The sequence below is a fragment of the Myxocyprinus asiaticus genome, chromosome 14 (assembly GCF_019703515.2).
Source record: "Myxocyprinus asiaticus isolate MX2 ecotype Aquarium Trade chromosome 14, UBuf_Myxa_2, whole genome shotgun sequence".
Classification (NCBI taxonomy): domain Eukaryota; kingdom Metazoa; phylum Chordata; class Actinopteri; order Cypriniformes; family Catostomidae; genus Myxocyprinus; species Myxocyprinus asiaticus.
In genome coordinates this window covers 28,165,465-28,309,643 of record NC_059357.1, presented here as the reverse complement: position 1 = coordinate 28,309,643, position 144,179 = coordinate 28,165,465, and the positions used below count along the sequence as shown (strand labels likewise).

The following is a 144,179-nucleotide window of genomic DNA, read 5'->3' as shown; positions in this document are numbered from 1 at the left end:
ATGGAAAACATTTATACATACAATTATGCAATCCAAAGTGCATTTGAACAGCGGTGAAACACTTTCTTATGATGTGTTACATTCATACGAGCAGACAGAGAAGTAAGTTTGAAGTAAGTTTGGAGCACAAGAAATAGAAATATACCTTGTGTAAATTGTCAGCTTTACACTAAGCTAAAATGCTATTTCTAACCATTTTACATGCACACGTTACCAGGCACGATCATATTTTTTTATCAAAAAAATTCATGTTGGATCATAATTTCTTTTTTCTAGTTGATATTAGGGCAAAATTTTTATTCTTGATAATAATTTTTGTATGTTTTCCTGTAAAAATATATAAAAATTCTTAAAACAAGATCAGTACTGCATAAGATATTTAGGTTTTTCAGAGAATGTATTTTTAACATTTGTATTTTGTCTTACTGTACTGGCAGAGTTTTTATAGTCAAAACAAGTTAAAAAAATCTACCAGTGCTGAAGAAGTAATCCAAAGTATTTAGAATACGTTACTGACCTTGAGTAATCTAACGAAATATGTTACAAATTACATTTTACAGCATGTATTCTGTAATCTGTAGTGGAATACATTTCAAAAATAACTCAGAGACACATTTAAATATGTAAAAGTTCAGCTCAGAATGATGTCAGCTTTTTTTCCAACCTACAATGTATTTCTAGACAAACCACAGACCTGAAGAAATGGACACACAAGTCAAATGAAACAAAGTGTGAAATACAAGTGTTTCCTCTTGATCAACATACAAAAAAAATAAATAAAAAAAAATAAAAAAAAATAATATATATATGTCTGTAGATTTGCCAGAGCAGTGGTTCAAAGGCAATGACAGTTTCTATGTTTTCTCAAATCATAATCAAACCTGGAACTTCAGCAGACAACACTGTCAGGCTCTGGGTGGAGATCTGATCATTGCTAACAACACAAAGGAGAAGGTACATACAATTTTGTTTATATGCCCTGTTCCGCATGTTTTCAAAAGTATTGTATGTCCAGGTGTGAAAACATAATAAAACCCTAACAGTAGCCACCACATTGTTTTCACAAATAGAAGTGAGAGTGAAAATTCCATATCACTGAACAAAAGCTAGGAAACAATTTCCTTGAAGAAATAGCTAGTACATTTACAGACCCTTTTAGGTAAAGGCTATATACAATTCATGGTTTTAATTAGAACATTTGAAGTAGAGTTTACTTTGCAATACTCTGTTTCAGGATAATTTTACTCACTTTTTGTTTGAACATTTTTACTCAAGCAATGTAGCACTGAACTAAGCCATGCTTTTACAAGTGTAATTTCAATGTAGACATGACACATGGAAGTCTAATACAGGAAAGATTAATGCTTGTTTTATATTATTATTATTAGAGAGCATCACCTTGCTTTAATAGTGATACAAACAAGATCCAGAGCTGCACACACAGACCTCAACACATGGTGCATAATACACAGTGACGGAAACAATCAACAGATAATTTTTTTGATTATAAACGTTTCATTTTGAGTAGAAAATGAACTTGACTTCTCAAAACAAGAAGTTATCAAACGTAACAACAAAATCAACAATACAACTTGCAAACAGTTAACTATACAAGCTCATTAATTATTCAATCCTGCTGCATGCTGGGAACACCAGCTTTAAAAAGTTAAGTAAAATTGACTTACCTTGTACATATTTTATTTACCTATGAAATTTACTCAAATTAGCAAATAAATATGACAAGGTTTTCTCCTTTGGGATTCATACATGAAGATAATAAATAATATTTACTTATAAGCTAGAGCTTTAATTTTAACATGTTTGAATTAAGTAAAAATGTAGAATTTATTAATATTTTCAAGTTCAAACATAAACTAACTTATTCAATGTAGAACGTACTTAATATTTTCTGAATGTATTTACTTCACCACAAAATCACTTCAGTGTACGCATATGGTAGGGTCGAGACAGAGGAGGAAAGAAATTGATCTCTGTGCATCCCTATTATTTCTATAACAGACAACTTTTTATTGTACCTATGAATAAATAACTTATAATAAAGATTTCATTCAACATTATGAATAAATACAGAAATTGTTTAAATTTTCAGAATTTAAAGGAAAAAATATAACCTGTTTGTGACAGTTAAAAGGACAGGCAATGAGGAGACAGGAACCGGCTGAACAGTAAACGTAAGTTTAAGTCTGTCACTCACTCGACGTTGTGTCGATGTAGTGACACTAGGGGTTCGACCTTGAGAGCCCTAATCACCTTTGCTTTATTCAGAAAAGGCCAATGAAAATTGGCAAGTGGAATTTGCATGTCACTCTCCGCCCCGGACATACGAATATAAAAGGAGATGGCGTGCACCACTCATTCAGACTTGTTCTTCGGAGCCAAGCGCATGTGTGTGTGTGTGTTCGTCCCGTCACCTTATCTTCTGCTGCTAGAATTTACGGCGCATATCAGTGGTCACCCGCGCACAGTCGAGTGTTGTGCTTCCCCTGGGCGCTTCGGTGGCTGAGTCCACAGGTGTTAAAAGAGTATATTCCAAAAGAGTATATTTTCTCTAAAAGAGCGTCTTTTTAAAGATGTCCTTTCGCCTTTGTGCTACTGGGTGCAGCTGTTATCTCTCCCCACCGGATGGCCATGAGATCTGTCTTGAGTGCTTGGGTCGCCAGCACGCCGAGGCAACTTTCATGGAGGGGTCATGTTCTCACTGCGAGAACATGCCCATGAGAACATTGCGGTCACGGCTCTCTTCCTTCTTCGTGAAGCAGAGAGCCGCTGCGGCTGCTTCCCGACCCGGTCTGTCCTGGGTTGAAACTCAGGTGGCTGTGTCGGCGAGCGCCGCGGGTGATCTGGATGTAGATATGGGAGTGTTTCCCAGCCCCCAGCACGCTTGTTCTGCCCAGTAGAGTTCACAAGCGAGGTAGGCAGTCCGCATCAGGGCAGATTTAATATCTTGTTTGGGGCTCACGACAAGGATGAGTTATCGGTTGCTGCATCGGAGGGTGGGCTTCTGCTTTCGGAAGCGGATGAATATTCTGAGCACCCGCTCTCGAGTGGTAGAGCACAGGATGAGGCGGACGCTGAGTTGGCAGCCGTGTTTGCCTGGGCGGCCGCGAACATCGGGCTTGAGTGGAACCCTCCGCTCTGCCCTGAGCGTTCGTGGCTAGATGATTGGTTTCTGGGCTCGGAGCGTGACTCATGGCTGTGCCCCGCCCCAGTGCCCTTCTGCCCGGAAGTGCACGTGGAGTTCGCAAAGTCATGAAAGGCACCTTTCTCTGCCCATACACGCTTTGCGGGCTCATCCACCCTAACTACCCTCTACGGCGGAGTGGCTAAGGGATATGTCAAGCTTCCCCAGCACGCCTCCCCTGTACGATCGTCCCTGTGGGGCGTCTGCTCTGCTCTGCCTTACCGCGAACCACCCACCCCGGGCGTGATAAATTCAATCATCCCCCTGGTGCCATTAGCGCAAAGGCTGGAAGCCTGGTTAGCACAAGATGAATTGGCACTGGACAGCACACACAAGGTGACTAAATTAGGGAGAGAAATCAAGCGGGTTAATATAGGGCAGGTGTTACTAATGAAACAATAATGAGCAAACAAGGAGGCAGGGTGTGACGTAAGACAGAGAAGCATGCGGCGATACAGAAAGAATAACAAAGCCATGTGTTTTCACAAGAAGGCAAATCATCCGAATGGCATAAGCGCACATAACCAAGACAACGAGGCGATATACACTCATGCCAATCGACAAACAAGACGAGACAGGACACTTGTGTGAGAGTTTTGCCACACACATCCTTACCTTACCGAAGTGCCTGAACCTCAGCACAATATGCAGACAGCTTGCGAGCGCGGCACACACCTGCGGACACAAAGACCGACATAGAGAATGACGTGAGTGCATGCAGCCAAGATGACACAAGCGCTATGCACCCACGTCAGTAACAGACAAACAAGAAGTATGAATGTCTGGGTCCTGACACAGACCGAAACCAAACTAGACAGGAAGTCAGGACCCAGACACCACACTCCAGATATGAAACACAACAGACTAAAAAGCGCGTGGCAGGGAATATAACCGAAACCGCACGCTCACACAAAGACAGACATGGGCGAATAATGTCACGGTCCTGTCAGACCAAAACCCAGACTGATAGGGTGACAGGACCGTGACACATATAGCTTATCAACACTTTAACCTACAGCAAAGATGCTTTTGTCTGAACCCTCAGCAATCCACTGGACATTAACACTTAAATAACTTCAGTTTTATTCTTACACTTATTCTAATTGTAATTAACAATATGAGATCTGTATCTCAGTCAAATTCCTTCAACAACCATACATAACTTTGGTCATAGAGAATTCTCTCCACCCTATGGTCCCTCTCTTATTGCCATAAAGCATTTCTACAATATTCTATTTAGCTATATTTTCTAAGAATTTCATCTCTCTTTGAAAGCTCTTCATCCATTGTCAACAGTTTCACTCTGTTGTTTTGTGATTTTGTATTTTTCAAGTTGCTAGACTAGAGAAAATGGTATAAGATGGTTGTTAATTTTAAGATAAAAATATTCATGAATAAACTCTTTATTGTAGACACTTTCTATGGTTGGAAAATAATGTCAACCATTAGGCATGCTAGTATCTAGCATGGTTGAAAACCAACATGATCTGAGATCTGTCTGTTGAAAACTTGAGTTTTTTACTTCAATGATGGAATGTCCTATCTTCAAACATTAAATGGCTGAAAATATTTATTCCAACTATTCATTAGACTCCAGACTGAAGCCAGACTCAGACCGTAAAGATGGGAGTAAGTGTCTTTTTCTTGTCCTAATTTAACACATGAAGTACATTGGCTCATAACATAAAGAATATATTACACTGTAAAAAGTAAAAATGTGCAGTTGTTATCTTAAGGAACTATTTTTACTTGATCAGACCCTTAAAAATTACCTTTGCTGGTGTAACCATAGGTATGTATTGAAGCTGATTTATTCAATATTAAAAAGCAAACTTAAGTCAAATTTGACATTAACAGTAGATGTTAGCAAAAAAAGTGTATTTTGGGTTACCTGAGAAAACCTTTTGTAACACTTTACAATAAGGTTAAATTCGTTGACAGTGGTTAATGCATTAGGTATCATTAACTAACACTGAACAATATATATACAGTTGTGCTCAAAAGTTTGCATACCCTGGCAGAAATTGTGAAATTTTGGCATTGATTTTGAAAATATGACTGATCATGCATCTTTTATTTAAGGATAGTGATCATATGAAGCCATTTATTATCACATAGTTGTTTAGCTCCTTTTTAAATCATAATAATAACAGAAATCACCCAAATGGCCCTGATCAAAAGTTTACATACCCTTGAATGTTTGATCTTGTTACAGACACACAAGGTGACACACACAGGTTTAAATGACAATTAAAGGTTAATTTCCCACACCTGTGGCTTTTAAAATTGCAATTAGTGTCTGTGTATAAATAGTCAATGAGTTTGTTAGCTCTCACATGGATGCACTGAGCAGGCTAGATAATGAGCCATGGGGAGCAGAAAAGAACTGTCAAAAGACCTGCGTAACAAGGTAATGGAACTTTATAACGATGGAAAAGGATATAAAAAGATATCCAAAGCCTTGAAAATACCAGTCAATACTGTTCAATCACTTATTAAGAAGTGGAAAATTCAGGGATCTCTTGAAACCAAGCCAAGGTCAGGTAGACCAAGAAAGATTTCAGCCACAACTGCCAGAAGAATTGTTCGGGATACAAAGAAAAACCCACAGGTTACCTCAGGAGAAATACAGGCTGCTCTGGAAAAAGACGGTGTGGTTGTTTCAAGGAGCACGATATGACGATACTTGAACAAAAATGAGCTGCATGGTCGAGTTGCCAGAAAGAAGCCTTTACTGTGCCAATGCCACAAAAAAGCCCGGTTACAATATGCCCGACAACACCTTGACACACCTCACAGCTTTTGGCACACTGTAATTTGGAGTGACAAGACCAAAATAGAGCTTTATTGTCAAAACCATAAGTGCTGTGTTTGGAGAAGGGTCAACAAGGCCTATAGTGAAAAGAATACCATCCGCACTGTGAAGCATGGTAATGGCTCACTGATGTTTTGGGGGGGTGTGAGCTCTAAAGGCATGGGGAATCTTGTAAAAATTGATGGCAAGATGAATGCAGAATGTTATCAGAAAATACTGGCAGAAAATTTGCATTCTTCTGCACGAAAGCTGCGCATGGGACGCTCTTGGACTTTCCAGCACGACAATGACCCTAAGCACAAGGCCAAGTTGACCCTCCAGTATTTACAGCAGAATGCAAACTTTTGAGCACAATTGTATATAAAAATATAATTGTTCATTGTTAGTTCATGTTAGTTCATAGTGCATTAACTGATGTTAACATGCAGATCTTTTGATTTTAAAAATGTATTAGTTTATGATGAAATTAACATTAACCAAGATGAATAAATGCTTAATTAGTATTGCTCATTGTTAGTTCATGTAAACTAATGTTGTTAACTACTGTTAACAAACCTTAGTGTTACCAACATGTTTTACAGTGTAGAACACTTTAAGAAAGTTGTCATCATTCAATGTTTATTTGTTTTTAAGTTCAATATCTAATTACAATTTACCATCAAACTTTAGTGCACACAAGGGCTTTCTCTTGCAGTCAGCTTCTATAAACAATTAACTCTCCTATTATTACCTCTCCAGTTATTCCTGTTATTGCTTGTATATTATAACTGTTGATAATCACTGGTGAAACAGACTTTGTTTGACACAGGCTTGACCAAAGGGATCCTTTTATTTCTAATCAGGGAAAAAGTCCACCAGCCACAAGAATATTACATTATACAATCTACATGTACATTCAAGAATAGACATATGGGCTCACTTCATGATAAGATCACTTCATGTCAGAAATTAACTAAATGTCTCTTATGTAAGTGTTTATACATTTATGCAGGGCATTGTTCCAAACCAATGCAGAGGCAATTCACTCCTCTTCCTGTCTCTTTTGGCAAATGGGGGGTTGGCATACCTGTGTGAGTATTATTGCGTTTTAAATACACATAAGGGCGTAGATTTGGCTTGAACATTAGGGGGTTGCAGGGTGAAGCATTTACCCATGTTTCCATTGATTGTGGTATAAATTGTGGTGCTTGTTTTGATTATATTGATTTTTGAATCTATGCCCCTGCACATACATATGTTATATTAAACATCTGCAGCAATAAATCTCTAATTTTATATTCATTGCACTGTGATGCTTCACAGATCACAACAAATATGCAAACTGGCATTGTGAACCAAAAAGAAACTGCTTGAATTTAGGTATGTGAACATTCACTCTCCCCTCACAAAGCTACAGAGATATACAGGTATACCCTAAGTTTAATTTATTTCACACTTTCATTTAGATGCTCAACCAATCATCTCCTTGAAAAACCACAGTCCACCAAACTACTGTTCAGGTACAGTAAAGACATGTCATATTATGTATAATTAGCATAAATAAGAAAAGCTATTCTGTAGTGTAAGATTATGTGCTCTAGCTTGACCACGCTAGACGCAGCGCTATGTGCAAAGATCATGCAACAAACAAGTCACGTGTGTTGGAATAATTAGCTATTTTCCTGAGAAATTAGTCACTGCAAACATCTGAGAACCATGTCTATTCTCGCCGCAACTCAGTTCCTGCATTTGCAGTTTGGGGATTCCACCAAAGAGCTTTTGATCACTTTTAATACTAACCATGATTTTTGTGTGTCAGTAGATCAATATGATTGATTAATCTTACATTCTTTATAATTTAACACAGCCTATATCCAATTGTATGGAAGCCCTGAACCGCACCATGAAAAAAAAAGCATGTTGGTGAATTATTTTAGGTGTCTAGTGGCTTCCTGAGCCTGTCCTACAAAAAAATAAAAATATTCTCTCTAAAAAAATTCTCTCTCTCTCTCAATTAGCATGCAGTACCAACCTCGGCCACAAGGTGCCACTATCAGGAAGCATGAAATCTTGGGCTTACAAAGGTGACAGATGACAGCTGTGGTACTTGATCTGTTGATTTATGGTTGTATTATACTCTAACAAAAATGTTTCACAAATCTTAATCTGTCACGGTTTTGAGGAAGGACCCAAGATGCAGGATGGCAATGAAGTGGGCTTTATTAAAATAAAAACAGAATACAAACAAAACCTCTCACGATGGAGGGAAGCAAAATCAAGACAAGAAGCATGTGAATAAATATAACAAAACTAACAAAACCAAAATGAAAACAAAAACTCACGGGGGAGAAAACCAGAAAAGAAAAGGCAAGATAGAAAATAAGAAACTAACTAAGAACCGGAAATCACATGGACCGACTGACAAGACTGGAAAGCAAACACAACACAACACAACACAATGATCTGGCAGGGAAGACAAGACAAAGGAGAGAATATATAAGGAATAGGAATGAGCCACAGGTGCTGCTGATCTTCTGAGCAGAGCAAATCAGTGAGAAACACGAGGGAAAGAGGAAAACCAAAAGCACATGGATGACCTGAGAGATGGGTGGAGGAACTGTCACAATCCTGCCATATCAAGAATAAAACAATTCTTGATATGGCATCCCCAGGGGATGACTCCCAGACATCCCACGATCCAGATAAAGCAAAACTAGATGAAAGAAGAGACAATGGGAAAGGAGGGTGGGGGAAACAGGTGGACGGCACTACATAACACAGAACAGACAAAAGAGAAACATAAGTCCAAACAAACAGAAAAACAAGGTAAGAATCAGGGCAGAACCAGCGGGACAGACCAGGGTGATGCCGACGGGACAGACCAAGATGACGCTGGCAAGACAGACCCAGGCAAAGTCAGCATGATAGCCCAAGGTGTGCTGGTGGAATGGTCCAGGATGGGATCGGCAGGATAGACCAAGGTGGATCATCTAAACTAGGCTTGGTGGCTTGACTAAGTGACTTGACTTGGCTTGGTAACTTTACTGGGTGAGCAGGCTAGATTGGGCGAGCAGGCTTGAGCTGGCATGACTGCTTGACTTGATTGGGCTGCTGGACTTGGCGGTTTGACTTGGTTGATGACATGACGTGTCGGTTTGACTTGGTGTGGTGGCTTGATCTGCCGTGATGGTTTGGCTTGGTTTGACAACTTGGCGTGGCGATTTGATTTGACTTGGCTGCTTGACTTGGCTTGATGGTCTGACTTGGCTTGACCTGATTTGATGACTTGATGTGTCAGTTTGACTTGGTGTGGTGGCTTGATTTGTTGTGATGGTTTGGTTTGGTTTGAAAGCTTGACGTGGCGGTTTGATTTGACTTGGCTGCTTGACTTGGCTTGACTTGACATGGTGACTTGATTAGACATGGCTGCTTGACTAGGATGGATAGCTTGATGAGGTGTAACGATTTGCCTTGGTGTGGTGGTTTGGCTTGGTGTATCGACTTGACAAATTGTGGTGACTAGACTTGGCGTGGCAACTTGTTTGACAGCTTGACCTGTTGTAATAGGTTGATTAGAAGTGACATCTTGTCTGGAAGGGATGACTTGACATGATGACTTGATGTGCCAGCTTGATTTGACATGACAGCTTGATTTGACATGACAGCTTGAGTGGTCGAGAAGACTTCACTGGACACGGGGGTTTGAACAGGCTCGGTGATGGCCACAGGGAACAGGACAGGTTCATCAATGGCCTCAGGGAACTGGACAGATTTGTCGACAGCCACAGGGAACTGGACAGGCTTATTGACAGTCTCAGGGAACTGGACAGACTCACTGACAGCCTCAGGGAACTGGACAGACTCACTGACAGCCTCAGGGAACTGGACAGACTAATTGACAACCTCAGGGAAATGGACAGGCTCAGGGAACAGGACAGACTCATTGACAGCCACATGGAACTGGACAGACAGCTCCAGGATGGAAGCGAGGACAGATGGCTCCAGGATGGGAGCAAAATCAGACAGGGAAACGATCTCCATGGCCGTGAGTACTGGCAGCGACAGGGAAACGGACTCCGTGACCGTGAGTGCTGGCAGCAACCGGGGAATGGCCTCCATGGCTGTGGATGCTGGCAGTGGCAGGGAAACTGCAGCGAGAATGGCCGCTGCCTCCTGGTAATTGTATCAAATGTCATTTTATCTGTCTTTTACTGCTGTCAGTGATGCCTTTTTTTCTTGTGATATAAAATCATCTTATTCATATTTCTTAAAAGGAAAGCTATTTCACTACATACAGAAAATGCGTATCAGTCTTGGTCGCAAGGGGACATCTTCCCCGGAGGGGAAGACGTGCACTTTTCCCCCATGCGAGTTCACGAGTCGGTGAACCCTGGATGTCTTTTCTCCTAGCCCTGTGGCAGGCGAATTCGGCTGAGGAATTCATAGCCGGGCCCAGTACGTGTGCTAGTGTGCCCTGTACTGGGATAGGTGCTCCACATGTGCTGGTTATCTGTGGTAACCCCTTGTGATGTGTTTTCCGCAGTATGGTTTCCCTATTGGTAAATCCGCGTCTCCATTGGGCAGAGCTCCCTCTGCCTCCGGTCGCCGTGTTTGTAGAGCTCCTCCCCGCTGGGTAGGACCTACCGTGGGACTTCTTTCACATGCGCTACTGCCGGTCGGTAAGTCCATGTGACGTATTCTCCACACGTTACCTCCCCTTCGGGCATGGTGTGGTCTCCGCAGTGTCTTTCCCCTTGGGAAAGGACACCCCCCAATGCGGACGCATATGGCCCCAGCTGGTTGATTTTCCATTTTTGTGGGAGAAAAAAGAAGAGAAGAGGCCACGGCTGGCGCGGCCTGTCCCCACTATGAGTTTGTCTTGTCCCCGGGATGTGAGGGGCTGTATGACACTCGTGGGGCATTGGGGGAGGTTACGTGGGGGCCGGGTGCACTTACTATGAGACACGCAGTGGTCTGCCCGCACCTGCACCACCAGTCCACGTAACACAGTTCAGCTGGTTGTGGCATTTCGTATAGGGACCACTAGTGTCACTACATCGACACAATGTCGAGTGAGTGACGGATAGGGAACGTCTTGGTTACTGTCGTAACCTCCGTTCCCTGATGGAGGGAACGAGACATTGTGTCCCTGTTGCCACAACGCTGAGCTACCCACTGAAATGGCCGGGACCCTGTCTCGACTCCTCAGCGCAAAACCTGAATGAGTGGTTGCGAGCCAGCTCCTTTTATACCCGTATGTCCGGGGGAGTGGCATGCAAATTCCACTTGCTAATTCCCATTGGCCTTTTCTCAAAGATCAGAGGTGTTTGGGGCTCCCAATAGTGACCCCTAGTGTCACTACATCGACACAACGTCTCGTTCCCTCCGTCAGGGAACGGAGGTTACGACAGTAACCGAGATGTTTTACTGTTAATTAAAAGAACAGTTAATCAAGCCTATTAATTTAAATAGATATTTAATATCAAGCTTTAGTAGTGTACTGCTTACCCTGACATACTGTACATTTTGTAAGTTCAAATGAGACTATGAATACAATGGACCATACATTGTTATTATTATTTATTTATGTATTGAAAAATAAAAATTTTCTTACACCTTTTATTTAAGTGTAAATATATGATATATTTTTTTGTCCATAACAAAAACGTTCTGCATCTGTCAAATGCAGGAATACTGTGCAGGCGCAGACATACTTTCAGCTCGCTCTCCAGAAGTCAAACATGAATTCAGCAGAGCAAAAGACATTTACACTTAACACATATGTTTACATGGATTTATACAGTAGGAGCTGATATATTTCTGCACTTATAAACTGAGGTCGTAAGAGCCTTAGTTACAGAATCACCCTAAAATGACCATGACACAGACAAGCCCACATTATAATTATCGCTAACACTTACTGCGCTGCAATTTAAATCTTGACATGTCAGCTTGTCTTTGTGTAAAATGAAGGCATCGCGTGACAAAGAAAGTGTTTGTTTTGAGAGCTTGCTGCAGGAGTGATGAGCTCCACTCGAGTGACAGAGCACAGCTGTAAAGTTCTGTCATAAAAGTCCCATTCAAAAATCTCTCAATCAATTACGCATTTATTAACGCTTAAAATTAAATGAAAACCAGTAATGTAACAACAGGAACATCGCCCATCGAAATGAAGTAAAAGTAAAAAAATTTTTTTTTCGAAATTTACTTGAGTAAGAGTGAAAAGTACCCACCATTAAATATCCTCTTTTTCCAAAAAGTTCCTCAAGTAAATGTAATGGAGTAAATGTAGCACGTTACTACCCACCTCTGGATGTATCTCATATATATAATGATTATTTTTTACTTTAATAAATCCAGTTAATTTAGATGTTACCACATAAAGCAAATTGTTTGGTTACCTGACAAAACATTTTTTCTCAGTGTACATGAGCAACACTTCTGTGCTTCAGTTCCACATTGTGCTTGAATCTACAGTATATTTGCTGTTTACCTGTTTGGAGTGACTACTTGCACTAAGTGTAAATAGCACCTGCCACACAGTTGGGCTTTTTACACTCAAATAGTCCGGTGGAAACACAGAAATTAATTAAAGTCAAACTGCATTTCCAAGTGATAAACTGTTGTTGTATGGAATAGAGCTGTGTAAAATCTATTGTAATATTCCAATAAAATGAAATAAGGTAAGGGTGAGTAAATGACAATTTTATTTTTTATGTGAACTACTCTTTTTTTTGTTTTGTTTTTTTTTTTTTTAAGCACAGACCAAAGAATCTCCAAAATAAAATTAATTTTCATGAATGCTGGTCTCTTTTGAAAGAAGACACTTTGGAGATTGTTGTACAAAATGTAAAATTAAGTCAAAGAAAATAGTTCAAGCTCAAATTTATTGTTAAATATTTGCAAATAATACTCTCATTAAAAAATGTTTGACGCTGTCTTTGCCACAACCTAAAAATGCAATAAAATTAAAGCCACAAGTTTAACAAAGTTCTAGTTCAAATCTGAGGTTGATTTTGAGTTGTATTAATCATTTTAAAAAGGCTACTTCAAAAGCAACAATTTGACCATGATTATTGGAGGGGACTTGTCCCACCATATATTGTGGTTGCAGCCTTGTTTGTAAGAAAGTACTTAAAACGTCTTCAGGATCATGTCACTGCTTTTAGATCCACATTGCTGGGCAGGGAATTTACATTTTAGCAAGAAAATAATCTCAAATATTTGTCAAAAGCTCTGCACTAACTTATTTATAACAAAAGCTTGCACCAGTTTATGTAAGGTGATGGGTTGGTCACCCCATTCCTTTGGTCATGACCAGTTAAAGTAGAGTAATGCAGGTAGAAGTTGAAAGGCAAGTGAAAAAGATCAAGCAACGAGACAGTTCATGATGTTAAAGCAGAACGAATGGAACAGTATTTGCAAACTGATTTCTGAATAGAATACCAAAAAGTAATATCTGTCAAAGGAAGATATTTTAATGAAGCTGAAGGTTTAAAATAATAATCTCTTACAAGAAAAAAATATGTTGCCTAATTTATGTGAAAATGATAATGTCCTGCATTAATAAATAGTTGTTTTATGTGCACATAAATGGTCAAAACTGAAAATAATGTTCTTTGTCCAAGACATTTTGTTTCCCTGTTGTATATCCCCTCTCCTCTTTCCATATCAGTTTGTTCATTGGAGGATGCTGACACACTTTCACAGAGCAAGGCTTTGAGTTTGATGTTGGTAAGAACCTTTTTGAATAGCTTTGATCAGTCATGTAGTACCCAGAGTGTTAAAGTACTGTACCACTGATATAGGCAACCTGACCAAACATCTGCTTGGAACCAAATCAGGAATTGCTGTGGCAAAGATAAGCACAGTTATCAAGTCCTTGCACGCGTCGGCATATCTAAATTACATAATTGTCCGTTTATTTATCAGTCTGCCTCTTAAGTTTATATTAAAATTACAAAGCAAACATCAAAACATTTCAGGTTGAGGACTTTCAGGTTATTCAGTGATTTAAATCTATTCCATCTGAAATGTAGCACTGCACACATTCATTTCCAAATGGACTTCTCAGTGGTTTGTGGTGATCTGAATGTCAGGTATTCACTATACTGGGGAACTGCTGGATCACAAGCCATTTCGCTGAATGATCGACCAATTAACCAGTGGACAGCTGCAGAGGGAGCCGCTGGAAAAACCCCTTTGACCATGTGGTACTGGGTCCTCCTGAAAACCGACACAAATACCCTATCTACAGTGTCTGAAAACACTTCCCGGAAGAGTTGAAAAAGTTCTTTCCAGAGGAGGAAAAAGCCATTGAATATATGAGACTTGTCAAGGTAAGTGACAAGATAAATGGTTAGTAGAAAGTGATTTGACCTTGAATTATAACAGATTGGATCTCAGTGCATAGACTGTAATAAAATCATTTAAGCCAGCATTTCCTACATAATTATAATATAATGTTGCAAATGTATATCTTTACATTTTGTCAAATGAACAAAAAGTGCAATAACTGAATTTCAGTCATGACAACTCTGATAGGGTATTGGTCTTGGCGAATTAGATCTGCTATGCTGGTGCTGCTGCAGAGCAAGTATGGAGACTTCCTACTGCTAGAACATACACATACATACTGAACTAAGCATGTGGACATGCTGCTGCTGCACAATTAGACATAAATACAGTCCCCATGTAACAGATCTAGACAGTGGAGCTGGGTAGGTGGAGGGTTTCAGAGACAACTCTCACAGTAAATCCGGCTTACTTGCAAGCTGAGCAAATTTAAATGTTAGGCAAAGAGTTGATTGGCTTCCCGATTACGTAAAATTAATTACACCATGTGAGCCGATTGGCTTGACATATCACATGTGAGCAAGCAAATTGGCAAACTGATAACAAGTTCAAAGAATCTATCAGCTTGCGCCATTCAGAGTTTCATGCCTGAACTGAATTATTTCAGTCATGACAACTATCGTAAAGATTTAGTATGCTATTGTGAGTATGACATAATGATAGGATATTGGTCTTGATGGACTACATCTGCTACATTGATGCAGAGCTAGCAGGGAGACTTGCTACTGTTAGAACATAAACAGACATACTGAGTTAAGCATTGGAAATGCTATTGCTGCTGCACAGTTAGACATAAATCGAATCCCCCCAAAAAACAGGGAATCTGCACAAACGCATAACACACAAAACACAACCCCCCAAACAAGCAGTTCTACCGCCAAGACTTGTGTGCTGCCACTGCTCCAAAGGGCCATGTGCACCGTGTGTATGCTAGCTAGGTGTGCCTTGGCCTGCTGGCTGATTGGCTTAATGCTAATGATCTAAACCTCTATGTGTGCCTAGGCCAGCTTGGCCGAACGGCTTAAACGGCTAGTGATCTGACTCGTAATGTGTACACTGACCTGGAAAGCCCAGCACTTATTTAAATAGTGACTTAGCCTAGCTATGTGTGGAATTATTTAAACTAATGACCTAAGATAGCGATGTGTGGCAGTGCCTGATTTGGCTATGGCTTACGTTGAGAAAGACATGCTTCTTTGTGTCATGGCCAGAAGCAGACCTTACCGTGCAATCTCATAGAAGAAAAAGGCCCAGCAACCGCCTGAGCAATTTTCATAGAAAACTCTAGCAGTGCTGGCTTACTTGCAAACTGAGCAAATTTAAATGTTAGGCAAAGAAAGCATACACAAGTTTATTGGCTACCCATTTACACGTCAAAGGATCTATCGGCTTACATGGTGTGAAGCCGATTGGCTTGAAATATCACATGTGAGCCATGTGATTGGCTAAAAGATAACAAGTTCAAAGAACCTATCGGCTTGCACCATTCAGAGTTTCTTAAAGATGAAATTTCTTAACAGCAGTTGTGACCTTTCCCCCACAATTATGGCCATTGGCAGAGATGCATTCATCCAAAGATAGTATGGCGTTTCAAAAGCACCAAAGGTTGAATCAGGACACTACATACCACACATGCAAATTAATCAGTTAATGAGTCAGTTCTGTTGGTTGGGGCTATTATGACTGTCATTGCACTTAAAAAAGGGTTAGACCTGAAATAGTAGCAATGTTTTTTATTCACATTTGAAAAGCACCCATTAAAAACATCATCAGAGTATTACACTATGAAAATGTAACCCTGATTCTTTATATTTCTGTCAGAAATTCGGGAATGGATTGTGGTTCATGGTCCTGCTGAAGCTCCTCCTGACTCCTTTCACAAACTTCCTGGTATACACAGGCCTGGCCAATCATCTCTCTTCTTTGTTTCACAATGCATCCCGCAGCCTGACTGATCTGGTGAATGAACTTACACAGAATAAGGACCTGAGAGCTGTACTTTGCTACATCGTTGGAACCTATGGTGAGATAATCCACGTGCATGGCTTGTCTAGGTGGTGGAGTTATTTATTAATGATCACACTGATAAACTGGAAATTGTGAAGATATTAGTTGTTGTTTCATGCCTACTTAACAACTTCTGACTTTCATAGCTTTTCATTAGCTTTTGATTATTTTTGTTTATTTTCCAATGTATGTTTTTGTGTCTGAACAGGTCAAATGCCCAAAGAAGCAAGCTTCTCAATGCACAGTTTAATTGTGTGCCACAACCTGAATGGTGCCTGGTACCCGAAGGGTGGTGCTAGTGAGCATACCACATGATCCCCATCACTGAGAAGACAGGATGGGTGGTGCTTGTTAGACCACCTGTCAACTGAATACTCCTCAATGACACTAAAGAGGCTATTGGTAATACCTAAAACTTCTTGCCCCTGACTTGCAGCATTTTCTATCCTTAACTACTATACATGTTTGGAGACTGCAAATTATAAATTTGACTGTTAATTATAAACAAGACTATTATACATTTCTAAGCTTTAAGATATTTTCAATCCACACTTACTGAGCATGTTGTGTATTCTGAGATGCTATTCTGCTCACAACAATTGTACAGAGTGGTTATCTGAATTACCGAAGCCTTTCTGTCAGTTCGAACCAGTCTGGCCATTCTCCGTTGACCTCTCTCATCAACAAGGCATTTCTGTCCGCAGAACTGCCGCTCACTGGATGTTTTTTGTTTTTGGCACCATTCTGAGTAAACTCCAGAGACTGTTGTGTGTGAAAATCCCAGGAGGTCAGCAGTTACAGAAATACTCAAACCAGCCTGTCTAGCACCAACAATCATGCCACAGTCGAAATCACTGAGATCACATTTTTTCCCCCCATTCTGAAGGTGATGTGAAAGTTAACTGAAGCTCCTGGCCCATTTCTGCATGATTTTATGCATTGCACTGCTGCCACATGTTTGGCTGATTAGATAAACTCATGAATAACTAGGTGTACAGGTGTTCCTAATAAAGTGCTCAGTGAGTATATAGAATGACTATACTGTTGTGTTGGCATTAATGCAGGTGTGAGTGTGATGAAGGGGCAGGAGGAGGTGAACATATACGCCCCAATGGTGATTTCAGATGCTGGAATCTTTAACACCTACCAGCAGCTCCTACCAAAAGACATCCAGGCCATGCCAGGTGAGAGAGAGCTTTACACTGGGCACTGATTCTTGAAACATGGGCAATTGAAAGTTTTTAAAACAGCAACATTTCCACTTTGAAATGTCTAGAGTTGGTCACTAGAATGTTCTTAACACAAATGTACCATTTCAATTGATTTTCTGTATATTTATCAAAAATATAACATTCAAAAACATTTATAACATATAACATTTAATAATTATATTTATACCCCCCACCCCCCATACTTGTTTATACTTGTTTATACTTGTTTGTACATGTTCCAAATCCTAGTGAGATGCCTCCGGAGGTAGCATTTAAAAACGTAGTCATGCTTCAAATGCAAAAACTGCGAAGTGGAGTACTTTTTGTATGACCTACAGAGTTGATGCCAATGTAGAGTGTTCCAAATCAGTCACTTAGAAGTGATATGAATCGCGAGGTTGAGACATGAAAACAAATAGAATAATATTAGTGTAGATGTCATTAAATTTTATACAGAGTAATAGATCATGATATATGTTTCTGGTTCCGGCAGACCTAACTAAAGCAGCTTAATTGTGAGTTGATGGATAAATTAGGTGCATGCCTGGCTAAATAGATGAGTCTTTAGTCTAGACTTAAACTGAGTGAGTGTGTCTGCATTCCGAACTGTGTTGGGGAGACAATTCCGTAGTTTAGGAGCCAAACAGGAAAAGGATCTACCTCCTTTTGTGGATTTTGATATTCTAGATACTATTAACAAGCCAGAATTTTGTGATCGTAATGAATGTGATGGAATAGAGCATGTCAGAAGATCACTTAAATACTGTAGAGCCAGACCAAAGCTTTGTATGTAGTTAACAGAATTTTAAAATTAATAAGAAATTTTACTGGAAGCCAATGTAATGATGATAAAATGGGGCTATAATCATATTTATTGGTTCTAGTCAGCATTCTGGCAGCTGCATTTTTAACCAACTGAAGTTTATTTATTGAACTAGCTGGACATCCTCCCAATAATGCATTACAATAATCTAGTCTTGAAGTCATGAATGCATAAATTAGTTTTTCGGCATCAGCAACAGGGAGCATGTGTCGTAACTTACCAATATTTCTGAGGTGAAAGAATGCTGTTCTACAAATACTGGAAATTTGATTGGTATCAAATATAACACACAAGTTCTTCACTGTAGAAGATGACGTAACAGTACATCCATTGTGAGTCAAATTATCTTATTTTTAGAGGTTTTTGGTCCAATAATTGGTACCTCTGTTTTGTCGGAAATGAGTAGAAGGAAATTTCTGGCCACCCAATCTTTGATTTAATTGATACACTCAGCTAATTTGGAGAATTTTGAATTTTCTTTGGGTTTAGAAGAAATATAAAGTTGGGTATCGTCGCCATAAAAGTGGAAACTTATTCCATGATTCCTGATAGTGTAAAAAAGGGTAAAACCAAAACTATTGGTTGGGCGTTGGATTCTAATAGAATGGCCCCTGAAGGTTTCTGCGTTGATCTGTCTTTTCTGAGTGCTTAAGCAAAAACACTATTAATTTGCACTTTATCAATTGACTTCGTTATTAATTTTATCTGACTCCAATTTTGTATTAACCTGACTCCAATTTAAATTGAACCTCTAATTTAGATTTAAGCTCTAATTGATTTCTGATAATTCTTTTAGTGTAATCTTTTTAAGTTACTGATTACTCTGAATCATTCTAACTTTCATTATCCTTTCATTTGGGTCCAGATTGTCACTCAGAGTCATATGCCGGCCAATTAATTACATAGATCTCACGAACACAAAATTGCCAGTCCCGTTCATAGTCAGCGGTTGCAGAGTTTACTAATATCATCTGGTTTGGCCGCCTAATGCTTGCTCATATCCAGATGATTTTTATTTAGTCACGTTTCATACAACTTGCTAAGATGGTGATAAGTAGTGACTGGTAGCCTTACGTGGTTTTCTTCTATTCATAAGCTCCTGTATTGATCATTATCCTGGACATAAGTTTGCGGTAACAAAAGGCGTCCCTCGAACCTACCTGTGATAAATTATTTAGAAGGAATACAGAATAAATCAAAAAGTAACAATTTATTTGCCAGGTAGGATTTAAAACTTAAGTTACAAAATCAATCAAAGCCAATTTCACACATGATCAGAATAAACAAACATCCCTAAAAATAAAAGACAAGTCAAAGAAACATACCTGGCAATGGAAAACTACACACAGCAATTGTGTGGGATATCTGACTACAGGCTCCCTGAGTTCCTTGCCAATCTTCCTTAAATATCCAGACAGAAAACATTGTGTACCAAATGCAACATGGGAAAGAGACCATTATACCAGTTGCACAGAGACCTCTTAAATGATATCAAACACATACAGTTGCATTCTTTGTTTTCATGGTATTTGTTATATTTTTACATATAAATCTTGTGTCATTGTATTGGTCCTGATCTGTTGAAGGGGAGAAGGGGGAGAGAGAGAGAAGAGGGGGCAGCAAGGTGATCTTTGACTTTTACCGGAAATGGTGCCTTTTGGGCGTAGACATCCTGGTGCCAGTCTTACAATAATATCTCCCAGGGGAAGCATGTATAAGGAGAAAAGGCCCTAAAACTGATCCCTGTGGCACTCCATACTTAAATTTTGTTTGATTTGACAATTCCTGGTTTACACATACAAAGTGGTAGCGGACTGATAAATAAAACCTAAACCATGCTAATGCAAGTCCACTAATGCCAACATAATTCTCCAGCCTATTCAAGAGAATGTCGTGATCTATTGTGTTGAAGGCAGCACTAAGATCTAAAAGCACTAGAAGAGAAATGCAGCTGTGATCAGGCGATAAGAGCAAGTCATTTGTAGCTCTGATAAGTGCAGTCTCTGTACTGTGATGGGGCCTAAAGCCTGACTGAAATTCTTCATATATACCATTTCTCTGTAGAAATTAACATAGTTGGGAGGACATTACATTTTCTAGTATTTTCAACATAAATGGTAGATTTGAAATTTCTGAGGTGCAAACAGTTGATTACATAGTTCCAATTTTATTTCTAATTATTTCAATTTTATCAGTAAAGAAACTCATGAAGTCATTACTATTGTGCTGCAATGGAATATCTGGTTCAGTTGATGATTTATTCCTAACCAGTTTAGCCACAGTACTGAATAAACACCTAGGATTGTTATGGTTATTTTCTATGAGTTTGCTAAAATATGCTGACCTGGCAGCTTTTAATGCCTCTCTGTAGCTACAGACATTATCATTCCATGCACTGCGAAATACCTCTAATTTTGTATTCTTCCACTTGGGCTCCATTTTCCGAGCTGCTCTCTTGAGAGCATGAGTGTGATCATTGTACCATGGTGTGGGGATTTTTTCTTGAATTTTCTTTAATCGAAGAGGGGCAACACTATCAAGAGTGCTAGAGAAGACTGTATTTATATTTTCTGTTATTACATCAAGTTCTTCTAGACCTTTTGGCTTACTGAGTATGCGAGACAATTCTGGAAGATTTTTAGTGAAGCTATCTTTAGTGGTCGAAAGAATAGTTCTATCTGAACAATAGCATGGTGTAGATTGAGTGACATTAGCTGATCACAGCAAACAAGAGATGAGGTAATGATCTGAGATGTCATCGCTCTGTGGTAGAATTTAAATAGTATCAACATCAACTCCATATGACAGAATTAAATCTAGCGTATGATTATGGTGGTGAGTTGGTCCTGTCACATTTTGTCTGACTCCAAGAGAGTTGAGATTATTGATAAATGTTTCAAATTCACCAAGGAAATCTGAGTATGGCCCGGGTGATCTATATACTGTAGCAAGGGCAAAAGACAACAGAGATTTTTATTTATATCTGACGGTGTCACATTAAGCATTATTAGTTCAAAAGACTTAAACTTATATCCTGTTCTCTGAGTAACACCAAAATCTTCACTGTAAATCGTAGCAAAACCTCCTCAAAAACTCTTTCAATTGTCTATAAATCCTATGCAGACACCACTCAGACATCCAGCCATTCAGTGACACTAATCTACTATAAACCTCATCACCACGATGAGCAGGAAGGGTCCAGAGCATGTTACAGTGTCTGACACAGTTTTTGCAAGTTCACACACCTCTTTAACATTATCTTTAGTGATCTCCAATTGGCAATGCTGGACATCGTTAGTGCCGACATGAATAACAGTTTTAGAACATTTATGTTTAGCATTAGCCAGCACTTGTAAATTTGATCTAATGTCAGACGCTCGAGCCCCGGAAATGCATTTAACAATGGTGGCTGGAGTCTCTATTTCCACGTTCCTTACAACAGAATCACCATTTATTAAGGCTCTTTCAACGTGATTCTCAGTGGGTGCATCACTGAGTGGGGAGAATCGACTGGAAACCCTAACAGGAACAGGAGAGTGGTGTCGCTTTGCTGAGCAAGAATGATGCCGAGACGTCACCCAAACACCCTGCTGCAGGGGCTCTAGAGTCGGAACCAAAGTGTGTGTGTGTTGCTCGCTGTACTACCCGCATCCAAAACAGTATCTACTGGCTTCTCTTTCTCACTGACCTCCACTAGTGTTCAGATGCGTGTCTCTAATTCATTAACCTTCTCCGTCTGCCTGGATAATTCCTTACATTTATCACATGTGAATCCCTCACTGCTGACAGAAGAAGCTATAGTAAACATGTGGCATGCAATGCAGGAAGAAATAACACGAGCGGATGCCATGACTTACCGCAATTGTTTGTTGTTGTTATGGTTGTTCTTGAGCGGCGAGATTGATGTGGTTCCTGATCAGCAGATGTTTGAGATTGATGCAATAATCCATTTGCATTTGTGATGCACTTGTTTCTACAGAAGACATAACAGATTTGTGTTTAGTATTTGGGGGAATATGTCCAGGGTTGGGGAGTAATGGAATACATGTAACGGGATTACGTATTTAATATACAAAATATAAGTAACTGTATACCACTACAGTTACAATTTAGATAATTGGTCATTAGAATACAGTTACATTCAAAAAGTATTTTGATTACTGAAGAGATTACTTTGCATTTTATTGTCATTTGTTTCATTTAGTATTTAGTCCTTTCAGATGGAAAACATTTATACATATATATGATGTGATCCAAAGTGCATTTGAACAGCGGTGAAACACTTTCTTATGATGCAAGTTTGAAGTAAGTTTGGAGCAAATCAACCTTCTGTAAATTGTCAGCTTTACACTAAGCTAAAATGCTATTTCTAGCCATTTTACATGCACGTTACCAGGCACGATCATGTTTTTTTATCAAGAAAATTCACGTTGATCATAATTTCTATTTTTCTAGTAAGACCTTTAATATTAGGGCAAAAATCATATTCTTGATGATAATTTTTGTATTATTTTCCTGTAAAAATACCTAAAAATCCTTAAAACAAGATCAATTTGATTCATCTTGTTTTAGAAACAACACTGCATAAGATATTTAGGTTTTTCAGAGAATGTATTTTTAACATGTGTATTTTGTCTTACTATACTGGCAGAGTTTTATAGCCAAAACAAGTGAAAAAATCTACCAGTGCTGAAGAAGTTATCCAAAGTGTTTAGAATACGTTTCTGACCTTGAGTAATCTAATGGAATATGTTACAAATTACATTTTACAGCATGTATTCTATAATATGTAGTGGAATACATTTCAAAAGTAACCCTCCCAACCCTGAAAATGTCATAACACAAGACACTGTGAGTGGACATTTGAGTGTGTTATAATAATTTTGAATTTCAGTTTGCTTTACAACATTCAAATGTGTGTCAACCTGATATGATGTTGTAAGAATAAATTCATACTCATGTGATGTCAATGTCATTGCCTCTTTCAGATTGAATATGAGAGCTGCAGTGGCTGGTACCACTGGCAATGTGTGATCCAGGAATATATGGAGGCTGTTTTCATTTGTCCAGCATGCCAAGGCCCTGTTTTAATATACTGTTTTCTGGGACACTTGCTAGTCTTGTGTTTCATTTTATATAATGTTTTTGAAGCTTCTCTTTCCAATGAGATCTATGCTTGTTGTGACTGCTTCCTCAATTATTAGGCTATGGTAAAATGATTTAATGTGACTAATATTTAATTGGCATATAATACAGAAGATCTGAATTGGTGCAACATGCCTTTGGTGTGTGCAGTGGATGATTTATTTATTGTGCAGTATAGGCTATACTTGAAAATAAGAAATGAGAAGAACACCTGTAAATGAGACTTGAGTATTGTTCTGGATCATATTTTTAATCATTTATTTAATGCTTAATTGCTTGCTAGTTGCTATCAATTCTATACCTAATCATGCAGTTAAAAAAAAAAATTAGCCGATTACCGTTATCGTGGCCGATATAGTTCATTTTTGAGCTGGAATGAAAACTGACCTTTTCTATGTGGATTTTTCACAGATTTTGCACCGATATGACTATGCAAAGGTACTCAGATGGCTGCTTTCTTAAACAAATATTTTTATCAAAGAATATTTGACATTATTATTAAACATTGTCAACAAATTCTAGAAATGAACACTGAGAAAATAAATAATAAATAAAAATACAATAAATAGCTTAAAAAACATCAGTACTGTATGTTTAGTATCAGTCAGTTGCTGACCATTTAAATAAAGAATAAATAAAAATACAATAAATAGCTAAATAAACATCAGTTCTGTTTAGCATCAGTCAAATGCTGACCATTAAAATAAAGAATAAACAAAATAAAATAAATATCTAAATAAACATCAGTACTGTTTAGTCTGTCAAATGCTGACCATTAAAATAAAGAATAAACAAAATAAAATAAATATCTAAATAAACATCAGTATTACAGTTTAGTATCAAATGCTGACTATTTAAATAAAGAATAAATAAAAATACAATAAATAGCTAAATAAACATCAGTACTGTATGTTTAGTATAAGTCCATTGCTGACCATTTAAATAAAGAATAAATAAAAATAAAATAAATAGCTAAATAAACATCAGTACTGTGTTTAGTATAAGTCCATTGCTGACCATTTAAATAAAGAATAAATAAAAATACAATAAATAGCTAAATAAACATCAGTACTGTATGTTTAGTATAAGTCCATTGCTGACCATTTAAATAAAGAATAAATAAAAATAAAATAAATAGCTAAATAAACATCAGTATTACAGTTTAGTATCAGTCAAATGCTGACTATTTAAATAAAGAATATATAAAAATACAATAAATAGCTAAATAAACATCAGTACTGCATGTTTAGTATCAGTCAAATTCTGACCTTTAAAATAAAGAATAAATACAAATAAAACAAATAGCTAAATAAACATCAGTATTACAGTTTAGTATCAGTCAAATGCTGACCATTTAAATAATAAAAAAAATAAAATAAATAGCTAAATAAACATCTGCAATACTGTTTAATATCAGTCAAATGCTGACCATTAAAATAAAGAATAAACAAAATAAAATAAATAGCTAAATAAACATCAGTATTGTTTAGTATCAGTCAAATGCTGACTATTTAAATAAAAAATAAATAAAAATAAAACAAATATATAAATAAACATCAGTACTGTTTAGTATCAGTCAAATGCTGACTATTTAAATAAAGAATAAATAAAAATAAAATAAATAGCTAAATAAACATCTGTATTACTGTTTAGTATCAGTCAAATGCTGACCATTAAAATAAAGAATAAATAAAAATAAAACAAATAGATAAACATCAGTATTACTGTTTAGTATCAGTCAAATGCTGACCATTTAAATAATAAATAAAAATAAAATAAATAGCTAAATAAACATCAGTATTACTGTTTAATAAAAGTAAAATGCTGACCATTAAAATAAAGAATAAATAAAAATAAAATAAATAGCTAAATAAACATCAGTACTGTTTAGTATCAGTCAAATTCTGACCATTAAAATAAAGAATAAATACAAATAAAACAAATAGCTAAATAAACATCAGTATTACAGTTTAGTATCAGTCAAATGCTGACCATTTAAATAATAAATAAAAATAAAATAAATAGCTAAATAAACATCAGTATTACTGTTTAGTATCAGTCAAATGCTGACCATTAAAATAAAGAATAAACAAAATAAACTAAATAGCTAAATAAACATCAGTACTGTTTAGTATCAGTCAAATGCTGACTATTTAAATAAAAAATAAAACAAATATATCAATAAACATCAGTATTACTGTTTAGTATAAGTCAAATGCTGACCATTTAAATAAAGAATAAATAAAAATAAAATAAATAGCTAAATAAACATCAGTATTACTGTTTAGTATCGGTCAAATGCTGACCATTAAAATAAAGAATAAATAAAAATAAAACAAATAGCTAAATAAACATCAGTACTGTTCCGTATCAGTCAAATGCTGACCATTTAAATAAAGAATAAATAAAAATAAAATAAATAGCTAAATAAACATCAGTAGTACTGTTTAGTATCAGTCAAATGCTGACCATTAAAATAAAGAATAAATAAAAATAAAACAAATAGATAAACATCAGCATTACTGTTTAGTATCAGTCAAATGCTGACCATTTAAATAATAAATACAAATAAAATAAATAGCTAAATAAACATCAGTAATACTGTTTAATATCAGTCAAATAATGACCATTAAATAAAGAATAAACAAAATAAAATAAATAGCTAAATAAAAATCAGTATTACTGTTTAATAAAAGTCAAATGCTGACCATTAAAATAAAGAATAAATAAAAATAAAATAAATAGCTAAATAAACATCAGTACTGTTTAGTATCAGTCAAATGCTGACTATTAAAATAAAGAATAAATAAAAATAAAACAAATAGCTAAATAAACATCAGTAGTACTGTTTAGTATCAGTCAAATGCTGACTATTTAAATAAAGAATACATAAAAATAAAATAAATAGCTAAATAAACATCAGTACTGTTTAGTATGTCAAATGCTGACTATTTAAATAAAGAATAAATAAAAATAAAACAAATATATAAACATCAGTACTGTTTAGTATCAGTCAAATGCTGACCATTTAAATAAAGAATAAATAAAAATAAAATAAATAGCTAAATAAACATCAGTATTACTGTTTAGTATCAGTCAAATGCTGACCATTAAAATAAAGAATAAATAAAAATAAAACAAATAGCTAAATAAACATCAGTACTGTTTAGTATCAGTCAAATGCTGACCATTAAAATAAAGAATAAATAAAAATAAAACAAATAGCTAAATAAACATCAGTATTACTGTTTAGTATCAGTCAAATGCTGACCATTTAAATAATAAATAAAAATAAAATAAGTAGCTAAATAAACATCAGTAATACTGTTTAATATCAGTCAAATGCTGACCATTAAAATAAAGAATAAATTCAAATAAAATAAATAGCTAAATAAACAATAGTATTACTGTTTAGTATCAGTCAAATTCTGACCATTAAAATAAAGAATAAACACAATAAAATAAATAGCTAAATATACATCAGTATTACTGTTTAATAAAAGTCAAATGCTGACCATTAAAATAAAGAATAAATAAAAATAAAATAAATAGCTAAATAAACATCAGTACTGTTTAGTATCAGTCAAATGCTGACCATTAAAATAAAGAATAAATAAAAATAAAACTAATAGCTAAATAAACATCAGTAGTACTGTTTAGTATCAGTCAAATGCTGACTATTTAAATAAAGAATAAATAAAAATAAAACAAATAGATAAATAAACATCAGTACTGTTTAGTATGTCAAATGCTGACCATTAAAATAAAGAATAAATAAAAATAAAACAAATAGCTAAATCAACATCAGTAGTACTGTTTAGTATCAGTTGAATGCTGACCATTAAAATAAAGAATAAATAAAAATAAAACAAATAGATAAATAAACATCAGTATTACTGTTTAGTATCAGTCAAATGCTGACCATTAAAATAAAGAATAAATAAAAATAAAACAAATAGCTAAATAAACATCAGTAGTACTGTTTAATATCAGTCAAATGCTGACCATTAAAATAAAGAATAAATAAAAATAAAACAAATAGATAAATAAACATCAGTATTACTGTTTAGTATAAGTCAAATGCTGACCATTTAAATAAAGAATAAATAAAAATAAAATAAATAGCTAAATAAACATCAGTATTACTGTTTAGTATCAGTCAAATGCTGACCATTAAAATAAGAATAAATAAAAATAAAACGAATAGCTAAATAAACATCAGTAGTACTGTTTAGTATCAGTCAAATGCTGACTATATTAATACTGCCAGTCAATTATTGGCAGGTTGTAAAACAAGAAGCATTTACACCTACCGAGTCAAGAGATAAACAGCAGCAGCGTTGTTACACCGTATTCTGCTAAACAAGTTCAGGGGAAACTTTCAATGGGGGAAAACCAGACTTTTAAATATTACATTTCGTAAATGCAATGACTGGAAATGTTTGGTTGAAGGGGGTACCAAACTGTGAAACCTGAACAAAACAGTTTGGTGAATACATGTTTACTCATTAACTTCCACTCAGCTGACAACAATGAAAGTAGCTATGTGGTTAGCTAGTTAGCTCTAAGCTCGTTGTCACGGAGAGTAAAAGACGGACATTGTTTATTTTACTTTCCAGCATTGTGTCTCACCAACTAGGTCATAACATAGCGTGAAATCAACACACAACAGACACAATCCACCACCGCACCGTTGTCTATTGGGCTGCAAAAAGATGCTCTGATATTTGCCTTTCAATCTGCTACTTTACTGACTGCACTGACAAACTATAGCTGACTAAAAGCAAACAGACATGAGTGACATGGTTGTCAGAGACAGGGTTAACGATATATTAGTAATACTGAAAAGGGAAAATGATGGGGTCATTGTTTATTAACTTTCCAATATGTATTTCACAAACTAGTTAGCAACTTACCATGAAGGCACACGGCTTAACTCCGCCCTGTCTGCAGAGCCACCGTCAGCTCAGAGTCAGCTCTGTAAACAATGGAGTTGGAGCGCACTCTGCTGGACAAACTACGCTATGACACCAATTGAAAAGCACTGTTTTCTGCATTATATGTTCTGAAAAGAAGTTTTCATATTGGTGCATATCGGTAAACAAATACGCCAATACCGATATATCGGTGAAAGGCTAATATCAATGACACACCCACATCGATCGGGCATTAAGCTATATGTCATGAAATATTTAATCTCTTTAAAGAACAAAAGAAAAAACTCATATTAGAGCTGGGTTGTTAGAGATTCAAGTAGTTTTTTTTATTTCTTGGACATTCCTGCCAGCAGTCGATGCATTAGTGATGTAAATGCGATGGCGCATTCACGCAAGAAGTTGGAAGCGCGTGCTTTGTATACAACAGAGGAATGAATGTAATGTGAGAGTTAGGTCATTTCAAACAGCAACTGGAAGCAACGATTTAAAGTTAAAAACATTTTAATTATCTATTTGTTTCTCACACCAATGTATCGGTTTGCTCCAGAAGACATTAATTGATTGACTGGAGTCTTGTGGATTACTTTTTGCTCCCTATATATGCCTTTTGGACCAGGACACTGATGGCACCTGTATATTACCATTGTATGGAGAAAAAGAGCTGAAATGTGCTTCTAAACATTTTCACTTCAGTTCTGCTGAGGAAAGTCATACACATCTGAGATGGCTTAAAAGCAAGCAAATCATGAGAGGATTTTAATTTTTGGGTGAACAAACCCTTTAAATATTGATCTACACTATATGGACAAAAGTATTGGGACACCCCTCTTAATCATTGAATTTAGGTGTTTCATTCAGTCCCATTGCCACAGGTAAATAAAATCAAGCACCTAGCCATGCAGTCTGCCTTTACAAACATTTGTGAGCTCAAAGAGCTCACTGAATTCGAGCGTGGTACTGTAATAGGATGCCACCGTTGCAACAAGTCAGTTCGTGAAATTTCTTCCCTCCTAGATATTCCACGATCAACTGTAAGTGGTATTATTGCAAAGTGGAAGCATTTAGGAACCACAGCAACTCAGCCACAAAGTGGCAGACCACATAAAGTTACAGAGTGGGGTCACTGAGTGCTGAGGTGCATAGTGCATAAAAATTGCCAATGCTCTGCTGACTCAGTAACTGCAGGGTTAAACCTCCTCTGGCATTAACATCAGCACAAAAACTGTGCGCCGGGAGCTTCATGGCATGGGTTTCCATGGTCGAGCAGCTGTATGCAAGCCTTACATCACCAAGCACAATGCCAAGCGTCGGATGGAGTGGAGTAAAGCATGCCGCCACTGGACTCTGGAGCAGTGGAAACGTGTTCTGTGGAGTGACGAATCATGCATCTCTATCTGGCAGTCTGATGGATGAGTCTGGGTTTGGCGAATGCCAGGAGAACATTTCCTGCCTGACTGCATTGTGCCAACTGTAAAGTTTGGTGGAGGAGAGATAACGCTATGGGGTTGTTTTTCTGGGGTTGGCCTAGGCCCCTTAGTTCCACTGAAGGGAAATGTTAATGCCTCAGCTTACCAAGACATTTTGCAAAATTCCATGCTTCCAGCTTTGTGGAAACAGTTTGGGGAAGGCCCTTTTCTGTTCCAGCATGACGGTGCTCCAGTGCACAAAGCAAGGTCCATAAAGGCATGGTTGGATGAGTTTGGTGTGGAAGAACTTGACTGGCCCGCACAGAGCCCTGACCTCAACCCTATCGAACACCTTTGGGATGAACTAGAACGGAGATTGCGAGCCAGGCCCTCTTGTCCAACATCAGTGTCTGACCTCACAAATGCTCTTCTGGAAGAATGGGCAAAAATTCCAACAGACACACTCCAAATCTTGTAGAAAGCCTTCCCAGAAGAGTGGAAGCTGTTATAGCTGCAAAGGGGGGACCAACTTTATATTAATGCCTATGGATTTAGAATGGGATGTCATAAAAGCTCCTGTAGGTGTAATGTGTAGGTGTCCCAATACTTTTGTCCATATAGTGTATTTCTCATCCACATCTATCTATCGCTTCTGAATATATGGATTTAACAACTGGAGTCTTATGGATTACTTTTATTCTGCCTTTGTGCTTTTTGAAGCGTCAACATTTTGGCTCCTATTTATTTGCATTGTATAGACCTACAGAGTTGAGAAATTCTTCTAAAAATCTTTGACCTTTTTTTTTTTTTTTTACTATAAATCTCCACTGTCAAACAGCCCTCCTAAATGCTCTTCTCTCCTAAGAGTTATTTTGTTTTTGGCAATATGCATTCTTTGTGCATTGTATGGACCTACAGAGTTGAGATATTCTTCTAAAAATCTTCATTTGTGTTCAGCAGAAGAAAGAAGGTCATACACATCTGAGGGTAAATGAAGAGAGAACTTTCATTTTTAGGTAAACTATTCCTTGACTAGAGTCATCATCTTATGTAAGTGTACATCTTTTTAAACATATTTTTCAAAAATACTGTTCTACTCTTTCTGTATAAAAATACTGAGTGCACCTATAACATATATAGGAGAAATTAAAACCTTGGAACATCTGTCATCCAATTTGAATCAAGCATTCAGCAGAACTATGAAATAAGTTTTTTTTTTTTTTTTTTTTTTTTTTTTTTAAAAAGCATATCTATTCAGTTCTACAGAGACATCCCCATTATTATACAATCTGGTTAAATAGTATTGTTCCCCAAGATATAATGATGAGAAGAAATTAAGAAATGATTTAATATTCCTTAAATCATGGTGCCATTTAATGCTTGATTCTGATTGGTTGACAAATTACTAATTGGTTATAAATTGCAAACAATTTCATTTTTTGCAACTTACAAATCTGACTGTGCTTCCCTCCGTTCAAGGTCCTGCTGGGCTCCCAAGGCACAGTTGCCATCTCTGTCTCTTGCATTTTCTAAATGGTTTACTGAAGGCCGGATCCACCTCTTTCTTACTGACAGTTTGCTGCAAAGGGTTCTGCTTCAGGTTACCTGTAAAGCAAAATAATTAATTCATTTTAAGTCAAGGTTACTACTGCAGAAACAAGGGCACAGCTCATCAAACCCATAAACAGTACAATTTGCCACAGAGAACAAAAGTGTTTAGCTATGGAGCAAGCAAGTTACATGTGCATAGGCCAATCAGAACTAAAAACAAACAAACTAAATACTTATACTTGTAAGTTCCATTTACCAAAACTTTGTTTCCTTAAGTAAATGAAGGATGTTGAAATGTCTTTATACCACACAAAGTATCAAAGAGATGTGTGTTTCTAAAAATAATGTTTGCCATGGCACCCTGTGAGGTTGAATTGACGGGCAAGGTCATTTGTCTTTTAAAAAAAAAAAAAGACAGGGGAGACTTGTAGCTCCTCCCTCCAATGTCCCCAAGGACTGAGACCTAAAGTTGAGATGTAAATAAATATAGTAGAACATATAGAACACTGTATCATTTGCTTATGCAAGAACACTCACCATGTTTCTGGAAGTCAGACTCACAAAGCTTCAACTACACATCATTCACTTTAGTAACGCTCTTCAATGGAAAGGTGACCACCTCAGCCAAGGTCACAAATACCTGAACATAAAGGCTGATTTATAATATTTGCTTGACAAATGTGCAAAAAAGTATTAGTTGTATAAAACAGTAATAATAAAAAATTATAATTATACTGTAGTGATGAGTGAAAATTTGTATCCCCATGCATACCTATAATGTGTACCAAATGTGAAAAACAAACAAACAAACAAAACATTAAACAACTTTTCACCTCTTGTCCTAAATGTCACTTCTTATGAGTTTTTATCTGTGCGTTGTGAAGACAACTGTGACAAAAGTTGATTAGGTCTTTTTGGTACTTTCAAGGTACTTTAGTGTCTTTTTTTGGACCTTGACACAAGATAGTTATATTTAATGGAAAAGAGCTGCTTAAAATCTTGTTTTGAGTTCCAAGCAAGAAAATGTGAATTTGGACATCTCCCTGTCCCTCTGATCTCGTCACTTCCTCGGCCATTATCACAAGGCCTTTAGGGAGAAAAAGGTTTAGTGTTAGATAAATTAATAAAAATCCTCTGATACTGCTAAGTTATTTTTATTCGTAACCCCTACATTTTATAGGACAGTTTCCTAGCTAACTGCAATTGTTATAATTTTTAATCATTCGATTGCTAGATTACATCAGGTGTTTGTTAAATCTAGGCTGGCTAACTTTCGTTAAAGTTCATTAAATCTTGGCTTTAACTTCCCTGAATTCCAAAATCCCCCATTATACAAAAGCAGGTGTAAAACTGGGTTAAATACAGGCTATATACCTTGATAGAGTGTTTATATTCCTTGACACACAGGAGATGACGGTGTTCAGGTGGTGACCGTTTATTTTCAAACGAAAAGGCGGGAGGAGGCACGCTGACACAGGTCAAGTTAAAGTTAAAGCTTGTGGGTGAGGGACTGCATGATGCAAGTGCTTTGATCAAGTGCTGTGTGATTTATATAAATAAGACAAATATTGTTTTTGAGTAGCACATTTTGTGAAGATATCAATAAATAAATTAAAACATGAACACATGTATACACACAGTATATGTACTGTATACACACACACACACACACACACACACATTCAGCCCATCATAGTGCCCATTCTTACCCCATGCCCAGATGACACCCAGATAACCCACTTAAATCCCATGTGGGGCCCACTTGGACATGTTGGCTGATGTGGCATTAAACCTGAATAACCCACTTCAACTACTACACTGTATATATGAGATAGTCTTATAAAATGAGAATGTGCAAAATGATTGACAGGCAGAATCAGAAAGCACATCAAAGTCTTCTCATTGCCTTGTTAAAGATCGCGGTCCCCGGACACATCTTTGTTTGCTGTTTACAAAGTCTAGTGCTGTCACAAAGACCAATGAGATGTCTTAGGACAATTATTTCAGTGATATCTTTCAGAGAGTAGAACATTTTTCCATTCCTTTCCATAAAAAACAAAATCGCTTACAGCACCTGGTGCACTCAGTAATTATTCTTTGTGATTAACATTTTTTTTATTGATTCATATATTTAACAAAGAAAAGCAAAACATATACAAACAGAATCAATACTTAACCCCCACTATTAACCCCCAGTCCCCACCCCGACCCCCAACAACACCCCAGTGGTCACACATGATTATAGACACACACACACACACACACACACACACACACACACACACACACACACACACACACAAATAAATATATATATATATATATATATATATATATATATATATATATATATATATATATATATATATAATAATAATCACACATATTACCACTATACCTCTCTCTCCACTGCCACTCCCCAAGAGCCCTCCAAAAACACCAGATATTTGCCCCATTTCCCCACAAACAAGTCCAAATTTCCCAGTTTTCTAGATGACCCTTCCTCAAAACCCACCACCCTCCCCATCTCCGAACACCACTCCTGAAATGGGGGTGCTCCAGCCGACTTCCATCCCCTTAAAACTATTTGTCTGGCGATCATGACATTGGTTAGGACCTAACTCTTTATGCGCCTATTCTCCACATCGATGGCCGCCCCATCGCCCAAAACACAGAGTCTGGGGCAAAATGAAATTTGAGTGCCCAATACATCACACATAAAACTCTGAACCTTCAACCAAAACTCTTGGATCTTAACACACCACCAAAAGACATGGGTTGTGTCTCCATCTTCCGATTGACATCGCCAGCAGGTGGGTGTGTCTTTAAGACCAATCCTACACAATCTAGAGGGTGTCCAATAGAATCAATGTAAAATCTTGAATTGCATAAGGTGTACCCTTGCATCTCTAGATGCAGACTTTATGTTTTTTGTTTTTTTAAATCCTAGCACACACTCCCTCCTCCAATACCAAGTTTAAATATTTCTCCCATAATCTTTTGGTAGAAGTTAAAGCTCCATCCCCCAGACTCTGAATTAGCAGGGAGTAATACACTGATGCCTCATGACCTTTTCCAAAAGCAGTAATCAGCTTTAAGGGGGTGTATGCTACTCCCAAATACAGTACAGAGCAGGTGTAAATACCTAAAAAACTGTGATCTGGGAATCCCAAAATGTTGAACCAAATTTTCAAAGGATCTCAACTCTCCACTTCCATATAGGTCACCGAGTGTAGCAACCCCCCTCAAATCCAGTCTGACCAGCAGAAAGTGGACTTATTAATACATAATTTTGGGTTCAGCCATATGCTCGAGGCAACTTTTAAATAAATGTCAGAATTAAACACTCTGGACACTTTTGTCCATACCGAGGCGAGATAACGGGGTGTAACTTAACTTCTCCGGTTAGTTTGATAGAAAGGCTTTGCAATGGTGAAATAGGGGCAAGAAATTCCTGTTCAATACAGAACCAGGCAGGGGCTCTCTTAGGTGCAAGCGAACAATGAGCCAAATGTCTGAGACCAAATGCATAATAATAAAACAAAATCTTGGGTAGGCCTAGCCCACCTTTGTCAATCGACCTATGCATCTTACTGAAATGTAATCTGGGATGTTTACCATTCCAAATGAAGGACTTCGCTATGCTATCAAATTGCTTGAAATAAGAGAGGGGGACATCTCTAGGGAGAGACTGTAGAAGGTAGCTGAATTTTGGAATACAATTCATTTTAATAACATTAACCTTCCCAATGATAGATAAATGTAATTAAGCCCACCTGCCCACATTGCTCGAAAAACTTTTTATTAAAGGGTCAAAATTAACTCTAACTAAATCACACAAATTTGCTTGGAATAAAATACCCAAATACTTAATGCCCTGTTTGGGCCACTGAAAGGCGCCTGGCTGAAAAGCCGTTACTGGGCAGTATTCTGTCAGAGTCAAAGCTTCAGATTTAGACCAATTAACTCTGTATCCCGAGAACTTAGAAAAGGAATTAATAATTTTGTGGAGGCAAGGCATAGATCTAGTAGGGTCAGAGACTAATAATAAAATATCATCTGTGTAAAGCAAAAGCTTATGCATCCTACCTCCTGCCACCACCCCTGTAAAATCATCTTCCTTTCTTAACGTGGCTGCCATTGGTTCCAGGGCAAGACAGAACAATAATGGGGAAAGAGGGAAACCCTGCTGGGTGCCCCTATCCAGAGTAAAATAATCTGAATTTAATCAATTTGTTTGTACCGCTGCTACAGGGTGTCTATATAGTAACTTGATCCAACCAATAAATGTACTCCCGAACCCATATATTTCCAAAATCTTAAAAAGATAATCCCATTCTACCATATCAAAGTGACCAGAGTCTGATCATTCGCCATTGACCACATGATATTGATGAGACGCCTGATGTTATCAGAAGAGCTGCGGCCCCAAATAAACCCCACCTGATCTATCTATATATAAGAGATGTCATAACTTAATCAGTTAGCTAAAATTTTTGACAATATTTTTACGTCTAGCTGGATCAGGGAAATTAGACGGTAACTCTTATACTCGCTTGGATCTTTGTCCTTTTTAAGCATCACACTGATCGGGGCTTGTGTCATGGTTGATGGATCATTCTTTAATTACCTCACCAAGCTCCTCCAAGGTTATCACAGAATCAAGAGAGTCAGTCTTCAGTTTAGGAAGATCTAATGGTTCCACAAAGTTTCTAATATCTTCATCAGTAGACGATGACGTAGAACTATAGAGATCAAGGTAGAATTCTTTAAAAGCATTATTAATATCAATGGCCGAGGTAAATATTCCACCACCAGCAGATTTCACTGAGGGAATGGTAGAAAAAGACTTTCTCTGCTTTATATATCTAGCCAAAAGCTTCCTTGCTTTGTCCCCTGACTCAAAGTATGACTGTCTTGCCCTAAACAGCCAAAACTCCACCTTCAGCGACAAAATAGTATTATATCTGTATTTCAATCAAGTCAATTTTCTGAGGCCATCAGACGACATTCAGTGCTTCAGTTCTGCCTTGGCACTTTTAATATTCCCTTCCAACTCCACGAGTTCTCGTGCCTTGGATTTTTTGATGAATGAGGCATACTATATGATCTGACCCCTAAGAACCACCTTTAGTGCCTCCCAAGCCATGCCCACAGAGGATACTGTGGACCAATTGGTCTCCATATAAACATTGATTTCAGCCTTTAACATTTGTTGAAATTCAGGATGTTTGCAAAAGGGATACATTAAAGTGCCAACTATATGATTTCTTTTTCTCTGAATGTGGCAACACCTTTAAACTCACCAGGGCATGATCTGAGACTAAGATGTTTCCAATTATGCAATCAACAACAGATGAAATGAGGGACTTAGATATAACAAAAAATCTATTCTAGAATAAATCTTATAGACTGATGAAAAAAATGTATAGTCCCTACCAGATGGGTTCAAAAGTCTCCAAATATCTGTAAGACCAAGATTTTTACACATCCTGTGAAGCATCAATGTTGCTCTAGGGGGCTTGCACACTTTTGCTTCACTATGATCAAGGACTGAGTCCATAAAAAGATTGAAGTCTCCTCCCAATATTATATCATGAGGGGTGCCAACAGCTTGCAACATCCCTTCAAGATCTATAAAAAAGCCCTGATAATCAACATTAGGTGCGTAAATATTAGCCAAAATAAGATTTTGCCCCTGAATTTCTGCTAAAACAATAATGACTCTTCCTAATTTATCTTTAATTTGTTTGAGACATTTTAATTGTAGATGTTTACTAATCAGTGTAATGACTCCCCTGCTCATACTTGAGCCAGCACTAAGGAAAACCTGTCCATCCCATATCTTCCCAAAGTTTTCAGATTCCTGCGGGGGAATGATGCGTTTCTTGAAGAAATACTATATCACATTTCTTACGCTTAAGAAGAGAAATAACTTTCTTTCTTTTTATGGGGTGCCCCAACCCATTCACATTCCACGTGGAGAGAGACAATCCACTCATATTAACATTTGACATTTTGACATATTAGAAAAAATAGATTGTATATCAAAAACAAAATTATAAAGACCACATTCCAACATTAGAGCAACAATCAAACCCCGAACTTCCCCCCGAACCAAGCATTAACCCCGCACACGACAGTGTCCATCCCTCTAAACTCAAATTGTCCGTGTACGCCTATGAGAGCCCCCGTGACAACTTTGCCTTCGGAATGCTCAAGTCTGGAACTGACAAAAGATAATCTGGAACTGACAAAAGATAATCTATAAAACAAACACCAGCCAATAGGTGGAATAAACACAAAGAATGTGTAGATTCATCCACATAACTGTCCCAAAGGTGTGTTCCTCCACAAAGCAAACTCCAGCACTATATAAATAAATAAAAAATAAAAAATAATTTAAAAGCCGCTCATTTTCCTTGGACAGTCAAATGAATGTTCAGTGAGCCGGCTCATTCGACTGCTACATGAGTGCAACAAATGACCTAATCACTCCAATGTCCTGCAAGAAATACTCCACAAAACAAACTCCAGCCAAAAGGAGCCATAAGCACAAAGAACGTGCAGATTCATCCACAACACTGTCCTGAAGGAGTGTTATTCCACAAAACAAACTCCAGCCGCTTAGTGGAACCAGCACAAAAAGAAATAAAAAAGGCGCTCAGTTCCTCGAACAGTCAAGTGAATGTTCAGTGAGTCAGGCCCACTTGGCTGCAATGTGAGTACCACAAAATAACTTACCTACTCCATTGACTTTATGAAGGAATATGCTTGAATGTAAATGTTTTGCGGTCATCCTTAGCATCTATCCTCAAATTGACAGGGAACATCAGTGCAAAAGCAACCTTCTGTTGATGTAAGAGTTTCTTGCATTCCTCTCTTGTTGAATTTGCAAAGTCTGGGAACAAGAAAATGCTGTGGTTTTTCCTAGAAAGCCCTCCTTTACTCTTCGCCTTGCGTAACACGAGATCTTTATCGGATGATCTCAGAAATTTGGCCAGAATTGATCGGGGCCTGTCTTCCTCAGCAGATCGCTGAGCTGGAACCCTGTTAGCTTGCTCGATTTGTTCAAGACTGTCCCATGTCTAAACCATGCCAAAGCTCAGTGCACTTAACCCACACTAAATCCACACTAGCACGAATACCGCTTCGGAGTGGTCTTTCAGGCTAAGTGTATCCCAGTGTTCATCACCATCAGGAGCCACACCCCGCCTACCCGAGCGATCGGTGTATTTTCGACATGATGACGTAAAGGGAAGCTTTACAACATAAGTTTTATATATATATATATATATATATATATATATATATATATATATATATATATATATATATATATATATATATATATTTTTTTTTTTATTTATTTTTTATTAAGTTTTATACAGTGTGTTGAGAAACAAAGTAGAAGAAATTGCTTATATTTCATATTTTAGAGCAGTTATGGACAATGCAATTTTACAGTTAAACAGTTTTTAAAGTATTGAAAATCAAAATGAGACAAAATAATTAACTTTCACAATTATTTTCACACAATAAAAACATGATTTTTTTTTTCTTTCTACAGCACCATACACTTCCAACAACCAGTATGTATGTATCAGTGTATTAATAAATGAAAAGATGGATAAAATTTCACTTATTATTTTAAGTAGGCTATAACAGTCACCGCTACCAAAAACAATCAGTCTTCAGCTGCATGAAAATACAAAAACAGCTGTCACAACCAGCATCAACATTGTTAAATCTCAGTGTCCCAACGAGCAATCAAAAGTTATCCACACACTGGCAGTCTTCACGTACTTGCACACTAGTGGTCAAGCACAGAGTGGGTAAGTAGGCAGGACCTAAACGTCAAGTGGTGAAATTGGGCAGGGCCTGAATCGTTCAAAAACAGTTCCTGTGATTGGTCAGTAGTGTTCGAGGAGGAGGAGGAGTCTGCATTAAATATATACACTTCGAAGTGGTGTGCGGATGTGTTATATGGTAGTACTTAACAGCACTTTAAACAGCACTGCGAGCACCACAACATGTGGCTCGCTGTTGTCATAATATTCCTGGCCGTATTGGCAATTGTCTTTAAAACTGTATGGGGAACTTCTGGACCGAACCCTTTTGATATCGACACCCGCGAGGCTCTGAAACCCATCGTGTTGGACCGAAAGGTGAAGAACAAAGTGCTGAAACAAGGTGAGTTTCAGTACACACGTATACAGTTGATACAATCACTGACTACAGTAATGAACCCCCGTTACACAACTTGATCTGGTTGTAGCTTTGCTGGTCTTGATGTTTACCGTCTATATTCTTTATTAACTGTCAGTAAATGCAATTTTCAGCCCGTGTTTACAATTAAGATAAAAAAATAAAAACCTTACATAGAAGACTGAATTCCAGATTTAACAGAAGGCTGCGTTCTCCGGAGGTCGCATTTCTCGACCGCATACGTCATCGAGGCTGTCTCGTTTCATAAAAGCGAGTAGGACACTCGGAATGCAGCCTTCGAATGCGACATTCTTTCACGGGAATTCGGAGGATGCATGAGGTGTATCCTTCGTCGGTCCTCATAAGCCACAATTATTTGCTTTAACGGAAATGTCTAAAATAAATAAATAAATAACGCCAATTTGCCCGTAAAAATGATGTTCGAACGCAAGTAATGTTAATTCCCAAGATGAAGTACCTCAGTAGATGGGTGCAGAGTATATAATATGTATTATTATAACTTCCAATTAATTTAGTCAAGTAAATAACACTATGTAACACAATTTTTGTTCCTGGATAGTAAGTGTTATTTCCTAATTGCTTATGCCTCAAAAGTATAGAAAATGTCTATTATACCCCACAAACGTTGCTTTTGTGACCAGGGCAGTGATATTTTGAAATTTACCTATTTACAATGAGAAAACAGGCGAATTTGTGTCTTTTCGTTCACATAAAGTCAGAAAAAAACAACAACATATGAATCAAAAATGCTTCTTTATCTGTGGTCTGACGAAGACACCAGCTTTGACCTTTGCCCCAGACAGCTTAGGCAAGAAGTCTTGAAGGTAATTGAAGGCTGCCGACTCCTTATCTAGGGCTCTGACAAATTGTTTCATAAGGCCCAATTTGATGTGCAGTGGTGGCATCAGCACCTTCCTGGGGTCCACCAGTGGCTCCCACTTGACGTTCCTCCCCACAGAGAACTCGGTCCGCTGTGGCCAGTCCCGCCTGCGGTAGTGCGCCTTGGTGTCCCTGCTGTCCCAAAGGCAAAGATAGCAGGGAAACTTGGTAAAACCGCCTTGGAGACCCATCAGGAATGCCACTATTTTGAAGTCTCCTATGACCTCCCTGCCATACTCATCATACTTCAAGGCATCCAGCAAGGTCTTGATGCTGTTGTAATCCTCTTTGAGGTGCACCGAGTGAGCCAGGGGAAGATACGGGTACTTGTTACCATTATGGAGCAGCACGGCTTTCAATATTACTTTAGTATAAATACATGTTAATTTGGATTCATATGTTGTTTTTTTCTGACATTATGTGAACGAAAAGACACAAATTCGCCCATTTTCTCATTGGAAATAGGTACATTTCAAAATATCACTGTCCTGGTCACAAAAGCAAAGTTTGTGGGGCCAAAATAGCCATTTTCTATACTTTTGAGGCATAAGCAATTAGGAAATAACACTTACTACACAGAAAAAAAAAAAGAAAAAACAAAACAGAAAAACAGTTGTTGCAGTGTAATTGCATTAGCATTAGATTATGTCTGCATGTGCAGGCTGCAATATTGTGTGATTGTTTCATTGACATATTGATTGATTTGTTGACTTACAGTGGCAAGGTTTTTATAAAAGCAAGGTTTAAGCCTGTAATTTCCCTTGTCCAAAACTTTGTTTTTGCTTTTCATGTCTAGGCTTCCTGGCCAGTAAGATCCCCCAGGACTTGGATGCAATAGTAGTTGGAAGTGGGATTGGTGGTTTGGCAATTGCTGTTCTGTTGGCTAAAGTGGGTAAAAGAGTTCTGGTTCTTGAGCAACATGACCGGGCTGGAGGATGCTGTCACACTTTCACAGAGCAAGGCTTTGAATTTGATGTTGGTAAGAACCTTTTTGAATAGCTTTGATCAGTCATGTCGTACCCAGAGGGTTAAAGTACTGTACCACTGATATAGGCAACCTGACCAAACATTTGCTTGGAACCAAATCAGGAATTGCTGTGGCAAAGAAAAGCACAGTTATCAAGTAACTTGCACACGTCGGAATATCTAAATCATGTGATTGTCCAGTTTATTTATCAGTCTGCCTCTTAAGTCCCATATTAAAAGTACAAAGCAAAAACATCAAAACATTTCAGGTTATTCACTGATTTAAATCTATTTCATCTGAAATGTAGCACTGCATACATTAATTTCCAATTGGTCTTCTCAGTGGTTTGTGGTGATCTGAATTGTTAGGTATTCACTATATTGGGGAATTGCTGGATCACAAGCCCTTTCGCTGCATGATCGACCAGTTAACCAATGGACAGCTGCAGTGGGAGCTGCTGGAAAACCCCTTTGACCATGTGGTCTTGGGTCCCCCTGAAAACCGACGCAAATACCCTATCTACAGTGGCCGAAAACGCTTCCCGGAGGAGCTGAAAAAGTGCTTCCCAGGGGAGGAAAAAGCCATTGATGAATATATGAGACTTGTGAAGGTGAGTGACAGATGGTTAGTAATGGGTGGATTTGACCATATCACCCTTATTTTGTGATAATGACTGGCATGTATATTATCCTGCTTATTACATAGCTACTTACTAAATAAATAAATACATGGTCATGAATTTTTTTTTGAAAGTCTGGACGCGGGTCCAAAGGGGGGTGCTGTATCGCTAAAAAAGTTTATGCTTAAAATGTTAACGTCTCCGTATACATAAGTTAGGCATATGAGGTATCATTTGAAAGCTTAGAATCTGAACTTCTGCATTTATGTTTCTTAAAATAACAAAATAAGGCCTCAAAACATTCACGTTGAATATTAGCACCCCCCAGAGGTAACGGTGCAGAAATATTTATGTAAAAATAAAAGTCCTTCACATAGCACATAAATGGACAAGTCATACATCAAATGAAAGCTCTCACTATCAGGAATGTGACTGTATAGTTTTTTGTTTTTGTTTATTTTTGTTGCCCAAATACCACAGTTCAAAAGATTTTCAAAAGAAGGTCATCAAAAGAAGGTCATCAAATACAAATGTCTCTTTTGTGCTCAGATAACTGCTGCTTTAAGCCCCAAATAGCTAAATATGCCATTGTTTACTTGTCTGTGAGCTTGATTGGCTGAATAATATATTATTATATCTTAGATGTCCAGAACAAAATATGCCATCCAGAAGGCATGCAAAACAAATCATCAGAATATGTTTTCGACTATTGATGATAAAATGCGGTTTTATATCACCGCAAAGGGGAGGATCTGAACTTTCTAATTGAACTTAGATTGAGCTTCTAGTCCACAGAGGATGAGATACTCAATGAAATAATGAGAGTGGTGCTTGAACTGAAGATTTGACTGAATGTCTGTGGACGAGCACATCTGTGAGGGCTAAAATGCGTTAGTGTGCCACCTACATTTCATATCTGCATATTGTGATGGAATGTGATAGAGAAAAACATATTTTATTTAGTACTTACTGCCACTTAGTGGAATAAAATAAGACTTTTCAAAGAGAGGTTTAGTGAACAGAACCAGAATTACACGTTTACAAATTTAGGAGGAAAAAAATATATATATATATATATATATACTGTATATATCAAAAAAATTCTGTTTATCATTAGATTATAAATGCATACAATATTATTTATGAATAATTTGAGTCTTTTTTTATTTTATTTGGGGGGTTCTCTGAAAAATGAGACAATTTGTTTGCAATTTGTGAATGGTGTGTGTGAATGGTGAGCTTTTAAAAATGAGTGTGAAAAATTGCAGATGGCAGCCCAAAAATGGACCAGAGTTTAAGGGGATAAAGGAATATTCTGGGTTCAATTAAAGTTAAGCTCAACTGGCAGCATTTGTGGCATAATGTTGACTACCACAAAAAAATATTTTGACTCGTTCCTCCATTTTTTTTTTTTTAAACAAGCAACAAAAAAAAAAGCAAAAAATCTGGGTTACAGTGAGACACAATAGAAGTGAATGGGGCCAATCCATAAATGTTAAAATATTCACTGTTTCACAAGTATAGCCACAAGACATAAACAATATGCCTATTAACATAATTTCAGTGTTATAAAACCACTTACAAACCTTTTCTGTGTAAAGTTATTGACAATTTTACAACTTAGTTGCCATGACCAGGTAATGTCAACAAACCCTAAAACAATAAAATGACTGTAAAAATTAAGATTTAAACAACTTTATAGCTCATAATAATAAAGTTTTAATGCAAGTGCTTTTATCAAATTAAACCCTGTGTTTGGCCCCATTCTTTTCCATTGTGTCTCACTGTAACCCAGATTTTTGATTTTTTTAAAGAAAAGGAGGGATGAGATTAAATTATTTTTTGTGGTTTTCAACATTATGCCACAAATGCTGTCGATTGAGCTTAACTTGTATTGATCCCGGAATACTCCTTTAAATTACTATATGGTTTTTAGAGTGAGAAACAGGACACAAGTCCAGCGGTCAGTTATACAGTGTTGCTAAGAACAACAGTCATTATTCAAAAACATTTCACAACTGAATCAGAATCAGGTATTCCAGAAATATATATATTTTTTTTAGCCGTTTAGTAGCCATTTTTAATGCCCTTATGGGTTAAAGATGATTTTTGTTTTTATGTAATAAGCAGCTGTGTCCGTTCCCCCCACAATTATTGCCCCTGTCAGATGCATTCATTCAAGAGTGGTGTGACTTTTCAAAAGCACCAAAGGTCGAATTGGGACACTTCAGACCACAAATGTTTATTAAAGTTCATGAATCTGTTTTGCTGATGTGGACTATTATGTAATTGCACTATAAATTGGTTAGAACTGAAACAGAAGCAATGTTTTTTATCTACTTTTGCAGAGCACCCATTAATAAGCCTAATCAATTCACAGAGTATAACACTATGAAAATGTAACTGATTTTTAATATTTCTGTCAGAATGTCGGAAATAACGGGTGGTTCATGATCCTGCTGAAGCTCCTCCCGACTCCTTTCGCAAACTTCCTGGTGTACACAGGCCTGGCTAATCGTCTCTCTTCCTTCTTTCGCTACGCATCCCGCAGCCTGACTGATGTGGTGAATGAACTTACACAGAATAAGGACCTGAGAGCTGTACTTTGCTACAACTTTGGAACCTATGGTGAGATAATCCACTTGCATGGCTTGTCTAGGTGGTGGAGGTCTTTATAAGTGATCACACTGATAAACTGGAAATTGTGAAGATATTAGTTGTTTCATGCCTAGGTTTTATAAATAAGATTTTCTGATGCACATAGCTCACAGCTTCTCACTTTTTTTATAGCTTTTTAACAGCTTTTGATTCTAAAGGCTGAAACATTCTGTACGCAACCACGTGAATGCAGATGTTTCTAGCTACGTAAGCTCAATTTCTTGCGTTGTTGCTTTCCAGAATGTGTCAGATCGATATAGCATGAGATAGTACGAGAAGGATATAGCATCAGGCAGAGCTACAGAAAGGTGTGGGAGCTCCCAACCCCCAGCAAAGATACAGGGAGCCCCTAACCTAACCCTTTCCCTATCCCTAACCATGCGTGGAAGTGACACCCCCATTTGGAGATCTCCGGCCTGCAGCTATACCTACTTGATTCATACTGTAACTTAACGCAAGTACGCCTTGCATTCTCAGCGTTACCACAAGGGGCGCTATAGTGGACATAAGTGTGAACTTTCGGTTTCTGCTGCGAGTTTTCTCTTTCAAAACAATGACTGTCATGTCAGAGCAACAGTTTAAAAGAGAATATTGCTGAGCAAGTCAATATATTTATAGCAACTTACCGGAATAATAACACATCCAGTTAAATGGTACAGACTTTTGAAGGTAACACTATTGCCCTCTTGAGTACTGAGGTTTGTAATTCAAAAAGGCACGTCAACTATGTTTAACCTGACTCGAATCTGCTTACGCGTAATTTTGTACTTTTCTGGCCTAAGGGTGTTCTTTTTGTTTATGTTCCGATGTTTGTGTTTGTGTCTGAACAGGTAAAATGCCCAAAGAAGCAAGCTTCTCAATGCACAGTTTGATTGTGTGCCATTATCTGAATGGTGCCTGGTACCCGAAGGGTGGTGCTAGTGAGATTGCCTACCATATGATCCCGATCATTGAGAAGGCAGGAGGGGCGGTGCTTGTTAGGGCACCTGTCAACCGAATACTCCTCAATGACACTAAAGAGGCTATTGGTAATACCTAAAACTTCTTGCCCCTGACTTGCAGCATTTTCTTTCCTTATCTGTTATACATTTTATGAGACTGAAAATGATACATTTTACTGTTAATTATAAACAAGACTATTATACATTTCTAAGCTTAAGATGTTTTCTATCTTTTTAATGAATATTCTGTTGTGTTGGCATTGATGCAGGTGTGAGTGTGATGAAGGGGCAGGAGGAGGTGCACGTACACGCTCCAATGGTGATTTCAGATGCTGGAATCTTTAACACCTACCAGAAGCTCCTACCAAAAGACGTGCAGGCCATGCCAGGTGAGAGAGAGAGCCTGACGTTACGCCAAGGTTAAAAATTACAATAGAGACATTTTTAAAACATGATGGTAGGACATCATTGATAAAGTACAACTTTTTGGTACTGATGTCTGATATTTATGGTGCAGCGATCCAGAAACAGCTGAGTATGGTGCAGAATGGAGATGGTGGTCTCAGTATTTTCATTGGACTGGATGGGACGAAAGAGGAGCTGGACCTAAAAGCGGATAATTACTGGATCTTTCTTGAGAATAACTTGGATGACCTGTGAGTTCAATTGTGTGCATTTCTAAACCATTTTCCTCTTAAACACTAGTGCTTCTCTTATTCTATTTCTTTCACCAGGGTGGAGGGGTACATGAAGGGGAAGAGGGAAGAATCTGCTAAGAATATCCCTCTGCTTTTTGTGGCCTCACCCTCTGCCAAAGACCCAACCTGGCAGGAGAGAAAATCAGGTAGAGGGAGCAAACATTCAATGTAGAAGGAAGGCTGATAGGCCTGCCATGATTGCAGTTGCTCTAATCCCTCATGTCTACGGTTTTTCTCTATTATTTATCATTTGAAATCAGATTGCAATATGACTTTTATGTGTCCTGTATGGTTTACGTGTTCTTTTGCTATTCCCCTTGCAGGTAAATCAACCATAACTGTTGTTAGCTTTGCGAACTATGCATGGTTTGAAGAGTGGAAGGATGACAAAGTGAAGAATAGAAGTGCAGATTATAAAGAGCTGAAGGACACATTCATCAGTAGCATTGTAGAGGTGGTGACTCAGATCTTTCCCAAGATCCAGGATAGGGTATGAACTTCCACAAACCTATCTGCATCTCTCTCCTGCCCTTTTATTTTATACCCTTCTTCACAGATTTGCTTCTTTTTTCTTTTTGTCTCTCTCTCTCTCTGTAGATTGAATTTGTGGACGCAGGCACTCCAATCACAAATCAGCATTACATTGGTGCACCTAAAGGGGAGATCTACGGCGCTGATCATGGACTTTCTCGCTTTAGCGTGGAACTAAATGCCACCATCAGACCACAAACTCCCATTAAGAACCTCTTCCTCACAGGTGAGTGTGTCTAAGTTTGCTTGTGTGTGTTTATGTATGCAAGACTGTCATGCATTAGGATAATATTTTGCAAATATATAACTGTAATGATGGCAAAGGGGCATTACCTGTTTTGAAATTTTTGGATGCATTTTCATTTTTGAACTTTGCTTACAGGCCAGGATGTATTTTTGTGTGGTTTTGCTGGAGCATTGGCAGGAGCGCTGACGTGTGGTTCAGTCCTCCTGAATCGCTATCTTCACCTGGATGCTATCGCCCTAGCCAAGAAAGTCAAGAATGTCAATAGCAACAAGAAGAAACAATAAGTATCAGAGTGTGCTGCCTCATAATCATTTAGATGTCAGATATGACTCAGGAGAACAGTCCAGTGAGGAGGCCATCTGTGTGATTTTAAAATTAAGCACTGAACTGCTTTAAAACACTGTACCCAGGTATTGTATTTGTACCTATTTTGTAACAATGTTAGAAGTCATTTAGGTAGCAGTTTATTTTACAGTACTGTTCCACATTTACATGCTATATAATTACAACAACTATTGTAATTACTAGTGCTAACCCTAACTTTATCCCATGTTAAGTACATGTAGTTACCTAATATTAGTCAGTACTCCCTTGGGTAAGTACACTGTAAGTATACTGAAAGTACACGTACTCTAAAATAAAGTGCAACTGTCATTTATTGGCAAAGAGTAAACCAAGTGCCTTAGTGCTGTAAAATGCACTTTTAAATCTTATTATTTTCTATCTTGTTTTTAAAGTACATCAAAAGGGAAAGAAATTAGGTTGAATTGTCTAAATTGACTTGTGTTTGGTGTGCCCGTAAAAAATATTTTATTGCATTAAGATTTTTTAAATTATTGTAAATGTAGGCCCAATTTGAGGTTTTTATTAAGGGTTTACATCCTACTGTCTTTCTCAAATGATATGTTTGAGAAGCCTTCTGATGATTTACTCTTTTTTTAATTTATTTTTATTTTTTTAAAGGTGCACTCAGTAACTTTTGTCTTTGTGTCATCTTGGACTTACACTGACACCTAGTGGCTTGGATGCAGCATCATTTAAAATCAATAGTTTTCAGTTTCAGATGCCATTGTAGAAATGTAGTACTCACAGTCAGTCATGATCACTTTAATCAATGAGTGAAAGTGTCAAATAACAGGACGGTTACTGAGATTAAGTGAGTAGTATTCGTCTGGTCATGTGATTCTAACATGTCAGCTCCCATGTGCGGAACCTCTCTATGTAGAATAAAACAGCTTTTATAAGGTTATTGATATGACTGGAGTCTTCATTTTAATGTGAGTGGTCATTATTTCCTACATATATTGCAAAATTACAATTCATGTCTTTAGGAGTTAAATGTTTTTAATGAGGAAAAAAATTACTGAGTGCATCTTTAAGTTGGAGTGATATTTCTGAGTTATATGAACCTGGTTATCAATAAATCCACTCATCAATATTTGAATTTAATAATTCATTAATTCATAAACAGCAATAAATATGTTAATTTGAATACCAATGTTTCTATGCGTAATGTGGTTGCTAGACTGAATCTCCTTTTTTAATGGAAGATCTTTTATTTGATAATTATTTAATTTTTTTTAACTTATTTTCCAATCAACAGTAAACACTACTTTAGTAAAATCTAAATTATGCTCTGCTATCTATGATTTAATGACAAGATTTAAAACTTTAAAGATGTCTAAAGTTGCTTCATGACACTTTGCAAGAGTAGGCAATCTTGGTAAAGGTTTAATTCAGATTTTTTATTTTTATTTTTTTATTTATGCTTTTTGTGTCAAAACAAAAAAGAAAGACATATTCACAGGTGTAAATGGTCTATTATCATAGGAGAAAAGTTTGGTTAAGGAGTTAAAATAAAAGGGGTGAATTCCAGAAAAACAATCCACAGTTGTTCATTGGCTAGCTCAGTGACAGCGACCAGTATAAATCTCGCACCGAGCACGAGTTCTTGTTCAAAATCATGGCAAAGAGCGATTAAAGGTCGATGTTAGTGATCGTAATTAGTTGACAATCATATTCCTGCTCAGGTGTTTGGATGACATTGTTAGAAAAGGTAAGTTGGAAACTTTATCCATTATTATTGTTTTAATATTTTCGAAAGAGCTTATATCTAAAACAAATGAACACGTTATCCATACAACAATGTGTGCTTATCACGTTATTAATTAAGTTAAATGGTAAATAAACACAATTTTAATTCGACACACGATGCTACGAATAAATTCAGAAGTCGAGACACTTAAATTTGGGCCTCTCGAGCCGATTACATTGGAAGAGTCAAATACTATATAGATTCAGTCACCTAATTTTAGTCTTAGTTAACCAATTTAGTGCAAAATTTGGAAAACGATTTAATGCTAGCCTGTCATTAATGCTGTCAGTCACTGACAGCCTGTCGAAATTTACCATCATTTAATAATTATTATTCATTTGTATTTTTCACGGAGTTTTAAGATATTATATGATTAAGTATTTATTTAATATTAAATTTATTCAGTTATGCACTGTTAAATAACGCAATGCAGCCCATATGGCTAGCCAACAACAGAAAGCCATGACAAAGCTTGGATTTTCTTACGTTATATCGTTATTTCGCACACAATAATTTTTTCTCTCTTGCAGTAACCCCATTTTATTTTTTAAACATGGGCGACTGCTGTGAGGATCTCTCAGATTACGAAATCTTGGCAGAAATTGGCCAAGGCGCCTACGGGAAGGTGTACAAGGCCCGAGAGAGCCGTGAGCGACAGCGCCTCGTAGCGGTGAAAAGACTGAACATCCCCGAGGACCCGGACACGGGCATCCCTCAGTTCATGATAAGAGAAGTGTCACTTCTGCGAAAAATAGAGCATTTCAACCACCCAAACGTAGTAAAGTAAGTGAAAATACGGTCAGAAACAGTTATTTTGTGGTAAATTTGAATATCACCATAGCATCTTCTTGTAGGTTACTGAATGTATCAGCTGGATGGCAGAACCAGAACTTTGACCTGACGTTGGTGTTTGAGTATATCGACCAGGACTTGTCCACATTTCTCACCAGAGCGTCAGAGAAGGGCCTGACCAGAGACAAAATAAAGGTTTGAGGACACTTGCCTGCTAGTCTGCATTGCTCCTGTCCTCTTTTATAACCTGTGATAGCCCCTTGTTTTGACATGTCATAAATCTTTAATATGAATAGAATACATTATTATGACATACTTTTGAAACAGAGAAGTTGTTTGTTATCCTTTCTTAACGGAGTAGTTCTCCCAAAAATGAAAGTTCTCTCATCAGTTACTCACCCCCCATGGCATCTCAAACTCGTATGACTTTCTTCTGCAGAACTTAAATCCTGTTTTGAAGGATGTATGAGGTCTTTTTGTCCATACAAAAGTCAGTGGGGTTCAAAACTGTAAAGCTTCGAAAAGGACATAAAGGCAGCATAAATGTAATCCATGGCAGTATTTACACTTGGTCACTTCATGCGCTTTTGCTGACTGGATTGCTATCCGATCATGAAAAGAGTAAGACCAAGTGTAAATACCATCCAAGACCGATCCGATCACTCATACCACCTCCGGAATTGGAATGAGATGCATTCCAAACAAAACTCGGTCAAGCGTAAATGCATCTGGCTATTCAAGCCACATATGTAAACTTTACTCCATCCAAAACTACGCTACATCAGCAGTGGAAAAATGCAAAACATAACCTGCTACCGATGCTACCGAGTACTTGCATAAATAATACCAAATTAATAAACTAATGGGCATGGTAGGAGAGACTTAACTTTTTTCTTAATTTCTGCACTGGGTAAAGTCTCTTAGAATGAAATAATAAATCACATCCTTTAAATTTGCTGCCCAGCAATAGCATAATCACGGAAGTGAAATCCATTTTGTTTGCATATAGCGAGGGAATTGAAGATCGGGTTTATATACGTTTGGCGGAGACACATTGTTGTGGCCAAGTGTAAATGGAATGTACTTATTAAATCGAATAGCAATCAGATCAATAAAAATGCACGAAGTGACCTAGTGTAAATATCCACCATACGACTTGAGTGGTTTAATTCATGTCTTTTGAAGCTATAAAATTGCTTTGGGTGAGAAACCAAGCAAAAATGTAGTTCTTATTAACCAAAATACTTCACTTCTGCCCAGCTGGCCTATGCACGTTCATGAAAGAAGCTCATTTACATGTCCTCATGTTTGACACATGTACAATTGCATGTTCACATATGCACGATACAACCAGAAGTTAAATCTTCATATGTGTTCTGCAGAAGAAAGAAAGTCTTACGAATTTGAAATGGCATGAGGGTGAATAAATGATGAGATAATTATGTTTTTTGTGTGTGTGTGTGTGTGTGTGTGTGTGTGAACTGTGCCTTTAAGCTAACAAGTATGTGTTTCTCTTTTTTACTTTCCTCTGAGTGTAGGATGTTATGCGTCAGCTTCTCAGCGGTCTTGACTTTCTCCACACTAACACTGTGATTCACCGGGACCTGAAGCCGGACAACGTGTTAGTGAGCAGTCGAGGGGAGGTCAAGATTGCCGACTTCGGTCTTGCCAGGATATACACTTACCATATCGCCCTCACCCCATGTGTATGGACCTCAGATGAACATTCACAACTCCAAAACTGTGTGGAGTGATATTGATAATGTGTTTCTTTTGTCATTAGTGTGTGTGTGTTTGTGTGTTTAGGTTGTGACTCTGTGGTACAGGGCTCCAGAGGTCCTGCTTCACTCCAGTTACATGTCTTCAGTGGATGTGTGGAGTGCTGGTTGTATCTTTGCAGAGCTTTTTCTGTTGAGGTGAGAGCCAAACAGCACAGTAAATGAACCACTTATCCATTTTTTGAGATGTAGCATCTAGTGGTAGAGCGTTTACTAACAGCTAATCATAACATTTTAAAATACAATTATATCTTACTAATTGCAGAAGTTATTGAACTTTTAAGATATTCATATAGCTTATACCTTGTTTCTCTCTCCTCAACAACATTACCACAGGCCTTTGTTTTGTGGATACACAGAGATCCAGCAGCTGCAAAAGATCTTTGAGTGAGTGAAAGTACTTTGTTGTTCCCAAATGAGTTCATCCTAGATTTAATCCTGATGATGGCATTAATCAAGATACAATTAAGCAGTGTCACACGTAAATATAAGAATATTGTTTTGGTATTCAGTATAACAGCACAATTGCAGGTGTAATTGCTTTCATACAAGAAACAGTTCTATAAACAAGAAGTTTATTTAAAGTAACTTAAACTTGATTTTAGACACAATTAGGGCTGTCAATTGAACGCGTTAATTCAGTACTATTAATTATATTTAAAAAAATAAAGTGTAAAAAAGTTAACGCAATTAATCATTCCCCCGGACCGGAATAAGGAATTTTCCTATCATCGGAGCAATTCAAGTTTGAAGTACCACCTTCATGTTTTAAGAGTCTCAGTCAGCAGGGGGCAGTAAGTGCAACTCTAGTTCTACAGGCAACGCACAGCTGTACAGACAACAAACCACAGTACACAGCTCAAGCTGAACACACCTGGTTGGAGCGCAGCTCCGAATGCAGGGGTCTCGAGATGTGCTTTTCTAAGTTTCAAACTTTTTAACTTGACACAGCGTCCTAAAACACTGTTTTTAATGCGACCTATCCAAAGTGATATGCTCCAAAAGCATTTGTCTGATGCGTGCACATAGACACGTCCTTGGAAAAGCCCTTTTAGGCCCAGTTATTCAAATTTGGACTGACTGACGAATTCATTTGCAAAAAATTGACTTGTTTAATGATACGGGAATAAAAAATATATGTATTATAAAAAAAATTTGTATTGCCTAATCAATGCTTTACTTGTCTGCCACAATAATGTAATAATGTACAGTGTATTTTTATTATCTGAATTATTATATTTATTATATATTATAGTTATTATTTATATATAATTATTTATAATTAGTTTTATTTGGGGGCCTTTCTCTGCAAATATTGATATTTGCGATTTATTGCGGTTAATTTGATTAATTAATCGGAATGTGATGTAATCAATTTGATTAAACATTTTAAAATCGATTCACAGCCCTAGACACAATATAGCAAGTACATTTTTATTTTTGTATTTTGTTTGTGTAGCCAGATATTTTTGATCTGCTAACAAAAACTATTCCAGCCAAGTGATGCAAACAGTGAAACATCCCAGTTGCATTATACTAAATATCCTCACTCTTGAAATGCTTCTTGTCCAATCAAATAAAGTGACCAGAAATCACTGTTGTATAATCAAGATGTAATAATTCAAAACAATTTCTTTTTGTTTACAACTTGTGCTCTCACTTTCAAAGGATTATTGGTTTACCTGGTGAAGATGACTGGCCCATGGAAAGCCCTGTCTGCTACAGTCCTGCCTGGGCCAAGAAAGAGTCTACAACACAACTACTCCCCAGCCTAGCCAATGAGGAGAATGACTTACTGTCTGCAAGTGTTACTTTTAAGAATTGATCTTTAGAGAGATTTTAATGACATTTCGACATGATGATTTTAAATCACATCTAACACTGTACTCTCCATGCAGCAATGTTTGACATTCAATCCAGCTCATCGCATCTCGGCCTACAGAGCTTTGGCCCACCCTTACCTGGCAGCTGAACATTGATGAGTGAAGAAGGCGGAGTCAAAAATTGAGACTGGGCTCCTCCCACCCAACCAGACTGGGGTCCACCAAGAATTTTTTTTATTGTTTAAATAAAACATTTTACAGATTTATTTAATCTGTAAGATTAAATGTCTCAAAAATATTACAAAAAATTTCATTTATATTTTTTATAATGGAAAAAACAGAGTCCAGTACTGTATGATCACTGATGAAATTGTTTGATTTGATTAAGTTAAATTTAATTGATGATACCAAGCATCTAGGGGCTTTGTGTGTGGATCTTTTCTCTTTTCAAACTTGAGGCACAAATATTCTTAGTGAATGTGAACATACTACTGATACTCTGTGTTTAAAAAAACACTCAACAATTATTTGAGCTTATTATTTTTAGCACTTTGTTCATACATTTATGGAACTTCGGAATGAAATGCAGCATTAATTGTTGCTTTAAACTTGTTTTTTTGAACTCATGAGAACAACTTTGTAATAATGACATATGTGTGTGCATTTCAGCACAACTGGTTGTTTAATTTCAGTGAGTACATTTTATGTCATCCAGTTAGTTTTAATGTGCTATTTTAAAGTTCTTTTCAAAAAGTTCTTTTTCTGCGTTGTTTTGTAAGTAAATAAAAAAGGCCTATATTGAAAGTTTTTTTTTTCAAAGGCAAACAATGTTTTGAGTTCTGATCAAATTGTTTGAAGTTTTGTTTTTTGTTCCTCTTTGATGAATTTTATGTAAGCATAAACTAGAGCCAACAGCGCCTGTCTGTTGTTGAATAGATTAATGTTGCTTTGCTTCAACAAGCTTGGTTTTGACATTGTTTTGACCTTTCAGTGTAATTAACAGAAATCTTTAAAAAAAAAAAAAAAGTTATTGTTGTAACCTTTCAATGTATTTAACAAATTGTTTTATTTATTTTTTATTTTATTTTTACATTTGTTCAGTTTCAATACTTAATTTAATGGACATTTAATCATTTAGCAGCTTTATAAGTGGCACCTCGGTAATAAAAATGCAACAACATTTTTTTGCATTGGTTCCTAATAACACTGTCACATTTCATTTGAGGTAATTTCATCTGAATGCAAAAGAGCCAATATGAATCTCACGCTCCCTGTCCAGCTGCCCACAGTTGTGGAAAGTGACCACTGGGAGGCACTAATGCCTCACTAAAATCACTAATGAAAAAGTCATTTTTCCACTAGCACACATGCCATCCATTTAAAACCGATTTAGTTCCAATATATGGTGTGAAAGCTCATGATTTTACACCCCACCACCCACACCACACACACCTTAATTTTTTTTATCTTTACCTGTTTGTGGTAGTTATTTTGTTTACTAAGTAGTATGCTTAGTTCAGCCCTTTAATAAGCAGAGTGACCCCTTAAAATGGATGTAACAGGCCCACGGGCGCAGTCATGGAGGTATTTTTATCTACCTCTCTCTCTCTCTCTCTCTCTCTCTCTCTCTCTCTCTCACCCCCCCCACCCCCGACACACACACACACACCCTAAAAGGGCTTTTGACACTCAGTGGGGCGGTGTGTTTTGAGAGTGTACCCGGACAGAGCTGATCCGAGCGCACAGCTGATCCACACGCAGAGCAAGTAAGTACTGTGCGTTCATTGATTTGTGTCAATACATTATTGTGCAGTTCTCAATCGTGTCTTTCTCAGGGCATGGATGAGCGCTTGTTGTCTTATATTTGAAGTTTTATTGTGTTGCGGATCTTAGATATTTACGCGGCTGTTAAAGTCAATGCCATGTGAAATCGGTTTGACTGTGCTGTTCATTGGATATTCGCAACTCTGGTTACACCTATTTTGAGAATAGTGAACGCAAACCTGTACACCTCAAGCATGACTGCGCTCAATAACTCACTTCAGCATGTTTACTATAGCACGATATGGATATAATACCTTTTCATTTGTTGTCGTTACTTTAATATACTAATGTAAATTCAAGTTATTTACCCTTTTGAAATTTCACCTGATAAGATAGTTTATTTTATTGTTTTGTTAACTGTTTTGAAGGCCATTCGCTACATTTTCTCAGTTGAAAATCACTTTAATGAGTGGTAAAGATCATACATTTTTCTGGGGTAACACTTGACTTAAAGCTTGCATATCTATAGCCTATATAATTCATTATAAAGATGTTCTGGAAACACTTTTCAATTTGCTAACATAAGTAAATGCATTAGGTATCATGAGCAAACAAACGATTACTTTTTACTGTATTTATTAATTGTGGTAAATGTTAATTTACTAATTACTTTATAATGCATTAATGCATTCATTTAGTGTATATAGAAATGAACGTTTACCAATATTAATAAATGCTTTAAAAGTATTGTTCATCGTTTTTTCATGTTAACTATTGTATTAATTAATGTTTACAAGAACAACCTTATTATAAAATGTTACCGATTTTCTTAATATATTCATAATGCCTTGTATTCTTATAAATACAATTTGTATCTCATAAATAAAATGTGTATGTTCTCATGAATACGTGTAAACACAGTTATAAAACATTATAATACATACCTATTAATAGTTTTACCTCTAAAGAGTACTGTTAATGCATTATAACACATGATCAATACCCAGTGTAATGAGTTATATCATGTGTTATAATGCATTACACATTAAAAGTGTGTTACCATAATAGGTAATGTTATCATGTGTTATAACTGTTTATAGGTATTTATAAAAATAAATATTAAATTACACTGTGTATTATATAATGCATTATGTATGTCTTTATAATGCATTATATATACTGTGTGTGTGTGTGTGTGTCTATATATATATATATATATGTATATATATATATATATATATATATACACACACACACACACACACACACACACACACACACACACACACTGTATATACATGCAGGCAAGCAACAATGTAGTGTTTCTTTTTTCACTTAAATTGTATTGCAAGGAATTGTTAGAATGGTGTGCAACATAATGAAAATGACCTTTGAATTGTGCCATTGAATCTTCTTCCTTCTTGATGTAGGACTAGGAGTCCTTGTCCTGCTGTAAGATTATTAGCATGTCTCTGTGTGTATAGAGTGTGTGAGAGGGTTATGACACGTCTAAGCATATGTGACCTGTATGTAGTGTGAGTATAACCAGGGTCAAAGGTTATGCCAATTCCGTAATCTTCTGCCATTTATTTATTGTTTGTTTGTTTATGTTTTCCCAGAATGGTCCTGATTAACACCATACAGTAAATATAGAGTATTAAATGTTGTTTAACCATTCGTTTTACTGCTTGTCTTAAGACTATTATCATGTCTGGTACGACAGCATTAAATATAACCTTGACATTACACTACCTGATCATAGCTCAATATGGGGGCTAAAACTGCTGGAATCCCATCATGGATGTAATTGTAAGTTCATGAACTTGCTCCAGTCGGAATCCTTTGTGATGTAACAGAGCAGAATAGGATGTAACAGGATGTCTCTCACAGTAGGGGGTCTTAAAGACTGGAGTCTCTAAAATAGTCTATCACAATACATAGAAAAATACAAACATTCACAAACAAGTCACAGCACTTAAAACGATGCTAAACCATATAAAAACAAACAGTTCAATGATTTTTCTATACACTCCTTGAAACATTTGATGATTAATTTCACAGATGCTCTCTGTAGTTCAACTAATTCTCAGTTTGACCCCAATTTGTGCTGTCTCTTGTTTCTGCACCTGCTCTTCTTTTGGCACTCCATAAAGGACTGATTGCACCTGTTTTGATGTGTGTGTTTGTACAGTACATGAGCACAAGCACTTCTGCAGTGAAAAAACAAAAACATAAAAACAAACCCAAAGTAATTGGTTTATTAAATGTATCTGGTATTACTTGTTTTTCCTGGCACAGGCCCTGGACTTCTGTTGGCATATAATGAGGCCTGATGATATTTAAATGGAGCTGGTATGGTGTGAATCAGCAAGACATTCCACAAACACACCTGCCATAAACTAGTTGTAGTAAAATTAATCCAACTCTCAAGGTAGAGTGTGCTGATAACATCACAGTCATTACTGTTGGATAGTGAACGTTGCTTTGTGTATGTTTGTGTTTGCGTATGTCCGTGCTCAGCACATGTCCATGTCATATAGAGTTACTGGATTAGGGACTGATGAGTCTAACTGATCCCAAATGTCAACCAGCCACTATCTGTCCTATACCCATATCCTCAAACACCCCCTCCATCTCTCTTTCTTTTGTCACTCTTTCTGTATGATACTCATTTGGATGCACACTGCTATTTTTGTTTATTATGTGAATGCATTACCTTCAGTTCTTTATCTTGTGACAAACCGTAAAATATGTTTTGACCATTATGTTGGCTAATACTTCATTTTATAGTGTTCATATTACACATATTATATTGACTTACTACAATACAATACTGTAAATACAAAGTGTCCATAAATTCCAATGTTAATTCAACGTGGTTGAATTTTTTTGGTATCACTTTGATTTACTTAAAACTTTAAGGCAGCAACTTAAGTTTTAATTTCAGTGGGTTGAATTTTTTTTACAAATGGGTAGAGGGGACTTTTCCTCTTATTTGTTTAGTTTAATTGTTTGTGTGTGTCTGAACACACCATTAACGTTCACTTGTTGGGATATGCACAGAGGTTTCTTTAAAATGTTCAAAGGGGCTATCCACAGAACAGCACTCAATGCTAAATTAATTATACTATATTCTATAATATATTTTTACATTTTTAAAATATTCATCACACACACTCTGCTCTCCTGATTTGAAACTCTCATCAGGGGGTTATGACATGGCTAAGCTTGTTAAATCTCTCATGCAAGTTAGACAAGGCCAGGAGGACACGTATCTCTCTTGCTCTCTGTAGTGCAGACTTTAAAAATAGTAGTCTGACTGAGTAATCTTGCACTTAAATGTATTGGGGTACCTGAAAGATTTTGTACACTGACAAATAATGTGCTGGTGATGTGAGTATTTCCTTACCTTACAATAACTGCCTGAGGCTATAAACCTCTTTGTAAAACCCTCGAGTTTGTCTGTGAGATTGATGAACTTTGTACGTGCTGTGCACACATTGAATGCTTCACTAACTGTGATGCTTTACATTTGACTATTTATTTGCATATAAATTGCACATCATTTTAATTTACATTTTTAGGATGTAGATTTATTTTATATACTTCTAGTGTACACTACTATTACACTGGAAAAATGTTAACCTAAAAATTTGCTTTATGTAGTTACATCTATTTTAGCTGGTTTGGCTCAATTCAAAAATATCATTTATACAATATTTAAAATATTACATAGTAGCCTATAATATACAAATATATTATATTATATTATATACAAAAATATTAGCACTGAATGAACCTGAATACATTAGGTTACACCAACAAAACAAATGTTTTAGGGTCAGCTCAAGTAGAAGTAACAATTGCAGGTTACCACTTTTTATGGTGTATACCACAACATTGGGTTCCACTTTATATTAGGTGTCTTTAACTACTATGTACTAACATTAAAATACATACAATGCAATGTATTTACTGTGTAACTACATGTTGTTCTGCAAAATTCTCACAAGATTCACATTTGCTGCTACTGATTTTGAGGTACGGGTAGGTTAAGCTTGGGGTTAGGTCTAAGAGTTAGGTTTTAGGTTAAAAGTTGGGGTAGGGTTATGTTTAGGGCTAGAGGTAAGGTTAACAGTGTAACTAAAAATGTAATTAAATGCAGTTACTTTAAATGTAAGTACAATGCAACAACATGTATTTACATCAAATGTACAGTATATTGTATCAAAGTACATAGTAGTTTAAAGACACCTAATATAAAGTGGGACCCTGCATTGCATCTCTTTTATTAAGGGTAACTCCAGCAATGCCAAATAATAATACAGAGCAGTTACAACGTTAATGATTGCTTGATGCAGATTTTAGCCAGAATCAGGATGTTCTAACACTTAGTCTTATCTAAGGCATACATGAAAAACTTGAGTGAGGATGGAAATATTTTGTCCAACAACTGCCAATGGATCATAGGAATTATTTCTCAGTAAATATAGTCAACTTGATAATTCCTGTCACCAGCTGCATGGGTTCCATAATAAAAGGACTAAGATTAGACCTTTAGGAATAAGCCTTTATGAGAAAGAATATATTATGTATATCGCAAAATGTACATTAATTGCTGACTTTATAAAATTGCACATACAGTATATATATATATAGTAACAGTTGGGATTCACATTCAGCTGTAGGTTATAACAGAATGGCACAATCATAAAACAAAACATGGCAACAAAGAAAAATATTAAATGACCCCTGTTCAAAAGTCTGCATACCCTTAGTTCTTAATATTGTGTATTGCCCCCTTTAGCATCAATGACAGCGTGCAGTCTTTTGTAATAGTTGTCTATGAGGCCCCAAATTCTTGCAGGTGGTATAGCTGCCCATTCGTCTTGGCAAAATGCCTCCAGGTCATGCAAAGTCTTTGGTCATCTTGCATGAACTGCACGTTTGAGATCTCCCCAGAGTGGCTTGATGATATTAATGTCAGGAGACTGTGATGACCACTCCAGAACCTTCACTTTTTTCTGCTGTAACCAGTGGAGGGTCAACTTGGCCTTGTGCTTAGGGTCATTGTCGTGCTGGAAAGTCCAAGAGCGTCCTATGTGCAGCGTTCGTGCAGAAGAATGCAAATTGTCTGCCAGTATTTTCTGATAACATGCTGCATTCATCTTGCCATCAATTTTCACAAGATTCCCTGTGCCTTTAGAGCTCACACACCCCCAAAACATCAGTGAGCCACCACCATGCTTCACAGTGGGGATGGTATTCTTTTCACTATAGGCCTTGTTGACCCCTCTCCAAACATAGCGCTTATGGTTGTGACCATAAAGCTCTATTTTGGTCTCGTCACTCCAAATTACAGTGTGCCAGAAGCTGTGAGGCATGTCAAGGTGTTGTCGGGCATATTGTAACCAGGCTTTTTTGTGGCATTGGTGCAGTAAAGACTTCTTTCTGGCAACTCGACCATGCAGCTCCTTTTTGTTCAAGTATCGTCATATTTTGCTCCTTGAAACAACCACACCGTTTTTTTCCAGAGCAGCCTGTATTTCTCCTGAGGTTACCTGTGGGTTTTTCTTTGTATCCTGAACAATTCTTCTTGCAGTTGAAATCTTTCTTGGTCTACGTGACCTTGGCTTGGTTTCAAGAGATCCCCGAATTTTCCACTTCTTAATAAGTGATTGAACAGTACTGACTGACATTTTCAAGGCTTTGGATATCTTTTTATATCCTTTTCCATCTTTATAAAGTTCCATTACCTTGTTACGCAGGTCTTTTGACAGTTCTTTTCTGCTCCCCATGGCTCAATATCTAGCCTGCTCAGTGCATCCATGTGAGAGCTAACAAACTCATTGACTATTTAGACACAGACACTAATTGCAATTTAAAAAGCCACAGGTGTGGGAAATTAAACTTTAATTGCCATTTAAACCTGTGTGTGTCACCTTGTATGTCTGTAACAAGGCCAAACATTCAAGGGTATGTAAACTTTTGATCAGGGCCATTTGGGTGATTTCTGTTATTATTATGATTTAAAAAGGAGCCAGACAACAATGTGATGATAAATGGCTTCATATGATCACTATCCTTAAATAAAAGACAGTTTTTTGCATGATCAGTCATATTTTCAAAATCAATGCCAAAATGTCACAATTTCTGCCAGTGTATGCAAACTTTTGAGCATAACTGTATATATATATATATATATATATATATATATATATATATATATATATATATATATATATATATCAAATTCTGCTTTGGGCTTCTGAAACACCGTGCAAGGCACTTTGAGTGAAGTTGTACCCCTCTCTCTGGTATAGTACTGCTCTATTGTTTTACTGTGCCTATTGTGCTGCAGTTGTGAGAGGATCTGGCAGAATGCTGATGCTTACAGTTTGCTTATTTAGGAGCAGAGGAGCCCCTACAAATACACACATTAACACAGAGACTCACACACTTATGATAGACAAAACTTAAAGATTGTTAATTATATAGATTTCTCACTATTAATTATAAACAGACACATAGTTATAAGTAATTGTAGTGCATTCTTTCCCTTTCTCCCTCTCGCTTCCCTCATCGCCCATTTCTGTCTTTCTAATACACCCAACCACACACACACACACACACACACACACACACAGAAGCGCACATTCCCTACTCTACACGAGCAAATGAAATGCGTGGAAAGCTCAGTGGTCGTCAACCACATGCCAAGTGCATGTTATATGGGTGTCGGGTGATAACACGTTGATGTCATTATTTATGTATGAGTAAAGTGTTTGTGTTATTATTACAGCATGGCGACCAGTAACCGTGGGTAACCACATCAGTAAATTCATGAACGATAATTTAGAGGAGGGCATGTTCTGACCAGTCCTGTTTGGGTAACTTCAGATGTATTATGGGTGAATGTTAACTATAAGTAAGCCAGCCCAGGTGTAGGTTGATTTTTGTTTGAAAAGTGTAAACATTGTGATTCTGTGGCACCATCAAAACATTGCTCTGTTTGTTTGAAAACTTGGCTCAACCAATTGTGTCATTTTGGGGCGGGACTATCTTTTTGTCCAGTGGCAGATGGGAGGAGTGTTTGGGAAACATGTTCCACAATGCAGTTTGTTGGTTACCCGTATTTGGAATGTTTTGGGTACTTTCATGCTGTTTTAACATCAAAGATGGGCCATACACATTGCCCAGTTAAGATCATCTTGGAATTTAAGATCTCAGCTTAAACTGAACTCAGCTGTTTTGCAGCTTTTTAGCAGGAATCGCTTTTGCCTGTTCGAGTCACTTTTGCCCCATTTTTTAAAAACCAAATATATGCATCTTTTTTGTTTTGTGTTGATACAGACTGAAACATTGGACTGTTTTTCGTTTCAGGTGAAACACTAAAAGTTGTTTACATACATGCCTTACATACATGTCACTGTAGGCTATGAGTTCTAATAACATGATTTATGACTATTTTTAATTTTATTTATATTTCTTTAAATGTGTAATAGTAGGCCTCAGCATTAAACCTGCTGATACTGGGACTCGAATATACTAAAATATACACCTGTTTTGGGTGTTGATGGATAAGCTTGTCTAATAAAATGGCTTGCCCTCGAAGACTGCTGGGTTGAGCTGCGCTTTAGCGGTGTAGAGTATCAGTGCAAGGGGAGTTTCCCAAATGCAGACCAAAGCAGGTTATCTAGCACATTTACAGAGATAGGTAGGAAAGAGGTGAAAATATAGTTAGGAAGAGATAGATAGTTGTCTTCAGATGGCACTCTGACATGTGGAAAGTTAGCGGTACATGCTAATTTTGAAGAAGGCAGGTTTATTAGTTAAAGACTTCATGAAAAGCCTTGACCAGCGCTGTTTTATTTTCTGTTCCTGAGTAGAAAAGGTGGTTTTAGGGGAAGGCACTTACGAAAATCAAGTGTTCATGGCAAAATTGCTGCAAATTGCTGCAAATTCGTCACTGATATTTTTCACATGCAAATGAGCTTTGCGGCAAACTTCCCGCAAATTGTCCATTGTTTCCAAAGGTTTGCCGGAGGTTCACCACTACCGGCGAAGAGCTGCAAACATTTGCGGTGAATCAAAATCTAATTTGCATGTGAAAATAACGAGCTGCAAATTTTCAGTAAATTTTTTTTTAATAAAGTTTGCGGCTAGTTTCGATTTTTTGCAAGGGGAGACAGTAGAGCGCAACAGTCTGGTTCCAAAAGTGAAAATACCATTCATTTTTTCCATAGACAAATAGATTTTCAACAAAAATGTTTAAACCTTTAAAGACAGACCTACCGTGAGCTATAATGTTGTTCATCGATGGTATATGCATCAGTCTGTGTTATTTCAACTTCATTGTTTAAATATCGTGTTTGATAGCGGAGTTCCTGGTGAACAACTACATTACCCATGGTCCAGCAGAGACAGATTCATCAATCAGAGAACCGTGGCCAACCAAGCCCACAAAATGTGCCTCAGAGCGACTGCCCACTCCCATGACGCATTGTAAATGACGTAATCAAGTCAGTGTCTCTTCACCCTTAAACTATTTATTTATTTGAACTTTTTTGAATATTTTGCAATACATGTAAAATATATTGTTTCTCTACTTATAATGAACAACATAAAATCAATAGTTTTATAGAATACCATCATTTTGTATTCAATAACATCTTTCACAATACTTCATGGAATTATAGTCCGTGCCCTCATGAAAGAAGGTAAGAACACAGTGTTGTACCTTTGTCTTTTTACCAGATTTTCAAATACTTTTTTTTTTTTTTTTAAACAAAGTTTGTGATGTTGTGATTCAGGATTTTATGAAAAGTCTATAGGAAAAATTAATGGGAAAAATACTTCTAGAACCCATATGCCTGAATAAGTGGGCGGGCACTGTTGCGCTCTATTGCATTCTAGAGAGCATTTGACTGGAGAGTAATCTGGATACGCTCCCAAGTGTAAGATGAGTCATCAATATTTTTGGTCTGTTATCCTTAAAGAGAAAGACTGAGTTTTTAATGTATGTACAATATCTGCTAAAAATTAGTTTTGTCTGTGTTTTGGAGTACACTAGCATATAGATGACTTCAAAGCTAAAAGACATGGACTAAAAGTTACAAAACCATTTTGAGTTAGTGTGTTTTTGAACAATGATATCTTTGCTGAGAAATAAGAATTAAACATGTTGTATATTTATGTGTTTGAAGATTTTTATGCATGTTTGTGCTGAATGAAGATGTATCCCTGTCCTTTTTTTATCTATAGATATGTGAGACCTTGGGCTGCTAAGTGTATAAGATGGCTGTTTTAACCTAGAACTCTTTTATTTGTTTTTTCCAACAGTGCCATGTTCTTAGGGGAGTAATCAGGATGATATACAAACATATTAGTAGAGGAAATTGCTGTAATTTGAACTCCTAAAAAATCAAACCTCCTTCGGTTGTTACCCCACCCTGTTTTGCGAATTGTTGTGTGGACAACATCTTCATTTACCTGAAATTATTCTGCTTACTTAATCATAAGGCATCAGACATCCAAAGTGACAGAACAGGAATTGATATTATGGACAAAATGGAAAATTTCACCCAGGAGTCCAGAGCTGAACGGATCGCTCGCTACAAGAGCGAAAGAAGGCGGGAACTGGCTGAACGTTATGGCAACCAGGAAGAGGAGCTTCCATCTAAGTGGTCAAGAAGAGAGCGGGAGGGACCTGGTGTCCGGGAATCTACCTTTACAGATAAGTCAGTTTCAGGAGAAAGAAATGGAGGAATAGAGAGGCATGGAAGAACACCGCTAGAAGAGAGGCCTGTTTCTACAAAAGTCTCCAATGGGTGTAAAGTGAACACCAGTGTTGAGAACAACCAGCCAAACAGGTGAGCTTTCCTAAGGCCATATTTATAAACAATGATTCATGTAATTTCTCTCATCCAAAATCATTTATGTTTATTTTTCCATCAATGTACAGCTAAGGGTTAAAAGAATGCTTTTTGAGGCAGTGAAATTAACATGACATTAATATTGCATTGAGGAAATTATGGAAAATCTTTGGCACAGATTCAGACAGAACACACACACAGTACTCACAGCTCACATGTATCAAGTTTTCAAGCTACACTTTCATTAATTTCTGTCTAAAACCCCTTCCTTTGACATACATCTCTCAAGCCTTCCTTCCTTCCATCCTTGCACACTGTCTTTATTTCCTGCAGGGATGAGGAAAACTCTCCAGACTCCCTTGACACTCCCCAGTTACACACTTATGTATCAGTAGGCCAGTTGAAGAGTGCCCTGCTACAGCAAACCTCAAACCCAGCTCCACCTGATAGAGTGTAGGGATGCTTCAGTGTTTGTGTGTGTGTGTGTGTATGTGCGTGTTGATTTCCTGCATCATTCTGTGTTTATTACCACAGGCTGAGGGAAAACATTTTTACTTATCTGGCCAATGCTTACTCTGACAACTAATGACCTGCATAGTTCTGACAGTGTTATGCTATAGGGGAGACCGGGGCTAGTTGTCACTTGGGGCAGTTGCCACAAGGGCTATATCTCAGTAACAATAAGATTTAGAGTCAAAATTCCAATGGTACACATGTGTGTTTTCTCTAGTAGAGGTTTTGTGTGTTGGTTTGAATCAGGGACTGAAAACATTCCACTGAAGCTAAGCAGGGTTGAGCCTGGCCAGTACCTGGATGGGAGACCTCTTGGGGAAACTAAGGTTGCTGCTGGAAGAGGTATTAGGGAGGCCAGCAGGGGGTACTCACCCTGTGGTCTGTGTGAGTCCTAATGCCCCAATTTAGTGACAGGGACACTATACTGTAAAAAGGCACCGTCCTTCGGATGAGACGTTAAACCGAGGTCCTGACTCTCTGTGGTCATTAAAAAAAAAATCCCAGGACACTTTTAGAAAAGAGTAGGGGTGTAACCCCGGTCTCCTGGCCAAATTCCCCCCATTGGCCCTAATCAATCATGGCCTCTTAATAATCCACATAAATGAATTGGCTCTATCACTCCACTTTCTCCTCTTCACCAATAGCTGGTGTGTGGTGAGCGTACTGGCGCACTATGGCTGCCGGCAAACTGGTGGTGGTTGAGGAGAGTCGTCAGAAAAGCGCTATATAAATGTAACATACATTCATTCATTCATTCACTCATTCATTCAAGGAATGAAAACGAAAACGAACACATTTTTGTGCAGAACTTAACCGGAAATGGGAAAAAGTTTTTTTTTTTTAAATGTTTGTAACCGGTTAATAACCGGTTAATTTCGTTCTGATAAATTTTTTCATGAAACCAAAGTCTAAATGTTTTCAGTACATTTTTGTAATTACACCACTTCCTATTGCCCAAAAAATGACATGATGAAGACCTTTTAGACAACTACATATAATTACTATGTATATATACACAGTTAATCCAGATGCAAGGAAACATTATTGAGGTAAAAAGTACATTTCTCAGTTGTTTCCAAGTCTTCACTGAATTATTGTTAGATATTATGCATTGATACAGATTTGATGCTGCCCGGTCCTGACCAAGAAGCAGATCTGTAATTAAAACAAATAATCAAAATAAAATAATTAAATAATTATTAAATAATTATTACATATTTAAAATAAAATAATTTGACCTAAATAAAATGAAGCTTAGTCCAAACACGCTCAAGCAGTGTGTGAGTGCATGCAGCAGAGAGAGATTTTGAATATTACTCAATTTTAGATGGCTCAATAATTTTTTTTTTATATTTTAAATATTTTTGGGGATGTACTTAATAGGCTTGGGACCGATGCCACTTTCACGTTTCGATAATCGGAAGATTTTCTCAATGATTATCGATATACTGTTTATCGGCAGGGTTAATTAAGTGAGTCGCGCACCAGACACTTCTGTTGGACGACCCGGCTTATTCTAAAATTCGAAACAATTATTTTCTAAGAAGGTACATACACACACCACGGGCTCGCAGTCTCCGGAGGTTGTTAAAAATTCTGCAGCACCACGGAGGTCAACTTGCATAGTTTTCCATTAAATTTGACCCAAATCATTATCAAAGGACATAGATTATGTCATTACTGGATGATATATTGTGTATAAGTGTCTTTCATAGAGCCTGCACAATGTATTTTCAGTTACAAGTATGTCGTTTTGTGGTTTGACAGCTTAAATGAAAGACCTATTCAAGGCTACGTACAAGGAAATTGCATAATAAACATTGCCAATTCTAATCGAAATGTTTGCACAGTTTTCACCAGTTTCATACACTAACCTGCAAACTCATCAATGTCACTTTGTTGATTCTTGAAGAAGTACAAAATCCTTCAGAACTTTGGACTGCCATCAGCCCATAATGTGTGTGCGATGGCTTGTCCATGCTGCAACCAGCTTCTGTAAAAGTTATGTCACCCCCTTGTGGTCTCCCTACGCTATTACGCCAGACTACATTGAATGGAATGCAACTGACAGTAAATTGAAAGCACACAAATTAGGATTCTAATTTAAATGTCAGCTGATGTTAATATATCGATGCTTCAAACATGTATCCATAAAATAACATGCCGATCAATAATCGATATATCGATATTTTATGACATCCCTAATACTTAATATTAAGAATACATTAATTGAAAAGACATTATTTTATATAGGCTACTGTATACTTTGCTTGTTATGATTTCTATGCTGGTAATTCTCCCACATGGGAAAAAAACTGAATTGCTTATTATCACTTATTTTGTTTGTGGCAAGTCCCTTATTTTTTGTGTGTTTTTCAAGAACAGGTCCCTTTTTTTTCTTGAGAGATCTGGTAACACTGCAACTGCAATATCACCCACCCTAAGCACACAGTAATGTCATTTTAAAAAGAAAGTTATTAACCAGTCTTTCAACTGTACGCTGGAACCTGAATGTAAAAATATAGTTTCTGCTCAGAACGAACCGAAATGAAAAACACTTCATTTTTAGTCCCTGGTTTGAATCACCTACTTTCAAACCCTCTTAAATTATAATAATGTTTGTAAATAAAGTAAATTAAAAAGTAAATTTTTACTATCATCATATTTTTGTTATAGCTCTAAGGTAAACAAGTGAATGTAATTAAACCATGCTGGCATACATTCAAGGGTGAACTGTATTATGAAATGTGTTCTTGAAGGTATTTTAATGAGTCAGGTCGGGGCATGTTTGTAACATTTTTATCAGGGCAGGTTGTCACATGTTCTTTAAATCAATGACAATATTTGTAGGTCAGAACAATGATTTGATATTTTTGTAAATTACCTTTTCCATTTTTGGTGTTTCATGAATCATTTTACTTTTTAAATTGAGCTGTTGTAGATTTAAAGAGAGATTTAGATGTTGTGATGGGTGGAAGTGATGGTGGAGTGACAGAGGAACACGCCCCCAAATGTTCACATGAAACTTACGCCACTAGTTTAATGTCAGATTGCATTGTGACAGCTTACCCCATATAGTGTGACAGCATGCCAGCTAGAAGGTCAGCGTGTGTTCAATAAATATTTTCTAAACCTTTTTGCAGCCAAGACTTTAGGGTATGTGGCTATGCAGAAATTTAATTTCAAAAATTAATTTACTCTAAGATAAAGTATATTCAAGGGAGTAAAAAGTGGGACATCTAGCCCTGGTCTCCCCTAGTTCATGAGTTATTAACTTATTTCTAATTGCTAATACTGTAGATGTAAGACAGACAACACATTTAATGCATAAGAACACATTTAAAATAGTCCAGCTTCAAACTGTTGTCCTTGCAATTGCCATATAACAATGTTTTGAGCATTTATTTAATTGTAGGCTGGGTGTGTGATATTGTAGGCCAAATAGTCAATTTCCTGAAGTTCATTTAGTGTAGCAACAGTTTAAGTAATAATTTTTGTTCTGTTCACATATTGTAGTGCTAATACAATGCTAATGTGAACCTTAAAGTTAGAAGGTGTTAGCTGTCTTCCTGTAGTTCAACTAGTAGAGCATTGCATTACTAGTACTGTAATGGCAAGGTCATGGGTTTGATTCCCAGGGAAGGCATGGACTGATAAAATGTAAATCTAAAATGTACTGTAAGTTGCTTTTGACAACAGCATCTGTCTAATATGTAAATTAGTTGCGGTGGATGATTTTGGCTGACACCTTAACTGCTTTTGTGTGTTATGGGAAGTTGCAAGGGTGTTTTCTAATCTTTTTTTGACTTATTCCTTCTGTTCATATTTCTTTCTTTCCTTACACACATTCTTCCTCTCCTCCATCTGTTATGGTCCACCCACTCAAACCATAGTGCCACTGATGGTGGCGTGGTGGCCTTGACTCTTGATCTAGCAGTTCAACCAGGTGCAGAAGGAGGTCGTCGGCGTACCCGTAGATACATACCAGGAGATCCTGCAGGCAGCCGCAAAACTAGTGAACGTTCCCATACTCAACCCATAACGTCCTACGAGATAATGGAGAGCTGCGGGTATGGAGGTTGTAGGAGGTTGAGGCTTGATCACATGATCACAGGCCCATCTGGGCTCCTCTCTGCAGTGTACTGTGTGTGCTGATTACCAACTGCTAACAGGAGTTACTTTACTATTTCTTTAACCTTTATGGGATGTGAAGAAACAGTAATATATTGGTCCACCTCATGCTCACAAATTCCTATCTTACATTGCAAATATTAGTGTGCTGTTTACTACAGGTAGTTGACATGAAATGCTTTTGTGAAGTTGACATGTCCTGCAGAGTGATATACAGTATATACATACTCAATCTAAAACTATTATAAACAGCATTTTGCTCTTTCTTTTGTAATTATTATGCGTGCAGTTTTATGACCATATTAATTGAGAGCTTACATTAAACTTTTGTACTTTTAGAAATTCATGTGTTTCACTGCAGGACCATTAAAAAAAAAAGTAGTGAAGGCAAAAAGTGATTAAAAATGGTGAATGAAAACCTTGAAATGGTGACCAGTTACAGCACACTGCACACTTCACTTTCCCTTATACATATACATTAAAACATAAAAAGATGTTTAAATGACTAAAAGGACATGATTATGCGTCAATTACCCATTTCCTGTAATTCTTTTGATATTTATGATACTCTTCTAATCTCACAATCAAACAATTCCATTTCCAAATGCAAAACATACTGTATAAGGTCTGCGATGTCAGAAATACAAAGAAAGTATTAACAGATGTCATAGATAGATCATTAATTAGCTCAGTCCTTTCCTTTGAGTCAGGATATGAGCTCAGCATTTATTTCATTAGCTTGTTAGAGTCATCAAACAAGGTGTGTGTTAAAGCTCATAGTTTTAATATTATTATGTCATGCTTCTAACCTGCACAGATGTGTTTCACTATGTCTGTCATCAGAATCAGATTGAGCTTTATTGCCAAGTATGCTTACACACACAAGGAATTTGTCATGGTGACAAAAAAAGTGCAAATGCAACCGTATATATACATACAAACATAATGCCTATAGTGAAGGAGAGGCTTGTTAAAGCAGATCTGGTGTGAAGTCATCTCACTTTTTGAGTGTGTGAGTTTGATTGTATTTCTGTTCCTCTGAATCTTCTAATGACATTCTTCTATTTACAGAATAATGGACGATGAAAATCGGGACTCTTCACAAAGTAGGTGCTTAACCTGAAATTTTAAGTTTGTCTTAACCTTAGTATTGACATATTTGGACACAAAAATCTATGAACAATTTATAACAAAATATCAAACCAAGATGTATTTATTTTAAAGAAATACAGCACAGACAGACTTTTCAAGCAAAACATTAAGCCAAAAAATAATAATTTTTTTTTATTTAAAAAAAATATAAAAACTAGATATAGGCCTACATTCCAAATTAAGCCGATATATTTGGACACTTTCTGGTAATCAAACTTTGATGAGAAAATGTCTACCACCACTTGTTTGCAGATGCCACTTTGTTTGATATTTTGTTATCTAATGCAATAATATTAATATATTTTATAAAATGTGAGATATGTGTCTAAAAGTGTTCAAATGGAGAAGGTTTGCCATAAATGCTTATTTAGCTGTAGTCTGTGAGCATATCTAACTTTCAAAACGATAGATCTTTCTACTTCTGTATTTCTTTGCTTGGCTGATGCTTAACTAAAACCATCAGACAAGCTTTGGTATCCTTACCGAAGGGGCTTCCAACAAGAATGTAATATTTGTTAAACAAACTTCACATTTTACTGTAACTTCACAAGTACTACCACTGTAAACCCTAATGTTGTCATTACTGTAAAAATCAAGTTGTCTTAATTAAACATTACTTGAAATGTCAAGTTTTGGGCTCAAAACTCAAATATCTATGCTCCTTGAACTTATTTATCTTAAAAACCCATAGACTTAAGAAGTGTTAATATCTCAAACATTTGAGTACAAAATTGAGACAATAGGGAATACCCATAATATCTTGTGCTTGGATTATTTAATTATGTTTCCTTTTTCAAAGGGAAATTATGGAGGCATTTAAATAGTTGTTATTAAGAATTCATATAGGTTTTTAGCTTTTTTTGTAGTATTATTTATGTTATTGTGTTTGCAATTGGTTGTTTTGTGTGATCTGCGTCCCCATTGGTCAAGTTGGACACTGTCAACATATCTCAGTTCTCCTTGTACATGTGCAGCTGAAGTACAGGTGTCTATGCATTTCTGTGTGGAAATAAGTTTATTTAATTATTGACCTAGAATCAGATATAATCTTCTTTATTTAAGCTGTTATTGTATGACCTAAATTTGAATCCATTCAATCAAAATTATTAAGTAGAAACAACATCTAAATAGCAAATCTAAATAAATTCTGCTTGCATCAAGTTACCTTAAATTTTTAGGGGTTTCAGTGTGTATGGGATTTATGATGGAATAAAAGGACTGATCAAAATGAGACTTTGTTTAGAGGAAGTGTATAGCATACCATAGAAAACTGAAATGCAACCACACTCTCACTCATATTTTAACACATGCATATATTATGGGTAAGTGGATACTGTTTATACAGTTGTTAACAGTTAAAATGACCTCACTTTTATAACTCGAGATACATTTTAAAGAGTAATATTATTGAAACTCCATGGAGTAATGTATAAGACTGCATCATTAGTCATTTACAGCCATCTAATTCCTAAGAATACAGTTATGATTTCTGCCTAAGTTCACACATGCCCTGTTTAATGTGAATTTGCTGGCCAAGAGACAATAGGAAAACGGTGTGGGTGTGTGTATGTGTATTTGAGATCAGCAATAAATCTCCCAGCCAAATGCAGTTACCACAGGTGAAGAAAATATCTGCCTTGCTGTTTGTGCATTTGGCCAAGCACAGAGCAGTGTGTGTGTGTGTGTGTGTGTGTGTGTGTGTGTGTGTGTGTGTGTGTGTGTGTGTGAGAGAGAGAGAGAGAGAGAGAGAGTGAGAGAGAGAGAGAGAGGTGATGTCTAATATGTGTATAATAAGATTGTTAGTCATTTAATGTTCTCACACAAAAACTTCAACATTATGATCTAATGCAAATTAAATGTGTGTGTGTGTGTGTGTGTGTGTGTGTGTGTGCATAGTGTGGATCAGCATGAGCAGTTCCCTTATTTTATCATATTAGAAATAATCCAGTCTGTTCTCATGTATTTTTGTAATGTAATGTGTTCAGTTTGGCATGAGCTTGAAACACTTTTCCTCAGGCCATTTTGTGCATTCTGTTTTTCTTGTAGTGGATATAAAGACAGACGACAGAGCCAAGATGAGTGTAGCTGCCAAGATGTCTCTGTTTAAAGTAGGTGAAATTAGACCCCACCATATCTCTTGAGCAACTGCTACAGCCTGAATAGAAAAAAAGGTCATTGCCATGGATGGAATTGAAAAGCCCCTCAAAAGAACTCTTTCTTGAACACACACACACACACACACATACACAGTTTGTGTGTGTATATCTCTCTCTCTCTATATATATATTATTATATCTTATTATAATTACTATAGACCACACCTACACATCAGTAACCATATGAATTAAGGCATGATTTAGTCCTTTTATGAACCTTTTTTTGTGGAGATGTCCTCATAAGGACTTATATCAGGTTTTTTGGTGATATTTTCAGAAAAACAATATCAAAATCGTTCCACACACACACACACACACACACACACACACACACACACACACACACACACACACACACATTTACAACTATAATTACTATAAGCTAACCCTAACCCACACCCTAAACCTAACCATAACAGAAAACTTTTCGCATTGTTAGAATTTTACATTTAAGTATGGATTGTTTATCCAAATGAGGAAATTCCAAAATATCCCCAAAAGGTGGTTTTGTCCAAATTTGCTCATGCACACACACAGGCACGCACACACGCATGCACACACGCATGCACGCACACACACCTATCAAATAAGTATTTAATCTGCCAGAGTTTAATAACAGACAAAATATATGAATTGTGGAAACAATGAGATGTTGCTATCAAAAATACATTACTTACCAGTAAACTTAATTTAAATGTTTCTTTTATGACAATTTGTTTGACTAGTTAGTACTAGTTTTAGAGTTCTCTCTCTCTCTTCATTCTGCTTCAATGTCTTTTTTCTTCTCTGTTCTTTTGGTCCATCTGTCTTTGTGTCATAGATGGTAATAGGACACCAGAAGTGTTTGGTTACAACATGACCCACAGGGTTTTATTCGTTACTATGACTTCCTTACCCAGGCTGCCAGCCCAGGTTCTATTTTATTCATCCACTTGCTGACCCACTTCACTAAAGAGCAGAGAGAGATAGAGAGAGACATTCAATTAAAATATAAAATTAAAAATTGGTTGGAAAGAAAAACTGTGTTTATCCCCCATACTGATCAATCTCTCAGTGTGATACAGTATATACAGCAGTCCTAAAATACAGTAAATTTGGACAAAATACTTTGCATTAGACAACAAAATAATATCAAACCAAATGGCATCTGCAAACAAATAATGCTAGACCATTTTCTCAGAACTAAATTTTTTTAGCCATTTGTTTGTTGATTGCTTTTACCCAATTGGACACAAGGTCATTTTTACAATAATTGGTGTATGATGGTCAATCACTCTCAAGTTCACACAGGTGTCCTAGCAGAGCAAACAACAGGTATGCTATAGTTCATGTTCCACTTAGTTTGACAACCAAAAAGTGCTCTAATACATTTTGTCTTAATTTTGAACAGCATATCTATTGTTCTATGATGTAAAACATCAGACTTTGTAAAAAGTCTACTTATGCTTTCATTCCTTAAAATAAATGCTATTTGGTCAGTGTCCACATTTTGGGGCCACCGTACCCTGCAGAATCAAATGTATACAGTGTTTTGAATTTAAGACACTTTTAATGCAAATATTCAAATGACCCTTTCTATTTAGTCAAGCAGGTAAATGCAGGAACTTCAGAAAAATATTCCATGATGAGCTATTCCATTAATTGTGGCAATTATGCACAACATTAGCTCTTTTACTTTCTTTGACTTTATTATGTCCATCTCTTTCTGTCTTGTCATCAGGAGTTGGAGAAGACTGCTTTATCTGAAGCCTCCTCCTTCCTCAAACCTCGCTCCAGTCATAGTTCGCATGGGCGCAGAGCTCGTCGTGGCAACGATCCCCGGGCACTCACTCAGCCAATCACCTTTGAGGAAACAGTGATGGCAGTGAGGTGGGCAGGACTTCTTGATCAGTCAAACTAATTACCTGTAGCCTAACACTCTATAGAAAAGTGCTATCCACAACTAATGCAACAGTGCCATTATCACCTTTAAGTAATAGTTCACCCCAAAAATATACATTTTGTCATCATTTGCTCATCACTATGTCTTCATGACTTTCTTTCTTCCAGTAAACACAAAAGGAGAATTTTTAAAGAATATCTTGGCCGCTGTTCTTCCTATTATGAGCGAAAGGGAACTGGGGCTGTCAAGCTCTAAAATAACAACAACAAAAAAGCACCATAAAAGTAGTCTATAGGACTTATATGGTGCTATACTCCAAGGCAATACGGTAGTTATTCACTGAAAAGCTTACATTCACTGTAGCTCTCAAGTAAAATATCCTCAATAGGGCTGGAAGGATTAGTCGACGTTGTCTACAACGTTGACGATAAAAAAATTTTGACAAAAATTTTAGTTGTCGAATAGTCGTTTGATCTCATTTAACTTAACATGAGATCACATTAAACTCTAATGATGACACGTGAGAGCAGCACTGCAGCTCACACCTGACTAAGGAGAGGTGAACACACAGCTCACAGTCCAGATGCACTCCAAACCTTACAAACAGCTTAAGGTGATGTAGATCGCAAAGTATGAGGGAATTATAATGCAAAAATACAAAATAAGTAAATACTTAAGCACTCTCGTTGTGGAATAATATCTTAAATGCAGTTATATTGAATGCGTATTTGCTTTATTAAAGTTAAAATAATAAGGAAGCAGATCATGTAAATAACTACAAACTCCAAAACGGTCATTTCTCTGTGCGGTCAGCGCGAATGTCCTGATCTAAGGGGGAGAGATTGAAACTGCAAACTCTGTCACGGGATGCTCGTCCCTTGAGCATGCACACTTGCTGCAGCTAGATTATAACTTGATGGCTCGCAACTTATTGAATCATAATATATGTGTCACTGTGTGTTTCTTATTGTGAAGAAAATTGGCAATACACAGCTTTATTAATACGAAATTGTTTTTTTTGTGAGTTAAAGATGGATTGAAGTGAACAGAAAGGTGAGAGAGGGTAGTCTTCTCCCCATTTTATACTGCAAAAAAATACATTTTTGATTTGTTTTGGCTTGTTTTCCAATATAAATATCTAAAATTCCTCTAAAACAACACACATTTTCTTTAGGAGCTATACTGCAGAAGAAAAAATTGTTATCTAAGAATGTTTAATATAATATTAAAAATACACATATTTTAAAATATCTAAAAATATCTTAAAAAAGATGCATTCACATGAGAAGCAGCATATAAGATATTTAGACTTGCTTTTAGAGAATAGATCTTGAATATAAGTATATTTTGTCTTTACTGCACTCGCAAAAGTATAACCAAGTGAAAAAATACACTTATATACAAAATACATTTATGTTTAAGATACAGTCTCTTAAAGCATGTCTAAATATCTTATACGTTACTTCTCAAGTAAATGTATCTTGTTTTAAGGATTTTTAGACAATTTAAAATGGAAAACAAGACAAAAACACTTGATAATAGGATTTTTTGCAGTGAATTTATTTACTGAATTTTTTGAAATATTTTTTTCCCTTTAATTCAGTGAATGTCATTTAGAGGTATTTTTAAAAGATGATTTGTCCTCTTTATTGTTAGTAAGCATGTTTAATACAACTTTTTAAGTTGGGGCACAAGCTGAATAATTGGTTAAGAGCTAATAATTAATCGTCGAATATTCGAATTATTGATCTAATAATCGTTAGATTAATCGATTATCAAAATAATCATTAGTTGCAGCCCTAATCCTCAATCACTTTTATTATATGAAAAAGAGTGGCCAGGATGTAATTTAAAAAACCTTTTGTGTTGAGAACATGAGGGTAAGAAAAAAATGACAGAAATTTTATTTTTGGGTGAACTATTCCTTCAAGAAGTAACTCTCAATTTTTAACTCTTGTTCTTTTCCTGTTTCACACTTATTCAGCTGCAAATCATAATGCCTTCTCTCCTCTCAAGTCCTCAGTCAGGTGAATCCCAGTGTCTGGAGGCTGAGCCTGAGGTGGAAGATGATGCTAGCTCTAAGCTCTCTATGAGTGAGAAATTGGCTCTCTTCAACAAACTGTCCCAGCCCATATTGGGAGCTGTGGAGAGTCCAACGAGAGACGGCGGCCCTCTAGAGGCCTCTGAGAGACGTAGGCAGAAAGGAGCACGCTACCGCACACAGCCCATCACTGTGGATGAGGTCAATTTGGTAAGTCTGTTTGGCAGTGTTGTATAAAGTATCTGTTTGTCATACTTGAGTAAACGAAAAGATACCTTCACGGAAATTGACTCAAGTAGCTCACGAGAAAATGACTTAAGTAAAAGTATTAAAGTAACTGATATTAAATTTACTTAAGCATCAAAAGTACAAGTAAATTGCATAAATTACGGTACAGTTCATTAAACTCATGGCAACTTATTTGACTGGTGGTGCTCATTATTTACTCACCCTCATACCATCCCAGGTGTGTATGACTTTCTTTCATCTGCAGAACACATACAAAGATTTTAGAAGAATATTTCAGCTCTATAGGTCAATTCAATGCAAGCGAATGGTGGCCAGACATTTCAAGCTACAAAAGGGAGCATAAAGTTATGCATACTACTACAGTGGTTAAATTCATGTCTTCTGAAGCAATTCAGTTTTTAATTTTTACTGGATACCTTGCCATTGCAATCTCTAGGCATGATCATGATTTCAAGCTCGATTTCACTTTCTAGATCTTGACGCATGCGCAGAGCCCTAGGTGGCGCTATAGGACGTGTAATCGAGCTTGAAATTTCAGAAGACATTGATTAAACCACTGGAGTCTTATGGATAACTCTTATGCTGAAGTTATGTGCCTTTTCACTTACATTGAATTTACCTACATAACAGCAATATTCTTCTGAAAATCTTTTTTTGTTTGTGTTCTGCAGAAAAAAAATTAAAGTCACATCTAGGATCGAATGAGGGTGAGAAAAGTATGAGAGAATTTTCATTTTTAAACGAACTATACCTTTAATGGTGCATTCAAGTCACATCAGAATGATCATATTTATGGGAATGAGTGTTAATGAACACCACAGTCCATAAAAATTGGAACACAGAAGGAGAGAGTTGAGTCATATTAGTGAAAGAACAGAGACTTGTGGGGGTGGGCTCTATTCATTTGGGCCAATAAGCAACCACCCAGCAACCACCCAGAACACCCTGGCAACTGCATAGCAATGTGCTAAAAACAGAGTTAGAACAACTTAACAACAGCAGCGCAACAACCTGACAACCACCTAGGACACCCTGGCAACTGCAGAGCAATGTGCTAAAAACACAGAAAACAACTTAGCAACAGCACAGTAACAACCTGGCAACCACATACTGTAGCAATGTGCTAAAACACTCAGCAGATCACCTTGACAACTGCATAGCATGCCCTAGCAACCATCCAGAAAACCCTAGTAAGCACATACTGTAGCAAAAATGTGCTCCAAAGCAAATATAACACTTTAGCAACCACCAGAAAACAAGTTTTGCTTAGGCAAAGACCATTCATCCATCTTCATAAAATATAAAAATAGATATTTTTGGACATTTTCATGAGCACTGGTACAGTAATTACTCATACACATCACACCTTGGTTAAATGTAAAATGTGAACGCATGTGATTGACTTTTATATGAACAGGTCTTCTGGAAGTGCAGGAGTCTGATCGCACATAACTTCATTATTTAACAGCTTTCATAATGTTTAAGCCTAAACTTATCAAATGAATTAGTCAAAAAACAAATTAAATCTTACATGAGGAATTATGTCACAAAAGTAACAAAAGGGTCTGGGGAAATTTATTGGAGTTAAAGTATCAATTTTCTCTTCAAAATGTAGTGAAGTGAAAGTAAAAGTCCAAAGAAATATTTATACTCAAGTAAAGTACAAATATGAAAAAACTGTACTTAAGTACAGTAATGAAGTAAACTCAGCAAAAAAAAGAAAAAAAAGAAATGTCCTCTCACTTTCAACTGCTTTTATTTTCAGCAAACTTAACATGTGTAAATATTTGTATGAACATAAAAAGATTCAACAACTAAGACATAAACTGAACAGGTTTCACAGACATGTGATTAACAGAAATGGAAAAATGTGTCCCTGGACAAAAGTAACAGTCAGTATCTGGTGTGGCCACCAGCTGCATTAAGTACTGCAGTGCATCTCCTCCTCATGGACTGCACCAGATTTGCCAGTTATTGCTGTGAGATGTTACCCCACTCTTCCACCAAGGTAATTGCAAGTTTCTGGCCCTAGCCCTCACCCTCCGATCCAACAGGTCCCAGACGTGCACAATGGGATTGAGATCCGGGCTCTTCGCTGGCCATGGCAGAACACTGACATTCCTGCCTTGCAGGAAATCACGCACAGAACGAGCAGTATGGCTGGTGGCATTGTCATGCTGGAGAGTCATGTCAGGATGAGCCTGCAGGAAGGGTACCACATGAGGGAGGAGGATGTCTTCCCTGTAACGCACAGCATTGAGATTGCCTGCAATGACAACAAGCTCAGTCTGATGATGCTGTTACACACCACCCCAGACCATGATGGACCCTCCACCTCGATCCCACTCCAGAGTACAGGCCTCGGTGTAATGCTCATTCCTTCGATGATAAATGTGAGTCCAACCATCACCCCTGGGGAGACAAAACCACGACTCGTCAGTGAAGAGCACTTTTTGCCAGTCCAGTCTGATCCAGCGCAGGTGGGTTTGTGCCCATAGGCGACGTTGTTGCTGGTGATATCTGGTAAGGACCTGCCTTACAACAGGCCTACAAGCCCTCAGTCCAGCCTCTCTCAGCCTATTGTGGACAGTCTGAGCACTGATGGAGGGATTGTGTGTTCCTGGTGTAACTCGGGCAGTTGTTGTTGCCATCCTTTACCTGTCCCGCAGGTGTGATATTTGGATGTACCGATCCTGTGCAGGTGTTGTTACATGTGGTCTGCCACTGTGAGGATGATAAGCTGTCCTTCCTGTCTCCCTGTAGCGCTGTCTTAGGTGTCTCACAGTACGGACATTGCAATTTATTGCCCTGGCCACATTTACAGTCCTCATGCCTCCATGCAGCATGCCTAAGGCACGTTCACACAGATGAGCAGGGACCCTGAGCACCTTTCTCTTGGTGTTTTTCAGAGTCAGTAGAAAGGTCTCTTTAGTGTCCTAAGTTTTTATAACTGTGACCTTAATTACCTACCGTCTGTAAGCTGTTAGTGTCTTAACGACTGTTCCACAGTTGCATGTTCATTAATTGTTTATGGTTCTTTGAACAAGCATGGAAAACATTGTTTAAACCCTTTACAATAAAAATCTGTAAAGTTATTTGGATTTTTACAAAATTATCTTTAAAATACAGTGTCCTGAAAAAGGGACATTTCTTTTTTTGCTGAGTTTATTTGTACTTCATTACTATACACCTTTGCTATTTGGTGTGTAATCTCTATGTGCCATTTGTGATGAAACCGTTTAAACCTGTTAACATTCACGTGAGCGTCCACACTCTGAAGCGTTCGTCAGGTCATTGATCATGTAGAGTGCACAAATCAGGGTCTGTTACAAGTGTTATCTAGTGACATGTGGAAAAGACCAGATTAGACCTTGAATTTTATGCTGGTCCAGGCTGGTTGGTGCTGGTCTAGGTGGTGAAACAGCATTAGCCATGCTAGTTCACCCAAAAATGAAAATTCTCTCATTTACTTACCTTCATGCCATCCCAGATGTGTATAACGTCATGGTTACTTGCGCAACCTCCGTTCCCTAATGGAGGGAATGAGACGTTGTGTTGATGTAGTGACACTAGGGGTCACTCTTGGGAGCCAGAGACACCTCTGGTCTTTGATAAAAGGCCAATGAAAATTGGCGAGTGGTATTTGCATGCCACTCCCCCGGACATACGGGTATAAAAGGAGCTGGTATGCAACCACTCATTCAGGTTTTACGCTGAGGAGCCGAGACAAGGTCCGGCCATTTCAGCGGGTAGTTCAGCGTTGTGGCAGGAGGGACACAATGTCTCGTTCCCTCCATCAGGGAAAGGAGGTTACACAAGTAACCATGACGTTCCCTATCTGTCACTCACTCGACGTTGTGTCGATGTAGTGACACTAGGGGTCCCTATACGAAACGCCGCAACTGGCTGAACTGTGTTACGTGAACTGGCAGTGTGTGACAGACAGACCACTGTGTGCCTCGTAGCCAGTGCACCAGGCCGACATGTAACCTCCCCCAATGCTGTTATGAGTGTCGAATGGCCCTTTGGGGACAAGTCGACTACCCAAAAGATAGAGACAGGCTAGCCCAGTCATGGCCTCTTTTCCCCTTCTTTTTTTCCACTCCCTAAAAAAGAAGGGGGATTATCTGACTGGGCCACCAAGTCTAGTCGGGGGGTGTCCCTCCCAAGGGGAGGACACTGCGGAGACCACACCTCGCCCAAAGAGAGGGGGGGATATTTAAGTGGAAAAATACATCACATGGTCTTGCCGACCATGTGGAGAGTCTCATGGTAGATCCTACCCAACGGGGGAGGAGTTACTACAAACATGGAGACTGTGGCAGAGGGGGCTCTGCCAAAGGAAGATGCAGTTTGCCAAAAGGGAAACTAATTAGTGAAGGATATATATATTGCATGGGGTTACTTTACAGGGAACCGCCACATGCGGAGCACCTACCCCAGAACAGGGCTCTTAGTTAGCACGTGTACTGGGCCGGCAGCGAGTCTCTCTGAAAACTCAACTGCCACAGGGCTCAGAGGAAGTCAACCAGGGAACATAGTTTGAGAACATTACTGGGAATTAATGGCGCATGTCTTCAGTTCAGAGGAGGTGAAAGGCGCTATGTGCAAGCGATACACCCGGCCGGCTATCCCGGGCTTATCCGGGCAACCCGTAGGTTGTAGAACCTTGCAAAGGTTTTGGGTGTTGCCCAGCCCACTGCTCTGCAAATGTCTGTTAGAGAGGCACCCCTGGCCAGGGCCCAGGAGGCTGCTATATCCTTGGTAGAATGGGCTTGTAGCCCTACCGGGGGCAGCACGTCCTGGGCGTGATATGCCATAACTATGGCGTCAATGAGCCAGTGGGTGATCCTCTGCTTGGAGACAGCGCTTCCTTTCCACTGTGCACCAAAGCAGACAATGAGCTGCTCAGAGATCCTAAAGCTCTGCGTGCGATCCAAATAGATGTGTAAAGTGCGCACCGGACACAGCAACGACAGGGCTGGGTCTGCCTCCTCCTGGGGCAGTGCTCGCAGGTTCACCACCTGGTCCCTAAAAGGGGTCATGGGAACCTTGGGCACATAGCCCGGTCAGGGTCTCAGGATCACGTGAGAGTAGCCCGGACCGAACTCCAGGCACGTTTCGCTGACAGAGAATGCTTGCAGGTCTCCTACCCTCTTGATGGAAGTGAGCGCAGTCAGGAGGGCAGTCTTCAAAGAGAGTGCCTTAAACTCAGCTGACTGCAAAGGCTCAAAGGGGGCTCTCTGTAGACCCTGAAGAACTACAGAGAGGTCCCATAAGGGAACGAGGTGCGGTCTGGAGGGATTCATCCTCCTGGCGCCTCTCAGGAACCTGATGATCAGGTCGTGCTTCCCTAAGGACTTACCGTCCACTGTGTTGTGGTGTGCTGCTATAGCAGCAACGTACACCTTCAAGGTGGAAGGGGACAGCCGCCCATCCCACCTCTCCTGCAGGAATGAAAGCACCGATCCGACTGCGCATCTCTGGGGGTCTTCCCATTGGGAAGAACACCACTTAGTGAACAGACGCCACTTAAAGGCATACAGGCACCTCGTAGAGTGTTTTTTTTGTCCTTCACCAAGGTGAAGTGGATACCGCTGAATCTGGGCGGACGCCTGGCGAACTGAATCACGTAGCCGAGTCGGACGGTTCAGACCAGCCATCGCGACGGATTGGAAAGCGCAAGCCATGCTTCCAAGCTTCGCGCAAGGGGGACCAAAGGGACAATCTCGTCGGATGTACTGGCGGGAGGGGCCTCGCGGCGGGGCGGAGTTTAAGGTGCCACACCATGTTGTGGCCGTGCTGAGTTCAGGAACATCGAAGTACTTACTTAGCTCCTTGTGACCACCCCCGGAACATCCTGGGACGGGGGAGGAAGAGGCATGTCCACATTGGGGGTGGATTTGTGCCACAGCTGGGTGCTCAGGGGCGGAAGACCGCCGCTGGAGCGCCAAACCTGTCAAATAGAGTGGTGGACGGTGGTCATGATGACAGCCGTGCACCCCGGATACGTGACCCAGGGAACAAGGAAACCGCTCTTGCTGAACTCTTGGGTACTGCAGTCACTTGGGCATGCAGCACAATTAAATGCAAAGGTAACAAAAAGATTCTCCTCCTGACCCTCGACCAGGGAGTGGAGGAGTGGTCTGCTTACCAGCTCCAGAGCAGTGGGTTTCGTTGTCTCTGGGTCGCCCGTCTCAGGGGCGCTTTGAAGCCTTTCACGGGTTCTTGGCGGCCGGCCGTGAGACGGGTGGCGTCTGCTTCCTGCGGTGGGCTTCACGCCGGGGCCGGGCCGAAGGGGTGGGCTGCAGCGGAGCCAGTGCAGTCACCACAGGGGGACGCCCTTGGCGACGAGCAGACAGGGTGCGGGATCTTGAGCCGCACCGGGGCAGGATATGCCGGATAGCCTCCGTCTGCTGCTCCACTGTCGAGAACTGCTGGGCAAAGTCCTTGACAGTGTTGCCAAATAGGACAGCCTGGGAAATGGGGGCAGCAAGGAACCGTGTCCTGTCGGCCTCACCCATCTCAACCAGGTTGAGCCAAAGGTGGCGCTCCTGGACCACTAATGTGGACATCTTCCACCCAAGAGACGGCACCATGACCTTCGTCGCTCGGAGAGCGAGGTTGGTTGCCGAGCGCAGTTCCTGCATCAATCCCGGGGCAGAACTACCCTCGTGCAGTTCCTTTAGCGCCTTGGCAGACTTGCAGGAGAGCCATGGCGTGCAGGGTGGAGGTGGCTTGTCCAGCGGCACCGTAGGCCTTGGCTGTTAGAGACAACGTAAGCCTACAGGCCTTGGACGAGGGCTTTGGGTCCCGCGCCAGGTGGTGGCGCTCTGCGGGCATAGGTGCACCGCGAGCGCCTTTATCCACCGGGGGATTGCCAAATAGCCCTTGGCCACCCCACCATCGAGGGTAGTGAGGGCAGGGAAGCTGAAAAGATCGGGACCGGGCAGTAAAAAGTGCCTCCCATGACCTTGTCAGCTCTTCATGCACTTCCGGGAAGAAAGGAACGGGGGCGGGTCATGGCTTTGAGTGGTGCCGCGAGCCCAGGAACCAATCATCGAGCCGTGAGAGTTCAGGGAAGAGCGGAGGTTTCCACTCTAGCCTGACGCTCGCGTCTGCCCGGGAAAGCATGTCGTCATCTCCGTGTCAGCCTGTGACTGGGCGACCACACCCGAAGGGAGGAGCCCAGCTGAGGCTTCCGCATCTGACTGGACGAGCCCGCTCTCCGATGCTGTGCTCAAGAGCTCATCACTTTCGCGGGCTCCGAATAAGAGGTCGAACTCACCATGAGACGAGCCGGCAGACACATCCGGAAGCCTGATCGGGGCAGATGAGCATGCTGGGGAATGGGAGGTCTGCGGTGGGATACCCGGCGGAGGTGGTCCCATTGGGGTTCCCAAATCACCCCCAGTGCTAGCCGCGCTGGCCTCATACCCTTGGGTAAAAGGACCGAGGCGGTGAGCCTCTGGGGTGGCTTGCTTTCTTATGAAGGCAAGCCACGACCGCATCGTTGCCATGGACATGTCCTCACAATGAGTACATGACCCATCCACGAATGCTGTCTCCGCGTGAGCAGTGCCCAGACACGAAAGTCAGTGATCGTGACCATCAGAAGGCGAGAGATAACGAGCGCAACCAGGAATAACACACAAAGGAAAGGCATCTTTAATAAGACGCATCTTTAAAAAGACATTCCATGTGTGCCGCTCTTTTAGAGAAATATACTCTTATTTCTGCCAAAGCGCCCAGGGGCATTCTCTGCAGTGCACCAGTGCAGAGGAGGGAGAAGCCGCTGAAATGCGCCGTCAGATCCAGCAGAGGTGAATGAACAGTCGTGGGAATTCAGCTCAGTGAGCATGACCGTTCGGCTCCGAAGAGAAAATCTGAATGAGTGGTTGCATACCAGCTCTTTTTATACCCGTATGCAAATACCACTCGCCAATTTTCATTGGCCTTTTATCAAAGACCAGAGGTGTCTCGGGCTCCCATGAGTGACCCCTAGTGTCACTACATTGACACGACGTTGAGTGAGTGACAGATAGGGAACTTTCGTCATACACAAACAAAGATTTTTAGAAGAACATCTCATCTATGTAGGTCCATACAATGAGAGTGATCAGAACTCCAAAAGCTCCAAAAATCAGATAAAGTCAACATAAAAATAATCCATAAGTGATCCAGTTAGTTTTGGGTGAGAAAAGACCAACTCCTTTTTCACTTTACACTCCTTTTTCACTTTACATCTTAACAGCAGTCTCCTTGGCGATCATGATTTCAAGCTTGATTACACTTCCTTTAGCGCCATCTATCGATCTGCGCATGCGTAAAGCACTAGGGAGTGTAATCGAGCTTGAAATCATGATCATGCCTGGGGACTGCAATGACAAGATGTACAATGAAAAAGGAGTTATATTTTAAAAAATCTACCTTATTTCTTCTAGACACTTATGAGATGAAATGTAGAACAAATTGATACTTCATCTTGAGTCTCATGCTTCTCAGATGTTTCTCCTGAGAAAATGCCTCCAAATAAGTTTGCAACATCCTTTGTAATTTGATAGCACTATCTTAATGTCAACTGTTGTCTCATTTTTGTTCCAGCATTTAAAATGCAGAAACACTGGACTTTTTTTCAGTCTGTGACTATTAAAAAAAATATAATTAGAGACTGACTTCTAGTTCTAGAGTTCATGCCATTTGGTTCTTTCAGAGTTTTTAATAACCTTTTCTTCCATTTTTTAGCTTCAGAAAGGGCCTGTTCAGCTTCCTCATCTTCATCTGTCACCTCATCTCTCTGACCGACAACAGGCTCTGTCCATCAATCTGAAGCCCAGTGAAGTGCGTCTTTCTGGGCTGAGCTCCTCACAGGAGTGGGGTTCCTCCAGTGAACTCACTGCACCTAATCTGAACCCTACAGAGTATAAAAACTCTCAGAATGCTCTGAGGCATGGCACTGAGATTAAAGGCATCTTGAAAAAGAGTTCTTCAGAGGGAGTGGTGTGGAGGAGTGAATCTAAGGACAGGGATGACCTGAATGGACATAGCCTGGAGCATAATTGGGGAGAGAGGAGAGAGAGACTACGAGACAGGAGAGTATGTGAGGTAAAAGAGGAAAGGCACACGTCAGCTTCACCAGTGGATTCATCTCTAGCTCCACTCTCCAGCGTTCCCTGGAGGCAGAGAGCAAGGAAGGACGCCTCTACTTCCTCTATGAAAACACGAAGGGAGGGATGCCCATCATTATCAGAAGTCATGCATACTACAGTACACAGCAGCACTGAAGCCATCACTCACAGGTTCTGTCTTTCACTCCATCACTCTTTCTGTTTCTCTCCATGTTCATCTGTCATGTCTTCATTGGCCCTGTCCCAAATGGCGCACTTGATATCGACTTTCTGTCTCAAAGCCTTCGTTTACATGTGTACATGAAATTCTCAAAACTGTAGTGCTGTGCAAAGGCAAAATGCAGTAATTTCACATTTTGTCAGAATTGAGTAATAATTGAAATCTGGTCTCTTTGACTATGATCTGTCCGGTAACAAACAAGTTTGACCGAACTGTACTTAAATTCAGAGAAAATGTAGAGTTGTAATGTGTCAAATCATTGGTTATGGCTTTTAGGCTCAAAAATGATTTAACGTCCTGTACATTTAAATTCTTATGTACATTACATTTAGCTGGACCCTCAAAAACTTCAAAATTGTCAAAAAAAAAAAAGAGTGCTAATGGTGCTCTATTTGACATTTTATGATTCATATAAGCATAAAATGGCTGCTATGCATCCTCAGTATGCCTGATGCAGATTTTACAGCAGACTACTACCCCCAAGAGTTTTTGCGGCAGTACATCAACAAAGCGAAGGACCGCAAGGGCTGAGGGCTGCATTTGGGACAGGGCCATAGACCTTATTCACAGGAGCGCCATCTTTGATTTTTGACGGGAATTGAAAAATGGGTCTGTGAGGGATAGACTTACAGTCACTTCCAAGAAATTCCAGTAGACAAAATACTAAATTTTGTGGAAAATTAGATGTGATCCAGGAGCTTTTTGTTAGCTTTTTAAAGTGCATGTCATTGAAGAGACGGTAAGTCCATCCCTCATAGCCTCGTTTTCAAAGATAATATTAAGGTATTTTGTATGACCATAATAACAAGTGAAAATCCTTTTTTTAGACTGATGGACTCTAGAGAAACTGAGGAAGAGGAGAAGAAGACAGAGGCAAAGTGCAATATCACGCTAAGCATTAGGTCACAGGTGTGTGTTTAAGTGTGTGTTGCAATGAGAGTTAAAGAGAATTCTTATTTCATTGTGTTACAGAGTCATAAAATACCAAAGCTAGGCAATGTTGACTAGGTGGTTGGTGGGTGTTTTGTGTGAATAAATGCATCTGCACATGTGTTTGTGGTCAAATGTACATGACAGTGCAGTTTATAACAGGTGTTACTTCCTCCAATCTTTCCTCAATGTCTGTATCCGCTCTGGTTTCCTCTCTGCCCTTGCAGGATGAGTCTGACAGTGCTGTTGGATCTACACCCCAAACTCAATGCTGGGTAAGAATACTGTCTGTGGTTCCCTATCTGTCACTCACTCGACGTTGTGTGAATGTAGTGACACTAGGGGTCACTCTTGGGAGCCCGAGACACCTCTGATCTTTGATAAAAGGCCAATGTAGGGCTTTACTGGTTGTTTAGATCAGTGTTACTATCAGAAATAATTAATAATTATTTGCAATAATTAATAATTATTTCTGTAGTTATTAATTAATATTTAAATTAATCAATTGAATCTAACTCATTAAAACCTCATATGGGGCTCCAGTAAATGTAGTGTGCTACGTTTAGGAGCAAGTTTGGTTATTAGCAATAATTAATAATTATCAAAGATAATTATTAATTATTAAAATCAATAGAACATTGATGAGAATCAATGTTAGCTTTTTTTTATCCTTTAAATCAACAATTATCAAAGATAATCGTTAATTGTTAACATCGATGAAACATTAATTAAAATTAACACTAGCTTATTGATCATTCAAATTCAACAATCATCAAAGATAATTATCAATTATCAAAAATCAATAGAATATTAATAAGGATTAACATTGACGGGGCACCACCCTGAAATCAGGGACTAATAACCAGATAGTGAAACAGTCTCAATATTAGATTGTTTTCTTAGGAAAATCGACATCCGAAGAATATCGATTTTCGGGGAAATAAAAAACAATGAATGAAGGTTTGAATCCGAGCACTGACATCCCGTCAGCATGACACAGGCGTATGCAAAACAAACCAAAACACTTCTCTTTGTAATATAAACAAAGTTTATTTATGCAGTAATATCAATTAGATGATTAGATATGGAAATAAAAATAATCCTATAACACATAAGGTGTGTGTGTGACAGTGTGTGTGTGACAGTGTGTGTGTGTGTGTGTGTAAGGAGGGACGCGCACCAAATGGCGGACGTGACTCTCGTGGAGAGTATGTCATGCGAGACTTCCGGCCAGGGAATATGACCGCAAATGGGGGCGGAGAGAAACCAGTCAATGGCGTCTACCAGTTACCGCGTGTATCCGCTTGTATAATAGCTTAGGGACAAAGCTGGGCTTTAGCATTTAAGCTATCTACGAGCCAAATGTGTGACAGAATGTTTGTGAGGGGCCGCGTGCGTGAGTGTGTGTGTGTGTATGTGGTTAGTACGAGAGAGAGAGAGAAGTGACAACCCTAAAGCCGATTTCGTGATCATGGGAGAGAAAGCAGCTGTTAGTTCATCGCTCAGAGACGCGGTGGACGGCTCGTAAACAGTCCCGCGTTATTTGACTCTTTAATGGATGAACTCAGTTGCTGTCTCACCCGCGATGGCGAAATTGCACAACAGTCCAATTTGGTTGGACCACAATACAGCAAAACAAATTCGTGATAATTAACACCCTGAGTATTAATAATGAGCGGACATGGCGGTCCGTAAACTGTACAAGCAAAAACCTTGAAACACAAGAATAACACACTATAATATTCTATCTCTGCTCAGACGTAAACCTCTTATTTGAATCGCATGAGGACACAGGTAGAATGTGTTTTCCTCCGTCCTTTAACTCTGACCCGGTTCCTTGAGGCTCGGGTGATGATGAGAGGCCGTTTCCTCGCTCTGTCGGCGGGCGGTAAGGCTGTTGATTCTCGGCGGGCTGGCGGAGAACTCAGAAATGAGTGTTCGGTTGAACACAGAGTAATCACAACTCGTCCAGCGAGATGGAGATTGTATGGCCACAGTTTCAAGTTGGACGTTACTTCCTTGTGCCACGAGGTTGCACCTGAGAGCAGCGATAAACTACGTCTATACTCAGTGAACAAAGTTGCTGGAAGCAAATCCCGAAAGCATTTCAGATGTATTTCAACTCCTGATGATGTCATGTTTGAGGGACGTTCTGTTGTGTGCCTCATCCAATAGGAGTTGAGAGTTCGATCCTTTAGTGAGCAAGGCTTCATGGGATTTGTAGTCTTTTTTGGACTCCCTTAGTTTGATTTTGGCACGATTTTTATCAGTATAATTTACGACTTGGAATGTGGGGGATTGAGTTAGGTTTTTACGACTGTGTTAGGCCTGCCTTTGTCTTCTATCTGAATTCATGAGGCCCAACACCAATGAAAATTGGCGAGTGGTATTTGCATACCACTCCCCCGGACATACGGGTATAAAAGGAGCTGGTATGCAACCACTCATTCAGATTTTCTCTTCGGAGCTGAACGGTCATGCTCACTGAGCTGAATTCCCATGACTGTTCATTCACCTCTGCTGGATCTGACGGCGCATTTCAGCGGCTTCTCCCTCCTCTGCACTGGTGCACTGCAGAGAATGCCCCTGGGCACTTCGGCAGAAATAAGAGAGTATATTTTTCTAAAAGAGTATATTTCTCTAAAAAAGCGGCACACACGGAACGTCTTTTTAAAGACGCGTCTTTTTAAAGATGCCTTTCCGTTTGTGTGTTATTCCTGGTTGCGGTCGTTATCTCTCAACTTCTGACGGTCACGATCGCTGTCTTTCGTGTCTGGGCGCGACCCACATGGAGACAGCGTTCGTGAATGGATCATGTACTCATTGTGAGAACATGACCATGGCAACGTTGCAGTCGCGGCTTGCTTTCGTAAGAAAGTAAGCCACCCCAGAGGCTCCCCACCTCGGTCCTTCTACCTATGGGTATGAGGCCAGCGTGGCTAGCACTGGGGGCGATTTGGGGACCAAAATGGGACCACCTCCACCGGGTATCCCCCCACGGACCTCCCATTCCCCAGCACGCTTGTCTGCTCCGATCGGTCTTCTGGATGAGTCCGCCGGCTTGTCTCGGTTCGACCTGTTGTTCGGAGCCCACGAAGCTGATGAGCTCTCGAGCGCAGCATTGGAGAGCGAGCTCGTCCAGTCGGACGCAGAAGCCTCAGCTGGGCTCCCCCCCTCGGGTACGGTCGCCCAGTCACAGGCTGACATGGAAATGACGGACATGCTTTCCCGGGCAGCCGCGAGCGTCGGGCTAGAGTGGAACCCTCCTCTCTCCCCTGAACCCTCGTGGCTCGATGATTGGTTTCCGGGCTTGCGGCGCCGCTCACAGCCACGCCCCGCTCCAGTTCCTTTCTTCCTGGAAGTGTACGAGGAGCTGACAAGGTCGTGGGAGGCACCTTTTACTGCCTGTTCCCGATCTTTCAGCTCCCCCGCCCTCACTACTCTCGATGGTGTGGCGGCCAGGGGCTATTCTGTGATTCCCCCGGTGGATAAAGCACTCGCGGTGCATCTATGCCCGCAGAGCACCACCACCTGGCACGGGTGCCCAAAGCTCCCGTCCAAGGCCTGTAAGTTTACGTCGTCCCTGACGGCCAAAGCCTACAGTGCCACTGGACAAGCTGCCTCCGCCCTGCACGCCATGGCTCTCCTGCAAGTCCACCAAGCCAAGGCGCTAAAGGAACTGCACGAGGGCAGTTTTGCCCCAGATTTGATGCAGGAGCTGCGCTCGGTGATCGACCTTGCTCTCCGGGCGACGAAGGTCACGGTGCGGTCTCTCGGATGGGCGATGTCCACCTTGGTGGTTCAGGAGCGCCACCTTTGGCTCAACCTGGTCAAGATGGGAGAGGCCGACAAGGCACGGTTCCTTGCTGCCCCCATTTCCCAAGTTGGCCTATTCGGCGACACCTTCGAGGACTTTGCCCAGCAGTTCTCGTTGGTGAAGAAGCAGACGGAGGCTATCTGGCACATTCTGCCCCGGCGCGGCTCAAGATCCCGCACCCCGCCTGCTCGTCACCAAGGGCGTCCCCCTGAAGTGACTACACAAGCTCCGCCACAGCCTGCCCCTTCGGCCCGGCCCTGGCATGGAGCCCACCGCAGGAAGCAGACGCCACCCGTCTCATGGCCGGCCGCCAAGAACCCACGAAAGGCTTCGAAGCGCCCCTGAGATGGGCGACCCAGGGACGACGAAACCCACTGCCTTGGAGCTGGTAAGCAGACCACACCATCCCCCGGTGGAGGGCCGGGAGGATAATCTTTTGTTGCTTTTTCATGTAATTTCGCCATATGCCTAAGTGGCTGCGATACCCAACAGTTCAGCAAAAGAGCGGTTTCCTCATTCCCTGGGTCACATACCCGGTGTGCACGGCCGTCATCACGACCACCATCCACCATTCCATTTTGGCAGGTTTGGCGCTGGGTTGCGGCCAATCTTGGACCTGCGAATACTGAACCGGGCTTTGCACAGACTCCTGTTCAAGATGCTGACGCAAAAACGCATCCTAGCGAGCGTCCAGCATCAAGATTGGTTCGCGGCGGTAGACCTGAAGGACGCGTACTTCCATGTCTCAATTCTACCTCGACACAGACCCTTCCTGCGGTTTGCATTAGAGGGTCGGGCGTATCAGTACATAGTCCTCCCTTTCGGCCTGTCCTTGTCCCCTCGCATCTTCACGAAGGTCGCAGAGGCAGCACTTGCCCCGCTAAGGGAAGTGGGCATTCGCATCCTGAACTATTTCGATGACTAAATAGTAGGCTAATCCTAGCTCACTCTTGGGATGTGTTGTGTGCACGCAGGGACCTGGTGCTCTTGTACCTCAGCTGACTAGGGCTTCGGGTCAACTGGGAAAAGAGCAAGCTCCTCCCGGTTCAGAGCATATCTTTTCTCGGCTTGGAGTTGGACTCAGTCTTGTTGATGGTGCGCCTCACAAACGAACGCACACAGTCGGTGCTGACCTGTTTGAAGGCAAGTTTGCTTTTGTCTCCAAGCAGAGGATCGCCCACTGGCTCATTGACACCATAACAATGGCATATCACGCCCAGGACGTGCCGCCCCCGGTAGGGCTACGAGCCCATTCTACCAGGGGTGTAGCGGCCTCCTGGGCCTTGTCCAGTGGAGCCTCTCTAACAGACATTTGCAACACCCAACACCTTTGCAAGGTTTTACAATCTCCGGGTGGAACCGGTTTCATCCCGTGTAGTGGCACGCACAAGCAGGTAAGTCCGGGACAGCTGGCCAGGTGTATCACTTGCGCATAGCACCTTTCACCTCCCCTGAGCTGAAAACGTGCACTATTTACTCCCAGTAGTGTTCACAAACTGTGTTCCATGGATGATTTCCTCCGAGCCCTGTGGCAGACGAGTTTGCGGAGAAACTCGCTGCCAGCTCAGTACATGTGCTAGCTAAGCCCTGTACTGGGGAAGGTGCTCCGCATGTGGTGGTTCCCCGTAGGTAACCCCATGCGACGTATATCTTCTGCTAATTTGTTTCCCTGTTGGTAAACTGCATCTTCCTTGGGCAGAGGCCCCTCTGCCCCAGTCACCATGCTTGTAGAGACTCCTCCCCCGCAGGGTAGGACCTACCATGGGACTTCTCCACATGACATACTTCAGACAAAGCTCGGCAAGACCATGTGATGTATTTCCACTCAAAATACCCCCGCCCCCCCCCCCCCACTTTGGACAGGGTTTTGTCTACGCGGTGTCTTCCCCTTGGCAGTGACACCCCCCCCCCCCGACTAGACCTGGTGGCCCCAGTCGGTTAATTCCTTTTTTTTTTGGGGAGAGAAAAAAAAAAGAGGATAAGAGCCACGACTGGCTAGCCTGTCTCTATCTTTTGGGCAGTCGACTTGTCCCCAAAGGGCCATTCGACACTCATAACAGCATTGGGGGAGGTTACGTGTCGGCCTGGTGTGCTGGCTACGAGGCACACAGTGGTCTGCCCGTCACACACCGCCAGTTCACGTAACACAGTTTAGCCAGTTGCGGCGTTTCGTATAGGGACCCCTAGTGTCACTAAATCGACACAACGCCGAGTGAGTGACAGATAGGGAACGTCCTGGTTACTTGCGTAACCTCCGTTCCCTGATGGAGGGAACGAGACATTGTGTCCCTGCTGCCACAACGCTGAAATACCTGCTGAAATGGCCGGGACCTTGTCTCGGCTCCTCAGCATAAAACCTGAATGAGTGGTTGCATACCAGCTCCTTTTATACCCGTATGTCCGGGGGAGTGGCATGCAAATACCACTCGCCAATTTTCATTGACCTTTTATCAAAGACCAGAGGTGTCTCGGTCTCCCAAGAGTGACCCCTAGTGTCACTACATCGACACAATGTCTCGTTCCCTCCATCAGGTAGGGAACCAGGACGTTTCTGCAGGGTTGTGTGTAAGTGTTTACAATTCCTGTGTAAATCACTGTCAACTGACCATAGTGACCATCTACTGTTGTTTTTTAGTCTTTCATATGTTGTGTGTGTTGGAGTGAGAGATTTCATTAGTGAATGTTACTTTGTGTTTAGATTGTTCATTCTGGATGTTTACCACCTAGTCCTCTCCTCTCCTCTCCTCTCCCCTCCTCAGGAGCCTGTGTTCTCCTCTGTGTATTCTCATCCAAGCTCCACACCTCAATATGTGATATTTTTCAATGAGGTGAGCATATTATGGTGTGTGTGTGTTTGTGAGCATCTGTTTGTGTTCATATCAAATGTTTAGTGTGCACTCTTCAGAATGTGACTGAATGTTTTGAATGTGTCAACAGAGGACTTATACTGCATGCGTTTTTCACACAACATTGGTTCCTATGTTTTATTGCAATGTGTCCCAATTGTTCACTTGTCTCCCTTGCAGTGTTGGGTAAGTTACTAAAAAATAGTAATCCACTACAAATTACAAAAAAAATTTTTTTTAATAAAATTACTTTAATAATTACTTCAATGAAAAAGTAATCACATTACTAATTATTTTACTTTTACAGTAAGTTACTTACTAAAACACATTTCCGCTCAACAAATTCAAAATAATGTCTATATTTCTTTCTAGTTCATTGTTACACATAAGTCATACACTCAACACCTCACATTTCTCCTTCACTATGACTCTTTACAGGACTATAAATCATGTATTCTACATAAATAATATATTAGTAATAAGCATAACCCTATAATGTACTTAAAAGTAATTAAATTAATTGAAAGTCAGTAACTGTAATCTGATCACAAGAATTTAAAATGTAATGTGTTACACTACTTTTTTGACTTTGAAATTAGATTACACCCAACACTGCTCCCTTGTCATATTATAATCCTTTTTTTTTTCTTTTTTTTTTCTTAATGAGGATGTTTGAGCCACACATTGCACACTTTACTGTCTTTATGGCATGGTCATGTACACTACTCATGTAACACAATCAAAAGTTTGGACAGACTTGAATACATCTTTGTTTCTAATGATCTTAAAAACCTTTTGATATATGGGCTTATGCCTAAATACTAATGAGTTGGACAATATAATGAAAGAAAATCATTCAACAAGTGTCCAACATACATAGGAACTCCTTAAATGCTGTTTAAAAAGCAGTCAAGGGGGCACCTCATGAAGTTGAATGAGAGAATGCCCACTTTAAAGAAGCTAAACTACTCTGTAAGATGTTGTGTTTTTTCATTGTTTTGATTACTATTATTCTAAAATGTTGAACATAGTAATTATATATATAAATAAAGAATAGTAGGTGTTTTCAAACTTTTGACTGGTAGTGTATGATTTGGTTTGTGCCAGTTTGTGAAATTGCCATTATTATCCATAATACATCTGTCTCTTCCTCTAACTCCCCTTTTAGAGGAGTCTCTCTTATGAAGCTCAGGAGGTTTCCTCACCAACTCAAACCCAATCACAGGTGAAGGGCAAAGTCAAGGTAACATTCAGATGCACACATATATTGTTCTATCATGGTTGGGACTTTCTATTGACTTCTATTGTTTTTATACTGAGCTAACAATATTTTCTGTCCCTTAATCCTACCCCTACAGAAATCCAACCCTCACAGAAACCTTCCTGTATTTTTACATTTTCACAAAGACATTATTTTGTATCTTTAATAAGTCGTTTCCTTCGTAGGGACTTCAGATTTTACTATCCTCTGTTTAGGCATGCAAACCTGACCCCTGTATTCTCTGTTATTTCAGGCAAGCTGTGAGGAGGAAGACTCTCCCAAACTAATTTTTACAGCGACACAAACAATCTGTTGCAGTGATGTCCAAGAGAATCTGCAGTTTGATACTGAGATGGTCATGACCTCTGAACCCTCTTCACTGTCAGTGTGTCAGACCAGTGGAGGAGACACAGAGCCTGACCTGAGCATGCTCTGTCAAACAAACACTCCAATGTAAACCTGCATTTGTGTGTAAATGACATCTGGCTGTAAATGTATGACATTGCCACACATTATGTGTGATTGCAAACAGGTTTAATGCTCTCTCTCTCTCTCTCTCTCTCTGTCTTTAGATTGAGTTCAGCTGTAGCCGAGCACAGGCGATCAGTACGGCCATCCCGTAGGACTCAGGGTTCAAGGAATCCATTACGTGCTCTTGCTGCTCGAGAAGATATCCAACAGGATTTCATGCAGCCTGAAGACCACAGTGAAATGGAGACTAACAGGGGTCAGTCAGTCAGTTATCCAATAAAATGTTTCAAAAATATTGAAAGACAAATTGATCCAAAACAAAAAAAGACTTCCTAAATTTAAAACTACTACATAAAGTACACAAGTTCACAGACTGAGAATAAAATTTGTTTGTCGCTGTTCATCCTTCTCCATCCTTCCTTGATATGTCTTTTACTTGTCAGCCTTCCTCATTAGAAGTTATTTACATTTTATCTTTTTTATCTTTTTCTCAAAGCTATGAAAAATTCGAACTGCACCTCCTCTGAAAAAGTGAGCAGACCCACAGTGCCATACAACAAACTCATGCTCATACATGTTAAAGGTACGATATTTATCTTTTCTATCTATCTTATCTATTGGTTGTAGATTACAAGAGTTTGTGTTTTATTTATATATTTATTTATATATTTGTTTACCTATATTTTTAAAAGACTGAATATGCTAACATTATTTTCACCACAGAAGTTTTAAAGAGTTAGTTCACCCAAAAACGAAAATTCTCTCATTATTTACTCACCCTCATGCCATCCCAGATGTGTATGACTTTCTATTTCTGCTGAACACAAACAAAGAATTTTAGAGGAATATCTCAGCTCTGTAGGTCCATACAATGCAAGTGAATGGTGACGAGAACTCCATAAGCTCCAAAAAGGAGATAAAGTCAATATAAAAGTAATCCATAAGACTACAGTGGTTTAATCAGTGCCTTCTGAAGCAATCCAGTTGGTTTTTGGTGAGAACAAACCAAAATGTAAAACATTTTCACTTTCACTTTCATCTTGTCTTTGCAGTCTCTAGGCATGATCATGGTTTTCACATGAAAACGCAAGTAATGATTTAACAAGCTTCTCTCATAGTGCTCATGAACACAATGAACATCAAGATTTTCACTTTAAAATTATTTAAATTTTGGGTTGTTTCTCATTAAAACTGGTTGTTTGCCTTCATAAGACTTCCAGTGCCATTGTGCTGAAAAGACAGACCAGAATATTAATTAGATAGAATTTGCAGGTTTTGAAGTTTACACATTATTAAACAAGTGTAACCAAAGTTTATGGTCCATGCTCAGAAGCTTCCCTACATTCTTGTTGCCAGCACGTGCATGTTGGTTATGTAGTACTGTACAGTATGTGCTGTCTGTGTCCAGGATGGAGGCAGGTACAGGTGCGGTTAGTGGAGCCGGTGGCACGGTCTCTTAACAGTGGTGACTGTTTTCTGCTGGTCACACCCTCACACTGCTTCCTCTGGACTGGCAAATTGTCCAACACCATTGAGAGAGAAAAGGTACCTCCATCAGTTTAAACAGTAACTGTGCTGTTCCAGTTTTAGCCAGTACAATAATGCTTGCAATATAAAAGGACAAGCAATCTGGACACCCTCAATGAAATAATATTGGGTGTGAAAATATGAAAATGATTGAAATTTGAAACACTAAAAAACGAGCTTGCTTATTCCCAAATATTACATTTAGCTTTAATTCAGAAGTTCCGTTTCTAAAACTTATGCATTACTGTATGTTATCATTGTGTTATCTGATGTGCACTTTTGGTATTGGTGTGATATATTCAGAATTAGTTGTGGGTTTTTAGTAACAGGATACTGACTGATGGTTTGTTTCAGGCATCTGAAATGGCCTCGTTTATTGTGACCCAGAGGGATCTTGGTTGTCAAGCGACAGGTGTCATTCACCTGGATGAAGGTGTAAATACAGACAGTCTGCAGGCAGCAGAGTTCTGGAACCTTCTTGGGGGACAGACACAGTACAAAGGCAATTGTTGAACACAACTATATGCTATTTATCTATCAAACTCTTATTGATTTATATGAAACTGCTTAAAAACACATTGTGTGTGGGTTTTCTCTCTGCAGGTCCAGATAGTGCTGATGATGATGAGCTCTATGAGAAAGCCATATCAGAGTCTAACTGTATTTATAGGCTGCAGGGAGACAGGCTCCGGCCCCATGAGCTGGGCTGGGCCTCCATACCACACCTTTCTCTACTGGACTCCTCCCAGGTCCTTATCTCAATCTATCTGTTAAAGAAAGCTTGGTCACATTTTATAGTACAGTGTCCATGTCCATGTAATTGCAAGTACTTAGTATTACTGAGTAATACTAATTAGAGGTATACCGATATATCGGTTTTACAGATTAATCGGTGCCAATAGTAGCTTTTTGGAAGTATAGGTTATCGGCAAAAATCTTTTTTTATTATTCCTCTGTGTTCCTCTGTGACCAGCGCTGGAGGAGTCTACAGAACAGCTTGGCTGTACAGTATAAAAGTGGTCTCTGGTGAAATAAAAACAATCACCTAAACATTGACAACATTCATCCATGTTTTTATCCTCAAAACAAATTTTTTTGTTATTTTGATTAGATAATCAAGTGTTCTAAATTGAAGCAAGGGCTATATGGAAATGTGCCTCCTCAGCACATACATTGTGTCTCCAACTATTATTCACCATATCTTGTGAATAATAATAAACCTTATTTCTCATTAAACCTTATCTGGTGAAATATATATATACAAAACCCTTCATCTGGTGAATATATAGGCTATAACATTTTTACTTGGTAAATAGAGTTATATTAAAAAAAGAGTTGCTGTGTATTTCGGTCTTGTTTATAGTTAAAAGTCTGAAGTTCCCCTTCTGTCACTCACTCGACATTGTGTCGATGTAGTGACACTAGGGGTCGCTCTTGAGAGCCCTGAACACCTCAGATCTTTGAGAAAAGGCCAATGAGAATTGGCGAGTGGAATTTGCATGCCACTCCCCCGGACATACGGATATAAAAGGAGCTGGCTCGCAACCACTCATTCAGATTTTTTCTTCGGAGCCGAGCAGTTGTACTATCAGCGAGCTGAATACTACTGTTGTTCCATTCACCACTTAAGAAGCGTATGCTGTTGGATATATGGCGCATTTCCAGCGGCTTTCTCTCCTTCTGCACAACGAGTGCAGATTTCACCCCTGGGCACTTCGACAGTGCTAAAAGAGTGTATATTCCTGCTAAAGAGTATATTTTCTCTATTAGAGCACAGACATTGACGTTGAACGTCTTTTTAAAGACGTGTCTTTATTAAGATGCCTTTCCGTCTTTGTGTGATTCCTGGATGTGGTCGCGGCTTTCCTTCTTCCGGGGGAAAGCCACTCTAGCCGCCCCCCGCGCCTCGCCTTTTACCTCCAGACACGAGGCCGGGCCGGCCCGGCTAGCACTGGAGGCGATTTGGGGGCTTCAATGGGCGTGGCTCCGCCGGGTAAATGCTCGCAGACCTCACATTCCCCAGCACGCTCGTTTGCCCCCGGCAAGTTCCGAGAGGAGACCAGCTCGCCCCAGGGCCAGCTTAGTGTCCCTTTCGGAGCTCCAGAGCGGGATGAGTGCTCGATCTCTGCATCGGAGAGCATACTGGCGATGTCAGACGCTGAGGACTCGACTGGGCTGCCACCTTTGGGTTAGCCCACCCAGTCTGAGGCTGATGGTGAGATGACCGCCATGCTTGCCCGGGCCGCTGCGTGTGTCGGGTTGGAGTGGAACCTTCCACACTCCCCTGAGCCCTTGCGGCTAGATGATTGGTTCCTGGGTTCGGGGCGCTGCTCACAGCCAGGCCCCCCGGTCCCTTTCTTCCCGGAAGTGCACGACGAGCTGGCCAGGTGGTTGTGACGGACTACGAGGACGGTCAAAAAGTCCCTCCTCCCCCGTCGCTGACCCCTCCGACGCCGGGTACATGGAGCAAGGTAAGTGCTTCGAGGGTCCCTTCAGTGCAGCCACGAGTTCGAGACAAAGTGAGGCTCCTCAACGTCGCATCCCCTACTCCCTCCCGCCGCGAGGCCCCACCCACAGGTATGTTAAACACGATCGTCCCCTTAGTGCCCCTCGCCCGGAACTTGGATGCATGGCTAGCGCTTTCCAACCCATCGCGGTGGTTGGCCAGGACCATCCGACTCGGCTACGCAATTCAGTTCGCCAGGCGCCCGCCCCGGTTCAGCGGCGTCTGCTTCACTTTGGTTAGGGGCGAGAACGCCGCCACCTTGCATGCGGAGATTGTGACCCTTCTGCGTAAGGGCGCGATAGAGTCTGTCCCTCCAGCCGAGATGAAGAAAGGGTTTTACAGCCCTTACTTCATCGTACCGAAGAAAGGCGGTGGGTTGCGGCCAATCTTGGACCTTTGAGTTCTGAACCGGGCTTTGCACAGACTCTCGTTCAAGATGCTGACGCCAAAGCACATTTTGGCATGTGTCCGGCATCAAGATCGGTTTGCGGTGGTAGACCTGAAGGACGAGTACTTTCACATCTCGGTTCTACCTCGACACAGACCCTTCCTACGGTTTGCTTTCGATGGCCGGGCGTATCAGTACAGGGTCCTGCCCTTCGGCCTGTCCCTGTCCCCTTGCGTCTTCAGGAAAGTCGCAGAGGCAGCTCTTGCCCTGTTAATGGAAGTGGGTGTCCGCATACTCAACTACCTTGACGACTGGCTGATTCTAGCTCACTCTCGAGAGTTGCTATTCGCACACAGGTACCTCGTGCTCAGGCACCTCAGCCGGCTAGGGCTTTGGGTCAACTGGGAAAAGAGCAAGCTCTCCCTGGTTCAGAGCATCTCTTTTCTCGGTTAGACTCAGTCTCGATGATAGTGTGCCTCACGAGCAAGCGCGCGCGGTCAGTGCTGAACTGCCTGAAGTCGTTCAAGCAGAGAACAGCGGTTCCACTGAAACACTTTCAGAGGCTCCTGGGGCATATGGCATCCTCAGCGCCGGTCACGCCACTAGGGTTGATGCATATGAGACCGCTTCAGCACTGGCTTCAGACTCGAGTCCCGAAATGGGCATGGCGCCACGGCACACATCGTGTGGCCATCACGCCGATCTGCCGCCACTTGTTCAGCCCTTGGACAGTCTCCTACAGCAAGTGTACAGGCGCGTCGTCATTACGACAGATGCCTCCAAGCGAGGCTGATGCGCTGTGTGCAATGGGCACGCAGCCGTTGGCTCCTGGACAGGACCGCGACTGTGTTGGCACATCAACTGCCTCGAGTTTCTGGCAGTATTGCTCACCCTGCGGAGGCTTTTGCTGTTGATCCAGGGCAAGCATGTGTTGGTCCGGACGGACAACACAGCGACAGTAGCGTATATAAATCACCAAGGTGGCTTATGCTCACGTCGCATGTCGCAACTCGCCCGATGTCTCCTCCTATGGAGTCAGCGGCGACTGAGGTCGCTGCGGGCCACTCACATCCCAAGCAACCTCAACGCCACAGTGGACGCGCTGTCGCGGCAGGTGACGCTCAGGGGAGAGTGGAGACTCCACCCCCAGGTGATTCAGCTGATTAGGAGTCGGTTTGGCAAAGCAAAAGTAGACCTTAATTGCCTCCCGAGAAACCTCCCACTGCCCACTCTGGTATTCTCCGATGGGGCCCCTCTTGGCCCAGACGCACTGGCACACAGCTGGCCCCAGGGACAGACCCTGTGCAAGGTCAGGGAGGACGAGGAGCAGGTCACCCTCGTGGCCCCGTATTGGCCCACCCAGACTTGGTTCTCAGACCTCACGCTCCTCGTGACAGCCCCTCCCTGGCGAATTCCCCTGAGGAAGGACCTTCTTTCTCAGGGACGGGGCACCATCTGGCATCCGCGCCCAGATCTCCCTTGGACAGGATGTGGAAGACCTAAGTGGCCTACAACCAGCAGTGGTAGACATGATCACATAGGCCAGAGCTCCTTCCACAAGGCAGCTTTATACCCTGAAGTGGCGTTGGTTCGTGAATTGGTGTTCTTCCCGAGCTGAAGACCCTCAGAGATGCGCAGTCAGGTCAGTGCTTTCCTTCCTGCAGGATAGGCTGGAGGAACGGCTGCCCCCCTCCACCTTGAAGGTGTATGTGGCCACCATAGCGGCACACCACGATACAGTGGACGGTAAGTCCTTAGGGAAGCATGACCTGATCATCAGGTTCCTGAGAGGTGCCCGGAGGCTGAATCCTCCTAGGCCACGCCTGTTCCCCTCATGGGATATCTCCGTGGTCCTCCTGGGCCTTCGCGTAGCCCCCTTTGAGCCGCTAGAGTCAGTCGAGTTGAAAGCCCTCTCCTTGAAGACGGCCATCCTGATTGTGCTCACCTCCATCAAGAGGGTCGGGGACCTGCAAGCATTCTCTCTCAGCGATACCTGCCTGGAGTTCGGTCCGGGTGACTCTCATGTAATCCTGAGACCCCGGCCGGGCTATGTGGGCAAGGTTCCCACAACCCCCTTCAGGGATCAGGTGGTGAACCTGCAAGCGCTGCCTCAGGAGGAGGCAGACCCAGCCCTGTCGTTGCTGTGTCCAGTGCTTACTTTGCACATCTACTTGGATCGCACGCAGAGCTTTAGACGCTCTGAGCAGATCTTTGTCTGCTTTGGCGGACAGCGGAAAGGGAACGCTGTCTCCAAACAGAGGCTTGCCCACTGGATCGTGGATGCCATTGCTATGGCATACCAGGCCCAGGCCGTGCCCGCCCCTTCGGGAATACGAGCACATTTCACAAGGAATCTGGCATCCTCGTGGGCACTGGCCTATGGCACCTCTCTAGGACACATCTGCAGGGCAGTGGGCTGGGCGACACCCAGTACCGTCGCGAGATTTTACGATCTCCGGGTTGAGCCGGTTTCGTCCTGTGTTGTATCAAGTACGAAGAGCTAAATTCGGGAATACGGACAGCTGGCCAGGTGTATCGCTTGCATATAGGGCCTTTCCCCTCCAAAGAGGCGAAGATGTGCACTTCTTTTCCCATGCGAGTTTACGAACCCGTGAACCCTGGATGTCCTTCCTCCCTAGCCCTGTGGCTCGCGAATTCAGCGGAGGAATTCACAGCCGGAACCAGTACGTGTGCTAGTATGCCCTTACTGAGGTAGGTGCTCCACAGGTGCCGGTTACACCGGTAACCCCCTGTGATGTATTTTCTGCAGTACGGTCTCCCTGTCGGCAGACCTGCGTCTCCCTTCGACAGAGCCCTCTCTGTCCTGGTCACTGTGTTTGTAGAGCTCCTCCCCTTTCAGGCAGGACCTACCACCATGCCTCTTCAATGTGCGGCTCTGAGCCCACATGATATGCTTGCCACATGTTACCTCCCCTCCGGGCAGGATGTGGTCTCCGCGGGGTCTTTTCCCCCTGAAAGAATAGGATAGGAAAAGAACACCTTCCCCAGCACATATCTTGAGCGTTAAAATGACCCCAGCCGAATAACTGAATACTCTGTGGAGAGAAAATATAGAGAGAAAAGGCCACATCTCTTCCCCTCCCCCCCAGGGATGTAGGGAACTATACAACGTTTTTTGGGGCGTTGGGGGAGGCTACGTGCAGACCGGTGCACCTGCTACTACGCACGCAGCAGCTTGCTTGCACCTGCACCGGCAGTCCACGTAACACGGTTCAGCTAGTTGTGGCATTTTGTATAGGGTCCCCTAGTGTCATTACATCGACACAACGTCGAGTGAGTGACAGAAGGGGAACGTCTCGGTAACTGTCGTAATCTCCGTTCCCTGATGGAGGGAACGAGACGTTGTGTCCCCCCTGCCACAACGCTGTACTGCCCGCTGAAATGGCCGGGACCCTGTCTCGGCTCCTCAGCACAAAACCTGAATGAGTGGTTGCGAGCCAGCTCCTTTTATACCCGTAGGTCCGGGGGAGTGGCATGCAAATTCCACTCGCCAATTCTCATTGGCCTTTTCTCAAAGATCTGAGGTGTTCGGGGCTCTCAAGAGTGACCACTAGTGTCACTACATCGACACAACGTCTCGTTCCCTCCATCAGGGAACGGAGGTTACGATAGTAACCGAGACGTTATGCACCGAATTGTTTTCTGATTATTATTGGAATTTTGTTTGAACAATAAACTGCATGTGGGATTTTATTCATTTTGGACTCTTGTTGCCTCTGTGTCTGTGTCAGTCACAATAAGGAAATACTAAGAAAATGCTTTGACATTCTGTAAATCGATTTTAAAAGAAATCGGCCGATTAATCCAACTTAGTTATCATATCAGCAAAATCCACTATCGGTCAACCTCTAATACTAATGAATAAAACATACTTAATATGTAAGTGTGTAATAGAAGAAATGTGTCCATAAACTTTTTGTTTTATCAACGTCAAATAATTTAAGGAAAAATGTGTATACATGTTAAAGGACAAGTGCATATTTTAGGTGCTATAACTGGTTACAAATGGTGTATAAGCATTTCATCATTTGCAATCACGTTTTTGCTTTGACATGTTGGTTTTAAATGATCTTGAAGTATGAATATTCTCTCAATAATATGAGGTAATGAAAGCTGCATGCACAATAATCATAAAATAATTAGCAAAATGTTGTTAAAATAGTTTTTGGATGAAGAAAAGCATGTCACACTGCATGACATGTCAACTTGTCAACTACACAAATATTTTAACACCTTGTGATTACACATTTTTATTGTTATTGTCATTACAGATTACAGTATATAAATTTGATTAATCCTAAATATAATCCTTAGTTTTGGTTGGATGTGCCTGTCATACCAAATACCAAATACATTAAGACATGTATGACAAAACTGCATTTAATGTTGTGGGCAGGGGCGGACTGGCCATAGGGAGAACCGGGACTTTTCCCGATGGGCCGGCTGCGAAACGGGGCCGAACGGGCCACAAAACGGTGCCGCAATATGCAGAAGGGGGCCGTGACATGCACCTACCACATCGATTTCTCTTTCCAGTCCGCCCCTGGTTGTGGGTGTTGAGTGAAATTAAATTACAGTGCTTTTCCCATTTCTGTTTCAGACTCTACTGTTTGACTTTGGCAGTGAGCTCTATTTGTGGCATGGGAAAGACGTTGGCCCCAGCGAGAGGAAACTGGCTCTGCAGCTGGCTCAGCAGGTTTGGGATGGAGCATATGACTACAGCAACTGCAGGATCAACCCTCTGGATCCCTCTGCTGGCAATGCGTATATTCACAAGTAATTTCACATATGTACACATCAGCCATGCATAACCTTAATATAAGCATATATAGTATAAATATTACAATTAAGCTTTTTTACTATTGAATGAGTACATAACTACATATCCATTTCCTGAAGGAATAGCAGTGCTTGCAAGGCAACAATCTAAACTTTTAGGTAAGTTTAGGTTTTAGGATTTGGGTCGGTGTAAATTCAATTCTGCATCAGAGCCAAATATCATGATACGAATCTTGTTTTCTGTCAGCTTCACACAAGAATTAACACTCACTGTGCAGTGTAAAGGGGGCTATAAATGATTAAATATATGCAAGGAAGACCAATTGCCATTCAGTCTACAAAACATAGTCTGGGTGTTAAGCGGTTTAATTAATTTCAGAACTTTAACTCAAAAAAACTAAAAAAACAAAGAGTGTCAATTGTTTAGTATAATTTAAAAGAAAACTTTTCAATTTTTTTAATGATATAGATTATGAAAAATTATGAGACTATCAGCCTAATAAACTGCTGAAAAATCACAAAAAATCTTATTTTTCCTGATTTGACATGATACTGTATCTCATAGTGAAAATTAGCTAGCTCTGAAAAAATTCTTTTTTTTTTTTTGTTCCCAAGCATGTCACCTGTAACTGATTAAAAAAAAAAATAAATTATACAACAAAGCAATCAAAAGTTATAGCATTACAAAAATAAATGATCCTAGTGTCCAAAGGTCTCCAAACAAAAAAACAAACAAATAATAAAGGTATGCTTTCTCTCCAAAGCATGCAGGTTGAGTAACGAGATCTCTTTCAGTTCCATTCTCTGTCATTTGAGCCATCTTTAAGTCTGTGTCATGTATTTGGCACCATCTCCTGGTGGCCATATTAGAGGGAGCGATTCTCTCTGCCCATATTTAGATGACTTCCACCTCTGGTCGCAACGATCTGAATCATAATAAGACTAGTTTAGCATTCCATGACGCTGCATAACGTACTGCATAATTTCCGATGAAGTCAACTGATCCAGGAAAGCTAACGTTTTTTTTAGCCAGATAGCACATTAGCTGTGTGCACATTGTACTTTGTGTGGATTATCTAATGATCTATGCATCCGATTACATTGTGTGTGGGTTCGTTTTAACGAGAATCTCCTCTAAGTAATGGTATGTTATTGATAATTTATGTTCTAAGAGTTACTAGTATTTTGATGATTATTTTTGTTCTCTGAGCTTAAAGGGTTAATAATTAAATGGTTATTAATTAGGGTTATTCCAGTGTTCCACTAGGCAAATGTTTGAATGTTTGAGGAATATGAATACAGTGCTGCCTTGCAAGCACTCTAATTAATTTTTTAATAGAAGCAGCCTATGTAACCAGAGCATATCTTTTCAGGTTATAGTTTGTAATAAAAAAAGAAATAAACATAAAGTTGTTTGTGCATGTATGTGTTCAGGCAGGGCATTGGGCGGCCAGCCTGGGCCCTTTTTGGCCGTGTGTTTGAACAAAATGAGACTGCACTGTTCAAAGAAAAGTTTGCTAACTCATTTGAACAGACAAAAGTGAATAAGAACCACACTGCACCCTTAATTCAAGAGGAAGTGCAGGTGAGTGACTCCATAATTAAAAAAACATTAATATCCATATGTTTTCCATATAGCCTGTATATTATATATTTTACAGTTTTTCTGTCCTCTTTCATTTTTCGAATTTTTACATTTTTCATATACTTATGTGCAATAATGATCAGTTTACTATTAAATCTATTTTGCATTTGATTTATTTTATACCTTTGACTTGGTTTTGGTTCAGGCCCCTTTGCTCAGGACCTCTTCAGAATCAATGCTTGTTGAACAGTGGTCATGTGATGCCAAAGCTCTCTTTGGTGGAGTCTGTCTCTCAGGAGTGTCACAAATCGTTCTGGATGGTGTGGACGTACGAAGAGGACGTGACCTGGTCACGTTGAGTGACGGTCGACAGGTGGAGTTACGTACTCTTGCCGTAAAAATGTGGCTTATTTCAGAGGGGGAAGAGTGTGAGGTCACCCCAGAAAGCATTGGACAGTTTCATGAGGGCAACACATATGCTATACGCTGGACGTACAGCCTCACGGCCTTGGGTGAGTAAGTGTGTGTAAGAGTGTGTGTTATTTTATGTATTTTATATATGAAAATTCAAAAGCTTTGGATATGTATACAATTTATTAAAATATACAGTTAAATAAATGTTTTTAAGCTATCTTAATTTTAAGTCAGTTAATTTTCTTTGTCATTTACAGTTGATCAGGTGGCAAAAGAGCAGAAAAGATCTGCACTTTTCATCTGGAAGGGCCGTCACTCAAATATCAGTGAGCGGGACTTGTCACCCACACTAACCAATCAGTGTAGCTCTCAGGTGTTTGTAACAGAAGGAGAGGAGCCACCTTGTTTTCTGCAACTGTTCCAGGGAGGAATGGTCATTTACAGACAATACAGCAGTAGAGATACAGGTTTGTTCATAGCTGTATCTATGTTATTTGATATGAGAATAATGGGTGTATCTCTGTAGTTTTTATGAAACAACTTGTTAGCAAATTTTTGTTTGTACTAAATGTGAAAGTGTTTAAGTCATGTTAACCACAGACCAAATTTTTCTCATAAATTGAAAGATAACACGAAAGAGGCAACATGTCATGTCTATAAGGTAACCTTGCGGTTACCTAAACTCTTGTGAGAGCTGCATGCTCTGTGTTTGCAGTGTGTTTACTGTGTTTATTTGGAGTCTAACCCTAAACCGAACCCTACACCTCCACCTACGCCTACTACTAAACCTAACCCTAAAACCTACACCTACACCTACCCCTAAACCTACCCCTAAACCCTACACCAACCCCTACCCCTAAACCTAACCCTAACCCTAACCCTAAACCCTAACACAAACGGCCAAATTATCTTTTGGGTGTCTGTGCTGCGGATCCCTCTGTGCACAGTATGTGTGACACAAATTGCATCATCAGCACAGCCGCGCGACTTGACCGTGCGCCGCCTAGATTTTCTTGACTCGCGCATGTGGTCCTCGTCTGCGAAATCTAGCCCGAAACCTAACCTTAGTAACAGTATACGTAACTCACGTGAGGACTTTGGCATCCGGACGGTTACCTTCTTGACACCCATGGTGGAATTAGTAGGGATGGGCAATACCACTTATTTTCTTTTCGATCCGATACCAATAATTTCAAGTCCAATATTGCTGATACCGATACCAATACTGATACTTCTATTAAATGTTTTTACTTTTTTTTATTTATTTTTTTATTTCTTGGGATAAAATGGGTAATTTAAAATATAATATAAAATATAATAATGTGAGCCTAAACAGAAAATTCTTAGACTTCTGTTTTGTTTACCCTCACAAAAATTAACCATTGTTTCACTACAGTAACTATAGTTTAACCATGAGATTTAGTTAAACCATAGTTACATTTAACCATGGTTACTACTACAATACTACAATACTACTGTAGTAAATCCATGGTTTCAGCCCCCCCCCCCAAAGAAAACCCATGGTTACTACAATTTTACTTCAGTAAAACCATGGTTAACTATTTTTTAATTACTTATTTACAACAATTACACACAAATACAAGGAATAAGGAATGTTACCTCAAGATATGTTGTTATTTTAGTGTGAATTTACTCCAGAAGCAGTGGTGTAGTAGTGTCTGAAGAGGTGGGCATACTGTGAATTTATGAAAGAGAATCTCTGTACAATATATATATATATATATATATATATATATATATATATATATATATATATATATATATATATATATATAAACAATTCACTCAACAGTGCTGCAGCATTGCGTTAGTAGATTGAAAAGGTTCTGGGTCAAAAATCTACTCGTTCCTAGACTACACTACTGTCCAGAAGCTATTTCTCTGATTTTCTATCATTACCTTTACAAGGCACTGATCCCTCTTGTTTGAACGAGCCTTGTGACGGCGCAAGCGCTTGTCTGCTTGTGTCTTTCAGCATGCATGTTAAGATGTGCGGAAGAAGAAATAGTTCCCATCCTGCACAAGTATTTGCTAATATTGCCTACTCCTTTTTTATTTCACTTTGAAGTGAAATGATAATATCCCTAGATATTTTTGTCTGAGGATCGATATTTTTGATACAACATCAGCATCGGAAGTATTGATACTTTAGGATCGATCCGCCATCCCTATGAATTAGCCTTGTGGGTTGGCCTATAAATTGACATCATGATTGAATGGCTTGTCACCCAAACTAAAATACTAGTATATCACTAAAGTCTGATAATTTTTCAGAGCAATCTTTTGTGTGTGTTTCAGGAGGCTGGCGTCTGTTCTGTGTGAGAGGTGATGTGCCAGTGGAGGGCAGTCTGTTGGAGGTTGAATGCTCCTGCTCCAGTCTGAGGTCTCGTGGCTCTCTGCTCTTACTGAACAGCCAAAAGGGGGTGCTGTACCTGTGGCACGGCTGCAAAGCCCACAACAGAGCCCGCCAGGTGGCCAAGCAGACCGTCCAACGCCTCACACAAATGTAGGAATTACATCACAAATCAGATACAGATTTGTAATAAGCAACACAAGAACCTGTTGAAAAACATGATGGATGATGCATATTTGCGCATCTCTAAATTAGTTTGATGTAATGATTAGGTGCCCGCCTGAGCTGGGCCTGAGCACTGGCAGATGTGTGAATGTCCAGGAAGTGGAGGAGGGGAGAGAGTTAGCAGAGTTCTGGAATGCTATTGGGCCTCAGGACAGGAAGTTGTATGACTGCATGTTACAAGGTGTGACTGCAGCCTATCACAACCAATAATATTTAACATGACTTGTCACACAAATGAACATTTTAATAGCATAATATCATAAGCATTATTGTACACGGGCAACCGTTTTTTCACAACTCACTACAAAGGTGTTCTGTGCTTTGAATTCTTTTCAGATCCTGGTAAATTTAACTTTACACCACGCCTTTTTCACCTGAGTGCCCATTCAGGAACTTTCAAAGGGGTGGAGCTAATTAGCCCATCCCATGTAAATGGTGTTATTTCAGCAATGCCCATCCTCCAGGACAAGATATATGCAATGCCACATCCAGGTGAGAGTAAGCAAGTGCACAGAACTCCAATACAGACACACATATACACATAAAGACTTTTCACACTATGTTTAAATGGATTGTTCACCCAAAAAATGAAAATTTTCATCTCATCATTTACTCATACTCATGCCATCCCAGATATGTATAAATTTCTTTCTTCAGCAGAACAGAAACTAAGATTTTTTGAAGAATATCTCAGCTCTGTAGGTCCATACAATACAAGTGAATGGTGGCCAGAACTTTGATGCTCCAAAAAGCATATAAAGGCAGCATAAAATTAATCCATAAGACTTCAGTGGTTAAATCTATGACTTCAGAAGTGATATGGTAGGTGTGGGTGAGAAACAGATAAATATTTAAGTACTTTTTAACTATAAAGTCTTCTCCCTGCCCAGTAGGTGGCGATAAGCATAACAATGTGAAAGTGAAAGTGGAGGTTTATACCCAAAAATGAACATTCTGTCATCATTTACTCAATCTCATGTTGTTCGAAACCCAAAAGACTTTCTTATATCCATGGAACTCAAAATTAGATGTTATGTAGAATGTGAGACTCAGTCACCATTTACTTACATTGTATGGAGAAAAAAAAGATGCAAGTCAATGGTGACTGAGGCTTACATTCTGTTTGTCCCCTTTTGTGTTCCATGGATATAAAAAAATCATATGGATCTGGAATAACATGACAGTGAGTAAATGAGCACAGAATTTTCACTCTTTTTTTGTTTTTTACTTGGGTTAGAAGTCCCTTTTAGACCTTGGCATCGTTTCACCCATGGTTTTATAATGTAAAATCTCAGTGTGAAATATGAAAACCTGAATAACCAGGATTACCGTAAGTACCAACCCAGAGTAAAATGTGAAAGATGGAAGAAGATCACCCAGGATAAAGTTAACCCAGGGTTAAAAAGAACCCTTGCTTAACAATTTTATAGATATACATATCTTTGGCGTTTTAGGACAAACTATTTAAATGTGCAAATTATTTCTGATGTTTTAACATTTTCTGCAGCGCTGTTTCTGTTGGATAATTATCTGGAGGTGTATTTATGGCAAAGTAGTGATGCTGCAGCCTCACAGCTCCCCCACTGGGACAAAGAGAAGAAGTGTGCCATGGAGACTGCGTTGCAATACTGCAGAGGTGAGCATGGGATACTGTATAAGGGACCACAGATTCTGTTTGTTTTGGCACTACTGTCTGAAGTATGTTTATTGAGTATTTGTTATGCTATAGTATGGTACTAGGTCTGTGTATTGTAAGTGTATTTTTGGTGTTTGGTGTTCAGAGAGAAATCCAAGACGGCCTCCCATGGCATACCTTATTGATGAGGGAGCAGAGCCTCTCACCTTCACTAATATATTCCCTTCATGGGAGATGAGGGTAACACCAGAACTACAGGTGAGTGAGGCCTTCATCATCTTTATCAATGTCCAATTATCACAGTGTCTGCATCAGAACAGGTACAGAGTGAGAGCTTATATGATTAACACTGTAATATTTGCGTATGTATTCTTCCAGGACTGCACTGTGCGTAAAAAGCTGACATTGGTGCAAGATGCCCTAGAAGCTCTTAATAAGACCCAGTTTCCCCTTCAGGATCTGCTGAAGAGACCTTTACCTGAAGGAGTGGATCCTCTACACCTGGAGAACTACCTGTCTCAGCATGATTTCAAGGTTAAAGACTAAACATACAGTAATATAAGTTCAAAATGAGTAAGGTTAACTCACAATTATTTTTAGACTTTAAATTATCTGAATAGTAGCAGTTCATCATTGTCAGTTGTTTTTGTACAGTATTATATCCATGTATTATTTTATGTTTATATTTTATATACAGTGGGATTCAGTGGAGTAGATCTGATTTGGTTGAACATTGGGTTAAATGTTCATTACAGCACATTACACAGTGCATAATAACAGTTCAAATAAAAGCACAGAAAAATAGAGAATTATATTCATTGCGTACTCTTAAATATTTATACACTGTGTATCATATTAAACATTCAGAAAAACATAAACCCTTTGAGAAAATTACAATTTTTACCTGCTCATCTGAAATGGCCGTCTGCTTTTCTCACCCTGAAAAAAAAACAAAAAAACAACTGATCATTTCTATGGACACCTTTATCATCTTTACTGACTCCACATGTGACTCATGTGATATATTTCACGTTTTCTAGATTCATACGACTGTTTTGTGTGAATAACAGACATACAGACCGAAATTGCACATGTTGTCAGCCACTGACTGTGTCTTGTGAGACACAAAGTTTAAAAAATATGTATATTTTAGAGATATTTTACATTGGGTTGTTTTTTTAAAGGATTCATACCTGTGAATGGAAATCTGCCTCAACATTATCTATACAAGCATTTTTTAAAATCCTCATCAAGTAATAATAAACGACTGTGATTGGCCTATCCTGGCCAGCGCTGAGAAAAGTAATAGGTACTACGTGACGCCTCCTTCTTCGCTAGAGGGGAATTGCATGACACTAGTTGGTGCGATATGAACTCGTACAATGGAGGGGGGACTTTTTTGTCTGATTATGACAGACTCACAGTCACGTAATTGCAGGGTATCTCATACTAAATTATTTTCAGCGTTGATAAAAATATATAATCAAGGACAGATGTATGATTGGGGGGATGTAACTTTTAACGAAACCAGAATATTCCTTTTAGTGAACAGTTTATTTAAAAGTCTATTTGTTGTGTCCCCCTTTGGCTTTAATGAAAGCATGCACTTGAGCTGGCATAAACTCCACAAGATTGTGCAACACTTGAAAGCAAGCAAATCAATGTCATACATTTTCTTAGTGACCAATAAATATTGCAGAACTGTAAATATTTCTTGTTTATTTTAGGTCATAACATTTTATTGTTTTACTTACAAACTTACAAATATTTATTTCCAGGTTTAAATTACATTTTAAATGTCAGATTTTTTATGTGGACATTTGAGCCCCACTGTATATCAAGCAAATTATAAAAAACCTGATTAGCTGCATTCTGCTTCATAGACAGAGAGGCTGAAGTAACTGTCTTGTTTATTTGTTTTAGGTTGCTTTGGGACTGACATGGAATGACTACAACTGTCTATCAGATTTACAAAAAATTGACCTTAAGAAAAGCAAAGGACTTTACTAAATCAGCAGCACTGCAACCTGGTCTCAACAGAAACAATATTTTAAAAAGGTGTGTTTGTAAGATGACTTGTTTGTGTAAGGTAATGGCAATCATATGTACAGTGTAATTGTGAGTGTGTTTTACAGTGAGTGTGAGTGTGTGTCCTTTTTGTCTGGTTATTTTAATGCCAATAATGTCCAACACTCATTTTGGCCAAAAGCTCAAAGCTAGACACAACTGTTTACTCTGACTTTGAGAAATAGCGCCATGGTTTCTTTTAAAGTAACCCCCCATCCTCCATTGCAGCTGTTTCTGCCCTCCCTTTTTCTTTCTTTATCTCGCTGTCTGCCTCCTCTCTCCTCTCTAAACAAAGCAGCACATGTGAATAAGAGGTGTGGCTGTTTTACTGAACTTTAAGTTGAATTTAGTATTGTTTATTTTAAAATAAAAACATTATGACATATTTTCACTGTGAAATTTTATTCACCTTTACAAGTCTCAAATACATAAACAGGATGAAAATCAAAGAAGAAAAAATAGCAACAAAAGAGAAACATCAGTAACTAGAGTGCTCACAAAACCAAGACTATAGCAATTGAAAAGATGAAATACTGACACAGATTTAAAAAATGTACTGTATATATTCTTATCATTGAAACTGAATAGTATCTGATTGATAACTGTATGTAAAACACAAACTATGAATAACAGGGCTCTGTATGTGTCTGTATGACAGATGCAGTGAATGTGTTTGGTTTTTAAAAGTAAAAAGTGTAGTAGGGTTGTGAACACTGCGACTGTTAGGGAGGGAATTAGTGTGGATTTAGACTTCATGTGACTCTGATGAAAAATTACAGGTCACTTCTAGATGGCAGATAGAGAAAAGAATGTGACTGTGTGTTTTCACTCTTGCTGAATTATGATCTGAATGTTCATTACCAGCAAGTTCCATTCACCATAAGCCATTTGTATTTGAAAAAAGAAAGGAAAAATACTGTCACATAAGTTCTATCAAAACATAAGATGTGATTACACTGGCGTATGTGTAAAGATGTCTCTTCACATTGTAAATTCACTAAATACAAACAGTCTGTAAATCTTTAAAGGAGACTGAACTGAAAAAAGAAACAAACTTGAATTTCTGCTGCAACTTAAGTGTCCTAATTTTAAGACATGGGCCTTAAAACTACCCACATCAGCCATCGAACAAGTAACATTTTAAATCACTGAAAATGCTAATAATGAAGAAATGTGCATAGTTTATCAAAACATATAGTAAGTATTGTATTAAAGGAATGTTTGGGGTTCAATACAAGTTAAGCTTAATCGACAGCATTTTTGACATAATGTTGATTCCACAAAAGTAATTTTGAATAAAAAAAGATTAAAAATCACTGGTTACAGTAAGGCATTTACAACGGATGTGAACATTACATTTAAATGTATGCATTTGGCAGATGCTTTTATCCAAAGCAACTTACAGGGACAATCCCCCTGGAGCAACCTGGAGTTAAGTGCCTTGCTCAAGGACACAATGGTGGTGGCTGTGGGGATTAAACCAACAACCTTCCACTTACCAGTTCAGTGCTTTAGTCCACTACGCCACCACCACTCACATTAACATACACATAGCCACAAATGGCCACAAGACGTAAACATCATACATTTGAATTAGTATACTAAACACTGTTTACTACTTTAAAGTACCCGTGTTATGTTGTAATGACAACAAAGTTGTAATATTGGATATAACTATACACAGAAAAGGTTAGTAAGCAATTTTTCACATCAAAATCATATTACCACATATAACGTTTACTTCTTTTGGCTATACTTTTGAAACGGTGAGTATTTTCACGGTTAAGGACTGGCAATTCCATTGTAAGTGCCTCACTGTAACCGTGATTTTGTTTTTAAATAAACACGGGAGGAGTTGAAAAGATTTTTTTGTGGTAGTCAACTTAAGGTCACAAATGCTGTAGATTGAGCTTAACTTGTATTAAACCCACAACATCCCTTTAAAACATAAAAGTAAAATGTGTAGACTTATATCTAGAAAGAGGTGTGCTTCTTTTAAAAATGTATAACAAATTGTTATGCCATCAAACTTGCCAATATCAATCAGTATTTTTTTGGATCTGTTGTATACATTTATGTATTTGATTGTTCTGGTAATTTTTGGAGCTACAATCTACATATGTATCCAGCATGAGGAAATATCAGACACTATGAGCACAATTTAACCACTGGACTTGTAACAGAGGTAATGTGAGGGACAGAGAAAGAAACAATATTCAAAAGAAAGGCTCGACTGAGAGTAACAACTTACTGTTCATATGCCTATGTTTGGGTGATGCCTCTATCTTTGACTAAAGCACCCATTTCAGGGATATGCTATGTTATTGATCACTTAATACCGTATACTTTACAGGTGCTTATATACGTTTGTGTTTACATATAAAAAGTCTGTCTTGTGATTGAGTGAGTCAAATAGACTGCTCCCTCTCCAGCAAACATCTCTCTGGTTCAGACGCTAAAGCCGCCTCTCTTAGCACAACCATGTGATCCTCGGCTGCATGCAGTGATTGGTCGATCCAGTCCAGACTGCCAGACATGTAGCAGGCGTTCCGTGTTACCAGCACCAAGTGACTGACGGACAACAGTAATGCAGTGGCCCTGGGGGGGGCGATTCAAGGAACATATTGGCAATACACCCTGCTTTATTAACCTATTTGACAGTGTTTTAGTGATGCAAATTCACTTAATATAACATAAATGTAACGATTATTGTTGGCATGAAGAAAGTAAGAAGATACCTGGCGTCCAGGAGAACAGGGTCCAGTGGAGGATACATAGACCGAACCACATCATCCACCCTGTGACAGCACAGAGGATCTCAGTATCAGCAAGTACCAACACTCACATGTGTATCATATCAATTCAAATCCAATTAACCTTGGGCTGATGCGCTTGGCCACTGTGATAATGTCATTCAGGCTGGCAGGCGCTTTGACCTTTGCTCCAGAACCCATTGTCATGGCAACTAGCTTTTCGGTGAGAGTATGGCATATCTGTACAGAACCAGATCCATCATTTAATTAAAACAAAGCAAAAATGTTGCATACAATTATACTTTATTATACATATCTTTAAATATTGACAAATTATTTATTATATTATATGGGTTCCCACACTTTCTGTGCAACGAATTTCAATGAATTTTCTATGACCTTTGAAGTTCTTTGATTACAGGATAAGGACTTAAAAATATTCAAATTCAGACCAGTTTGGTAATGAATCATACAGACCGAATTTTATTGGAAATAACTGACTCAAAAGAATGAGCTGCTAACAAATCAGAAATCACTATGGCTTACGAGCAAGTTTTATTTTACTCATGACTAATATTAAGATGATGAATACTTTCAAGTTGAGCTTAACTATTAAAATGTATTTTTATTCACTGTGGAAATTTCCATTACTTTTATAATTGAATTCATTTCCATTACTTTTTCCAAGCCTGGACAATGAGATTTCAAAATGTTCTGCTATTTCCAGGTTTTCTATGATCATAGGAACCCATATTATATTATATTATATTATTAGAGTATTTTATGATATAATAGATACTATATTTATTTTTAAACAATGTATTTGTGATCTTCAAAATGCTACATTTTTACACAAAAATCTACCTTTAGAATAGCAATGCAGTGAGACACAAGGCCACTAAAAGAAAGAGAGAAAGAGATATCATTGAAGTGTTGATGATGCATGTTCATATTGTGATGATGATTACTGTATAATGGTTGTAAGGATGAACGTAAAGAGAAGACAGTACGAAGCATCCTCGATCCAGTCCTCATTCTCCAGCATGGCCTCAATATGAGGGTTCGTGATGACAACATCATCCAACTCCAACTCGGATGGTTCACTCTGAGTCTCCATTGCACTGATCAGATCTACTGTGGGTCTGAAATAGGAGGAAGAAGTGAGGGAGAGAGGGAGAGAGAGAGAGAAAACATCCATTCTTGCCTGGCTGAGTTTAAGATTTTGCGATGCAAACTGGAGATCCCTGCCTAATCCTCAGTGTGGGAAATGAGGTCATGTCTTAACATTCTCCAGAGTACTCAGGTACATACTTGGAATCAAACTGGTGTAGAAAGTCAGAAGGGTGGCAGTAACGATGGCGGCACACCACCAACAGCGCCACAAACGATGCCAGGAAGATGGTAGCCAGCACACCTATGGCCACAATCACCACCGTCTCCATGGTTACGTGATGATGAACAGTACAGATGAGGATTGTCAAAGAGTTGCGTGGTTGGTGTTTGGAGTCATAAAACTAGACATTTATCTGAGAAAAAGAGATGAGAAGACACATTCTGAATTTGGTTTATTTGCATAAATTAACCAGAGCCTTCAAAATGCATTAATATTTTTTCAGATATTGAATATTCAGATATTCATAATAAGTTGTCACACCTTACTCATTAAGATCTTCTACTAAGTCTTACTGTAATGTGCTGAGTAGAAATGTTATTTAACATCACTAAATCAACTTATATGCATTAGGTTACTACTCCAACAAAGAATATTTTAAGGGTTAGATCAGACATGCAGCTACTTAAGGTAACAGTTGCAGGTTGCAGTTTTAAAGTGCATTTCTCTCTTTATGCTTCACTAAATACAGCAATTACACAGTTAAATTTCTGCATTTATCTTATTTTGATCATTCTGCTTTTATATTTGATCTCTTTAAACTAAAAATGTAAAGCTCTCACACTTTTATTCAAAGCATCCTCTCTCTGTCTCACTGAAGCTCTATGGAGTCACCATGTACTTGCAGTCCAAGAACCAAAATGTAAATCACAGAACATGTGTACAGGTGTAAGAATAAAGACTGTGTCTTTGTAAGGATCACACCCATCAGACCTTTATCCCAGAGATGAGTCAATTATTAACCTGCTTACAGTCTTGGTGTATAGTAAATGTACTAGCCTGGCACCATGTGTATGCTGAGTCTCACGGTTATTAATAGTATACAGTTTGTAAATGGTGTGTTTTCCCTGCTTTTGTAAGTAAAAAAATCAAGTATTTTTAAAACTAGAGAGACACGACAAACATCTCGAACATTTTGAACGAGAACAGCCATATTCCCATATTCCTATATTCCTCTCAAAGTTGCATTGGATAAAAGCATCTGCTAAATTCATACATACAAAGCTCTCTACATTAAAACAATTATTAGACATTTTAGGTTTAAAAAAGTTACAAATATTCCATTTAATTTTACAATATTTTTATTTAATGTTAACAACTCCTTCAGTCAAAACTCCTATATTAATTAGGCCTATTTAACTTCTGTTTAAAACACTGTTAGTAATTTAATGCTTATTATACACTATTTACCCTGGGCAGCAGTTACAACACATGAGAAGCACTTGCAGCAAGATGATTATGTGAAATTCTGTTTTGGAATGCTGTAATTCACTAATCAGATTAATTTGCACTCGCCTGGCCAGCCATATTATACCGTGCACTCCCTGTAATCACTTTTTCAAATTCAAATAATTTCAATAAACAGGCATTTAAAGGCACCAGATTAACCTATACTGTTTTGAATATCACATTTGATCTATTTTTTGTGGAATAAAGCTAGTTCGCATTATCACAGCTTCAAAATGGTGTGAAATGAAGGAGACAAGTAATTCTCAAGCCTTTGCATTTTGGCATACAGGCTTTTCTCGATAAGGATGATATGGCAGTTAAGCAGCCTCTCAGTAGGGCAGCCATAGACAAGTGAATCAGATTAAACAAAAACATCTAATTATGCAAATCTGAAAAGTGTAATACCTTCTTTTACTATGAGGCAAAGCCACAACACACTGAGAAGTAAGCCCAAAATTATCCAGACATCTAAAATTCCCTGACAGCTGCCACACAACTGAAATAAACTGCAAGTTCACTGATGGAAAATCAATATAGTACAGTTTAACTTTTGTAATGTCAAACATGTCATTTATCTGTGCCCAAGAACACTCATGCAGTTGTCAGAGCCAGATGATTTCATTGTGCTTTTCTATATTTGAAAAATAGTGATTGAAAACTTAGCTTTGAAGCTCACTTCAAAAAGCCAATGGAATCTTGAAGAATGGATGTTTAAATTTTTCCTGATCAAATAAGTTATTTGGAAACACACTGAAATGCATTTCAAATGAGGAGAAAAGTGATGTTTAAGTATACACTGAAAGCATTGCTTTAAAGCTGATATTATAGTGCTGTGAGCGCAGTCTGTCATTATAGGATCCAGAAGTACATGCAAAATTTGTTTAATTAATACTATTAACAAAAGTTATTATTTGACAAAATGCTTAAGCAAGTCCATTCATTAAATTAATCATTTTTCATACACAAGAAAATATTAAAAAAATTTACTCATTTTAATTTTAAATATTTTCATCAAACTGAATTGAGTAATCTTTAACAAGTTAAAAAAGATATATATTTTAAGTTTTACTAATTTAATTTGGTTAACTATTAAAAAATTCAGTTTGATGGAAATTGGTTATGAAATTGAAATTCATAATTCATAAAAACAGGCTTAAATATTTTTGAGTTTATATGTAGGGTCTAATATTATATCATATGTTATTAAGTATTTAATATAAAATTATAAATGCAATTAGTAGTATTGTATATATTATATGTCATTCATATAAAATATATAATATTATGAGTATACTATATGTTTTATATAATACATAATATTAGGCTGAATGATTTTAACTACTCATTACTGAAAATTATAATAAAGTGTTACCAAAGCAACTGACATATTGCAAAGAGCAAAACGCAGCAATCTATCGACAGTTTTCATTCAGTTATGCCTTAACACAATATTTTTTTTTCTACTTTATTTCAGAATCTTTAAAGGATGTTATGGCGAGATAGATGCTGAAAGTGTATTTTCAGTGATTTTCACTCCGTGCTCAGTGTGCCACATGAACAAAGAAATTCAGACTATATTCAACTAGTGAATTTACTTAGTTATTAACTTAATTCATCTGCAGAAATACATACTGTAAACAATTAAATCAATAAAACATAAGCACTATCCAACCACCTTATAGGGGAGTATTATGGGTACAGGTTAAGCAATAACTCTTTAAAGAAGGAACAATTTAAATTTTTTTTTTTTTTGGTTCATAATTTAACTTGATTAAAATTCAGGTAAAAGTAGACAACTGCAAGTAGATCATTATTTTATCCCTGCGTATTGGCCTGTTAGAAAAGACACTTTACTTTTGACGCATCCATTTTTCATGTACTACAATCAATGTTAAAACACACAATCCTTAGACTTTGCGGCTGAGCAAAGAACAACTTGATCACACATAATCATAACAATTTTACAAGCTTAATTTATTGAGTTCTTGAAAAAAAAAAAAAAAAAAAAAAAAAAAACTCGAGATATATGATCTATGTTCTTTTAATATTACACGATTTACGAATTTAACCATGTCTAGCCATTTTAGTTGTATTTTAGGATCTTACCCATGTATGGTTTCCATTTTATGGCGTTTGTCCCACGAAACAAAGCGCGTGTGGGTGGAGACGGCACGGAGATCTCCGGAGCGGGAGCGCGCAGCACTCATGAAAGCGATAAAAGCGCAGGACGGTGAACTTCGCTCGTGACGAGGCTCACTCTCTAGACAGACGAGAACAATAAACTTTTGAGCCACCAGGTATCAACACGTTTTCACATATGGTAACAGGGAAATGAATGTGGCTACAAATTGCGGTTGCAGCAAGTGTGTGTCTTGCCCATATATTTTACTTAACCCACTGAGACCAGATACAAATCATTTGAAAGGAGGATAGATGCCAGGAGGCCCCACATTCAACACACATCAACAGCCTACACAATCAGTGATTATAGTAGCTGATAAAAATAAACAGTGACAACAAATTAATATTTACAAATGACAGAACTTTTATAAAAGCAGATGCGCATTCCAAATAGATTTGTAAATGGAAAGTGTCAATGCTTAGCAGAAGCGTTACAATACATATTACAAATACAATAAGCTGCAATAAGCAGTGTCAGCTAAACAAAGACCAGTGGCTTCACAGCTCACCTTGAAGGCTCCAAATTTAGAAAGGCTGAAGAAGCTTTACCCAAAAGTAAAATGAGCATGAAGTTTGCAGCAAATATGGGTCAGCAAATTCTCTTATTGCCAACCTCGCCCTAACCTACCCATAACTGAACATGGTAAATTTACCCATGGAAATAAATAGCTTGCAAAATGTGTTATTTTGTTAGAAGTTACAGCTATTGAAAAAACAAAGAATAATCCCAATGAAAAGCATTAGCCTAATGATCCAATAGCTTTGTTGCTTGCATCACTAAATGTATGATTTTCAAGTTCCTTTGATGCTGGCATACTCAGACTTCTCTCTTGTGACAAACTGTATTGGAGCTGGTGTGGCTGTTGTTTTAACATGGACAACAGCCGCATATGTCACCTCGTCCTGGAGAGAAAGAAAACAAATGAAACAGATTTATAATACCTATAAAAATGTATACAAACATACACTTCATGCACATTCAAACCACACTTTGACTGACCTGATTTTTATCTTGTTCGATGTTATGTCCTTGAAGGCTATCAGGCTTTTGGTCACCCAAAAGTAAAATACTTTATCAGAACACACATACTGTATACAGATGCTGCTCTCCATGCTGTGCAGTTATGAATTACACACTCACACATACACTGGGGAAGTTCACTATCTCAAACTCTCTTAAATTCGGCATCTGAATATGTTACATAAATTCTTATCTACCATGACTAGTGTCTGGGTTGACACATCAAGCAAACCATAAAGCTTACATTAATTACAGTTAAAAACCTGACACACAGCATGGCACATACTGAATCATATATACATACTATATATACAGTACATACATGTATAAATACTACAGTACAGTATATAATCTCTTCTTCCTAAGAAATAAAGCATTTTAGTCAGATAACTATTAATCACTGATGAAAACTCAACTGAACTTTAGAAACATTAATAACTGAAAGACATTAAAGCTGAATACCTCTATTATCAGTTATGCTGGGCTGGCTTTGATCTGAAAGGATTGACTGATAGTACTACTGGCACTCAAAAAATAACATTCTACTTTTTTGGCAGCTAAGGTAAAACCACTTTGTCCATTTTAAATACTGTAACATTACTGTAAGTTTCAAAATGTTCAAATGACCACACCTCTCTGTAATAACTCAAATTTACCTCTCAATAGTTCAGAATAGTGTGAAAATACCAGTGTATAGGCAACAATCTCTCAAACATTTGCTTTTCACTTCAATTTTAAACTGAATCACAAGTCACTGACTGTCTGATTGTCATAAAAAATTAGAACGTTTTGTCTACATTTTGAGAGGACATGCCCTTTAGCTGGTCATTTATAATATAAGACTGTGTGTGGTGATGGGGTGTGGCTGAGCGACATCTGTGGAGAGTGAGGCAGAGAGAGTGAACACGGTAAGGATTGACACCTGTGGAAAATCACCTCTAATAGCTGTTTAGTGTTTGCAGTGAGAGCGGAGAAGGATTTAAAAAGGGCAATCCAGACCGCCGGAGGAGAGAGAGAGTTGCACAGAGCAGTGTGTTTTTGTGTGGACAGTGTGTTGAAGCTGGGAAGCAGTTTGGAAATTTGTGTGGGAAATAAAAACACACGTTGAATTGTTACCCGTCAGCCTCTTCCTCTTTGAGATAGTTGAAAGAACTTTGTCACACTGTGTTTATGACATTATCAACAGATGTGTTTTGTGTATGCATGATGTTCAAGTGTGTTTGTGTACCTCTGCATCTCCAGTAGATCAATGCCAGAATTGCCAATAACAGTACTAGTGGAAACACTGTCATGAGAATGATGGAATCTGTGAACAATCTGAAATAAATATACCTAACACACTATAAAAAAGGGCACTTAAGAACTGGCAAAATGGCTTAAAGGGATAGTTCACCCAAAAATGAAAATTCTCTCATTATTCACTTACCCTGATGCCATCCCAGATGTGTATGACTTTCTTTCTTCAGCAGAACACAAATGAAGATTTTTATAAGAAGATAGAGCTCTGTCAGGTCCTTATAACGGATGTTCATGGGTGCCAGCACTTTGACAGAACAAAAGTCATATTTAGGCAGCAATAAAGTAATCCACATGACTCCAGTCGAACAAAAGCGAATCGATATGTTGATAATATATATATTTTTTTATTTAATATAAATTTTTATTGGCGCTTCCATCCAGGGCTCTGATGCAGTTTGAAATGGCCGAACTCTCACGTGACGTTCGTTTTTCTGTTGTAAAAAAGCACCGCTTCCGAATTCTCACGAGAACTCTCCAATGTGCTTACATCATGCTTCGCGTCAACTGCAGGCAGGAAGCACTTTCTAAAAGTTAATAATGTTATAATTATCTTTTTTTTTACACAAACATATCAATTTTCTTCAGAAGACATTTTAAAAGTTAATAACGTTTTAATTATCTATTTTTACACAAACGTATCGATTTGCTTCAGAAGACATTCATTGATCGACTGGAGTCATGTGGATTACTTTGTTGCTGCTTAAATATGACTTTTGGACCTTCAAAGTGCTGGCACCCATTTACTTCCATTATAAGGACCTGACAGAGCTCTATCTTCCTTTAAAATTCTTCATTTGTGTCTTACACATCTGGGATGGCATCAGGGTAAGTGAATAATGAGAGAATTTTCATTTTTGGGTAAACTATCCCTTTAAGGCTGTCTGCACTGGAAACATCGAAGAGAACATTCTAAATTACGTGCAGGAAGTATGGACAGAAATTGTTTAGCAGAAATGGGCCACTTCTATTTAAATGAATGTGAAAAATTGGAACGCCCAACCAAGAAGCTCTAACACCCAATGGTCAACGGATGTAGAAAAGAAGGTAAAGGAGCCAGTCACCTTTTAGATATAGACATCGCCTGTCAATCAACTCGAGAACAGGCATGCACATTAGCTATTCAAGCCTGGAAAATCGCGCATTTTAACCTAATCTGAGGTAAAGCACAATTTATGATTCCAATATTATCAAAATGTATTGCTGATTTGAAATATGTTCTTTGATCGCAATCTTGACCAACTGTTTTTGAGATTTCGTTGTTCCCCCATTTAAGCAGATGGGAGCTGCACTGGCATGACTGGAAATAGTCTCCCGAGAGCGTTCCAAAGATCTACCAAGAACAAATTAATCAATCTGATTGGCTGATGAATCTGACAATCTGACTTTTGTTGCTCATTCATTTACACTGTTGAGAGATTCTGTGGAAATTCTGAAGGCCTGACGGGGTGGAGCTCAGACTCACACGCTGCTTCAGGCATGTGATTTGTATAAAAGTTGTCACACTTTGCTTGTAAGCATCAAGGAATAAATTCTGACTGGATAAACTTTTTGTTTTTCTCTGTTTGTAGATTAATTAAAAGTGGAAAGCGATGTGCATAGGCATAAAGGTGATTGAGAATGAAAGGATGACAAATATTTATTTATTTGGCATGTGAGGCCAGCAGAGAAGGCTTTGGTGGCCCTGAGAAATCGCTATTTTTGCATTTGGATGATAAGAAAAATGAACTGTAAAGCATTACAGTTCATGTACAATCCGTGTATCATTCGTTCATTTCATATTCAATTTGGAATTCAAAATCGGAAAAAAACGACTTTAAACGACATTATTTGTGTACAAAACCAATACCAGTTTTTCGTAATTTCAATTTAATGCTCAAGTTAAAAATAGGAAATTTGAAAAATAGCCACGGGATTATTTGATTTCACTAATATATGGCTTGAATATTTGATTCACACATATGGGTGGACCTGAAACAGCAATTTCTTCTGATTGGTCAACATGCACCAACGTCTTCCTCAATGCTGTGAGACAGAATAAAAGTTCTCTGCTGTTTAATTGTTCAGATGACTTCGTCTCAGTTAATATAAAATTCTTTACCATTTATTCTCCAAAACTCGCCACGTTTATTGCAGCTGAGCTATCTCTCTCATCAAGTAGTCAGACACAGTGCCTACACATAACCGTACAATGTTCACTGAATGCAGACAGGGTTTCGTCTTCATGCGCTTCAGCATTAGGACAATATTTGCCACGTGAACTAATCTTTTATGAGTCTCAGAAAGTGATTAGTTCATTTTGTGTTGGACACGCATTCGCATTGCGCAACCTCCATTCGTTTGTTACGTGAAAATCGCATAGGTGCTATACAGGAAATGATTAGTTCACTTTTCAACTCTTTTGGTCTGAGTCGTTCGTTTTTTTGTCACGTGACAGACGTATACGCTGTGCATTACTCACACAGGAAACAGAAATTATTAGTTCACCTCTCGAGTCATCTGGTCTGAGTCATTTGTTCTTTTGTCACGTGACAGCCATATATGCTATGCACACACCAGTGGCGTATCCAGGACATTTTTACTGGGGTGGCCAAGATGGGGCACAGACCTAGTGTGGGGTGGCGATACCGGGAGAACCTTTATGAATGGCACATGATCAAAATGTGTAAATATCGCATTGCTTTGCTTCAGCATCTACACATGTAGAATAAATGAATTCTTAAACTCATGTTAGCATTCACTGAATTGTTTGTATTCAATATCAGACTGTTGTTTTGACATTTGACAGTTTTCTATTCCTGTTCTAATTCAACCTATTACAGTTTCTGGGAATCTCTGGTTATTTTAACATAACATCCATTTTTAAATCAGTAATTGTTTAGGAAAAGTCAGTTACACATTTTTAAGAGCTATTCTCATTGTAGAGAATTAATCTGCGTATAACATCAGGTATAGTGTATAATCATATAAAGATACAAGTACAGGTGATAACTGATTGAGGCACAATTCAATCAATCATTCAATCAATTATTCATTCATTCATTAGCTATAACTGCACTGTCCAGCAGAAATGTTGTTAAATTGGGTACAAATCAGTGTGTGAAATTGGCTACGAGGTCTTACAGGTGTCTGTCTGGAAACCCCAAAATTGCAGATTGAGCTCTGAATACAGTAAAAAACAAAACTCTATTTACAGTGTCTACTCAGGTTTATTTTCCACATGTTCTGATAGCTTCAATTACTTTGAATATTACCAAATAAAATAGTTAGTCAAATCATTTGCGGCATTTAAGTGCAATTTGCCCTGCCTCTGCATATTTAAAATGTCAAATAATGTATAAAAACTTTGAAGATTTTATTGGTCTGACTGACCAATAATACACATATTATTGTGTATAGGGTCTAGCTTACTCTTTAACCTAGCTACTGTAACAATGAAAAAATGTTTTCACATTCACATGGAAATTCGGGATAAATTAAACGTTAGATTAGATGAACATACCTCTCAAATAACAGCTTTCTTTTTGACCACAAATCGACGTTGTCAACTCATTGGAAGTTGGAGGTAGACGCTAGCTCGTGTCAGCTTCATGCTTCTGACCGACCATTATACTCCAGACCTGGCGCCCACTGCCCACGACCTGCGGCACCTGCCTGGCCATCCGCGGCCTGCCCCTCCCCCCACTGATCAAAGATCAGCTCACACAGCTTCAGTCCCACCACTACTATAATAGTCAGAAATATAAAACTGACCCTGAGTCAGTGTGGCTCTAAATCAACAAATGACCTGAGATGTCATCTTTGATTGACAGGTGTTTCTATTGGTTCTTCGTTCTTGTGTTGATGAACATGATGAACTACCAATCAGTTCCGGGGTGGCCACAGGGTGGCCAATGAGATTTCAGGGGCCCAGGCCACCACTGGCCACCCCCTAAAATCGCCACTGGCACACACACAGGAAACAGAAATGATTAGTTCACCTCCTGAGTCATCTGGTCCAAGTCGTTTGTTCTTTTGTCACGTATTTGTGTATACGGCTGTCACGGGACAAAAGAACGAACGACTCGGACAAGAAGATTCCAGAGGTGAACTAATCTTTCTGTTTCTCATAATTTGTCCTTGGCTGCATTATAATTTTCCCTTATTGGGACTATAATCAAAGTTTGTGTAAGTAGACGTGTTGGGGGGGATTTGGCTATTGAAAATGTAACATTTTAATTTAATTCTGCTCAAATGAATGAAATGACTTGAATAAAGATTCGTTCATTTTGCTGAATGAGACTCAAAGATCCAAGTCAGTAAAATGATCCGATCATCCCATCACTTATTTTTATCCCCTTCCCTCGCAAACTTGTTCGTTGTGTGACTGTCCACTACTGGCGGAAGATGTACAATGGGTTTAACTGCAACACCCTAAACCCTTGATCACTTGGAGCATGTTGAAGGCTGAGGTCAATTTGTGGAATTATTTAGTGATTTTTGCACCTGAGAAAACAATGTTTTCGGAGGCTTATGTATAAATCTTGTATGTTTCTTTTTTTCATTAGAATGAATTGTTAGAAAGGATTAATCAAGATTTACACAAACAAACAAACATTTTAACATAACAGTGAAAGCATAGACTATAACTGTGTGAAAAACAGTTTAAGGTAGCTACAAGTATTATGCTTTTAAATCTCAATATAACTTTTCTAAACTGCTTAATTGACCTAATTTAACTTCCATCATACATTAGAGTTGTGTGGGGGTGGGGTTTATGAATCACAATGTAATCGAGTTGCATTGTGGGATATGGAGCTGCCTGAAGCGTACATGAGAGTTGGCTTGCTCCCTCGGTCAAAATCGAGGGGTTTAGTGTCTGTCAACGGAAACTTCCCACGCTCACTGAACAGAATGGACTTCCAAATGACAGTGGGGATTCCCCTGAGGGGAAGGGCTTGCTAAAGGAACAATTTGTAACATTGACATCAAGCTTTTTAAATGGGTACTGAAGTCCAAATTCAAAATATTGGAAAGAGTTGTCTCCCCCGCCCCCTCCTCCCCAGACTAGAAGCTCAGACGGGTTGCCAGGTTGAGGACACGCAACAGGAACAAGCAAACTGACAGTGGCAAGCGACGAGCCTTACACTGTAAGTTGATCAGCTAATGTATACGTTTGCTATGTTTTATTGTTTACAAATGATCTACCAGATCGTGTGGATTTCTTATAACTGCCAGTGTTAGCTAGATGTACTGCTGGCTTCCATGGCTGCAGCACGCTGTGTTTGCCCACTAACTTGTTTAAATCTGGCAACCCGGAGTGTCGAAATACTATTGGGAAATGGGCAGTGGGCGGGATCACACAGGCCAAAACACAAACAGAAATTCCGGCTCGGAATGGACATTTCAAAGTAGAATATACTGGCTGTAGCACTGTTTTCGGAGAAGCCAGTATTTCAACTTAGAATGTTTCCTAAATCTCTGATAACATATTATGATAATTTTATGCTTTAGTACAGTAAATATATTACATATTGCACCTTTAAAAGTGAAGTGGAACGCAGCCCAAGTCATAGATTGCCATTCAGACTGAGGGGGCACGTGCCCTCTTAGATTTTTAAGCCAAGAGGATTTTAAATGGATTATTTGAAGTTCCAAAAACATATTTGTACCTTCGATAATTAAACTGACCTCTGTGCCACCTCAAAAAAATAGGTGCATGATGCCCCTGGCTTAGACATTCAGCTGTAAGTAAAAGGGGTGAGCTGCCTCTTTTCATATTTTGGCTGTGCACCTTGTTTAAACCACATATCATTGAACAGATGGTTATACTGTTATGTCTAAAAAGGTGGTCTCCATTGGCATCCATTCATGGTGTGGTTACTCTTCCTCTTCATTTAAGTTAAATGGTCTTATTTCCCTATCAGCAAATTATAGACTCAAATGAATCAACTGAATTGTGTTGAGTGCTTTGACCACACGGGGGCAGTAGCTGTTTAAATATAGGCATTATGACATAAAACTAAAAATTATAAATAATAATAATTGTTATGGTGAACAAATTTTTTTCTAGTTGTTGCTGTTAATAAATTAGCAGTAAAAGTTTTATCATTACTAATTGTTTTTATCGAAATGTCGATAGTGTGCATTTTTCTCCACTTGATTTGAACTGTAAGAATGTAGTGTGGGTAAATGATAAAAGAAGCATACTTACAATAACAATTACTCGTCACAGCTCCAAGCTCTTTTGACATTCATGAAGCACAAAAAGGAGAAAGAATGCTGTGACTGATAGATGCATGAGTTTAAGTATCATGGTGCTTCCCCATAGAGTTTGTTTCGTCTCAGCTTGTTTTTTTTGTTTTTTGTGGTTTTGTTGAAAAGTCAACCATAATGTGTCACTTATCACATTGAGCAGCTTGAGCAAGGTTCCTCTTTGACACAGTGTTGTTCTAAGTGCTTTTGTCCTAATTTCCTGATCCCAGGCTTTTGAACATCATACTTTGTGCTGGATTCTTAAGCCGGTGTCACACTAGCAGACTCCAAACAACTTGATTTTGGCCACGGGTGTCACTGCCTGCAGTCAGAGATATGCAACACTTGCAGATACTAAGGTCCAAAAGAAAGGGGAAGCTCACACACAATGTGCAGAAAGAGTCTTACAATTTTATTATAAAAATTAATATAAAAATTTACAATAGTTTATTGCTTGGAGCACTTTTGCACTTTTTGGCCTCTCAATAAAAAATAAATAAAAAAAATTGTAAGACATTTCTACACATTGTGTGTGAGCTTCCCCTCTCTTTTGGACCTTAGTATGATTTTTTGGAGCTTATGCACTGAAGCTACTTGGAAATAAAGCCCTTTCAGTATTTTGCGCGGACGTCTTTACAGCTTTTATTCTGTTGTTGGTTTACTACACTTGCAGATACAAAATTATGGAAGGGTGACAGACATACCAACTCACTGCAACTCTCTCTCTGGCTATGTTCAGACTCTCAGTCTACATCCAATTTATGTGCATAACCGATTGGAATCCAATCATATTTAGCAAGTCTAAATGGCAAAAATTTGTTCACAATGGGACACACAAATGGATCTGATCAGTTGCAATACATTGATCTTCATGATAGTGCAGACAGTCAGTGCAGACAGTCAGATTCCGATCAGATACACCAAAAATCGGATTTGGACTGTCAGTCTGATTCCATGTCACGTGGAGATCACCATAATAACAACAGGAATACCACGTGAGTAAAAACAATAGGGCTTTTTCCACTGCAGGGACTAAAGCCCGTTTTAGGTACTTTTCCGCAGGACTAGTACGTTTGGTCGTTTTCGCACCTGAGGAGCTATAGTTGTTTTCTGAGACAGAAAACAATTTTAACACAAAGTTTTTCCAGTTTAATTTGCTTCTGAATAATGAGGCTCTTGGAGAGAAATGAGACATATGACGCTATGGTAGTCCTCACGAAAGGAGAAAGCACAGTAATTAAAGCATTCCACAAGCATTCCCAAATGGAACTGCAAAATAATGAATGTTTTCAAACAGGTTTAACAAAAACGTCCCCATTTTCGTTTGGTCAACCAAACAGATAGTCTTGCACCAAACTCATGCCACTGGTTAAGCAAATCTTGCTGCAATATTCTGCTGAATCAACCTACCAATGGATAACTTATACAGCAGTTGTCTCTGCACATAAAAAAACAACAACAACAACAAAAAAAAACACTTCACCATTAAAATGAGGAAGGAAGTTCGAGAAATATAGAGACTTAGATAGTGAAGGACAAAGAGAGAGACAGAAAAGCAGCATGGTAATTAAAAAAACCCTTCTTCTCAAAAAGCTGCATGTTTTGTTCTCTCACAGTCAGTACATTCAGTTGTCTCATTATCATCCATTTTCCTAATGGTTGCCTGGGCTTAAAAGGTGTCTTCGGTGAAATTGCCCTTTATGGCCACTTTTTGCAAAAAGATCTTACAAATAATAAATCATAATGACTTTATTTACCAGTAATCAGATTTCCTGAGGTCTGCTTTTTTTTTTTATTTTCATTTGAAAATAAGGTCCCATTTGGTAATTGTTACGATAAACAGAGACACAGTAGGTAGATTGAACCCAGATGCGGGAGCTTTAATGGAGACACAGAAACAGGTAAGTCAATAGAGATGCATGGAGTGGAGAACTTAACAGGAGTAGAGTGTGTGTTTGCAGGGGGCAACCTGGCGGGTTGGGAATATGCAGGAACTCAGGGAGAACGCGGATACGGGATTCTTGGGAGAGAGTATAGCTTCTCTAGGTAAGTCCGAAGAGTAGGTGAGTCGATGGCTGTGTCTCGTTTCGAAGGCTGTGTGCTAGGTAGGACACGTCCTTTGAAGGATGCAGTATACCGAGTGTCCTCCTTTAAACAAATCTCGTTTAAACGAGATGGCCTTCGTAGGACAAACGGAAACGGAACGTAACAAACGGAGGTTGCATTTGTTGGCCGCATACGTCATCGAGGATGTCTCGTTTCAGAAAAGCGAGTAGGACACTTCGAATGCAGCCTTCAAATGTGACCTTCTTTCATGGGAATTCAGAGGATGCATGAGGTTTATCCTTCATGGGCACTCACAACCCACAATTCTTCGCTTCAACGGAAATTAAAAAAAAAAAAATGATGCCAATTTGCCAGTAAATATGATGTTCAAACACAAGGAAAGTTAATTCCCAAGTTGAAGTACCTCAGTAGATGGGTGCAGAGTATATAATATTTATTATATTTATTATATTAATATATAATTAAAATAAAGTATTAGACTTTGTTCCCTTCTCACTCAAAGTGCTTGCGCTTGTTAAAGAGTGGCGTGCTGTCATAGCAACCACGTTACGTTCCGTTTGTCCTATGAAGGCCATCTCGTTTAAACGAGGCTTTAAACGGCCGAGAAATGCTACCTCCGGAGGACGCAGCCTTCCAAATGAGACACAGCCAGTTCCTTTTGGGAGACTAGACAAGAATGAAGTGGCGGGATTGAGTATTTATAGCGGTGAGGTGATGCGAGATGAATTGGGATCAGGTGTGGGTGATTAATAGTCAGGAGAGAGGGAGTGGAGTGTGGAGTGAAAGAGGGGATCCGATGTGGTTGTGACAGTAACATTAGAAAATGCATAAGGTATCATGAACTAACAATGAACAATATAATTTTATAGCATTTATTAATCTTTGTTAATGTTAGTTTACAAAGGTACAATTGTTCAATGTTAGTCCATGTTAGTTTATTGTTAACATTAACTAATATTAACATATTCAACTTTTGGTTTTAAAAATATATTAGAATATGTTGAAATTAACATTAACCAATATTAATAAATGCTGTAAAAGTACTGTTAATTGTCAGTTCATGTTAACTAATGTTGCTAACTAATGTTAACAAATGGAAACTTATTGTAAAGTGTTATCTAACGATAATTTCTATCCCCTAACCCTAACCCTAACCGTACCCCTAAACCTAACCCTCACAGAATCCTTTTTGCATTTTACATTTTCAAGAAAACAGTTTAGAATGTTTAATAAGCCATTTTCCTCGTGGGGACCGCTGGCTGGGCCCTGCAAGGTATGTGATCTCAGGTTTTACTATCCTTGAGGGGACATTTGTAGTATAAACATGTACGTACACACAAACACACACACACACACACACACACCAGTTTTCATGAGGACAGGCAACAAATCCCCATCTTCCCTCTCCCTTGTTCTCACTCGCATACAGAACGTTTTTAAACAAAAACATGTGCGTGTGCACATTCATAGATGCATAACCTGGAAGAGTGGGATGCTATGATTATAGTGTATTACTATCAGGACCCCTATACCTACCCCCCAATCTCTCTCTCTCTTGCTTTCTCTGTTTTCTATGCGGAGCCATTGGTGCATGTTTACAGACAGTCCTGGTCTCTTTTTTTTGGCAAGGTAGGCTAAACCCTCCCTGAAATAGTGGCTTGTTTACGTTGTCATGACAATAACATTGGTTGCAGCCTATCGGCCCTCCTTGCATGCCTAGTTATGGGTTGCTAAATGCCACCTGGAGATGTGTCACTACTACTGCCGCCCCCTTTTTGGTGTCACTCGTTTCAACCTACGTTAGGTTTTGGTAGCTGTTTGGCTAACTTGCTGCTAGTGTATATGCTGGGGCTAATATTAGTTTACCTGCTGCAGCCAGGTTAGTGTAGGATCTTTCCGGTCCCACTGCTGTGTGATGGCTGCCGATTTTGTCCTTCAGGTATGTGGTTTTAGTTGTCTAAATGCTGTTTCGTTGAGAGGCTGTGTTGTGCCTGAAAACTCACGCTTCAGTTTACTTTCCAGTTTGGCTCATTCCACTCATGTTTGCAACAAGCTGCTGTAATTATGCTCTGAGCAACCATATATATTATGGTTTTCAGTGACCATTCTTTGGTACGTATGTGTAAGAGTTTCATTCTCTCTGAGTGTTGGGCTCCTTCTAGTTTTAATCATTTGCTGTTAATTTCCGGTAGGCTGATCCGCATGTTTGAGGGTTCACTCTCCTTTGGGCTGAGGGGTTTGAGCGCATATAGCCTATCAGCAGATGGTACTACAGTTGTGACGGCGCTGCTGTTTTGCTGCTTTGTATTCTGGGCTCCCTCTTAAGTGTATATGTATAATGTAAAGATACATAGACGTATACTTATGCACACCATACTTTTTTGTTTGTTTTCCACACAACTCGTGGTGTTGCATTGATCCTGAAGTTGTGCTCTGGTTAGATTTACTTTTCAAAAGCACATCAGTTTAATGCTACTTGTGCTCTTTAATTTGTTTTGTTTGTTTGCTGCTTGGGTGTGGTGCCCAGTGGCTTACGTTACGAAGCAGTATTAAGCTGCTAGCTAGATAAGCTTAAACTTAGTTTAAGCGAACTCTGAATTCACGGTACCAGTAAAGTGGATAGGCTTTCATCGGGGTTCCTCACCATAGTAACATCTGCTAATCGGCTAACCTGCTCCGGGGCAGGTTATGTTCCCGATCAGAGATCTCATTCAGATTCTGGACCAATCAGCTTTGAGCAAAGTGACAGTCACTACCGCCAGTATCTCTCACTCCAATTTAAAGTGCACTTCAATGAGACAGTTTTATAAATTTACAAAATAAGCTGTTTATGATCATTATTTATTGCAAGAAATATATTTTGTTTAAAGACACTTACATTTTTCCCCAATCATTTTCCCACACTGGCCATAAAATATGTATGAATAAATAAACCTAAAATAATTATATAATTTCAAGTAAGATATTAATACAATATTAATAATGACCGAAAGACATTAAAATATAAAAACTTAATCACTCCACAGTATACTGTATATATATATCAGAAAAGTGTGAATGCCACCCAAACCCCTTATTAGGATTTGCTGGCAGAAATGGCAAGAACATACAGTATTTCACTTCAAGTTCAATAAAAGCACACTAGCACACCAAATATGTCTTACTGTGTCTTATGCTGCTAGAAAGAAAGAACAAATAAGTCTTTGCATACCAGCTACTCATTTTCCACACTGTAAATACTAATAGTAATATCAAATTATAAAAAGTATTTTACTCAACTTAATCTTAAATTTGTACTATTCTTACTAGTTTTAATTAAGTTACCGTTACTCTCTAAATTTAAATAAAGTTGTCATTAATAAAAACATTTAAGTGGTCCTAATTAAACATTACTTGAAATGTCACATTTTGGAATCATAACTCAAATACATAAGTTCTTTAAACTTTGGTTTCGAGTACTACTAACTAAAAATTACCAAGTACAAAATTGCGGCTATGTGGAATACCCATAAACCCTTGTGCTTGAATAAATTATGTTTGTTTGGTCAAAACAATGGAAATTATGTAGTAAAATAATAGTTTTTTTTTTTTTTTTTTTTAAATGTATTTCATTCTTATGACTATTGTTGTTTTGTTGTAGCTGGTTGATAATTGAGATTTTTGTGAAGTCACCATGAGGGTGATTCGTGTTACCATTGGTGAAATTGGAGCCTGTTAAGTTTAAGCCATTCTTCTTAATTCACTGGTACTTTACAAAAGTGCAGGTTTATGTGCAGTAAGATGTACTCAGTAGAATCCAGTGTGCCTTATGGCTAACTGAGAGTCTAGTCATAATTTTCCTTATACTGTATAAGACATATTATAACCCAATTTAAATAATTAAATCAAAACAACGATGCTTTAATCACAGATAAGCTTACTGGTAACTAGTGAATGTTACTTAAAAAGTTCAGTTCAGTTTACTTGAGCCAAATAAGTATGTTTACTTAGAAAAAGCATGCAAACCGATTGACTTGAAAACTCTATGTAAGGTCAACTAATTAGATTTTACAGTGCAATTGCTCACATTTTTATTATTCGATAGTGTATTAATGTCTAATAGTATTAAATATTAAATTAGTAATTTTAATTAATACTTAACCTTTTAATTTCATTTTTTTTAATGTCAAATCAAGATATTAAACTTTTAAAATTATAAGCATGTTCTGGTTGTGGACCTATATAAAGTTACTTTCACATCGATGTATTATCTATTTTAATATTTCCATCACATTTAGATATTTTTTGTGCCCTAGCAGCCGCAGCAATGTTTCTTCTTGCTGTGTAAATGCCTTTTAAATTCTTTATCATTTAATAGTGATCCTCTGTGCTGTGTAAATATTTTATAATTATTCATGATTTCATAGTGATTATTCGTGTTGTGTAAATGTGTTTTTATTGATCATATTTTTTTAACGTCCTCTTGTGCTGTGTTATAACTGTGTTTAAATTCTTATAATTGATCATAATTTTCATAAACATATTCAGCTGAGAAGTAAATCTCGCTGACTCTCTCGCGAGATGTGACTCGGGCTGTCTTGCACGCGATTGGCTGTTCGCTTCATTCATGTGAATGCTCGTGAACTAATCAAAACATCGGGATCAAACTCTGAATTGCGAAATTTGGTAATGAGTGTCTTGATAACACTTAACCCTAATGAAGCCTGATTGGATTTGATGAGTTTTGTCAAACTAAAACCAATACTGGAATCCAGCTTTTTTTGTGATGCATGGCACTGGAGCTCTTTCATCTTATGTATTTGTGTATTTGATTTATTTTATATTTGTGCATTATTTGTGGCTTTTTGATGTAAGGTTTGCTAGTTTTCTCTCAGTTTTATTTATTTTGTACAGTTTGTTTACAGTCAAAACCAATTTTGTGATGTGTTAAAGACCCTGTGAAATAAAAATGAAAGTTTTGCTGCTTTTAGTCCATATCTATTAGCTTTAGGGTCATCTATATTCCAGTATACTTCTAAAGGTTGACAAAATAAATTTTCAGAAAATATAAGCATTTAAATTCTGCAGTCTCACTCTTCCTGCTACAAAGACACTCAAATCATGACGTCGTACTGTACTAGAGAAACTTTGAAATGCGTTCTAGAATGAGAAGGCACCTGCCCCATTAATCTGCTCATTGCACATGGCTGTGTTTTCACCTGCGCTGATGGTCCCTTCGTAAGGCACTTCAAAAAGAGCACAATCCATGTTGTGGGGTCTTTCCAAACAGAATTCCCAATAATAATCACTGTAGAAGTGAGTTGTGACTGACCGTTATCACCTTTCAGCCCCCTGAAGCCCTCAGAGTGGAGGGTAATTGTCTTTGAAAGGAACAGGGCATAGGGACCATCACTTATGATTGGATGCACTTGTGGGAGTTAGATGTGATTAAAGTGTCTGGAGTTTATATTTAATGCAGCTGTTTTTCAGAGGTTTCATGGGATGTACATCACGAGTAAGTGTTCATTGCTCTTTCTATTTAGTGTTGTGTGATTCAAAACATTGATCTGTTGTAATGTTTTATTTGCTTGTTTCTGATTCATCTTCATGACTTGCACAACAGCTCCTGCCTCATCATTAGTGAAGTCTGTGATGCACTGTTTTTGTTTGTTACAGGGTCAGTTTGATCACTGTTCGGATCTCATGTCAGTGGAAAAGCGGCCGGACTAGGTTGAGATCATGCAGTTTCTGTACAATTTCACTCTCTAACAGCAGGATGGTGTCACGGTTGGCAGAGATGAGGACCCAAACGCGGAGTAAGAAAACCAAAAATACTTTATTTACAAAAACAAACAAACTCCCACGAGGAGGAAAAAAACTTAAATCACCCCGTAGGGGAAAAGTAATCCAGGAAACAGGGCAGAGGATGACGGGGAATCAGGACTGACCAGACCGAACCAGGTTGGGGAACAGGATCAACAAGAACACTAGAAACACATTCAAGACCGACTAGACAACAAGACAAACTGGCACTGGACAGCACACATGAGGAGACTAAAATAGGGAGAGAAATCAAGCGGGTTAATATAGGGCAGGTGTTACTAATGAAACAATAATGAGCAAACAAGGAGGCGGGGTGTGACGTAAGACAGAGAAGCACGCATCGATACAGAAATAATAACAAAGCCACGTGTTGTCACAAGAAGATAAAACATCTGAATGGCATGAGTACACACCAAAATCAGGAAATCAGAGCCCAGACACCACACTCCAGACATGAAACACAACAGACAGAAGAGTGCGCTGCAGGGAATATAACCGAAACCGCGTGCTCACACAAAGACAGACATGGGTGGATAATGCCACGGTCCTGTCTGACCAAAACCCAGACTGACAGAGTGACAGGACTTTGACAGACGGAAGACACAGGAATGTGTGTGTGTCTATATGACTGCGCTTATTGGCTATTTTAAAAAATGCACAAGCTGTTCAACAAGTCCCGCCCCAACTTCATGTTTCAGTATGAAATACATCAACACTGTAAAGTAAGCTTTTCAATGCACTTCACGGGGACTTGAAATGCTCCATCCTGATTATCATAATTGGAAACCCTGTTTATATGTTAATCAGTGTAACACATCCTCCTGTCTGTTGGCTAAATAATTTTTTTTAGGAGCAAGAGGCCCCGGAGTGGTGAGGCTGGTTGTCCCTGTCTCTCTGGTGGTGTTTCCTCACTGAATTCTGTCTCGGTTATGTACGTAACCTCGGTTCACGAAGGGAACGAGACATTGCGTTCTGCTAACGCATATGGGAATGTCCTTCTACACTAACTAGTTGAAACCTCTCTACAATAACGCCAATATTCTAATATTGGCTATGATGTTTGAGCCCTGCCCTTTTAGGTGCGAAGCTGTCTGCTATAAAAACAGGCGCACAAACAACATTCCTCAGAATTTTCTGACTGAGGGACAAAGTGCGCATCACTGGCACCTCAAAGAACTCTGAGTCTTGTAGTGTGGCTAGCATATGCAATGTCTCGTTCCCTTCATCTCAGGGAACCGAGGTTACATATGTAACCGAGACATTCCCTTACGACTCAGTAGACTTGACATTGCATTCTGCTCACGCATATGGGGAACAGAATCCCATCACGCTGCACTACACAACATAACCTTCCCAGAGAGGAAACATGATGCCGAAGTCTCACGGGATGGTGACTGACATGAGTATGCCACAAGTGAATGACCCTCATGGTCAGCCAATTTATATTTGAACTATGGTCATATAGTATGGATTAATCACTTCACGAACCCAGTTGGTAAGGAAGTTTATTTATAATGAAAATGCTTGTGACTTCATGGTAAATTACAATGACCTGAATGCAGGCGGTTGTGTAAAAGTATGGGGAGCCCATACTTAAAGTGAGGGACATAAGTGTATTTTTGGCAAACGAAATAGTAAGCGCTCTAAACAGAGAGGACTTGTGAAGAGAGAGACGTTACGTCTAGGTTGTAAAACCTTGCAAATGTGTTTTGAGAAGACCATCCTGCTGCAAAACATATGTCTTGTAAAGACACAGCGTTTGTCCATGCCCATGAGGAGGCCATGCCTCTAGTTGAGTGAAATGACTTCCAAATCAGTGTCTAAAAAGCTGGCTTTAACACGGTGCAATTGGTACATGAAGTACGCGTCCTTCAGATCTATTGACTCAAATCAGTCCTGAGGACTGATGTGTGATAAGATCTGTTTCTGAGTTAACATTTTGAATGGGCGCATCGCGAGCGTGCGATTCAAGCATTTCAGAACTAGAATGGGCCAATGTTCATAACATTATATAATGTGCCACTCACCATTGGAAAGAGGTTGCACATAATGTGAGGCTTTGAAGAGGGAAAGCTCTTTATTGAAAAAGTGTGAGCATCTCGTGCATGTGCAACGAGTGCTGTAATCTTTATGCAATCTTTTTAATTCATTACAAGCAGTAAGGTTTGGGAGGGTTAGTTTTGAGATGTATTCCACTACAGATTACAGAATACATGCTGTAAAATGTCATTTGTAATGTATACCATTAGATTACTCAACGTCAGTAACGTATTCTAAATACTTTGGATTACTTCTTCAGCACTGGTAGATGTTTTCACTTGTTTTGACTATAAAAACTCTGCCAGTACAGTAAGACAAAATAAACAATACAAAAATTATTATCAAGAATATGATTTTTGCCCTAATATCAAAGGTCTTCCTAGAAAAAAAGAATAAAAAAATATGATCGTGCCTGGTAACATGCATGTAAAATGGCTAGAAATAGCATTTTAGCTTAGCGTAAAGCTGACAATTTACATAAGGTTTATTTCTATTTCTTCTGCTCCAAACTTACTTCAGACTTACTTATCTGTCTGCTTGAATGAATGTAATACATCATAAGAAAGTGTTTAACCACTGTTCAAATGCACTTTGGATCGCATCATTACTCGAGACTGAGCATCTCCTTTTCAGTGGCACGTGCACGCTCTTCGCCCTCGCTGAGGGAAGGGGTGGTAGCATCATCCACTGACCACTCACCTGATGCAGTGAGAGACATAACATCATCATCCAGAGCATCAGAACTGCCGAACATGACGAGCTCGTCATGCACATACTGTATCGGCATAGCCCCTCAATCGCAGTACATGGAGATTGAGGGGCTCACGGGATGTGTGTCAGCACGAGGTCCACCTCAAATTCATCCTGCTCGACCTCGTGGCCCCACCGTGGCTCCTTGTGTAATCCCTCAGGTGTCACAGAAGTGGCGGGTGGGAGGGTGTGTGCACCAAAGCAGACAAAGAGCTGCTCAGAGATCTTAAAGCTCTGTGTGTGATCCAAATAGATGCATACAGCGCGCACCAGACACAGTAACGACAGGGCTGGGTCTGCCTCCTCCTGAGGCAGCGCTTGCAGGCTCACCACCTGGTCCCTAAAAGGGGTCGTGGGAACCTTGGGCACACAGCCCGGTCAGGGTCTCAGGATCATGTGAGAGTAACCCGGACCAAACTCCAGGCACGTTTCGCTGACAGAGAATGCTTGCAGGTCTCCTACCCTCTTGATGGAAGTGAGTGCAGTCAGGAGGGCAGGCTTCAAGGAGAGTGCCTTAAGCTCGGCTGACTGCAAAAGCTCAAAGGGGGCTCTCTGTAGACCCTGAAGAACTACAGAGAGATCCCATGAGGGAACGAGGCGCGGTCTGGAGGGATTCAGCCTCCTGGCACCTCTTAGGGAAGCACGACCTGATCATCAGGTTCCTAAGGACTTACCGTCAACTGCATCGTGGTATGCTGCTATGGCGACAATGTACACCTTCAATGTGGAAGGGGACAGCCTCCCTTCCAACCTCTCCTGCAGGAAGGAAAACACTGATCCGACTGCGAATCTGTGGGGGTCTTCCCGTCGGGAAGAACACCACTTAGCGAACACATGCCACTTAAAGGCATACAGGCACCTCGTAGAGGGGGCTCTAGCCTGAGTGATCGTGTCTACCACAGCAGGTAGTAGACTGCTTTGGTCTTCCACGTCCCGTCCAGGGGCCAGACATGGAGATTCCAGAGGTCTGGTCGTGGGTGCCAGATGGTGCCCCGTCCCTGAGAAAGAAGGTCCTTCGCCGGGGGGGGGCTGTCGCGAGGAGCGTGAGGTCCAAGAACCACGTCTGGGTGGCCCAGTAGGGTGCTACCAGGACGACCTGCTCCTTGTCCTCCCTGACCTTGCACGGTAGGCTCACTGGGAGAAACGCATATTTGCACAAGCCAGGGGGCCAGCTGTGTGCCAGCGCGTCTATGCCGAGGGGAGCCTCGGTGAGGGCGTACCAGAGCGGGCAGTGGGAGGATTCTTGGGAGGCGAACAGGTCCACCTGTGCCCATCTGAATCGACTCCAAATCAGCTGGACCACCCGAGGGTGGAGTCTCCATTCTCCCCTGACAGTAACCTGCCGTGACAGCGCGTCCGCTGTAGTGTTGAGGTTGCCCGGGATGTGAGTGGCTCGCAGCGACTTGAAGTGCTGCTGACTCCAGAAGAGGAGACGGCGGGCAAGTTGTGACATATAACGAGAGCGCAGACCACCTTAGCGGTTGACATATGCTACCGTTGCTGTGTTGTCTGTCCGAACTAATACGTGCTTGCCCTGGATCAATGGCCGAAACCTCCGCAGGGCGAGCAGAATTGCCAACAACTCGAGGCAGTTGCGGGCCCGTCCACAGGCCGGTGGCTACGTGCCCATTGCAAACAGCACCCCAGCCAATTTTGGAGGTGTCCATCATGACCACGACACGCCTGGAGACCAGTTCTAGAGGAACACCTGCCCGTAGAAACAAGAGGTCGGTCCAAGGGCTGAAAAGACGGTGACAGACCGGCGTGATGACCACGCGATGTGCCCATCTCAGGACTCAAGTCTGAAGCCAGTGCTGAAGCAGTCTCATATGCATCAACCTGAGCGGGGTGGCTACCGCCGAGGATGCTATATGCCCCAGGAGCCTCTGAAAAAGTTTCTGTCAAAGAGACTGAGTCCAGCTCCAAACCGAGAAAAGAGATGCTCTGAACCGGGAGGAGCTTGCTCTTTTCCCAGTTGACCCAAAGCCCTAGTTGGCTGAGGTGTGAGAGCACCAAATCCCTGTGTGCGCACAACATGTCTCGAGAGTGAGCTAGGATTAGCCAGTCATCGAGATAGTTGAGAATGCGAATGCCCACCTCCCTTAACGGGGCAAGGGCAGCCTCTGCGACCTTCGTGAAGATGCGAGGAGACAGGGACAGGCCGAAAGGGAGGACTTTGTACTGATACGCCTGACCCTCGAATGCAAACCGCAGGAAGGGTCTGTGTCGAGGAAGGATCAAGACGTGGAAGTACGCGTCCTTCAGGTCTACCGCCACGAACCAATCTTGATGCCGGACGCTCGCCAGAATGCGTTTTTGCATTAGCATCTTGAACGGGAGTCTGCGTAAGGCCCGGTTCAGTACTCGCAGGACCAAGATTGGCCGCAACCCACCGCCTTTTTTTGGTACGATGAAGTAGGGGCTGTAAAACCCCTTCTTCATCTCGGCTGGAGGGACAGGTTCTATCGCACGCTTCCGTAGGAGGGTAGCGATCTCCGCGTGCAAGGTAGCAGTGTTTTCGTCCTTGACCAAGGTGAAGTGAATACCGCTGAACCTGGGCGGGCACCTGGCGAACTGAATCGTGTAGCTAAGTCGGACGGTCCAGATCAACCATCGTAACGGATTGGAAAGCGCAAGCCACGCATCCAAGCTCCGCGCAAGGGGGACCAAGGGGACAACGTTTTTGGACGTACCGGCAGGTGGCCATGCTGAGTCTAGGGACATCGAAGCACTTACCTGGTTCCTTGTGACCACCCCCGGAACAGCCTGGGACGGGGGAGGAAGAGGCCTGTTCTCGTAGCCCGTGGAGACTGCCACATCGGGGGTGGCTGTGTACCACAGCTGGGCATTCAGGGGCAGAAAGACCACCTCTGGAGCGCCAATCCTGCAAGGAAAAACCCGTGGACGGTAGTCGTGATGACGACCGTGCACACTGGGTATGTGACCTAGGGAGGAAGGAAACCGCTCTTTTGCTGAACTGTTGGGTACCACAGCCAATTGGGCATGCGGCGAAATCAAACAAAAAGGCAACAAAATATTTTCCACCTGGCCCTCCACCGGGGGATGGAGTGGTTTCTTACCAGCTCCAGGTGAGTGGGTTTCTTCGTCCCTGTGTCGCCCATCTCAGGGGTGCTTTGATGACCTCCGTGGGTTCTTAGCAGCCGACTGTGAGATGGGTGGCATCTGCTTCCTGCGGTGGGCTCCACGCTGGGGCCGGGCTGAAGGGGCGGGCTGCGGCAGAGCCAGTGCAGTCACTGCAGGGGGACGCCCTTGGCGACGAGCAGACGGGGTGCGGGGATATTGAGCCATGCCGGGGCAGGATGTGCCGGATAGCCTCCGTCTGCTGCTTCACCGCTGAGAACTGCTGGGCAAAGTCCTCGACGGTGTCGCTGAATAGGCCAGCCTGGGAAATGGGAGCAGCAAGAAACAGTGTCTTGTCGGCCTTACCCATCTCGACCAGGTTGAGCCAAAGGTGGCGCTCCTGGACCACTAATGTGGCCATCGTCCGCCCGAGAGACCGCGCCGTGACCTTTGTCGCTCGGCGAGGTCGGTCGCCGAGTGCAGTTCCTGCATCAAATCTGGGGTGGAACTACCCTCGTGCAGTTCTTTCAACGCCTTGGCTTGGTGGACCTGCAGGAGAGCCATGGCATGCAGGGCAGAGGCGGCTTGTCCAGCAGCGCTGTAGGCTTTAGCCGTCAGGGATGACGTGAGCCTACAGGGCTTGGACGTGAGCTTAGGGCGTCCGCACCAGGTGGCGGCGCTCTGCGGG

General features: G+C 39.5%; 4 protein-coding genes across 9 annotated transcripts; 3 read left to right on the top strand and 1 right to left on the bottom strand.

Annotated features, from left to right (window-relative positions):
• Window positions 1-39,376: 39,376 nt before the first annotated feature.
• On the top strand, window positions 39,377-48,698 carry LOC127451696 (all-trans-retinol 13,14-reductase-like). Its single transcript, XM_051716579.1, has 11 exons — window positions 39,377-39,624; window positions 41,336-41,518; window positions 41,875-42,116; window positions 44,552-44,753; window positions 45,614-45,811; window positions 45,994-46,113; window positions 46,242-46,380; window positions 46,459-46,568; window positions 46,746-46,912; window positions 47,020-47,179; window positions 47,336-48,698. Exons 1-11 carry the CDS (start codon window positions 39,465-39,467, stop codon window positions 47,482-47,484), a joined length of 1,830 nt encoding a protein of 609 aa, XP_051572539.1. The 5' UTR covers window positions 39,377-39,464; the 3' UTR covers window positions 47,485-48,698.
• Window positions 48,699-48,833: 135 nt separating this feature from the next.
• Window positions 48,834-55,242, top strand: cdk21 (cyclin-dependent kinase 21). Of its 2 annotated transcripts, XM_051716580.1 has the most exons (8): window positions 48,834-49,256; window positions 49,826-50,078; window positions 50,150-50,282; window positions 51,626-51,793; window positions 51,894-52,003; window positions 52,202-52,252; window positions 53,534-53,666; window positions 53,764-55,242. In XM_051716580.1, the coding sequence occupies exons 2-8, from the start codon at window positions 49,849-49,851 to the stop codon at window positions 53,842-53,844; spliced, it is 906 nt and encodes a 301-aa protein (XP_051572540.1). In that variant the 5' UTR covers window positions 48,834-49,256; window positions 49,826-49,848; the 3' UTR covers window positions 53,845-55,242. The 2 variants fall into 2 exon arrangements, with proteins under 2 accessions (XP_051572540.1, XP_051572541.1); XM_051716581.1 differs by having other exon boundaries at window positions 48,834-50,078; window positions 53,534-53,662.
• A 143-nt stretch (window positions 55,243-55,385) lies between these two features.
• On the top strand, window positions 55,386-114,025 carry LOC127452141 (supervillin-like). Of its 4 annotated transcripts, none has more exons than XM_051717366.1 (30): window positions 55,386-55,454; window positions 64,795-65,324; window positions 65,661-65,780; window positions 69,734-69,910; window positions 71,043-71,077; window positions 73,170-73,231; window positions 75,000-75,148; window positions 77,178-77,412; window positions 86,197-86,750; window positions 87,627-87,708; window positions 87,957-88,004; window positions 94,306-94,374; window positions 95,561-95,617; window positions 95,907-96,106; window positions 96,226-96,380; window positions 96,621-96,707; window positions 97,533-97,669; window positions 98,006-98,153; window positions 98,255-98,400; window positions 105,167-105,342; window positions 106,780-106,930; window positions 107,136-107,442; window positions 107,602-107,811; window positions 109,664-109,871; window positions 109,991-110,124; window positions 110,280-110,435; window positions 111,451-111,579; window positions 111,725-111,837; window positions 111,958-112,113; window positions 113,503-114,025. In XM_051717366.1, the coding sequence occupies exons 2-30, from the start codon at window positions 65,014-65,016 to the stop codon at window positions 113,587-113,589; spliced, it is 4,599 nt and encodes a 1,532-aa protein (XP_051573326.1). In that variant the 5' UTR covers window positions 55,386-55,454; window positions 64,795-65,013; the 3' UTR covers window positions 113,590-114,025. The 4 variants fall into 4 exon arrangements, with proteins under 4 accessions (XP_051573326.1, XP_051573325.1, XP_051573328.1 ...); XM_051717365.1 differs by having other exon boundaries at window positions 95,561-95,635; XM_051717368.1 differs by lacking the exon at window positions 69,734-69,910 and having other exon boundaries at window positions 95,561-95,635.
• A 33-nt stretch (window positions 114,026-114,058) lies between these two features.
• Window positions 114,059-129,842, bottom strand: LOC127451563 (transmembrane protein 98-like). Of its 2 annotated transcripts, XM_051716310.1 has the most exons (8): window positions 129,711-129,842; window positions 121,126-122,103; window positions 117,711-117,925; window positions 117,410-117,541; window positions 117,264-117,297; window positions 116,524-116,639; window positions 116,385-116,444; window positions 114,059-116,244 (listed from the first exon to the last, which is right to left on the bottom strand). In XM_051716310.1, exons 3-8 carry the CDS (start codon window positions 117,839-117,841, stop codon window positions 116,055-116,057), a joined length of 663 nt encoding a protein of 220 aa, XP_051572270.1. In that variant the 5' UTR covers window positions 117,842-117,925; window positions 121,126-122,103; window positions 129,711-129,842; the 3' UTR covers window positions 114,059-116,054. The 2 variants fall into 2 exon arrangements, with proteins under 2 accessions (XP_051572270.1, XP_051572269.1); XM_051716309.1 differs by lacking the exon at window positions 129,711-129,842 and having other exon boundaries at window positions 121,126-122,358.
• Between the last annotated feature and the right edge of the window lie 14,337 nt (window positions 129,843-144,179).

Bases quoted from the DNA above. Each gene is read 5' to 3' on its own strand.
- LOC127451696 (XM_051716579.1), top strand. From the start codon at position 39,465: ATGTGGCTCGCTGTTGTCATAATATTCCTGGCCGTATTGGCAATTGTC. The intron at 39,625-41,335 runs GTGAGTTTCAGT...TTTCATGTCTAG, and splicing joins GAACAAAGTGCTGAAACAAG to GCTTCCTGGCCAGTAAGATC. The intron at 46,114-46,241 runs GTGAGAGAGAGA...TTTATGGTGCAG, and splicing joins AGACGTGCAGGCCATGCCAG to CGATCCAGAAACAGCTGAGT.
- cdk21 (XM_051716580.1), top strand. From the start codon at position 49,849: ATGGGCGACTGCTGTGAGGATCTCTCAGATTACGAAATCTTGGCAGAA. The intron at 51,794-51,893 runs GTATGGACCTCA...TTGTGTGTTTAG, and splicing joins ATATCGCCCTCACCCCATGT to GTTGTGACTCTGTGGTACAG. The intron at 53,667-53,763 runs GCAAGTGTTACT...CTCTCCATGCAG, and splicing joins AGGAGAATGACTTACTGTCT to CAATGTTTGACATTCAATCC.
- LOC127452141 (XM_051717365.1), top strand. From the start codon at position 65,014: ATGGACAAAATGGAAAATTTCACCCAGGAGTCCAGAGCTGAACGGATC. The intron at 73,232-74,999 runs GTAGGTGAAATT...TCTTGTCATCAG, and splicing joins CCAAGATGTCTCTGTTTAAA to GAGTTGGAGAAGACTGCTTT. The intron at 97,670-98,005 runs GTACCTCCATCA...GGTTTGTTTCAG, and splicing joins ACACCATTGAGAGAGAAAAG to GCATCTGAAATGGCCTCGTT.
- LOC127451563 (XM_051716310.1), bottom strand. From the start codon at position 117,841: ATGGAGACGGTGGTGATTGTGGCCATAGGTGTGCTGGCTACCATCTTC. The intron at 117,298-117,409 runs GTACTGTCTTCT...TCTTTCTTTTAG, and splicing joins GACTGGATCGAGGATGCTTC to TGGCCTTGTGTCTCACTGCA. The intron at 116,640-117,263 runs GTAGATTTTTGT...GGTTCTGTACAG, and splicing joins ACTGCATTGCTATTCTAAAG to ATATGCCATACTCTCACCGA.